General features: G+C 53.2%; 9 protein-coding genes and 1 pseudogene across 25 annotated transcripts in view; 4 read left to right on the top strand and 6 right to left on the bottom strand.

Moving 5' to 3' along the window:
* The window catches only part of LOC118643524 (CACN subunit beta associated regulatory protein), a 6,703-nt gene extending 3,544 nt beyond the window's left edge, over positions 1–3,159 (top strand). Inside the window, exons 8-9 of the mRNA XM_036281635.1 lie at positions 248–431; positions 2,109–3,159. Coding sequence (XP_036137528.1) covers positions 248–431; positions 2,109–3,159 — 1,235 coding nt within the window. The remainder of the gene's footprint in view (positions 1–247; positions 432–2,108) is intronic.
* A 472-nt stretch (positions 3,160–3,631) lies between these two features.
* On the bottom strand, positions 3,632–22,784 carry STK11 (serine/threonine kinase 11). Of its 2 annotated transcripts, none has more exons than XM_036281633.1 (10): positions 21,767–22,784; positions 13,240–13,323; positions 12,475–12,564; positions 11,615–11,747; positions 11,403–11,539; positions 10,533–10,660; positions 8,241–8,298; positions 7,959–8,155; positions 5,625–5,823; positions 3,632–4,978 (listed from the first exon to the last, which is right to left on the bottom strand). In XM_036281633.1, exons 1-10 carry the CDS (start codon positions 22,054–22,056, stop codon positions 4,285–4,287), a joined length of 2,010 nt encoding a protein of 669 aa, XP_036137526.1. In that variant the 5' UTR covers positions 22,057–22,784; the 3' UTR covers positions 3,632–4,284. The 2 variants fall into 2 exon arrangements, with proteins under 2 accessions (XP_036137526.1, XP_036137527.1); XM_036281634.1 differs by having other exon boundaries at positions 4,867–4,978; positions 5,605–5,823; positions 21,767–22,769.
* A 517-nt stretch (positions 22,785–23,301) lies between these two features.
* LOC118643523 lies at positions 23,302–23,947 on the top strand (annotated as a pseudogene).
* A 12,534-nt stretch (positions 23,948–36,481) lies between these two features.
* Positions 36,482–38,698, bottom strand: RPS15 (ribosomal protein S15). The gene is made up of 4 exons (XM_036241678.1): positions 38,655–38,698; positions 38,249–38,334; positions 36,708–36,942; positions 36,482–36,620 (listed from the first exon to the last, which is right to left on the bottom strand). Exons 1-4 carry the CDS (start codon positions 38,655–38,657, stop codon positions 36,507–36,509), a joined length of 438 nt encoding a protein of 145 aa, XP_036097571.1. The 5' UTR covers positions 38,658–38,698; the 3' UTR covers positions 36,482–36,506.
* Positions 38,699–45,627: 6,929 nt separating this feature from the next.
* On the bottom strand, positions 45,628–70,801 carry DAZAP1 (DAZ associated protein 1). Of its 9 annotated transcripts, none has more exons than XM_036239764.1 (13): positions 70,682–70,801; positions 62,415–62,455; positions 61,510–61,676; positions 61,145–61,210; positions 58,646–58,753; positions 57,325–57,373; positions 54,142–54,224; positions 51,504–51,657; positions 49,960–49,989; positions 49,690–49,830; positions 47,933–48,109; positions 47,108–47,173; positions 45,628–46,046 (listed from the first exon to the last, which is right to left on the bottom strand). In XM_036239764.1, exons 1-13 carry the CDS (start codon positions 70,708–70,710, stop codon positions 45,874–45,876), a joined length of 1,284 nt encoding a protein of 427 aa, XP_036095657.1. In that variant the 5' UTR covers positions 70,711–70,801; the 3' UTR covers positions 45,628–45,873. The 9 variants fall into 9 exon arrangements, with proteins under 9 accessions (XP_036095657.1, XP_036095656.1, XP_036095658.1 ...); XM_036239763.1 differs by having other exon boundaries at positions 58,646–58,756; positions 70,682–70,784; XM_036239765.1 differs by lacking the exon at positions 70,682–70,801 and adding an exon at positions 62,853–63,212 and having other exon boundaries at positions 58,646–58,756.
* An 11,545-nt stretch (positions 70,802–82,346) lies between these two features.
* APC2 (APC regulator of WNT signaling pathway 2) lies at positions 82,347–97,872 on the top strand. Of its 2 annotated transcripts, none has more exons than XM_036241814.1 (15): positions 82,347–82,487; positions 82,670–82,760; positions 82,884–83,064; positions 84,242–84,350; positions 84,459–84,572; positions 85,947–86,024; positions 86,220–86,318; positions 86,850–87,240; positions 87,808–87,903; positions 90,164–90,303; positions 90,735–90,812; positions 90,997–91,113; positions 91,505–91,719; positions 92,816–93,227; positions 93,294–97,872. In XM_036241814.1, exons 1-15 carry the CDS (start codon positions 82,347–82,349, stop codon positions 97,827–97,829), a joined length of 6,798 nt encoding a protein of 2,265 aa, XP_036097707.1. In that variant the 3' UTR covers positions 97,830–97,872. The 2 variants fall into 2 exon arrangements, with proteins under 2 accessions (XP_036097707.1, XP_036097706.1); XM_036241813.1 differs by having other exon boundaries at positions 84,456–84,572.
* Positions 97,873–100,413: 2,541 nt separating this feature from the next.
* Positions 100,414–105,448, bottom strand: CUNH19orf25 (chromosome unknown C19orf25 homolog). Of its 3 annotated transcripts, none has more exons than XM_036240584.1 (3): positions 105,384–105,448; positions 105,089–105,220; positions 100,414–102,072 (listed from the first exon to the last, which is right to left on the bottom strand). In XM_036240584.1, exons 2-3 carry the CDS (start codon positions 105,216–105,218, stop codon positions 101,858–101,860), a joined length of 345 nt encoding a protein of 114 aa, XP_036096477.1. In that variant the 5' UTR covers positions 105,219–105,220; positions 105,384–105,448; the 3' UTR covers positions 100,414–101,857. The 3 variants fall into 3 exon arrangements, with proteins under 3 accessions (XP_036096477.1, XP_036096475.1, XP_036096476.1); XM_036240582.1 differs by having other exon boundaries at positions 105,339–105,400; XM_036240583.1 differs by having other exon boundaries at positions 105,089–105,403.
* Positions 105,449–108,176: 2,728 nt separating this feature from the next.
* On the bottom strand, positions 108,177–114,486 carry PCSK4 (proprotein convertase subtilisin/kexin type 4). Its single transcript, XM_036282245.1, is given in 17 exon segments — positions 108,177–108,210; positions 108,258–108,368; positions 108,370–108,493; positions 108,615–108,737; positions 109,016–109,140; positions 109,359–109,538; positions 109,794–109,911; positions 109,981–110,084; positions 110,163–110,263; positions 110,698–110,910; positions 110,993–111,165; positions 111,452–111,540; positions 111,636–111,712; positions 111,803–111,931; positions 112,006–112,098; positions 113,922–114,026; positions 114,292–114,486. Coding segments are annotated over 17 exon segments (2,094 nt in total).
* A 1,070-nt stretch (positions 114,487–115,556) lies between these two features.
* REEP6 (receptor accessory protein 6) lies at positions 115,557–121,022 on the top strand. Of its 5 annotated transcripts, none has more exons than XM_036241783.1 (6): positions 115,557–115,774; positions 118,852–118,945; positions 119,025–119,163; positions 119,507–119,675; positions 119,864–119,950; positions 120,194–120,274. In XM_036241783.1, the coding sequence occupies exons 1-6, from the start codon at positions 115,660–115,662 to the stop codon at positions 120,214–120,216; spliced, it is 627 nt and encodes a 208-aa protein (XP_036097676.1). In that variant the 5' UTR covers positions 115,557–115,659; the 3' UTR covers positions 120,217–120,274. The 5 variants fall into 5 exon arrangements, with proteins under 5 accessions (XP_036097676.1, XP_036097675.1, XP_036097674.1 ...); XM_036241782.1 differs by having other exon boundaries at positions 120,191–120,273; XM_036241781.1 differs by lacking the exon at positions 120,194–120,274 and adding an exon at positions 120,281–121,022 and having other exon boundaries at positions 115,558–115,774.
* Positions 121,023–127,226: 6,204 nt separating this feature from the next.
* Positions 127,227–134,643, bottom strand: ADAMTSL5 (ADAMTS like 5). Its single transcript, XM_036241921.1, has 11 exons — positions 134,008–134,643; positions 132,126–132,255; positions 131,850–131,910; positions 131,603–131,711; positions 130,395–130,522; positions 129,863–129,974; positions 129,433–129,519; positions 129,129–129,292; positions 128,629–128,827; positions 128,485–128,556; positions 127,227–128,140 (listed from the first exon to the last, which is right to left on the bottom strand). Exons 1-11 carry the CDS (start codon positions 134,276–134,278, stop codon positions 127,839–127,841), a joined length of 1,635 nt encoding a protein of 544 aa, XP_036097814.1. The 5' UTR covers positions 134,279–134,643; the 3' UTR covers positions 127,227–127,838.
* Positions 134,644–137,147: the final 2,504 nt, after the last annotated feature.

The raw sequence follows: 137,147 nt of genomic DNA, 5'->3' as shown, positions 1-137,147 counted from the left end.
TCCTTCCCGAATCTGTGCTTTATAAAGCCCAGCTGTGTATGCCACTAGGTGACCAGTGGAAGTCCCTGCTGTAGCCACACCTGTCTTCCCTGGCTGCTCAGGGCACTGCTGCTGCCTTGGCACAATTCCCTGTACAGCAGGGTGCACGCTCACCTGGCCCAGGCTGGTGCCTGCAGGCCCCGGGGGTGGGGGTGGGGTGCAGTGCTGGGAGGGGCCCAGGCAGGCTGATGTGCCTCCCTCTGCACAGGCTCCCCCAAGCGGCACCACTTCCAGAGGCAGCGAGCAGCCAGCGAGAGCATGGAGCAGGAGGAGGGGGACACCCCTCACATGGACTTCATCCAGTACATTGCCAGCACAGGCGCTGCCATGACCTTCCCGCCCCCCTGCCCCTTTCTGGCCAGCCCCACCAGCCCGTCCCCCACTCTCGGCAGGTATTTTTCAGTAGATAAAGGTGCTAAGGGTGGGCCTGTGGGCCCCTGCCCTACCCAGTCACCCATAGGTAGCCAAGGAAGTGCTTTCCCCAACCTGTCTACAGGGCAGGCAATCAATTTTCTCTGGTGCCACTGGCCCTCCGGAAGGCTACCTTGCTGGGGCCACTTCTGCAGCATGGACCATGGACTGGAGGAGGGGAGCAGGGGGAGACTGGGTAAGGGCAAAGGGGAGGGTCCCCAGGACTAAACGTCTACTCGCCTACTCTGGCGGGCTGAGGGGAGTCCCTAGTGGAGTTCTTGGCCTGAGGGGTCCCTCCCATCTGCCCAGGCTCCTTCTCAAAAATTGTTCTGACCCCATCTGCCAGCAGGACCCCCTCCCCCTGCCCAAGGGTAGCTATCCTAAAGCTCTTGGCCTATGTTAGTGATATGGGTGAATCAGAGAGCAGGGCAGGTTCCCACACTTGGGCATTTCCTGGTCTGGGTAGTGACCCCTTCTGATTGTGTATCATCCTCCTAGTTTCTTATCAATCCAAGTGTCATATCCAGTCACCCAGGGGTAGGGGACCTCCACCTGCTTAGTCCCTCCTCACTGCCCCTGTCCACACAAAGATGTGAGGAAGAAGGCGCCTTGGAAGAAAGCATTGCTTTTTCTGCGTGAGGACCCAACCACCTGCAGTGTCCACAGGTGTTTGGGTCACATATTGTATAAGACACCCTGGTTGGAAAGCAGGCTTAAGAAGGCTCAGAGTTTACCAAAAAGGCACCCTCATGCCCCTCTGCAAAAGAGACAGTATTTTATTTACCTTTTTTTTTTTTTATTAGTGGTACGTGCTCCTAGCGGGAACTGAACCCGGGACTCTCTGGTCCGCAGGCCGACACTCAACCACTGAGCCAAACTTGCCAGGGCTACTTTTTTTTTTTTTTAATCCTCACCAAGGATATTTTCCCATTATCTTCAGATAGAGTGGGAGGGAGGGAGAGAAAGGGAGGAAGAGAGAGAGAAACATCAGTGTGAGAGAAACACATCAACTGGTTGCCTACTACACAACCCCGACCAGGTCCTGGGAGGAACCTGCAACCCAGGTACATGCCCTTGACTGGAATCAAACCCGGGACTCATTGGTTTGAGGGCCGATGCTCTAACAGCTAAGTCAGGGCTACTTACTACTTTTTGGTTTTTTTTTGTGGTACGTGCCCCTAGTGGGAACTGAACCCGGGACTCTCTGGTCCGCAGGTCAACGCTTAACCGCTGAGCAAACTGGCCAGAACTATTTTTTAAATATAAACAGATGTTTATACTTTTTTTGTTAAAACTAACCTGAGGATATTTTTTCATTGATTTTTAGATGAGAGGGAAGGAGGGAGGGAGGGAGGGAGGAACATGGATGTGTTGGTTGCCTCACCCACAGCCCCAGTCATCTGGGGATTGAACCTGCAACTCAGGTACATGCCCTTGACCGTGAATCGAACCCAAACCCTTCTGTCAGCAGGCGGATGTTCTAACTGCTGGGCAAAACCAACCAGGGGGAGGAAGTGGAGGCAGTATTTTTTAAAAATTCACCTTCCACAGAGCCTGGCCAAGGTGGAGAGTCCCCATCCATGCCCACTCTTCCTGACCCAGCAGGTTGGCTGGGGATGGGAGGGGAGAACCCTCTGACTGTTGCACCTGGCTTGCAGGCTAGAGGTGGAGGAGGAGGCAGGCACCGCTGGAGGAGTGAACACGGAGTCCCCCACGGAGCGCAACATAGGTGGCACCGGGCATGAACAGCAGCAGGAGTCGGATAGTGAGCGGGACACGGGGTCTGAGCACACCCAGACCATCTACCGGGACATCTGGAGCCTGCGTGCCTCGCTTGAGCTGCATGCAGCCACTGCCTCAGACCACAGCAGCAACGACCGCGACTCTGTGCGCAGCGGAGATAGCTCTGGCTCTGGAGGCACGGCACCTGCCTTTCCCTCGCCCTCACCACCGCCCACGCTGCGGCCCTCGGATGGTGAGATGGGAGGGCCGCGCAAGCTGCTACAGATGGACAGTGGCTACGCTAGCATCGAGGGGCGCAGCATGGGTGACGATGGGCCTCCCAGCGCGCCAGAGAAGCGTTCCTTCACCAGTGCGGGCCACGTGGCTACCATGGAGGGAAGCTTTGAAGGTGTTCCTGCAGAGGAGTGCGCCTGGCCTCGCAGCCCACGTACCTGGTCCCGCCGCACACCACGCCGGGACTACAGTGTGGACGAGAAGACTGACGCCCTCTTCCACGAGTTTCTGCGCCACGACCCACACTTCGATGATGCTCCGCCTGCCGCTGCACGCCATCGAGCACGCGCGCACCCGCACACCCATGTGCGCAAGCAGTGGCAACAGCGCGGCAGGCAGCACAGTGACCCTGGCGAGCGCCCTGTGCCCTCTGCACCAGTGGGGCCCGACCCCCGCCCCACGCGCGCACCTCTGCGCCGTGGAGACAGTGTCGACTGCCCGCCCGACAGCCGCACAGGTGAAGAACCAGTTAGTCCCCCAGTGCCCACCATCCCTGCCATTGAGGAGGAGCCTGGCGGTGGGTGCCCAGGATCAGGCCTGTGTGCTCGGCCCTCAGAGGCACTGCTGGACAAGCTGGCAACTGGCCTTGAGGACAGACTCTTACTGCCACACCTCGCCCGGCCCATTGCTGCGGCCCCCACACTGGCCACTGCCACTGCAGCACCCACGTCCCCAGACCACAGTCCGGCCTAAGGTCCCCGTCCCGCGCTCCATCTTTTACTGCGTGCACAAGGTCTCTGTGGCAGGTCCTATTGGAGGTGGGAGGTGCTGGTGTGCAGGCTGAGGTGTGAGGTGCAAGTATATGACCCCAGACACCCCACACTGCCCCGGTGTGAATGTGCATACCCTCCAGTCACTAAGCTGGGTTCCCGTGTCATTTCAAGGCACAGGGACCCTGGCTTATCTGAAGGGAGCAAGGCGTAGTCTCATCTTGGAGCTCCTGAAGAAGGCGTTCACCTGCCCTTACCCTGATAGTGCAGCCTCTGGATGGTGGTAGGGGTTTTGTTTGCAGGAAACACCTATACCCTGGAGGGACAGTGTGGCCTGCCTGTGTGAGGCGCATGCACAGAGCACCCTTCCCAGAGCCAACTGAGCTTCGAGGCACATCTGGTCTGCAGTTGCTGAGTCCACACCAGAGAGCATTCACCACCACAGGGTGCTAAGGATGGGTGAAGAGTGGACAGGTGTGGCTGCCAATTCCCGGAGCCATTACCTCACTGGGGGGGTGGGGGAGGTGTTCGGTGTGTTCACTGCAGTCCAAGCCTTCTCCAAGCAATAACCACGCCCACTGCTGCTGCTGCCCCCAGCCCTAGAAGACTCCTCCCTCTACCTTCCTTCTGGTGTCCATAGCTGTCCTCTGCATGTGAGTGGCCAGCTAGCCTGGCATCCACACATCCAAAGAGCCCCAAGACTCATCAGTGTTTGAGACTGACAAAAACCCAATTGGCCAAGGTTTCAAGTTTCCCAAGCTTTATTTATTGCCAAAAGATGGGGCAGCTGAGCCACCCCGCCCCATTCCTCAAAGCTTCCTGCAGTCTGTGTACCATAGTGATGGAATTTCTTGTTTTGTTTTCTGGTTGATTATAAATATTTACTGCATAATCTTGCTCACTGTTTTTTTCTCTTGGGATCTAGGCACAGAGGCCTTGGGGGAAAGGGCCAGGGTCCTGCAGTCACATTCAGTCCCTGCACTGTGGAGCGGTAGGCTGTAGGGCTGAACCGAGGGGCCTGTTGAGCTTTGGAGAGGCAAGATTGCCACTGGCAGGGCACAGAGGGCCAGTGTGGTCAAAAGCAGGCCCCCGTGGAGGCCCAGGACTTCTAGGTGCTGCCAAAAAGACCTGAAGACCCTGGCCAGCCCCTACACTGTGGGGTCCGAGGAGGGGCCCCAGGTGCAGACTCGGATAACCCACCTGACAGCACATCCTGCCACCCGACAATTCCCATACACCCCTCACAACCACAGCTCAAATCGACCTGTTTTATTTTTTTCTTAAAAAAAAAAAAAGGAAAAGAAACCAACCAAACAACAAAAACAAGGCAGCCACCTGGCTCCCACGGGCACTGGGCATGCGTTTTGTTGGGCAGGCCCGTCCACCCCTGATTAGCTGCAGTTTGTTTAAACACATCACTAGGTATGGGAGGTGCTAACATGTACCAAAGTAAAGAGAAGTCAGGTGAGAACCAGTAGTCTAAACGTAAAGTGCAAGGCGAGGTCTGTGCAAGGCCCATGGCCTGGCCCCACCCTCCCTTGGCCAAGAAAGGGGCCCAGCACAGGACTGCAAAGTCAAAAGGAGGTTGTATCCATTGCCCACGAATGGGGAGGAGGAATAGACCCCAGTCTCTGCTGTCCCCTAGCCACAGCCCTCCAGGAACACCCACCCTGGCTTCTTGAGAGGCGGTCAGCATGAAGGGTGTGGCGGCCTTCCTGGGTGGTGGGTAGTGGGTGAGCAGTCGTTGGGAAGACTGAGGAGGACCTGAGCCATGGCACCTGGCCAGGGCTCTCGGAGACAGGCTGCAGATGGACAAAAGATGTGTCGATCCTAGGTCAGCAAACACGCTCTGCATCCCCAGGGGCTTCCCTACACTGAAGCCCACTGATAGGGCAGGAAAACTGAGCCCCAGTCCCATGGGATTATCAGACATGTGGAGAGGCCAGGAAAAGCTTTGTTGACTCGAGGGGCCACCCTGTGAGTCACTCATTGCTCACCAGGATTAAGCAGGGCCCTCAGAGGTCCTGTGCTGGGCAGGGGCAGCTGCTGCCTCAGGCCCACACCCAACTCCCACATCCTAAGCAGGTGACAGAATCTCCAGCACCTTCCTGGACTAGAGCAGCCAGGGATAGGAGAGGGAAACAGGAACCAGGATTATAGCCTCAGCTAAACTCAAGCCACCCCCAATACCACTGTCCTAGGAGCAACCTGGGGCTAGGGCAGGGCAAGCTCCTCAACCCACCCCCAGCCTTCCTCCTGGCACAGGGGCTCCACCTCTTGAATGACCTCTGCCCCTGACCCTGGTGGCAGTGATCACAGACTGACAGGACTTTGAAGGGCAGAAATGGCTGTGATCAGCAATGGCCATGAGGGTCACTTGGCTAAATGCTCACTCCTAGCTATACCCGAAATCCCCATTTCGGCCCACCTACGGCCGACCGTCCTCACTGCTGCTTGCAGGCTGACAGCCGACGGATCTTGCCGCTGGTGGAACAGGCCTTTCGGGCAGGGTTGGAGACGGCACTGGCCCGGCGCTCTGCCCTTGATTTGGTGCTCAGCTGCACCGAATCGGTGCCATTCATGCACATGGTCTTGGGCAGACCCCGACTCTGTCCGTTCTCACTGGTTTCCTCTTCTGGGACTTGTCCTAGAAAGGAGAGGGCAAGTACCGGCTGATAGGGGCCCAAGACCAACACTCCCACACACAGCTGCTCTGCTCCCCAGGTGTGACCCCACCTGTCCTACCCAGGTCCTGCCTGCTAGGGCCCTCACCCAGATGGAGGGAGAGCTGGCTTCAGAGTTGGCTAGCCCACCAGGGCAAGACCTAGACACTTGGTGACAGACCAGGGTCCAGGGACACAGGTGAGAGCCTCAGCCCTCTCACCTGTTCGGAGGCCACACCCTGCTGGGCTGCCCTGTGGGACTGGGGAGGGGAGGGGTTCAGGCTGGACGTGTCTCTCCCAAAATAGCCCACTGGGATGAACAGATCAGTGCCAGGGACCTACCATGGCCCCACCCTGGCTCTCAAGGCAACCTGGGGGCCATGGGCCTGGGGCTTCATGCCTACCCGCATGCCTGTGCTCACTGAGGCAGAGAAGGGCATGCAAGAAGGGGCCCATAAATTCCAGTCAGTGCACACTGAAACCTGGCCTGCTGCCCAAGGCCTGCTGTCCTGTGACATCAGTAGCAAACTGCCCTTGGCTGCTTGGGGCCCCTGTCTCCTCTCCAACACAGAGCCCCCTCTCTCTGCCAAGGGTGTCCAGAGCCTGACTCAGCTTCAGGAACTTGCCAAACCCACCCATGTATGCTCAGATCAGAGTTCATCCCTGCTCAAAGGATCCTGCTAGACAGAGCACGTAGGGGGTCTCTACACTGAAGACCGGAGCTCAGCCATCAGCCCAGCATCTGAGACCTGCCCCACTCACCCTCTCCAGGCACCATGCCAGCACCAAATGACTGGGCCCAAGGACCAACTCTCAGTGCAAATGGCAGGAGCCCCCATGGGGGAGACAGCTGAGAGTCTCCAAGGGTGACAAACCAACTAGGACCAGAGTGGGAGGGGTCTTCACCCCAACACAGCCCGTCACTGACCCATGAGCTAGTCAGAGAAGTGGCTACCTGACCTTGAAAATGGACTGTCCCACTTCTAGCACAGAGGATGTTGCCAGGCTGGTGATCTCTGCCGGGGAAAGGCCACCTTGGCCTCTCACAGTCCCAAAGGGTACCAGCTCTGGGGACTTGTCAGGACCCTCATCAGCCTTGCTAGGACAATAGGCTGCCTGCAGCTGAGGGTGACCTAGGTGCGTGTCACCTGTCATAGACCCCAGTGCCCCTGAATAGCAGGACACCTCACTCCTGTTCTGTGAAGGGGAAGGAGGCTCAAGGAGGCCTCAGATCCAGGACTGGAGTGCTGCTAAGTCTCCTAGGGCCAGAGCACCACATATATATCACCCTCCAGGGGCTCCAGGCCCCAGCCCCAAGCTGACCCTGTGGCCACAAACCCCAGAAGAATGGGACTCCTGGACCCTGCCCAGCTCTGCCAGGGACACAGCTCCGAGGGCCCAACCCACCTTGCAGGCTACCGCTGCACAATGGTTCCCTCTACAATAAAAACCTATCACTTGGCTGACGAGCCAGGGAGGGGACACAAGCATCATCCACACATACTCGTTGACCAAACCTTTATGATGGGGCCTGTGGAACCAGTCCCCAAACAGAACTATGAATGCTGTTGAGGACACACATCTGGCAGCAGGGACAGCTGCCCAGCCTCCCGCAGACACCTGGACAGGGTCAGTGAGGGCCCATGAGGGATGCACAGCCTGGCCCCTACAGCCCAGGTGGGCAGGGTGGCTATGCTAAGGCATGGAACTCCTTCTCAAGCTCCTGTGTGCCCCCGGCCTCAGCTTCCTCTGCAGAAAGGTCTGAGCACTGGCTCTGATGGGTGTCTCGCTCCTCTCTAAGCCCTGCCTCAGACGCCTCCTCGCCACCTGGGGAAGCAAGGCCACTTGTCAGGGTTGGTGTCAGGGCCAGGAGGGTCCCTGGACCCTTCTGGCTGTCACAGGAGCCTCCCCCTTCGCTTGCCACTCAGCAGTACTTGGTATGCAGTCTGCACAACTAATGCAGGGGGAGCCCAGGCAGCCTCTGCCCTCTGGGTGCCCACCTGCTTCCATGGTTCTGTGAGCCCCAGCAGGCCCCTGCATGGATGGACCTACCCTGAGGGCTCAGGGACATTGGGGACATACAGGTTGGGCTGCGAACCACTGCAATTGCCAGACTCACCAGGCACCGTGAAGTCCTGAGTGTAGATGATGTCATCCTCAATGTCAAAAAGGTCCTCGTCCCCCTCATCATTGGCGCAGCCGTGAAGGTCCTCCAGATAGGGCACCACAGTCATGCCACGCCACCGGTCCTTGCAGTCCGAGCTTGGCGGGATGGGTACCAGATCCTCGGCCAGCGGGTGCTTCTTCCGGAACCAGCTATGGAAGCCAGCACATCAGGACAGCCTGGAGTACCCAGCTCCCCATGAGAACCCCACCCAGCCAGGCACCTGAGGACACTCACCTATGCTGCCTGATCTGCTGTATGGAAAACCTCTTGGCTGGCTCATATTCCAGCATTCCTGAGGAGGGGACCACGGAGGAGTCAGCACGGGCCCCTGCCCAGCTCTGCCCCGCCCGCCTGGTGCTCTCTAGCAGTGCTGGGCCTGTAACTGTGTGGACATGGCACTCGCAGATCCAGGGCCCTGTCCTGTGGGGACACGAGGGGCCATCCAGGCACCAGGGCCCTACGCAGCCACCTGTGGAAAACTGCAAAGCCATAGGCAGTGTGGCTGGGAAGACAAGGAGGGGAGAATGCTTTCCAAAACAAGACCAGGGCAGGCTGGGTAGGATGCAGCCCCAGCCCACAAGTATTGGACCTGCTGTCCACATGCTTGAGAATAAGGAAGCATGGGGCTGCCCTTTGTCACCACCCAGCCATCAAAGGCCAGTGAAACTAGTGACCCATGATTCCAGCCAGGAGTCCATGGCCCCTGAGATGGCAGCAAGGGCAGCACATTGTGGGTGTTCATGTGCCTGGAGGCAGGTCCCATATCAGGACAATCACTTGGAAAGAGCAACACTGGCCCCACGGCCCAACCAGCCAGGAAGGCAACACCATACTCAAGCCACAGGGGACCCCAGAGCCTTTGGTTTCTGTTGCCCCCATGCCTTGCTCCCTATGTCTCCTGCTCCCTTCCCAGTGGGAGGACAGAGTCGTGCCTCCTGAGCATGATACAGAGGTGACAGGGCACAGCGCTATGTTTTGAACACCATCCGAGGGAGGGCAATTTTGTACTTGGGAAACAGCAGCAATTTTGGAAACTGAGGCTCAGAATTGAAGGTCTGAGTGGTGGTACAGGGAGAGGCGGAGGGGAGGGAATCACAGTGGTGACCAGCTGGGAGCCCACTGCCAGCTTCTGTTTCCCCTGTCCCTGTCCCCAGCTCTCCACATTCTGGCAGTTGCCAGCAATGTTCCCTCCCAGTGTGCCTGGGGGTTCTGAGACACCTGGACTCAGGACCAGGATGGATCTAGAACTCACAGGGACACCGCCCACCTGCCCCAGCTGATGGGCAGAACGTCCAGGCCAACCAGTCAGCTGTGCAAACACCCTCACTGCAGCACAGGGAGAAGCACAGCCCACGTGCCCCAGCCGGCGGAGAAAGTAAGAGATGGAGCTACCCTGCCTGCATCTGGGGACAGGGATGTCCTCTGCTGTCATCACCCCACATGGGGCCATTTCAGACATCAACAAGGGTACAGGCACAAGGAAATGAGTACATGCAGAGAAAACACCAACTAACTCACACCTGTTCAGAGAAAGTAAGTCCACAACACCCGACTCTAAGCAGAGCAGAAACCACCAGGCATGAAAAAACCTGTGAGGAGAGGTCTAGGGCCAACCTCTGGATACACCTGAGGATGGAGTGCTGACTCCACAACCATCCTGAAAAAGGCTGCTGGAGCCCTGGCACTCAGGAGTGTTCACAGAGGACTGGGGACAGGGAGAAGGCCAGGCCAAGCTCGACCTGGGAGCACTTTTGAGCCAATCATGAAAACAGGCGGGCTGCTTCCTGACTGCTGGCTTCTTCCCATGTTCCAAGAATAATTGGGTTGCATCCCCAGAGCTGGCCAGTTCCTTGAAGTCTTGGGGTGGTGGGCCAGACCTGTGCTCAGCACTCATCGAGCCCAACTCCACTTTCACAACACTGAATGAACTTACATGTAAGAACCAGCTTAATTCAATTCCTAGGAAACTATAAAGTGTATGTGTGGCAGCCTGGGAACATGGCTCAACCTTTGCAGCTATGCCTTATACAAAGTCTAGATACTGACCGAACATCCAGAGTACAGGGTGTAAGGACAGTCACACACCAGAGCATAACTAAGGGCAGAAAGAACCTGAAACAGTACTGCACTGATGAATCTTACACATTGGTCATGTGCTGAGTGTGCAACATCCTCAAACTGTCTCCTCCAAACTCACTACAGCCAAACCTCAGGCAGCTAACTGAGGTTCCCACCCACCTGTCCACATCTTGCCAGCCATGGTGTGGACTGACACCACCACCTGCTGCACTGGCTGGGGAATGCAGGAGAACAGTGTGAACCAGCAGGCAGTCCAAACCGGTACTATTTCCCTGCAGGGGATGGGGGTAGGGGTCAGCGTAAGGTTCAGCCTCCAGGGGGTCAGCCCTTCCTGGACCCAGCTGCTCTCCACACCCCACAGATAACTGTGCCCCTCCCCACCCTCAACAGACCCACATCCTGTCCCTCCCCAGAGCCCATGGTCAGTCTTCATCCTGAGGGCCTCACCTTTCAGCAGGTCCGAGAGTGGGGGGCCGCAGTCGCCTGGGATGGTGTAGTCCCCCTTCCCGATGTTCTCAAACAACTTGTAGATGTTGTCCCCCTCGAAGGGGTATAGGCCTGTTGTGATGTTGTAGCTTCGCCCCCGAGCGGAAGGACAGAGGCCCAGTCAGTTGGGGCTTGTCCTGCAGCCCTGGCCCGAAACCCACCTGGCACAGGAGCCTCAAACAACCCCCACCTGTAGGGCCTCATACTGGGGGGTAGGAATGATCTGGAATAAAGGGTGGTGGCTGCACCACTGAAAATACGGAAACTGCTGGACTGTACACTTTAAAGGGTGGGTCATGTGCTATGTGAATTCTCTCTCAATGAAATACAAATGCTCAGCTGGCAGCTGTCCTGTGGCAGGGGTGGATGGAAGGTTCTCAATGGGGGGCTATGCCCAAGCATCTGCAGCATGAGTGCCATTTCAGGAGTGAATAGGGTTCCAGAGAACTCTGATAGGCCAATCAGCACTATTATGTGGCAGTGCTCAGGGACATGCCTTGATGGGCCAGCAGAACAATGCAGCAGAATGGGGGTGGGGGGACACACAGCAGTTGGTCAAGCAACACTTTCAACACTTTCAACTTGCCATGTCTGCGAATTCTCAGTATAAAGCGGCCAGGACAAAAGGTGCCACAAGATGAGTGTGGCTGGTATCAACCGGTGGAAATAAAGACAAATGGGGGCCCTCAACAAATGAGGGAGACACAGCCCTCACTCCCACCCGCATGGGCTGCTAGCCCCAGCTCCAGCCACCCCAGAAGGGGCAGGTTCTGGAAGCCTGGAGCCCAAGCAGAGTGGGCAAAAAGGGGACCATACTCCACAAGCACTTACAGCGTAACCCCAGCTGACCAGATGTCCACCTTGAAGCCAGAGAAGGTGTCCAGGCCATTGGCAATCTCAGGTGGCTGGAATGCTGGGGAGCCTTGGCTCGTCCTGCACGTGTCGTCCTCAGCAAATGGGTGTAGGGCCTGTGACAGAGCCAGGCGGCCTCAGGAAGCGGTCTCAGGGAGCGCCCGGCCCCCACCCTGGTTCTTGGGTCCTACCTCGGCCACACCCAGGTCGGAGATCTTGAGCGTGCCACTGGTGGTGAGCAACAGATTGCCCGGCTTGATGTCCTTATGCACAATGCCCTGGCTGTGCAGGTACTCCAGGCCATCCACCAACTGGCAGAAGTACCTGCAGGACACAATGGCTACCTAGGGTCAACCAGCAAAACCAAAGCTAGGAGGCCACAGCTCAGGAGTCACTAGGGCCAATAAAAAGAAATGACAAGACAGGAGGCCCCGCAGAGAACCATGGCCCACAGGTGAGGCTGAGCCATTCACCAGGGCTTCAGCCACTCCTACCCAAGCCACCCGGGGAGAGCACAGAGGGCTCCTTGGCTCCCCACCTGCCTCTCCCAATCAGGCAACCCTAACTTACTCTCCCAATCAGCTCAACGGATGTGTAATACCCTCTCCCCCGAAATTGCTCTGGCATAGACACAGCCATGTAACCCCCCCGGGGGGCCCTCCCTAGGGCTAGAGACCCAGGCTCACCCCACTGGCCTTCCACTCACACCACAGGCCAGATGGTCCTGCAGCAAGGAAGAGGGATGATATTTCAGGTGGGCCAGCCAGCCAGCAGCAGTACAGATCACTTTCAGGGGCTCCCTAAGGACCAGGTCTCAAAGCCTCAGGAGTAGGCACACTGGGGCAGGGAATGTACAGAGAGGGGGGCTGCCGGCCAGGGGTACTCCAAACTAGGCTCCTCAAATGCTGAGTTTTAAAGCATACTTGTGCCTTCATTTCACTGGTGATCAGAAAACGTTGGAACACAGAACCGAATCCTTGAAAGCCCTTGGGCCTATGGGCAGCATGATAGGACAGAGGGGCAGCCATAAGGCCTGGCAGCACACACTCACCCATGAGCCTGGCACACAGGGAACCGCTTCTCAGGCACACTGTCCAGCATCTCCTGCATTCCACACACACAGTACTCCATGACCATATACGTGTGGTGCTAAGGAAACCACAGCCCAGCCCAGATCCGACCCCTGGCAGGGCCTGTCCCCAGGGACAGCTGGGCAGAAGGTCCTGGAAAGTGGTGGTGAGAAACCAGGGACAGCTGGGACAGGAGAGATCAGAAGTGGCCTTGAGTTTCAGGCCAGTGGGAGTGGGGTGTAGGGGAGAGGCTGTAGGGCCAGACAGCCCAGGGTCAAGCCTAAACTCCCCCACCCCTTGCTGTGTCTCCACCAAGGATAGTCTTGAGACACAGACAGAGAGGAGCCACATGCTGGGCCCCTGTCACTGCTCCAGTGAGTCAGTGACGGGCACCTGTGGAAGGACACTGACCCCTCAGAGGGACCTGGAGTTAACCAGAGCCACTCATTCTGGAGAGAGAAAGCCTGTTCCCCTCAATAAAGGTCAAAGACCAAGGACAGTCTTGCATTCCAGAGTTATACACTCTGGTCTTAGCAGGCAAGGCCCAAATGCCAGAGGTAGGAGATGTGCCGCTATGGGGCCCCTAAACATGAGGTCATCCAGCCGGAAAGTGTCTTCTCTCCAGACCCAGTACTCCCATTTGATGCGTGGAGGGACAGGGGGATCCCACTTAGTTACAGAATAAGTGGGAAGACAGATGCACGTGTGTCATGGCCCACATCCTCCACCCCGATCCCAAAGGATATATCTTCTGTTTCTCCTCATTGTAAAGTACGTCCACTAGCTGGATGACGTTTTTGTGCCGCAACCTCCGCAGTAGCTGAATTTCCCTGGAAAGAGGACAAAGCATCAGCCAAGCCCTCTGCATGCTGGACGCAGAGCTTGCCCTTGGGTGCCATGCAGAGGACACACCAGCTGAGGCGCCAGGAGAACCAGGAGACTCTGCTGCTGTCCCTTCTGCTGAGCCAGTACGCATAGGGACAGCTAGTGGGGCCTGAATGGGGACAATTAAATCAGGACACTTATTACACATTTCAGCTGAAGATAAAGTTTGTTTTACAAGAAACCATACACAGGGACAGCAGAGCAAGGGTGGCATGAGCACCTACTGTATGTATGCAAGGCTGGGCTTACAGTGCGTCCCCAGTGCTGTCATACAGCAAGGTCAGGCCATGCCTGTCCCCTGGTGTCTTGTAAGGATTCCCTTCCTCTCCTAGCACTCCACAGCCCTGCAAGAAGAACAATGCCACCAGCCCCTCTAGAATGGACACCAAGGTACTACTGCCAACCTGGCACCAACCACACCTGTCGGCTTGTGACAAGGGCTGGGCACAGACTCTGGGTGCAGTACTGCCTGCTCTGCAGATGGCCTTCCATGTGTCTCTTCTCCAAGCAGTCTGAGCAGGAGAGGCCTGAACAGCTGGGGCACTGGAGAAGCAGGAAGTGGTAGGCAGCTCCTCAGATGGTTGAAGTTAGCAGTTGACCCAGCAATTCTGCTCCAGGTACATACCCAGAACTGCAGACAAGCACACAGAAACCTGCACGTGCACATTCATGGCAACACCATGCAGAGGTCCCAAAGCAAAAACCACTCACGTGTCCATTCATGGAGGACATAGGCTCTCAGGCACAGGAGCAGTAGGAATGGGGAGCCTACAGTGGAGCTCCCTGCACCTGACTGCCCAAGCCCAGAAACAGCCTTCTAAATATGGCACAGACAGCCCATAAAAGTGTGTGGCTGCATCAGGAATGGGAACCCCTGCTGCTGGTTGGGGGAGCTCTGGGGACCATATCCCAGATCCTCACTGAGAAGATGACAGGCCCCACGGTTCTGCACCCCCAAGTCTGGAGATCACCTGGGACCCATCTCCTGGGCTGTGCCCCACTCTGCTCACCATTAGGGCAAATTCTGATACAGAGTGACCGATGGCATCCAGTCCTCTGCAGTGAGACAGCTCTGTGCTCTTATTGATGTTAATAAAACGTGTTCTTAAAAAAAAGAAAAGGCCCGGCCGGTATGGCTCAGTGGTTGAGCATTGACTCATGCACCAAGAGGTCGCTGGTTTGATTCCCGGTCAGGGCACATGCCCAGGTTGTGGGCCCAATCCCCAGTCGGGGGCAAGCAGGAGGTGGCCAATTGATGTTCTCTCTCTTTGATGTTTCTATCTTCTCTCCCTTCCTCTCTAAAATCAATAAAGAAAAAATTTTTTTAAAAAGGAAGCCCACACGCTTAACTTAACAAGGCTGATCTCAGTTGTGTAGGGTATTTGTACATTTGTTTGTCCAGTAATCAGATCAAAGCACTCCATGTAAACAAGTCCCATTACTCATACCAAAAAAGAACAGACACACCGTCAACTTTACAGCTATGGGGCAATGGGAACCTCGTGCCCCCAGCAGTAGGAGCGCTTGTGATGGTGCCCAGGCGAGGTAACTGGAGACATACCATCAGCATGACCTGAGCTACCTATGCGAGAACACAGGAGGCAACAACCAAAACTGTCACTGCAGTGGCCTAGAGGGCACAGAGGAGCTTCTATCACTGTCTCTATATTGTCAACTTCTCCTACAAGCTGTGCCTCTGGCCAGAAAATGAGAACAATATTTAAAGCCCTAGCCGGTTTGGCTCAGCGGTTAGAGCATCGGCCTGAGGTCGAGAGAGACCCAGGTTCGGTTCCCGCTAAGAGCACGTACCTCGGTTGCAGTTTGTCCCCAGCCCTGGTTGGGTTGTGTGGGTGGCAGCCACTTGATGTGTCCCTTTCACGTCGATGTCTCTCTCTCTCTCTCCCTCCCACTCTATCTGAACAGAAAATGAAAAAATATCCTCGGGTGAGGATAAAAAAAAAAGAACAATATTTAAAGAAAAAGGAATAGCCAAGCGGCAAGCCGGATGCAGAAAGTAAAGGAGAGGAAGCAGTGCCTTCCAGGTCAGGAAGGCTGCCTCTGTTCCTCAGGAACCTGCCTATGGGCAATGCCCAAGCAAAGTGGACTGTTCAGTGACTCTGATTAACAGAAGAGAAACGAAAAAGCCAGGATCAAAGTCATTCACACTTTAGAGGAATGGAAAGTGGCTGCCTCCACATTCAGCCTGAAACACATGGCAACAGGCAGGGGAGAAAAGGCCAAGCCACAGCCACTGCTCAGAACCAATCCACCTTGCTCCCCCCAAGATGGAGGGCAGGCCCAGAGCAGATGGTGGCTCTGGTAGAGGGACACCGAGCAAGAACCCTTCACCTCCTGGTCCTTCGGCTGACAATTCTCTAAACACATGACATAGGGCTTTCAGAGGTGGGAAAGACACTAAAACAATGAGAAATTTGCTAAAAGTGCAGTTCAACACAAACACTTGTATATAACCATTCAAAACAGGATTCATAATAGGCACCAAGTGGAAACAACCTAAATGCCCATCAATAGGTGATGAATAAATAGAATGTGGCCCATCCATACAGTGGAGTATTACTCATGAAAAGGAGTGAAGTGCTAACCCTCTCCACAACATGGATAGACTTTGCTCAGTAAGAGAAGCCAGACACAAAAAGTCACACAGTGTATGATTCCATTTATGTGAAATGTCCAGAATAGGCAAATCCAGAGATAGAAAGTGGGTTAGTGGTTGCCAGGGGCTGAGGGGGTGGAGAGTGGGGGTAACTGCTAATGGAGAAAGGTTTCTTTTGGGATGATGGAATGTTCTGGAACAGGTAGTGGTGAGAGTTTCACAATCTGTGAAAGTACTAAATGCCACTAAATTACACATTAGTCAGGTGAATTTTATGCTACATAAATTATATCTCAATAAAGCTGTTAAAAAAAATAAACGACAGTTCAGCCACAGGTGGATGTGAGATAAAGAGAAATGTCAGCTGTGATTCCTAACACACTCATGAGCAAAGAGCCAGAATTCAAAATGCACGCTGGCCTAGTGCCCCACGCTCCCACTGCATGAGAGTCACCCCCTATATCAGGGAAGGACCAGGCAAACAGAGAAGCCCCAGGACATTCAGTGCAGGTAAGTTGCAGTAGATGGGCTGTGCCCACTTGCTAATGCCTCTGGCAGCTGGCCAGTCTGGACTCACAGTGGCATCCTTCCCAATAACGGGGCAGGTAGGCACCCCAGCAGCTGCTGGGACCTTGTAGAGGCCACTTGGGATAGGAATAAAAGCCAACAAAGTCCGGGGCGCTGGTTCTCAATACACTAAAATCACAACCATTCACCATCCAGATCTAAGTACCTGCCAAACACCGCAAGGCAGTCCTAGCCTTGTCAGGCCCAACACAGACACTGGAACTGCTCCCAGAGCTGCCATCCTTCCACTGAGGATCTGGCCAAACAGGGGGTAGACCAACCAGGGAAAAGAAACAGCCCAAGTGGCCAAGCATGTCATACTATGTCACCTCCCTAACATAAACAGCAGACACACATCACAAACCATATTCAACAGAGTACAGGTTGTAATGTGCTTTGTTGGACCAGTGGTCTGGACACAGCTTATCAAACTCATATATGCTTCCTCTGACCCAGAAACTCCACTTCTGGTTGGTGATGTGCCCTTCATACACTTGAGCTTGTCACACAACATAGCACAAAGTAACTCACCAACACAGCAAAAATGTCCACAGCACAGGGAGGGCCAGACTCAGCCAGCGTGGACAGAGACCCACCATGGGACAGAAAGGCAGGTCGACTTGGGCTGCAGGGCAGATCACCCTATGACTTTGTAAGTTCCTGAGCAGGAGTGAAACTGTTTCATGTTTCTAAACAGTTTATGAAAAAAAAAAGAACAACACAAAGACCACTCTTTGGTGACACGTGAGCATTCTATGAATTCAAGTTGCCATCTGTGCAGTTGTACTGGGGGTCTCCCTCAGTCTTGAGCACAGCCTGGCTGGATGCACTCACCACCTGTGCACTAGAGTGTATCTACCTGGTAGCGATCTGTCTACACCTATAAGAAACCCCATTGCCCCCCAGAAGAGGGAGCAAAAGTGAACCCGTCACACACCTTTTACAGGCTCAATCCATGCAGTTTTACTGCCTCTTGAAAAAACAAGTTCATTTTATTTTATTTTTTTATGTGCCCCTAGCGGGAACTGAACTTGGGACTCTCTGGTGCGCAGGCTGACACTCCAACCACTGAACCAAACTGGCCAGGGCCATTTTATTTTTTAAAAGTGATTCTTGCCCTGACCAATTTGACTCAGCAATTAGAGGACTGGTCTTCAGACCAAAGAGTCTCAGGTTTGATTCCAGTCAAGGGCACATACCTGGGTTGTAGGTTTGATCCTCGGACCCTGTGGGAGGCAACCAATTGATGTGTCTCTCTCACATTGATGTTTCTCTCTCTCCCTCCCACCCTCTCTAAAAATCAATGGGAAAATATTCAGGTGAGGATTAACAAACAAACAAACAAACAAACAAAAAGATTCTTAGGGGAGTCTTATTTTTATTTATTTATTTATTTATTTTTATCCTGACCTGAGGACATTTTTCCACTTTTTTGTTCAGATAGAGCAGGAGTGAGAGTGAAGAAGAGAGAGAAACATCGATGTGAAAGGGGCACATCGAGTGGCTGCTACTTGCACAACCCAACCAGAGCTGGGGACAAACTGCAACCGAGGTACACGCCCTTAGCGAGAACTGAACCCAGGTCTCTCTGGACTGCAGGCCAACACTCTAAACGCTGAGCCAAACTGGCCAGGGCAGGGGAGTCTTATTTTTATTAAAAACTGCTTAGATATGGTAAGAAAACAAATTTAAAAAAAGGAAGTGAAGCAAGATGCATCATTATTAAGATTATAAGAATTTTTAATATTTACTTGATTGCTCTTTACTTGAAACTTTCCTTTTCGCAAGAAAAAGCAAAGGGACAAGTACAGACCCACAGCAGCCTTCCTAAAGGGAGCTCATGAAGGGAAGGGCATGTTGACCTGTCCCACTACCTGGGGCAACACATTGTTCTTTCAGAAAAAAGCTTTGATCCAACTGAGGCTTGTCTGAAAGGTTCTGAACACTCCATTCTAAGAGAGCAGCAGCCACAGTGGAGTTTATTAAATCTCTCACAGACAAAGGAGGCTTTTTTTCCCTTGCAGTGGGCTGGCTGGCAGCAAGGGCAGCCTGGGAGCCCAGCTCTCCAGGCCAGGGAGCTGACACCCATCTCCTGGGCACCAGAGACCTGCATGGAGTAGGCCCACCCAGTCTCTTCCTACGGACCTGGGACAACAGAGCAGTGGCTCAAGAAAGGAGATGCATCAGGTTCTAATCCCAGCTGCAAACTCAGGTGGATGAGACAGCTCTGAGCCAGTCCAGTGCTCCAAGAACCTCAAAAAAAGGGGGGGGGGACTGCCCTGGCTGGTGTGCCTCAGCGGTTAGAGCAATGGCCCACAGACCAATGGGTCACGGGGTTCGATTTGTCCCCAGCCATGGTTGGGGTCGTGCAGGAGGCAGCCACTCAATGTGTCCCTTTCACGTCGATGTGTTGTGTGTGTCTCCCCCCGCCCCCCACTGTATCTGAACAAAAGAGAAAAAATGTCCTTGGGTGAGGATAAAAAAAAGGGGGGGGTTCTGGTCAGTGTGGCTCAGTGACTGAGGGTCAACCCATGCACCAAGAGGTCACCAGTTCAATTTCCAGTCAGGACACAAACCCAGGTTGTGGGCCTGATCCCCAGTGGGGGGCATGCAGAAGGCAGCCAATCGATGTTCTCTCTCATTTATATTTCTCTCTCTTCCCTCTCTATAAAATCAATAAAAAAAAAAAGAAAAATTTCAATTAAAAAAAAAAGGGGGGCCCTGGCCGGTTTGGCTCAACGGTTAAAGTGTCATCCTGCAGTCCAGAGAGGCCTGGGTTCAGTTCCCACTAAGGGCATGTACCTCGGTGGCAGTTTGGCCCTGGCCCTGGTTGGGTCGTGTGGGAGGCGGCCACTCGATGCGTCCCTTTCACATCAATGTTTCTCTCTCTCTCTTGCTCTCTCTCCCTCCCACTCCATCTGAACAAAAAATGGAAAATGTCCTCGGGTGAGGATAAAAAAAAGCGGGGGAAACCCCTGCACACAGGTCCAGGCCTGAGCTGATGAAACTGAGCTCTAGCTCAGCGCCTGCTGCTGACACCTTATGCTAATTGTCAGGTTGGCTGAGGACCACCAAATACTGGCCACTCTGGCTCGCTTCCCCTCCAATTCTTCCCAGACACTGTGGGATCTGGCTCCATGCAGCCTCAACATCACACGCTCACAAGTCTCCATAAGCTCTTGAGACCTCAGGTGACCCTTCAGAAAACCAGGAGTGGGATGTCAGCACCCTATGGCCCTCCAGCTGGGTTCTGGTCATTTGTGTCTCCAGTAAAGCATGAGCTCTCAAATGGTGAAATGCCCTCTATCTTGACCTTGATTACTTGTGTCTCCTGAATGGGTGCCTTTATCACAAGTATAGTACACCTTAGCAAAGGGGGGCCCTTGCCCACCCCAACATGCCTTCCATCGTGGTGAGGGAGTGTAGACCTTCTGGGACCTATTGACCCTGCTGCCACCAGTTGGTGCCCTGATCTACACCAAGGACCCCTATGGCTAGCAGGGTGGGCTTGAGAAGATGACTAGCCAGACCAAATGGTGCTAGAACCGTCACTGGGACAAGACTCTGGAGTCTGGAGTGCACAGCAGCAGAACATCAATCAGCCGGCACCAGAACACTTCGATATATGTACCAGTGCCAACTCATGGGCTTAGCCAGGCTAGAAGAGACCAGAGCCCATTCCAGGACAGATGAGGGACGATGCCTAAGAGGAGCCAGGAAGGACAAGGAAAACTCTGGAGTGCAGGAGGGAGACTCATTTCTAGAGCAGCATTCCGGAACTCACTGCCCTCAACCTGCAGTAGTAGCAATCTGGCTGCCCGAGGGCCACATTGTCCCCACAAGCTTCTAATGAGAAAACTTGACTTAGGGCCAGCAGTCAAGTGGGAGTTTCTAACTTGAGGATGAGGCATCACTGGCCCTCAGGAGGGTATCTGCCTTTCAGGGCCTCTCCCCAAGGACACTGTGAGTCCTGCTCACCCCCCACCTCACAGAGAAGAGACTGGTACACAGATCTGACCAGTTGGGCCTAGGGTTCCCAACCACACCTTCTCCCAGTGTTCACAGGATGGGCTGTAAAAAGGCCTCACCAAAACACAGCCCATTTTGCCCACGGTCCCACCCACACTGTGGGTTGCTCAGAATATCAGCCACTGACAAGGAGACCTGTCAGTTCAGCCCCAGCTCTCTGCTCCATCCCCCCCTTTTCCTCCCCCAGGTGTCCCAGAGCAAATGAAAACACCTCAGGTCTCTTGCTGGTGTGAAGAAGGGAGGTAAAAGCCCACCTAGTGAGCAGTAGTTCCAGACTGGCCTGGACAGCCTGAGTGCAGACCGTCCAAGGTCACAGTTAAGTCCTACCGCCTGGCACGATAGATAAACCTCTTCTGGGAATTTGGAGGCTGGGAGGAGCATGAGTGTGGGTAGGGCAGGGTTCCACCCCGGGCAGCCATAAGGAGGGATGCCCCCATCCTGAGATGAGAAAGAGGAAGGAGACAGAGCCCCCACCGCTCCTGAGGGACTCCTGATCACAGACTGGGACACCTCCAGGATGCCTAGGGGGCAGATGACGCAGAAGAAATTTATGTAAAAAGTTCACCAGGACACAAGCAATGCCCCTTTGGGAGTCACCAGGCCGCAGTCAGGGCTATCTAGTGACATCCAGGCCAGCAGGAACAGGATAAGTGCCCTCTGCTGACTGATAAGCTGGTGCAAACAATTATTTTTGGCAACTACAGGCTTCCCCTCCAACAGGATCAACAAATCCTATTTCGCCTGGTGCTAGTAAGGTACTGGCTGCTCAATAAGCAGAAAAACTGCTGGCCTCCAAGGCCATTTCTTGGCAGAAACTCTCAGGGCCAAACACTGACTGGCTCCACCAGGCACCTAACTTCTTTGGCTAGCTGGGATAGCGAGGGAAAGAGGGGAACACTCATACCGAGGACGACTTTGACACTGATGCCCAAGAGCCAACAAAACAAGGGCCCAGCTGCAACAACCTAGCCTGACTTCCTGAAAGTACTTAAACATGTTCCCAACGACACTTTCCCTGCCAAGGGGTACAGGAGACGGATGGTCAGCTCAGGTTTTTAAGGAAGGAAGGAACAGAGAAGGGAGGGGAGGAAGGAAGGGAGGGAGAGGGGAAGAGGAAGGACGACGCTGACGCGCCTGGGGACCCCCAAAGCTGTTCAGGCTAGAAGGCCCACACTTACTTCTTCACGTTGGCTTCCCCATTGGGAATCCTCCGCAATTTCTTCTTCTTGAGAATTTTAACGGCTCTCCTGCACAATGTCTCGGAGTCCAACACCTCCTTCACTTTGCCGTAGGACCCCTCCCCCAGCAAGTCCCCCATCAAGTACTTGCCAATGAGCTTGGCCCGCTTGCGGCGGGGCTGGTAGATGACCTCGGTGGAGTCGATGCGGTGGATGAATGTGTCCATCCCCACCGACATCAGCTCGCCCTCTGTAAACATGCCGAGCTGCTGCGGGTCTGCCACATCCATCCTGGACTCAAGGGCTCCGCGCCGCTGGCGGTCCCTTATCCCCTTTATGGATGCCCTGGTGAGCGGTTCTTCTTTGTGCCCCCCCCCCCCAATTCCCTTCTCCAAAAAAGAAAAAGTCAACGAAAACACAAAAAAGAGAGAAACCCTTCTTCGAAAATAAACGATTGTACCAAACGCGTGTCTGGTCCGGAGCCCGGGCACCCGACGGTGCGCAGCGCCGCAAGTTTGGGTGCGACCCGGCCTGGCAGCTCCGAGTCCGGCCGGTAGGTCCACGGGGGCCCTGGGGAGGCAGTGGGGTTTCGAAGTGCTAGGTCATCCTCCAGGGACTTTAGACCCTCGGGCAAACACGGACACAGCAGAGCCAAGTCTTCTCCGGGCCGTCCATTACTAGGGGGTCGTGGCGTGCACCCGGAGCCCTTAAGCTGGGCAGATGAGCTTTGCTGTTTCCGGCAGTCTTGCCGTCCAAGGCGTCCCAAGAAGCAGCAGGTGCCTATCCGACTTGATCCGCTGCCGCCAGCCCCGGGCGCGTATTGGGAGTCGGGTGGACGCCTGGAGCCCTCCCGCCACAAGAAGCAACTTCCGTGGGAACCAGCCGCTCGGGCGCCCCCAAACCGGCCTGGGACCCACAAGCGATCTCGCGGGCGCCCCCCACTCCAAACGACAGCCCGCGCTCGCTCTCGGACCCGAACGCCGTCCGCCGCGGCCCTCGAAGCGCGGGGGGCCCGTAGGACTCCGGGAGGCTGAGGCGGCGCAGGCCACAGGCCCCGGGCCGGGGGTTCCCGAGGCAGCCGGGGCCCGGGCGGCGCGTCCTCCGCAGTGGCCGCCGCGAGTGTGGAGCAAGAAGGCCGGCGCGGGAATCCAGCCCATGCAAGGCGGCCGCGGTGGGCCCCGGCCGCCCCGCCGCCTGTACCCCCGCCTCACTCACAGGCGCTTCGGGCCGCCTCCCCCTTCCGCACCCTACACGCCACCGCCATCTTGTTTACCTCCCGCCCCCGCCCTACGCCACCGCGCGGCTGCGGACCCGCCCCTCCCGGGGTCGACGTGCCCGCCCGTTGGCCGTCCCAGCATGCCCCGCCCTGCCACAGCCGTCTATTGGGCCGTTTAGACGCGGGCGGGCGCCCGAGCAGGGATTGGTTCATACTCGGCCCCGCCCCAGAGGTGTATACTGCGTGCTCATTGGTCCGCGGAGGCCCACCTCATAGGGAGTGTCGGGAAGCGGCAGTGGGGAAATGAGGCTGTGGCAATGACCTCTGAGGGTTTTGGCGCTGTGATCCGAGGATAACCGGCTCCTCGGAACATGCGCGGGACCGGTGCAGTCTTCGTGGGCGAGGACGCGGTTCGGCGACCCAGCAGGGCGCCTTCCAGGGATCCCCTCCCCCGGGACTCTTCTCGAGACGAGGTCAAGGGTCAAAAAGTAGCCCACCTCTTTTCTTCTCCGACTACGGTAGCGAGAGAGCCGGCGCCATGTCTGCCCACCTGCAATGGATGGTGTACGGAACTGCTCCAGCTTCCTGATCAAAAGGAACAAGCAGACGTACAGCACCGAACCCAATAATGTGAAGGCCCGCAACTCCTTTGCTACAACGGGCTGATTCACCGCAAGACGGTGGGCGTGGAGCCGGCGGCTGACGGCAAAGGTGTGGTGGTCGCCAAGAAGCGGACATCCGGCCACCTCCTTGTGAACGACCATCCACAAGAACGCCCGGGCAACATCCGGCACATGATCCGCAAGAACAAGTACCTCCCGGAACTGCGCGTGGCCGCCATCCACAGGCCAGAGCCAGTCTGCGCAGCCAGATGCCAGTGATGGTGAAGAGGAAGCGGGCCCGCCCCGTCAAGAGTTCTTGAGCAGCCCCCTTCCCCCAAAACAATAAAGGTATCCGCCAACTTTCCTAAGTAAATTTTTGAAGTCGCCCAAAGTAGCCAGTTCAAGGCAGACTTTGATTAAGCGTCACAGGAGCTGGAGGGTGAGAGGGGAGCAGGTCGATCTCCGTCCTAAAGGAATTCAGGAGTGGAAACGCAGAACAGAGCTGTGACGGCCGCAGCAAAGTACTTTGGGTGAAAAGGTTGACAAAATACGACTTGATGAATTTGAAAATAACGTCCTTGTACCAGGCCCCTAATCTGTACCTTTATGCTTTTTAGCACTAGATTATTTTGCCGGAACAAACTGTCTTGTGTGAAGCTCCTGATTCACAATAGTCAAAAAGTTAACGTTGGAAGCTGACACATCAGATTTGGGGTCCAAGCTGGGGGTTAAATCCATGACCCATGAATTTACTTAAAACTGCAGAATTGGCCGCGGGTGTGGCTCAGTGGAATAAGCGTGGTCCCAAGGACTGAGAGGTCCTGGTTCCATTCCTGGTCAGGGCACATGCCCAGGTTGCAGGCTCCATCCTCCGTGGGGTGAGTGGGGGGCGTACAGGAGGCAGCCGATATATGTTTCTCTCTCACACGAACGTTTCTAACTGTCTCCCTTATTCTCTCCCTAAAAAATAAAAAAAAATTAAAACTCTTTAAAGAAAAACTTTAGAATTGAGTGTGCCATACACATGTCATTAGGGGTAATTCTTGAGTTTCATCAGGTTCTTTTTAAAATGAACTTATTTTAAAACTAAATTTACAGCTCAGCCAGTGTGGCACAGTGGTTGAACATCGACCCATGCACCAAAAGGTCACGGGTTTGATTCCTGGTCAGGGCTCATGCCCAGGTTGTGGGCCCCATCCCCAGCGTGGGGCATGCAGGAGGCAGCCAATTGATGTTTTCTCTCATCAATGTTTCTCTCCCTCTCCCTTCCTCTCTCTCTCAAAATCAATAAAGGGAAAAACAATCAGATAGCCTGATGATTCAAGAATAGTGAATATTAAAAAAAAAATTAAGCCCTGGCCAGTTTGGCTCAGCGGTTAGAGTGTCGGCCCGCAGTCCAGAGAGACCCGGGTTCGGTTCCTGCTAGGGGCATGTACCTCGGCTGCAGTTTGTCCCCGACTCTGGTTGGGGTCGTGGGGGAGGCGGCCACTCAATATGTCCCTTTCACGTCAGTGTTTCTCTCTCTCTACCTCCCGCTCTATCTGAACAAAGATGGAAAGATGTCCTCGGGTGAAGATTAAAAAAAAACAAAATTAAATGTACATAAGATTTGTCAAAGACCCATAATAAAGGAAATCAGTATGGCTTTGGGGAGATGAGTGGGCACAAGGGCCACCAGCATACCAGCAAGCCCCAATCAACCCATGCAGATCGACCCCAGACTCCTTTTGAGAAGAAAATCATAAAGATCAGAACAGAAATCAAGGAAATAGAACAGAAAAAGAATAGGAAAATTGATGAAGCCAAAAATTGCTCTTGGAAAAAGATAAAAAAAAGTTTACAAAACTCTACCTAGACTGGATAAAAAAAAAACAATGACAATATCAGGGATGAAAGAAAGCATATCAGTCACCACAGATCCTACAGATACTAAATGATTAGACCTGGCTGGTTTGGCTCAGCAGTTAGAGCGTTGGCCTGTGGACCAGAGAGTCCCGGGTTCGGTTCCCATTAAGGGCACATACCTTGGTTGCAGTTTGTACCCACCCCAGTTGGGTTTCTGTGGGTGGCAACTGCTCCATGTGTCTCTTGCATCGATGTTTCCCCACCCCCCCTGCTCTATATGAAGATAAATGCAAAAATGTCCTTGGGTGAGGAAAAAACAAAGAAAGGAAAAAGGAATAGATCATCTGCATAGTATTATATGTCTTAAAGAAATTATATGTGTAGTGAAAAACGTTTCAACAAAGACAACTGCCAACAAATGTTCTCCCTTACCAAGTAGGGAGACGTACAACCATCAGTGGGAGTTGAGAGTGCAACCCCAGAGAATATGGTGAGGGTGACTTAGAAGTTCCCACCCTTGGTCCCTGATTGGTCTACTAGGGAATGAGGACTCCCAATCATTTAAAAAAATTTTTTTTTAAATTGTTTATTGATTTTAGAGAGAGAGAGAGAGAAACATCCATGATTCAGAACATTGATTGGCCGCCTCCCACATGCCCCCCACTAGAGATTTGGCCCACAATCTGGGCATGTGCCCTGACCTGGAATCAAACTGAAGACCTCTTGGTGCATGGGGCAATGGCTCAACCACTGAGCCACACTGGCTGGGCAGGACTCTAAATCTTTTACAGTTTGATTGGTCCAATAGCCCATCCTGATTAGTCAGAATAGAGCCACCCTTTTTTTTTTTTTTTTAATCCTCGCCTGAGGACATTTTTCCATTTTTTGTTCAGGTAGAGTGGGAGGGAGAGAGAGGAACAGAGAGAGAGAGAAACATCAACGTGAAAGGAACACATCGAGTGGCTGCCACCCGCACGACCAACCAGGGCCGGAACAAACTGCAACCGAGATACATGCCCTTAGCGGGAACCGAACCCGGGTCTCTCAGGATCGCAGGCCGACGCTCTAACCACTGAGCCAAACGGGCCAGGGCCACTTTTTTTCTTTTTTTTAATCCAAACCCAAGGATATTTTTTCCAATGATTTTTAGGGTAAGTGAAAAGGGAGTAGAGGGTTGAGAGAGAGAAAAACATCGATGTGAGACAAACACATCGATTGGTTGCCTCTGGAACATTTCCCAACCAGGCTGCGGATGAAACCTGCAATGTACCCCAGCCAGGGCATAATAGAGCCACTCTAGACTGGTCAGTGAAGGTGCAAATAAGGATATAGTGCCAACCCTCTGACCAAAGGGTCACAGGTCCCAAGGGTCACAGGTTCGATTCTGGGTCAAGGGCATGTACCTGGGTTGCAGGTTTGATCCACAGCCCCAGTGGAGTTCTTGTGGGAGGCAACCAATTGATGTCTCTCTCTCACATCCATTTTTCCCTCTCTTCTCTCTCTTTCCTCCTCTTCCACTCTACCTTAAAAAAATAAAATAAAGCCCTGGCCGGTTTGGCTTAGCGGTTGGAGCGACGGCCTGCGGTCCAGAGAGACCCGGGTTCGGTTCCCGCTAAGGGCACGTACCTAGGTTGCAGTTTGTCCCCGGCCCTGGTTGGGTCATGTGAGTGGCAACCACTCAATGTGTCCCTTTCACATCAATGTTTCTTTCTCTCTCTCTCCTTCTCACTCTATCTGAACAAAAAATTGAAAAATATCCTTGGGTGAGGATAAAAAAATAAAATAAAATAAATTAATTAATTTAATTAAGTTAAATAAAAAGTGACTTAGCCTGCAAGAGGCTGGAAGCCTAGTCTAGCATTTCCCTGATAGGCAGCTTGGGTGAGCGGCCCCTATAAACAATGACTGGTAGATTCTGATTATGAATTTGGGCCCAGTTAACCACAGAATCTTTCTTGGTAGGTATTCTTCTCTGGTTCAATTACAATTACGGCTCACATGTTTTCACTGGTGAATATCCACCAAACATTTATGGAAGAAATAACATCAGTTCTAAAAGAATCTTTCCCAGCCCTGGTTGAGAGATTAAGAGCATCAGCACACACACCAAAGGGTAATGGGTTTGATCCCCAGTCCAGGCATATGTGGGAGGCAACCAATCAATGTGTCTCTCACATCTTTCTTTTTTTGTTTATCCTCACCCGAGGACATTTTTGCATTTACCTTCAAATAGAGCGGGAGGGAGAGAGGAAGAGAGAAACATCGATGTAAGAGAGAAACATCGATGTGAGAGAGACACATCGAGTGGTTGCCACCCACAAGACCCCAACTGGGGCCAGGGACAAACTGCAGCTGAGGTACATGCCCTTAGCAGAAACCAAACCCAGGACTCTCTGGTCCACGGGCCAGTGCTCTAACTGCTAAGCCAAACAGGCCAGGGCTCTCTCACATGTTTCTTTCTCTCCACACCCTCTCCCTTCCTTCTACTCTAAAAAAAAAAAAAAAAGTCACTGGAAAAAATATCCTCGGGTGAGGATTAACAAATATTAAAACATCTCCCAGAAAACAAGAGAATGCTAACCAACTCAATTCCTTCTTGTATCTTCTATTTTTTTTTAATATGTTAAAAAAAATTTTTTTTTTTATTGATTTGAGAAACATCATGGAGAGAAACACTGATCAGCTGCCTCCTGCACGTCCCCTAGTAATGATTGAGTCCGCAACATGGACAAGTGCTCTGACCAGGAATCCAACTAGTGAGCTCTTGGTGCATGGGACAACCCTCAACCGAGCCACACCGGTTGGGCTGTATCTTCTATTTTTCTGATTGCTGGCTTATAGCCAAACTTCTTGGGATCTCAGGGTACCTTTGACAATCTTGGCATCTGTAGGCCCCACTTTCCTTCACAGCCCAGACTCCTCTCTTGATACGCAGAACATATCAAGGGATTTGGGAAATATCAGGCGACCACTGCAGAAAGACCTTGAAGATGAAATCTCTGCTTAGATGCCATATCCTCCAAGAATCCTCCTGGTCATTCCCTGGAATGTAGCCTCTCTCCAGTTTGTAGCCTTTTTAACCTTGTCACCATCAGAAGTTTTCTCATTTATATATTTCTTTACCCATTTTTCTTCTGTCTCTGGCACTAGACTGGGAGCTCCCTGGGGATGAATCTGGGTCTACCTTGGTCACTGCTGTGCCCTCAGTAATGAGAGCTGTTAAATCCAGTACAGCAGCCACTGGCTACATGTGCCTGAAATGAGATATACTGTGAATGTAAACTATACACTAGATTTCGAAGGCTTATCATGAAAAAACATATCAATATATCAATAACTACAATGAGAAAACGATAACTTACACTGACTGCATGTTGAAATAACATAATTTTGAATATGTTAGATGAAAGGAAATATGTTATTAAAATTAACCATACCTGCCCTGGCTGGTCTGGCTCAGCGGTAAAGTGTCAGCCCGTAGACCAATGAGTCGCGGGTTTGATTCCAGCCAAGGGCACGTACCTTGGTTGTGTTTCATTCCTGGCCCGGTCCGGGTCGTGTGGGAGGCAACCAGTTGATGTGTCCCTCTCACGTCGATGTTTCTCTCTATCTCTCTCCTTTTCCTTCTCTCTCCCTCCCACTCTATCTTAAGATAAATAGAAAAATATCCTCAGGTGAGGATTAAAAGAAAAAAATTAAATTAACCATACCTGCTCTGGCTGGGGCAATCCCTGGTCAGGGGCGTGCAGGAGGCAACCTATCAATGTCTCTCTCCCCCCTGCTCCCTTCCTCCCTCTAAAATCAATTTTAAAAAAAGTAACCATACCCACTAGGATAGTTATGATAAAGAATATAGACTAACAAGTACTGACAAGGATGTGGAGAAACTAGAAACCATGTAGAAAAGGTGCAGCTATGTTGGAAAAACGTCAAAAGGTTAAACACAATGATTCCATATGGCCCAGCAAACCAATATGCATATAGAAAATTGTCCATAGTAGCAGGAATCACAGCCACCAAAAAGTGGAAATGAGCATTTGAGATCTTGCTTCCTGGCAATTGAGTTTTAGCTCATAAAAATTAAAAACAACCCATCAGCCCTGGCCGGTGTGGCTCAGTTGGTTGAGTGTCATCATCCCATATACTAAGATTTCAGGTCAGGGCACATGCCTGGGTTTCAGGGTCAATTTCCAGTGGGGGGCATGCAGGAGGAAGCCAATCAGTGATTCTCTCATCAATGTTTCTCTCCCTTTCCTCTCTAAAATCAATAAAAAAAACATTGAAAAAAGAAATAGCGCCCTAGCCGGTTTGGCTCAGCAGTTAGAGCTTTGGCCTACAGTCTGGAGAGACCTGGGTTCAGTTCCCGCTAAGGGCAGGTACCTCGGTTGCAGTTTGTCCCCAGCCCTGGTTGGGTCTTGTGGATGGCAACCACTCGATGTGTCCCTTTCATGTCGATGTTTCTCTCTCTCTCTCCCTCCCTCCCACTCTATCTGAACAAAATATCGAAAAATGTCCTTGGGTGAGGATAAAAAAAAAAAGAAATTAGCCCTGGCCAGTGGTTAGAGCATCAGCCTTTGGACCAAGGAGTCCCAGGTTCGATTCTGGCCAAGGGCATGTACCTGGGTTGTGGTTTGTCCCTGGCCCTGGTCGGGGTTGTACAGAAGGCAACTAGTCGAAGTGTCTCTCTCACATCGATGTTTCTCTCTCTTGTGCTCTCTCTCTCCCTCCCTCCCTCCCTCCCAGTTTATCTGAAGATAAATGGGGGGAAAAATGAAAATAAAAATCTATTGACAGTTGATTGAGTATACCCAATGTGGTCAATCCCCACAGTGGAATATTACTTAGCCACAAAAAGGAGTGAAGCACTGACACTCAAGACAACGTGGATGGACCTTGAATATGTGATGCTCATTGATAGAAGCCAGACACAAAAGGCCATTTATGTGAAATGTCCAGAACAGGCAAATCCAGAGACAGGAAATGAGTTAATGATTCTCAGGGGCTGCGGGGGAATGAGTTAGTGGTTCTCAGGGGCTGGGGAAGTGGGGGGATGAGGAATGACTGCTAAGGCTCTTTTTTTGGGTGATGGCATGTTTTAAAGTCCTCCCTCCTTTACCCCCATCACAGGTGAGCAGAATGAGACTTGCCAAGGGGAAGCCACCTGCCCACAATCCTGGGTTGAGTGGGGATTCATGTCTGACTGCCAAGTCTGGGAGCTCCCAGGAGCCCTATAAGGATTCTTGCACCATCTACTCGGGGTGATCTGGGGTCTTGGGGCTGCCCAGCTGTCCTGCCTGCCTAGGGTTTGTAGTAAGCACCAAATCCAGGCTACCCCAACAATGAACCAGATATTGGGGACCTTTCTCAGCAATACAGGGCCTGAGACTCCCATGGGGCTGCTCTCAGCCTCTCAAAGCACCCTCTTCCTGGCCACAGCCCTTTTTCCAGCAGAAATCGTCAGTTGAAGTGTCTTGGCTTCTCATTTCCCATTTCTATTTCTTACTAATCCTCACCTGAGTATATTTTTCTATTTATCTTCGAATAGAGTGGAAGGGAGGGAGGGAGGGAGAAACATTGATGTGAGAGAGACACATCGATTAGTTGCCTCCCCCACGACTCCAATCAGGACTGGGGATGAACCACAACTGAGGTACATGCCTTTGGCAGGAATCAAACCTTTTGAGTCATTGGTCTGCGGGCCAACACTATAATCAATGAGCCAAACCAGCCAGGGCTCTATTTCTCTTAATGGGGGATTAACAATACTGTCATCAAATATGAGGCCACTGGTAGTGAGATTTACTATTATTGTATGAATTGCCATGAAAAGCAAAGACTAAACAGCCAGGCCTGACCTCTGGGAAGGTAAACTGTGACAAATGGGAATAATCATAGGGTTAGGCAGTAACTATAAATACTTGTGATAGCCCTGGGGAAAATCCTGACTTGAATTCTCTCTCATCCTCTCCAACCTGCAGGTTTTGCTAAGGGTCCTGGGTTACAGGTGTTGGCCCCCAGGGTATGAGTGGGAGTCTTCAGATTATAAATAGAGGGCTCCACACAGATACTCATATCCAGCCAGCCGGCAGACCCACCAGGCCCTGCAAAACAAACCCTTGCTAACCCTATTGCTTCCCCCAGTTTGATACCAAGACCCACTTCCCTGCTGAAGGCAGAAGCCAACTGTCCTGGCCACTCTCCAGGCCAGCTGCCCCCATCCTGGATCTGCTCCCACTCAAGTGGGTTTCTTGAATATCAAGTTCCTCACCCCAGACACAGCTCACCACAAGACCAGTTCAGCCCCTGCCCCACAGAATGGGGCCCCCAGGAGCCAAAGAGATAGGTTCCCCATGGCATTCAGCCATGGTTGCCATGTTAGGATGTGGCCAGAGAGGGTCCTGGTCTGTGTAGAACTCTGTGGCCACCAGGGGACAGGTGGCAAGGACCATGGTCAGTTCCCTGGAGACTTGCTTGTGTGTGATGCTGGGGTCAAGAGGGTTTCAAATCCCCATGGTCCCTTGGGCAGTGACGCCTGGATTGTCACTGATAGGGAGGGGATGCCCAGACTCACACACCTGACAAATCACCTATCCTTCACTCTAGACCATGTCCCTGAGCCTTCCCACACTGTGAACATCTGGTATGTGACATCCTCTGTGGAAGCCGAGCCCTGAGCACTGTGGGTTATGAAGCAGCCTCCCCGCCCTCAACGCCAGGAGCACCCGACATTGTCCAGGGTCCCCTGGGGTAACGACCCATGGCTGGGAATCATTTGTTTAGTGATACACATGTATTTATGAATTAAATGTTTAAAATTTTGCTTTAAAATACTCCTGAGGATAATGTATTTGGGAGTGTCCTGATCTATCCCTAAGGTTTGTAATTTTTTTCTACTTTAGACTGGAGGGTACAGAGAAACATCAATTTGTTGTTCCAACTTATGCATTCACTGGTTAATTTTGCTATGGACCCTGACCATGGATCAAACCCACAACCTTGGTGTATTGGGAAGTAGCTCTAACCAACTGACCATTTTTGGCAACTCTGAATCATGCTGCAGTGAACACGTGTGCTAGTTTGTGCCCAGTTTTCATTTGCACAATACCTGAAGGGCAATGGCTGGGTCATATGGCAACTGTTTTAATATTCTGAGAAACTGCCAAACTGTTTTCCAAAGTGGCTGCATGTCCATAAGCAATGTCTGCATTCCTGTTCTGCCTCCTAACTAGCAGGTGGTTTTGTTTTCCCCATTCAAATAGGTGACACATTATTATTTTTAAAAATTTATTGATCAGTCCTGGTCAGTTTGGCTCAGCAGTTAGTGCATCAGCCCGAGGACCAAAGAGTCTCAGGTTCGATTCCAGTCAAGGGCATGTACCTTGGTTGTGGTTTGTTCCCTAGCCCTGGTCCAGGTCATGCAGGAGGCAACCAATTGATGTGTCTCTCACACTGGTGTGTTTCTTTCTACCCCTCCTTCCTACTCTATCTGAAAATAAGTGGAAAATATCCTCGGGTGAAAAAAATTTTTTAAATTTATCGATCTTAACCCTGGCCTGGTGTGGCTCAGTTGACCATCAACCCAAACACCCAGAGGTTGCTGGTTAGATTCCTGGTCAGGGCACATGCTCCAGAAGGGTAGTATAGGAGGCAGAAGAGATGGTTCACATTGATTCTCTCCCTCATCAATAAAAAGATAAAATAAAATCAGCCTGGCCAGTGTGGCTCAGTGGTTGAGTGTTGACCCATGCACCAAGAGGTTGCTGGTTCAAATCCCAGTCAAGGCACATGCCCAGGTTGTGGGCCAAACCCCCAGTGGGGGGCATGCAGGAGGCAGCCAATCCATGTTTCCATCTCCCCCCGCCCCCGTCACTTCCTCTCCAAAATCAATCAAGAAAAATTTTTTCTTAAATAAATGGTTTTTTTTTTTTTTAAATCCTCACCGAAGGACATTTTTCTATTTTTTGTTCAGATAGAGTGGGAGGGAGAGAGGAGAGAAACATTGACGTGAAAGGGACATACTGAGCGGCTACCGCCCGCACGACCCAACCAGGGCCAGGGACAAACCGCAACCAAGGTACATGCCCTTAGCGGGAACCAAACATGGGTCTCTCTGGACTGCAGGCTGACATTCTAACTGCTGAGCCAAACCAGCCAGTGCTAAAACAAATGTATTGATCTTAGAGAGAAGAGAGACAAACATTAATGTTGTTCCACTTCTTTATGTATTCATTGGTTGATTCTTGATGGGCTGACAGGGGCTAGAACCAGAAACCTTGGCGTACCAGGATGACACCCGAACTATAGGGCCAGGGTGGCGGCACACTTATTTTTAAAATTACGTTTTTATTGATGTTAAAGAGAGGAAGGGAGCGGGAGAAAGATACATCAATGTGAAAGAGAGGCCATGATCTGTTGCCTCCTGTAAGCAGCGGGAACAAACCAGCACAGGAACATGTGCCCTGATCAGGAACTGAACTACATTATCATCATTACTATTTTTTATCCTTACCCAAGGACATTTTTTGTTCACACAGACTGGGAGGGAGGGAGGGAGAGAGAGAGAGAGAAACAATGTGAAAGGGACACATCAAGTGGTTGCCACCCACACAACCCAGACAGGGCCGGGGACAAGTTGCAACCGAGGTACGTGCCCTTAGCAGAAACTGAACTGGGTCTCTCTGGACCACTGAGCCAAACCAACCAGGGCACATTATCATTATTTTTGTTAATCCTTACCCTAGGATATTTTTTCCATTAATTTTTAAAGAGAGTGAAATGGAGGGCAGGGGAAGAGAAAGAGGAACATGAATGTGAGAGAGACAAAGAAACTGGTTGCTTCCTGCATGTGCCCAGAACCAGAGACAGGGAATGAACCTGCAACCCAGGTGTGCCCTTGACCAGGAGTCAAACCTGAGACTCTTCGGTCCACAGGCCAATGCTGCCGCATAACCCTGGCTGGTTTGGTTCAGTGGTTAAGAGCATCAGTCCGTGGACTGAAGGGTCTTGGGTTGGATTCCTGGTCAAGGGCAGGTACCTGGGTTACAAGTTTGTTCCTGGCCCTGATTGTGTAGGAGGCAACCGTTCAAAGTACCTCTCTCACATCAATGTTTCTCTCCCTCTCATTCTAAAAAAAGAAAAAAAAAAAAATCAATGGAAAAATATCCTCTGGTGACATGGATTAACTAAGAAAAAAAGGCAGCCACACATACAGACTGATGGCTGCATAGAGAAAAGAATGGATTTTTGAATATGTAATGCAGTAAAATGGTAATTGTAGAAACTAGATATTGAGTTTTTTGGGGTTTTTAAAAAATTTTTTTAATCCTCACCTGAGGACATTTTTCCATTTTTTGTTCAGATAGAGTGGGAGGAAGAGAGAGAAACATCGACGTGAAAGGGACACATCGAGTGGCTGCCACCCACCTGCACAACCCAACCAGGGCTGGAGACAAACTGCAACCGAGGGACGCACCCTTAGCGGAAACCGAACCCGGGGTCTCTCTGGACCACGAGCCGACACTCTAACCACTGAGCAAAACTGACCAGGGCTAGATATTGAACTTTTACCCCCAAATCCTTCAACCCTTCTCCACATTAATAATCCAAGGGAGGAATAGAGATTAAACAAGACTGGCCAAAGGTTGATTACAATTGAAGCAGGCGCAGAGTGACAAAACATTAGGACCCGGACTAGGTGACTCAGTTGGTTGGAATGTCATCACGATGGGCCAAGGTTTCAGGTTTGACCCTGGTCACAGCACATACAAGAATCAACCAATGAATGCATAAATTAATGGAACCACAAAATTGATGTTTCTCTTTCTCTACCTCTCCTTTCCTGTCTTTCTAAAATTAATAAATAGGTCTGTCACCTCACCCTCATTAGGGTGACTACTGACACAAACAAAGACAGCAAAAACTCCCTACAAAAACTAGACATTAACAAGAGCTGATGATGATGTGGAGAAATTGGAAGCTTGTGAACAGCTGGTGGGTAAGCTGCTATGGAAAAAAGGATGGTGGTTCCTCGAAGAATTACACAAAGAACCACCATTCAATCCAACAATCCCACTTCTGGGTAGACTTGAAAGCAGAATCTAGAAGAGATATATATGCATGCACACACACATACATAGCAACACAATTCACAACAGAGAAAGTATCCCCTAAGGATAACTCCAAGCTTCCACTTCCTCAGTCCAAAACCCAGGTGTCATCTGGACTTTCTCTCTCATTCCATCAGTCACAAAGACCCCTTAGAGTCTCACTGATGTCTGGATAGTCACCAACTGCTGAGGCATGTCACCACTCCTGCTTTGTCTGTATGTTTCCCCATCGTGAAGGAAATGAATCCAACCAGGATGCTTTAGGGAGTGCAATTAGGTCCCTTCTGCATTATACCCTACAGAGGTGCCATATGATCGACACCCTGGTCTGTCCTGGGGATGAGTCAACCCAAGGCCTGTGGCCCAAGGTTGTGGTGTGGGTCCTGAGGCCACTGTGTAAAGGCTTTCAGATGTCAACCAGAAACATTACGTCCAAAAAGACAGACAGATGCAGGAAGCATGGTGAGAGTGAAAAGCACTGAGAAAAGTTAGGCAGGGATCAATCAGAGAGAATGGGTAAGTGGCCCAGGTCATTAGAAGTCACTTGCTGTTCATGTGCTTGATTACAGGAACCACCACTTGAATGGGGAACATAGGAGGCGCACCCGAAATGGATGGGGGCCTGAGGAGAGAGGCTACACTGCAATCAGATGGTGGCCAAACCTGCAGATCTGGGTTTGGAGGTTCAAGGGACCAAGGCACAGGGAAAATAGCATAAGACCCTGAACACTCCCAGTTTGGTCACAAGAGCCCCTAATCCGTGTGGCTGTCACTATGTCTACAGCAGGAAACCCAGGGACACTCACTACCCAACATTGGGGCACACACTACACAAGTCATGCTTGACCTGAGCCTCCAAGTACTGTGTCAAGGCCCAGCCCCCTATGCAGGGGGGTTGACACATTGCCCAAAACCCTGACACTTGGAAGAATGGGTTACACTCAGACTAGGTAAGCCTGTGCTTTTATTGGCTACTTGAGAGGGATGAAGCGGGAGGAGTGCGTGGCTCCGATACCAGGCCTGCCATGTTTCACCGGCTTGTAGGTGATGGAGAACTCACCCAGGTAGTGGCCAATCATCTCAGGCTGTGGGAGGTGAAGAATGGACCAGTGTTAGGTGATGATGGGTGGATAGGCCCGCACCCGCCCAGACAATGCAGCCTCCCCACACACCTTGATTTCCACCTGATTGAAGGTCTTGCCATTGTATACGCCCACCATGCTGCCCACCATCTCCGGCAGGATGATCATGTCCCGCAGGTGTGTCTTCACCACTTCAGGCTTCTCCATGGGCGGCGCCTCCTTCTTGGCCTTGCGCAGGCGCTTCAGCAGCGAATGCTGCTTCCTCCGCAGGCCCCGGTTCAGCCGCCGCCGCTGCCGGGCACTGTACAGCTGCATCAGCTGCTCACTGGAGAACAGGTGTGGCAGAAGGTGTGGCCTAAGCCCTGGTGGTGACCCCACTCTTTACCCCACCAACAGTGACCCCCCCTGTAGTGCCCCAAAGCAACCGTTCATGGCCCAACCAAATAATCGACATGGATCCTGGAAATCTGACAACCACTACACATCGCTGTCTAGAAATGAAGAAACCGAGGAAAGACGGGAGGCTCAGGTGAGGAGGCGCAGCTGGAACTTCCGTGGGCAAAAGGCTGTGCTCCTAAAAGCATCAAAAACCCAGGAGAGCCCTGGCTGATTTGGCTCAGCTGTTAAGAGCGTTGGCCTGTGGACCAGAGAGACCCAGGTTCCGTTCCGCTAAGGGCACATGATTCAGTTGCAGTTCATCCCTAGCCCGGGTTGGGGTTGTGTGGGTGGCAACCAGTCTATGTGCGTGCTCTCTCTCTCTATCTGAAGATAAATGCAAAAAATGTCCTCAGGTGAGGATAAAAAAAAAAAAAAAAAGAGTGTCAGCCTGCAGACTGAAGGGTATCCGGTTTGATTCCTAGTCAAGGGCACATGCCTGGGTTGCAGGTTCAATCGCCAGCCCCGACTGGGATCATTCGGGGGCACCAATCCATGTCTCTCTCCCTCACTCCCTTCCACTCTATCTAAAAACCAGTGGAAAAATATCCTCCGCGGAGGATTAACAACAAAAAAGAGTCCCGGCCAGTTTGTCTCAGCAGTTGAGCGTGGGCCTGTGGACCAGAGAGTCCCGGGTTTGGTTTCCGCTAGGGGCACGTACCACACACACACACACACACACCCCAACAACAACAACGAGCCCGAGAAACTCAGCCTGCTGTGGTCCCAGGAAACTGGATCCTCAAGCCTAGACCCAGGCACATCTACAGTAGACCTGGGGACCCTGGCTGTCACCAAGCCTTCCTCATCTGGAGGACCAGATCCGCACCAACCCCGACACCGAAGGCAGAGTTTTAACCGTTGGGCCAAACCGGCCAGGGCCGAAAGAAGAGTTTTAAGAAGCACAAATCAGACCACCACCAACCTGCTTAGAAGCTTCCAACTTTGGAGTCGCAAACTCCCGCCCATGTGCCAAACCCCGGCTAGATGCCTGACCCTACAAAGCTTGTCTGATACAGAAACTTGCGTTTTCAAGTGGACGGAAAAATGTTCAACAGGACACGTTCAAGTTCTATTAATGTCAAGCTACGCCGCTACATTAGTTGTAAGGCCGCGACGGCAAGTCAGGCTGCAGCCCCCGGCACTCCAGGACCCAATCCCGCCGCCACCCCTTTCCTGGTCCAGCCGACCCTTACTAGGACATGTCAAGCAGCTGATCCAGATCCACGCCGCGGTAGGTGAACTTGCGGAAGGTCCGCTTCTTCTTCTGCTCCACTTCCGCCTGCAAGCGGGCAGGGACAAGCAGGATATGAGCGCGAGCCTGAGATCTATCTCCCACCCCTACGGTTACAACGGGATTACCGGGCCCAAGGGTCCTGCCGAAAAACACGCGGCTACGGGGATTCGGCTGGAACATGAGAGCATGTACAGACCCATCCGTAGTGACACCCACCAGACCCACCCCGTGCCCCCACAACGCGCGGCTCCCGAGGCCTGGAGGACGCTGTCTAAGCTGCGCGGCCTGACCCACGCCTCCAAGGAGCGACCAGAGTTAGGATGGCGCCGGATAGTTTCACACAAGAGCAAAGCCCCAGCACATACCATCTTGTCGGCTCCTCAGAAAGAACCACCCACTCTGCGTCTGCGCAATTATCTCGAGCTCGCCCAAGTGCCCCGCCCCTCGGCCCAGCGTGCGCAAGCGCTTCGGCTTTCCCGGCAGAGGATGTGCGCCCTCTGCTGCCCGGAGGGTGCAGCGCAGGCTAGACAGCAAAAGCTTTTGTTTGTGCTCGGACCCCCCCACCTCCAGGTTGGGGCCCCTTTCAAGCCTCATATTTGTACTCTGTAATCTCTAATAATGGAACCCACCTAACAAATGTTTATTGAGCACCTACTGTTGTAGTCGGTGCTGTCTGGTTTGAGTCTAATGTTCCATGATGGAGTTTGATACCATGATAATTAGCTAGTTATTAATAACAGGAAAGGAGCAAAGGGAAGTACAAATACTACAGTCGGCCCTCCTCTGTCGAGGTTAATCAGTTCCAGACTCTACCGCGATAAATGAATTTCCACGAAGTAGGATTCTTTATTTATGTACACTTGTCCCTTGCCACTTCGCGCTTGGACTTCCGCGGCTTCACTCTATCGCGGTTTTTTCAAAATACTGTATCTGAAAAAAAACCGGATAGAGTGAAGCTGCAAAAGTCGAAGCGCGAAGTGGCGAGGGACGACTGTATAGGCATGTCATTTGGGTAGCTTCGCCAGGAAATTAAAGTTTTACACTTTCCAGGGAGCCACTGGTCTATTCCCTGCAGATCACTGGGGGAAGGGACTGGGCAGGGAGGAGAATAGATGCATGCCCAGTAAAGTTGGGATGATGTTGGGAAGGTACTTGTGTGTCAGTCACATCTGGAAACTGATTATTGGTCAGAATGGGCGTGGCCACTGCAAGGACGTGAAATTCGGATACTTAATTCCCATAGCAAAGGATTTGGCTCTTGTGTTCTTGGTTCTTCTAATGCTCTTGGGATTCTTATTGCTCCAGACTACTGTCCTGCATTCACCCACATGGCCCACGGCCATGTGGACCCCCACACATAATGGACTAGTGGACTGCAACTAACCTGAACTGGGCCCCACTGCAACATGGAACAGAAACTCTGGACACTGGCTTTGCTTCTAGCTCTACTGAAACCCTAGCTACACTTCATATATGATTGGAATGGAACTTTGGGAACCCAAGGATGTAATTCATTGCAAATAAAAATCACTCATCCTCCCGTGCAAATCTCACAAAATTATTTTTCTAGAGATATTGTAAGGACCCCACCCCCAGCACCTAGTGGAAAAGAGGACACCCCAATTTCTTCTATAACAGAGCTGTTTCTGCAGATTGGTAAGTAGTTTCCGAAAGGGACAAGGTAATATGGATATCAGAGCCAGGAGGAAAATCCAGAGGGCTTCTAACATGGTCAGAAAAAGGCATCCCTGATAAGAACCAGCCAGCCTTTAAATGACAAAATTATGTAAGTAACAGCTATAATAATGCACTGCTGGGTTTGTAACATAAATCAATGTAATAAGTATAACAGTAATAGCAAAAAGGAACAAGGGACTAGGCCATATATGAATAATGTGTGTCTTTTTTAAAATTGATTTGAGAGAGAGAGAAAAATATTGATTTGTTGCTCCACTCACTTATGCATTCATTAGTTGATTCCTGTATGTGCCTGACTGGGGATCAAACCCACAACCTTGGCATATTGGAACCATACTCTAACCAACTGAGCTACCAGGCCAGGGTAGGAATACTGTTTCTATATTCACTAGAATTAAGTTATTGTCCATCTGAAGGTGATTCTGGCATATTAAGATGTATATGGTATACCATATGATCCAGCAATCCCACTTCTGGGTGTGTACCCAAATAAATGAAAGCAGTGATTTGACCAGATTTACACACCCATGTTTAGGACAGCATGATTCACAATGGCCAAGAGGCGAAAACAACCCAAGTGTCCATCAATGGATGAATGGATAAGCAAAATGTGGTGCATCTACACGCTGGAACACTATTCACCTTTTGTGTGTGTGTGTGTTTTGAAAAGTTTGTTTCTTTTAAGTGTTTTTGTTTGTTTATCCTCTCTCAAGGATACTTTTCAATTGACTTTTTTTTTTTTTTTTAATCCTCATCCGAGGACATTTTTCCATTTTTTGTTCAGGTAGAGTGGGAGGGAGAGAGAGGAACAGAGAGAGAGAGAAACATCAATGTGAAAGGAACACATCGAGTGGCTGCCACCCGCACAACTGACCAGGGCCGGGGACAAACTGCAACCGAGGTACGCACCCTTAGCAGGAACTGAACCCGTGTCTCTCAGGACCGCAGGCCGACGCTCTAACCGCTGAGCCAAACCGGCCAGGGCAATTGATTTTTTTTTTTAAGATAAAGTCGAAGGGAGAGAGAAATATCGATGTGAGTGACACACATCAACTTGTTGCTTCTCGCACAACCCTGACTGGGCTAGGGATTGAACCTGCAACCCAGGTACATGCCCTTGACCAGAATTAAACCTGCAACCCTTCGGTCCATGGGCCAATGCTCTAACCACTGAACAAATGGGCCAGGGCCACTCATAAGAGGTCTATAGAAGAGGTCAGATTCACAGAGACAGAAAGCAAAATGGTGGTTGCCAGGGCTGGGGGAGAGTGGTGAGAAGTTAGTGTTTTGTTTTGTTTTGTTTGTTCATTTGTTATCCTCACCCAAGGATATGTTTTTAATTGATTTTAAAGAGCGAGGAAGGGAGAGAGAGAAGAACATAGATCTGAGAAAGAAATAAATATTCACTGGTTTCCTGACTGGGGATCAAAACCACAACCTAGGTATGTACCCTGACTAGGAATTGAACCCATGACCCTTCAGTGTACAAGATGATGCTCCAACCAACTGAACCACACCGGCCAAGGCAAGGAATTAGTGTTTAATGGGGACAGAGTTTCACTTTGGGAAAATGACTAAGTCCTGGAAATGGATGGTGGAAATGGTTGCATAACGTGAAGGTACCTAGTATCATTGAGCTGTACACTGAAAAATGGTTAAACATGGCAAATATTATGTGCATTCTGCTAAATAAAAAACCAACTAGCCCTGGCCAGTTTGGCTCAGCAGTTGGAGCGTCTGTCTGACTGCTGACTGAAGAGTATGTACCTTGGTTGCAGTTCAGTTCCTGGCCCTGGTTGGGGTCATGCAGGAGGCAGCCAGTCAATGTGTCTCTCTCATATTGATGTTTCTCTCTCTCTCCCCCTCCTACTCTATCTGAAGATAATTGAAAAAAATATTGTCAGGTGAGGATTTAAAAAAACAACACCAACCAACTAAACATATGTATATAGTAAGCTCTTAGAGGACCCTCTAAGAAAAATCACTCCAAAAATACAATGAAAAAAGTCATTAGAGCCCTGGCTGGTTTGGCTCAGCAGTTAGAGCATCGGCCTGCAGTCCAGAGAGACCCGGGTTTAGTTCCCGCTAAGGGCATGTACCTCGGTTGCAGTTTGTCCCCAGCCCTGGTTGGGTCGTGCGGCTTGATGTGTCCCTTTCACGTCGATGTTTCTCTCTTCCTCTCTCTCCCTCCCACTCTATCTGAACCAAAAATGGAAAAATGTTCTTAGGGTAAGGATAAAAAAAAAAAAGTCATTTGACTAAAAGGCTACATTAGGCCCTGGCCGGTTTGGTTCAGCGGTTTGAGCATTGGCCTGTGGACCAGAGAGTCCTGGGTTCAGTTCCCGCTAGGGGCACGTACCAAAATGAATGAATGAATGAATGAATGAGTGAATGAATAAAATTCTACATTAGAAAATACTCATTTCATTGACTGCAAAAAAAAGAACTCAGAGAGGCATAAAAGACAAAAAAGACAACTTGGAAAAAAAGTGAAATAGCAGAGGACAGCCCAAGCATATCAGTAATCAGTAACATTAATGCAAATTCACTGAGGTGGCAACCAGCCCTGCTGAGAAGGGTGCCTTCCTAGAGGAGAGAGCAGGTGTGCAAAGGTCCTGGTGTAGGGAAGACCTGGGTGTTGCTAAAGCAAGAGAAGCCAGTGTCACTTATTGAGCCTCTGGTCCCCTCCTGGCCTCCAGTTCAGATTGTTGGGTATGGTTTGGCTGGCATCAGTGGCTTTGTGGGGAACTGGGCTGGCCTGGAGGAAATGAAGTCTCCAAGAAAGCTGAGAACCTCCTCAGTCATTTCCACAATCCTGGGGTAAGAGCCAATTAAACTACATTTAAAAGGCGGGGGTGGGGGGGTGGGGGAGGCCTGGCCAGTTTGGCTCAGAGGTTGGAGCGACGGCCTGCGGACTAGAAAGTCCTGGGTTAGGTTCCCACACCAAAATTTTTTTAAAAAATAAAACAAAAATAAAAGGGGGGGGGGCGTGTCTCTAGACCCTCCATCCCCAAGGAAATACATTATTAGGGGCCACAGGATCTGTTCTTTAGGGAGTGAAGGGGTGACACAGGCTCCTGAGAGCCCTGGCTGGCTGGAAATCCATTTGCACAATGCCTTTTGCCAAGGACCTTAATTTTGCTAATTATTTCACTAACAAAAAGAGCTACTTTTTTTTTTTTTATCCTCACCCAAGGACATTTTTTTTTTCCGTTTTTTGTTCAGATAGAGTGGGAGGGAGAGGAAGAGAGAGAGAGAAACATCGACATGAAAAGGACACATTGAGTGGTTGCCACCCGCATGACTCAACCAGGGCTGGGGACAAACTGCAACCGAGGTACATGCCCTTAGTGGGAACGGAACCCAGGTCTCTCTGGACCTTAGGCCAACGCTCTAACCTCTGAGCAAACTGGCCAGGGCTTCTTTCTTTTTAAAATGTTTTTATTTATTTTTTGAGAGAGAGAGGAAGGGAGGGATAGAAACATCAATGTGATAGAAACATCAGTTGGCTGCCGCCTACATGCTCCCTACTTGGGGGATTGAGGTGGAAACCCAGGCATGTGCCCTGACCGGGAATGGAACCAGGACCTCTCAGTCCATGGGATGATGCTCAATCCACTGAGCCACACCTGCCAGGCAAATAAGTTAAGGTTTAAAGCTGTGATGACTGCTCCTCCTTACTGCTTCTCCTGTAAACCTGGATGGCAGCAGCTCCAGAGGGAACATGGAAGGCTGCCACCCCGAGGCGTGTTTGGGGGTCACAATGAAACTGTTCTGTTCATTAGTTTATCTCAAGCCTGCACATTAGAGGCATAGAATCCATTTTGGACAAATCAATTTCTTTTTATGTTTTAAAATCTTGATTGTGGTTTTTAGAATGACAAAATATCGGCCCCCAATGACATCCCTTGAGACCATGCCAGACTCCTGACCTCCAAAACTGAGAATAAACGTGTTCATTTTTTTAAAAATATGCTTTTATTGATTTTTTGGAGAGAAAGGGAGACAAAAACATAGATATGAGAAAGATACATTGATCAGCTGCCTCCTGCATGCCCCCTACTGGGGATTGAGCCCACAACCCGGGCATGTGCCCTGACCAGGAATCAAACTGGGACCTCTCAGTCCATGGGACCATACTCAGTCAACTGAGCCACACTGGCTACATTTGTTTTAAGCGTTTGTGGTGATTGGTCAGAGCAGCCACAGGAGACCCACACACACACTAGAACAACTGGTCACAGCTGTTTCCCAGGGGCCTGACTCCTGGAACCCAGGAGCCCATCCCCACTGTCCCTAGCCAAAGGAGTGCTGTGTGCAAGCTGACTGACCTCTCTTCTTGGGGCTGCAAGTAGGGGTTTTATTGAATGTAAAAGCCCCAGGCATCTGGGGTGAGGGGCAGTCAAGAAAATGGAGACCAAAATATCAGAGGCTGGAAGGACTTTGCCAGTTAGGCCCGTATGTGTCCAGTAGGAGGGGACAGCCCCTATGGTTGTCAGTTTCCATTTCATCTTCCGGGCCCCAGGGCTCCTAACTCCCCTTTGCCTCCTACCCCCTACTCCCACTCATCTCTAGGGTCCACATGGACTTGAACCCAAGGGTGTGGAGTAAGTTTTCCTACTCCCTGGCCCAGCCCTGCTCTTGGGCCCTAATAAATGTCCCAGCCACCATGCTTTGTCCCAGGGCCCTGTCCCAATGCCCACATCATCCATGTCAACAGCTCAGTTTGTGCAAAGGTGAGTGGCTTGCCCAAGGACACAGTCTGGGTGTCACTCTAAAAGGGACCAGGGAGGCCTGGCCAATCTCTAGCCAGATCTGTCTGGATACCTTTTCCTTGGCACCCAGCCAGTGGCCATGAGCCCTAGAACCCAGGGCCTCTCACACTGGCTCTGCAGCTCCCACCCAACCATCCTAAAATCCACATCTACCAGAACCCAAAAACCCCTAGACCCACCAAGGCTGGGTCTAGGCCCCACACTCAAGCAGGTATCAAGTAGTTACAAGACCAAGGAGGAGCTAGGGCAGGTGCAGGTCCTTTCATGGGCAGCTCTTCCCCGGCAGGGAGGGAACAAATGACACAACGTAGATTCTAATCCAAACTCACTTCTCTTTATTCAAACCAGGGTCAAATTGGTCAGTGGGGATGCCCTGAAGCCACATGCGTGGGAAGTAGGCTGACAAGACCTCCTAGTCCTTGATGCAATTGGACGTGGGGTGGTTGCCAGCTGAGCCAGGTGGATGCAGCCCCCATGGCGCACTTGCAGACACCGCCAGGCAGGTCAATTGACAAAAGCAAGGAATAAACAAAAACGAAACACACTCAGTAGATTGCTTCTTTAAGCTCCAGAGTTTCTGGACCAACAAGTCCCAACCCTCAAAGCCAGGAGTACGGGGACCAAAAATGCCCCTCACTTCCACCAGTGCCGACAGAAACCCTGTTTTAAATTAAAAAATAAGCCAGTATACATCGTAGAAAATTTCTCTTAAAAATCTCACAATTTGTAAATGTATATTTTTTCTTTAACATAAAAGTTTATAATATACGGTTAAACAAAAGGCTCAGGAAAATAATTTCAAAAAAAAAAAAAAAAAAAAAAAAAGGAAGAAAAAGAAACCTGAAGTTTTGAATTAAAGCTGAAGACATTTTTTTAAAACCCTGTTGTTGAACCAGTGACTTTTTTTTTTTTTATTGTGCTGATGGGTTAGAGAAAGAAATATATTTAAAAACTTCAGTCCAGACACCCACAGCCACCTCTAGAAGCCTCACGTCTGCCCCTCCCCCCAAGGTTGAATCGCGATTTTTCTGCCAAGTTTGTGATTGTCACGAGTTCACAAGTTTCAAATCCTGGGTTTCGGCCATCTAGCTGTCTGCGTGGCACCAGATAGCTAGCGTCGGTAGGGGTGGAATCCTTGCACGTTGTGGTTCTGACCTCGTCCGAAGCCACTTCCACCAGCAGGGGGGCCCCCGGAGCCTGGCACCGAGGGGCCCCCATAGGAGGGCGGCTGCTGGCTGGGGTCTGAGAAACCCTGCCCAAAGCCGGCCAAGTCCTGTCCATAACCTGTGGAAAAAGAGTGCAATGATTAAGGGGGGGGGGGCCAGTTCCACTAACAGGACCCAGGGTCCCGCTCCCACCTGACATCACTGGGCCCCCAGGAGCACATGTCTCCAGAAAAGCCCACCCTGAAACCCTAGCAGGACCCTGTCTTGCATGAAAAGAAGAGTCTGTGAGAACTCGTGGACCCATGGTCTGGTTCTGTCTGATCCCGGCCAGTCCCCACTTGTCCCCATGGACTCAGGATGGGAACCCTGGTGGCAGAGCTGAGGGTCAGGAGAGACCTTTGGGCTTGGAGACGCACATCACCTGGCCCAGCTCAGCAAACCTCAGGCTCCTAGAAAATCTGTTCTTGAGTACAATGTAGGGTGGGCTCAGGCATGTCTTTCAGGATTTAAGGAAACATATGACAAGCCCTGGCCTCCCTCTAGGATGCACCCCAGACCCCAGACGGTCCTCCCTCTAGAACTGACCCAACCTGGAGGCTTCCATAGCACTGAGTGGTATGGGGGTGGGCAGGGACTACATGCGGAGCATTAGGCTTCAATGACTCAAGTTGGCCACACCTGCAGAGCCCATGTGGGTAGGGCAGGTCCCTCCTCTAAACAGGACCCTGACCCTATACTACAGACCTCAGAGGGTGTGAAGGCACTTCTGGAATGAGGGACAGCACTGTCCTCGCTCCCTGCCCACCCGGACCACACACTTTGGATGAAGGCCATCCCAGGGCCCCCAGATTCCCATTTGGGGGCACACTAGGAGGCAGAGCTCCTGGGTCATGTCCCATAGGGCAGTGTGGGTCCACCCCGCCCGGGACGGCAAAGGAGGCAACGTCCGGTGCCCGGGTGCAGGCAGGTGAGGACCGTGCATGAGGAGGCGCCACCTACCTAGGCCATATCACTGCTCAGCCTGACCATAAGAGTGTAAACAAAGTATGGGCCCGAAGCCCGCCGGGTCTTGAGAATAGGTACCCAGGCCTGGCGAGAGACGAGACCAGGGTGACTACCCCAGGGTGGTAGGGAGGGACACACTCGAGATCATGTATACCCCCACCCAGGGCCGCTCACATGTCTGCCGCCAACACGTCCTGTTCCAGGCAGGGTCGAGAACCCACGTGCTCAGTGACCACAGCCCTGCAAGGCCCCGAAGGGAACAAGAGTGTACGATGCAGGAGTGCTGGGGGACATCTGGTCAGCTGGTGGGACTGCATTCGAGGGTAAGAGTGGCTCAACTTGCAGATACTGTGGTCTTGAGTGACACACAGTTCACAATATAAAGGGGGAAACGAGGGGCTGAAACTCTTGCAGGAGCCTTGGAGGCCCTGGCCCCTCATGGCAGGCAGGAACTGACCACAGTGTGGGGAGACAACCCAGGCCACATCCTGTCCCTACATGAGCTCCCCCACTCAGCTGTCACCTTGCAGACCCAATTCAGAAGCACCTACTCCACGACCAGCCCCTCAAGTGAAGCACAAAGCCAACACCAAAGCCAGTACCTGCCCCAGACCAGAGCCGAGACCACCCAGCCAACACTCTTGCCTGCGTTCTGCATTCAGATATCCGAGGCACTGAAGGGTCAGGCCTGCCCGGGAATGCCCTTGGCCCAACAGCAATCATAGCCTTCATACCATCCTCCTGGGGGCCCAGTCATGGCCTTGGTTTCCCAAACCCACAGGCCTGGGGACAACTGCTTCGCAATCCATGCTTTTCTACAATTAGTGCCCTAGCAAAACCCAAGCAACCAAAATCCCACTTGACGGTTGCTTGATCCTAGGTCACGAGAACTCTCCAACAACTCCCCTCATCTCAGACCACCCGACCTGGAAACACTGGTGGAATATCTGCCTGTGAGGGAGGAAGGCGGTGGGGAGAGGGAGAGGCACATCCACTCACCATACTGACTGTAGGGGAAGTCTGGCTGTGCCGTTGGGGGCTTGTTCATATCTGGGGCAGCCTGAGATGGAGGCGGCGGAAAGGCCAGAGGTGCTGCCCCAGGAGTGGCAGGTGGAGGGGGGACCCCCGGTGGTGCAAACTGATCTGGCGGTGGAGGTGGAGGCCCGTAGCCAAAACCTGCAAACAAACAGGACAGAAAGACCGACACCATGCTTGCCCACAGCCCAGCCACCAGAAGCCTTCACAGGATTTCCATCTGAAACGTATGAGCGGCCAGGCCCTGAGCATGAGACCAGCATGAAAACTGTGGATAGTTGGGATAGCAGGAGCTGAAGCAGGCCCAGGAAATGGCTGCCTGTGGTGGGTGCTAGCTAGTAATTTCCATAGCAGTCACTGCTCAGAAACGCTCATCAGAAGGACAGAAGTCAACCCTCCAAAACAGCACAATCTGTGTGCTTTGAGAAAACAAAAATCACACCCAACCCATGCTTTGTCCTCAGGCTGCACATAATGTTTCTATTCAACTCTTGTCTTTTTTTTTTAATCCTCACCTGAGGACATTTTTCCATTTTTTGTTCAGATAGAGTGGGAGGGAGAGAGAGGAAGAGAAAGAGAGAAACATCGACGTGAAAGGGACACATCGAGTGGCTGCCACCCGCACAACCCAACCAGGGCTGGGGACAAACTGCAACCAAGGTACGTGCCCTTAGCAGGAACCAAAACCAGGTCTCTCAGGACCACAGGCCGTCACTCTAACCGCTGAGCCAAACTGGCCAGGACTCCACCTCTTGTCTTGTTAGAAAAAGAATTAGATATGATCTACGCCAGGAGCAGATATACCTTTTCTGTAAAGAGCCACAAGACAAAGTCATCATGTGGCCCTGGCTCCAGGCCTGGGCCACTGGCTACATGTGGTCACTGAGCCTACAAATTGGCTGGTCCACACTACAGCCTTAAGAGTAACACATCTAGATTCCAAGGACTTAGTACGAAAAAGATGGTAGGACCCTTTATGCTGGTGGAATGACTGTGGCCATCTTGGGTTAGGTGAGGGGTTCCTCTTTACTGTGGAACCCGGCTCCTACAGTGTAGCTACACACCATCCCCACCCCCCCTGCTTTTATTGAATCATCATCCAAAGACATGCTTAGAGAAGGAGGGAGAAAGAAAACCGAGGTGAGAGAAAAAGAAAACCAATGTGACAGAGAAACATCAATCAGTTGCCTTCCATATATGCCCCAACCAGGAATCGAACCCACAACCCAGGTATGTGCCCTGACTGGGGATCAAAATGACAGGCAACCTTTTTGGTGCACAGAATGATACTCAACCAACTGAGCCACTCCAGCTGGGGTAGGCTGCACCTTTTTGTTCTGAGGGTGCTGAGATCTGAGGAGAGCCCTAACCTTCCCAGAAAGTTGGCTGCTCGACACTCGGATTTTCAACCACAAAGCAAAGCATAGAGGAAAGTGAATCAAGACCTGAAGCTCCCTCATTTATGTAGCACAGAGATTAGATCCAGAAGTCCGTTCCAGGAATGACCATGAGGAAGAGCATGGTCTTTGTGTTGTTAACAACTCATAAGGTCAGCCCACAACAGGGCCAAAGCCAACAAATGTGTAGTCCACAAGGCCAGCCCAACCTTTTCCTCCAGGCAGAGGAACCGTGACAAGCTCCTAGTTGCAACTCCCCCATGCAAGCACCAGGCAGTCTATAAAAGGTGTGCAGCAAAGGCCTACCAAGGCCCCAGGACTTACTGAATTGTGGGGGTGCGCCATAGCCCTGTGGGAAGCCCTGTGGAGGGGGGAACCCTCCAGGAGGGGTGGACACAATGTAAGAGGTGAACGGCGGGGGTGGAGGGGGAGCTCCTCTTCCCGCGGGGGGTGGTCCGTAGCCACCTGGAACAGAGGACACAGGATGAGGGAAAGCATGGCACACATATCCCCCACCTGCCCAAACCCAGGCCCGCCAGGGGCCCACCGCACTTCAGATTTTGTCATCGCCCCATTTCCTAAACAAAGACTTACCAATTGCCTGTCCTGCTGGCACCCACATTCCTAAACCAGAAAACAAAGATGGGGATTGGTGCTGTGTTAGCCCAATGTCACTGACTGGAAGCTGAGCACCGCCCTCCTACTCCCATAGCAGGTGGAACCGTCATGGAGCCCCACAGGACACAGGGAGGATGTAGCAGCCCCAAGGGACATGCTCTATGATCCCCAAAACGCCAGATATTGCTGTCCATGTCCTTTTCTACAGGGGAGGATTCTAAGAAAAGGTTTTGGACCAATGACCCTGGCTCTTCAATAGAACCATCAAAAGGGATAGACAGAACACCCAAAGATCAGGGACTTAGGTGCAAGTACGGAATCTCAGGCCTGGCTGCCAGCCAAGCACAGGTCCTTCACCTACTGGTGGAAGAGCATCTGGAATCAGTAGTTTGCTGGAGCTGTTTTATTTTTTTCCATTTATCTTCAGATAGGGAGGGAGGGAGGGAGGAACAGAGAGAGAGAAACATCGACATGAGAGAGACACATCGAGCGGCTGCCACCCACACGACCCCAACGGGGGCCAGAGACGAATCGCAACCGAGGTACATGCCCTTAACGGGAACCAAACCCAGGACTCTCTGGTCTGTGGGCCAAAGCTCTAACTGCTGAGCCAAACCGGCCAGGGCCGGAGCTGTTTTAATTTGCAATAAAATGCAGGTTTAAAAAAAGACAGCTCTGGCCCTGGCCAGTTTGGCTCAGTGATTAGAGCATTAGCCCAAGGACCAATGAGTCGCGGGTTCAATTCCGGCCAGAGGCATGTACCTCAGTTGGGGTTCGTCATGGCCCTGGTTGGGTCATGCGGGAGGCAATCAGTTGATGTGGCTCTGTCACATCGATGTTTCTCTCTGTCTCTCTCCTTCCCCCCCACTCTATCTAATAATTAAAAAAACATCCTTGGGTGAGGAGTAATAAAAAAAAAAAAGACAGCTCTGGAGAGAGCAGGGGTAAAGCCTCAGGCTGTATAGATAGCTCTGCAAAATCAGGGGTGCAGTCAGGCCCACCTGGCCTCCTTTTGCTCCTCTGGACACTGCCTCTTCTTTGGGTTTCAAACAAGGTAGGGGCTCCCAGATCCCACCCCAGAGCCTGTCCCCAACCCTCCTGTGAGGATGTCCTTAACTCTCCGGACCCCACAGAGGACCCAATAAGCCCAGTTGTCATCAGCCTGAAACCTGGGAAACAGAGACAGACTCAAAGGGCCCAAGAAGCAGAATTTTCTCAGCCAGGTGAAAACCCCATGTTTTCAGTCTCCAAAACACATCAGGTTCTTCTGACCTGTACCTGGAAGCATTACCCCAGATTGAAAGGGTGAGGATACTCACTGCAGCCCTGCTGGCCTCAACCCCATAGAGGAACTCAGCCAGGGCTCAAGCACACCACCAAGGGCCACACCAACCTTGAGACAGACCTGGTGATAAGGTAGAAGGAACCCAGGGAACTGGCACCCGGCTGAGTAGGGAGTCCCACCTCTGCGCTAAGTCTGGAGGAGGTGGTACAGTGGCAGGTCTGGGCCAGAGCCTTACCTTGTGGGCCATATCCTTGCTGCCACGTGGGTGGGGGCTGGCCTGCCCAGCCGTTGGCAGCACTGGGCACAACTCGGCTCCCCCACTGGCTGGCCCCTGGCTGTCCAGGCACTTGGCTTTTGCTGTCACGAGGCTCAGCCCGTTTAACCTCCACCTAGACAAACCGAGGTCTGGTTCAGGGAGATGCAGGGGTCCCAGGCCCCTTCCCTTCAGACACACCCTCAGGTAACTTACAACTACACTTAGCATCTTATTACAACTTAAAACTAAATACTTAACTATATACCTTATTTAGGCCAGTAGCTTTCTCTTTAAAAAGTTTTTTTTGTGTTTTAATTATTACATTTAAAAAATGTTTCTCAGGTACAACAGGTGTGACTGTAACATGCTAAGCCCTATGCGCTGTAGAGCAGGGACCCTTGAGCATTTCATGCATGACAAGGGTCTCTTAGTCAAGTTAAAATGGCAGTGTCCTCCTTCAACAGCCTCATAAACCCGGGACAGAGGCCAGGGTCATTCCAATAATCGCAGCCCTGTCACAGGCCTCCCTGAGACCACTGAGTGGCAGGAGCCTGCCCCTGGCCGCACCACAGTGGTGGGGGACCTCTCTGGAGCCCACCCACCCTGAGTGCGCCTTCAGCTCATACCTGAGAAACACAGTTGGTTTACTTAGGTTTTTAATTTAAAATGTCTAAAGGAAGATAAAGACTTACCTTCCCCAGGCTAACGCTTAAAGAATCTCAAATAACTCAAAATAATGTCAGAGGGAATGGATGTGATAGAGCCTTACATTACATCTAACAAAAAGTAAACAAACATGCAATAAAATGGACATTTGGATCAGTAAGCAATCTTCATACTGTGTTGGGTCAGCAGCCCAGGACCCTTCCTCTTTGGACATGTCAGGAGCCACAGCCAGGGGAGGGGTCAGCACAGCTGGAGGTGGTGATTGCCCCACTTATGCTGCTCATTGCCCCTGATGACAAAAAGATGCCCCAATTCAAGGGTTGCCTCAGCATTTGAGAATCCTGAATTTTATCTTTTTATACATTTTAATAAGAGGGAAATTGGTCCACATGGAGTCACCCTTGGGGTCTCAATCTGGTGAGCTAATTAACCATTATGTATCAGAATTCAGTCAGCACTGCCTTGTAACACAAAGTCCCCCCCCCCCCCCGCCCCAATGCCCTAAGACCACTCCTCAGATGGCAATAAAGTCCCCTTTGGACAACAGGACTAAGGGAGATTCAAAAAGCTGAAATTAATGGGTCTTCACATATTCTCCTTAAGGAAATTTGGCTCCTGCTTACAAAGCAAAGCAGCTCTTGTAATTTAAAAAGTTCCTTTACTCTCTTCCTAAGGAAACTGGGATGTAGTCACTCCACTCTGGTGTTAATTACAAGTGGGACCTGAGCCTGTTAATCAGAAATCCCCACTGAAGAACTGGCAGGGACCAGTGAAGGTCCTGTGACAGAAGCTAGACTCTCCCAGACAGGAGAAACCCCTAGTGTCAGCTCTGAGCAGTCCAGACTCAGATACCCTCCACAAAGTTGGGGACGGCAGCCTGGAACGGGGGCAGATCATGCACTTAGCAGACCTTTCTGCCCTTGAAGCAGGATCACACTTATTTCCAAGTTTTAAATGTCACAGGACCTTCAACTATTGAACGTGGGCTCCTTTGACCTCGTTTTCTTAACTGGTATGTATCCTTGAAGTTCTCATAGTGATTTTAAACTAAAAGCTTCAGTGAATATCAGAGTGAGGTGTGTGACTCCCACTTAGGTTCAAATGGAATTAAGCCTGCATGGAAACCTGAGCCCCTGGCAAGTATTACCAGCTGCCCTGTTGATGAACATCAGGAAGCAGGCTGTGGCCACCTATCTGGGCAGACCCCAGTGCCATGCTTCCTCTAGTATCTCAATCAGAAGGGTTGGGCATGCTGAACCGAATGAGAAACTGGTAGCACACACCAACAGAGATGGCCGCCAGGGTGTGCTGAGCAGGCTTTATAAGGACCCAGACAGGGATCCTGCCAAAACATGGGCCCCAAAGACTTTGCTAACTGTAAGAAATCCTCACAATAGAATTTCTACCAGTTACTCATTTTACTGTTAACTTCTTCAAAAGCTCGAAGGGCCCAGGCAAATGAGGAGTTATGGGCCACTTTCTGACAGTCACCTCCATGGTGGCAACACAGTATGAAGATAAAACAACCAGAGGTCACTTGACTGCATGGAGTTAAGTACTATCGAGAGCATGTGGTTGGTATCGGAGTTTCACAGTAAGTGACCCAATTAAAACAACCAATCCTTCAGGATGTTTACATTTCTTTGTTTTACAGGAAACCTGTTCTCAAAGGTTGGCTGCCCATCGCGGGTTGGATGGAACAATCAGAATACAGTTCAGACATCTGAAGGAGAGGTCACTAGAACCAAGCCTGAGGCAACCTGTGATGTCACTGGAGGCCCACCGCCCACCACCCAACCCATCTCCAGAGGTCCCAGTCCCACCCCACAGAAGAGTCCCAGCACCTCTCGCCCGGACCGTTTCTATGAAGGAATTTCCGTTTCCAATGACATCCCTCAGTTGCCTGAAACTTGGTTTGGTCTTAAGGTAAAATAAAACTACAACTACACACTTTTTTGCCCATGATGTCGTGAAAATGCATGTTGACAGCCTGGTCCACTGATTGTTCGTCCTCGAAAGTAATAAATCCAAAACCTAGCCAACGACGAAGAGTGAATCAAGGTAGCAGGGTGTTGTGACACAAAACAGGATGATGAACAGTATTAGGGACGGGCCGAAGGATCAACCCAGGGCTTCAGCGAAGCAAGTGAGGGAGGGGGCTGCTGGCCTACCCGGCAAGTAAGGCAGGGGGACCCACTGGACACTCAGGCCCAGCTCAAGCTGGGGTTCCGACTGGACACTTTGGAACAGCCAGGGCATCTCTTAGGGAGCGGCACCCCAAACAGCCCAACAGTGAGGGCAATGAAACATGGCGGGGTGTGCCATGTTGGTGCTAGAACATTCTGTAGAAAACAAGTGCAGGCAGGGAGCAGTTGAGCGCTCTACCTCAGTTGTAGGTGTGCTATGGGTGCACTGTTGCTTTGCTGAAACCCAGGGTTCTCCCCCTCGGCTTGCAATTTGCTTTGCAGCTAGTGCTGACAGCAGCCATATATAGTCCTAGGCGTTAACAGTACGGTCTCTACCACAGTTAGTGCCTCGCTAGGCTTATCCAACACTGTTGGGTAAGCCCAAGGAGTCCTGTCAAGGTCACATACATATGTATACAGGTATCTATCTGCACACATCTATGTAATAAAATACACAAAGATACAGGCCACAGCGGGTTCCAGCAGGTCAACTCTGCTGTCAGCAGCAAGAGCAAGAGGCACCATGTCATTCAAGAGAATTTTAAAGAGAAAATAATTTAGCATTTTCCAAACACAAGGAAGTGGCAGTATAAACGAAGTTTGGTTGGTCTGGGTGAGCGCGACCACCCGGCTAACGTGGCGTGTCTGGTCCTCAGTCTATTGCCCTTGCTCCAGGGGCCCATCAGCTCTGAGGACAAAAGGACACATGGCAGACAGCTGCCAGGACAACCCAAAGAACAAAAGATAGGTGAGGGGAAGGGCCAGAGCTGAGAAGGGGCTGAAGATGGGCATGGGGGGAGGCGCACAGGGACAGTGTTCTGTGGCAGAGGCATGGAGCCAGGGGCAGGACTGTGCTCAAGACCACCTGGGAAGATCATAGGCAAAACAGCAGTTGAAGGAGGGAAACAGAGAAAAGGCAGCTCAGAAAGTCGGGTGACAGACTAGCAGGAAGGGTCAGCTGGGAAGCAGGAGCCTTTGGTCATGTTCTCTCCACACATACAAGCACGCAGAATCTACATGTGGTGTGAGAGGAGAAATGGAACCATGACAGCCAAATAAGAGGGGAAACAAAGCTGGGGGGGGGGCGGGGAATGAGGTGAGCAAAGGTAGAAGTGGGGCTGAGTGGGCCAGAGGTCAGGGGTCACCATCTGTCAGACATACTTTGAAGAACCCTTGGGATAGGGATACTGTTTTAAACCAACGGGGGTGGAGGGTGGGGGGATATGATTCAGAGCCTTTGTGAAAGCTTCTGAGAAGTAAGGTAGGAAGAAACTGTTTCTGGGATGCCCGCTGACCAGAAAATAAGGTAGGAAGGAGCTGTTTCTGGGATGCTTGCTGACCAGCTGCTGCTCTGGGTGCTGCTGCTGCCCTCTGCTTGCCTAAAACTCACGGAGGCTCACAGGGACTTGCAGAGACCTACAGAGCCAGATGGCTGAGGACGGTGTGCACCACAGGGGATTGCAGGTCCAAGGACCAAGCCCAAAGTGCTCTCCCCACCAGCCTGTTCTGCCTGCACCCCTAGCCCTGGGCCCAGGGTAAGGACCACAGGTGGCCAGGGGGTAGGGTGGGGGTGACCTGGGGAATCTAAAAGCAGTCCTCAGGATCCCGAGTTCCTGAGGCTTCACAAGATCGGAGGCAATGGTGAAACAACAGCACGGGTGAACGCATATTACAAGGTAACATTTTCTCCGAGTGCAGGAGTATCTGAAATCACAGGGCTCACGAGGTCCATTAGGGCACAAGAGGCGGTGACTCGTGGGTAAGGAGCCTGGGGCGGGACGTCTAGGGATGCGTCTGTGTCAAGAGGCGACATCACCACTGAGGAAGCGGCACAGAAACACACTGAAACTTCGTTTACACCCCACTGGAGCAAAGCCCGCTCCCTCCTCTGACTGCAGGATGGCCTGTACCTGTGTGATATAATTTAGCACCTGGAGAAGAGAAATCTAAAGAGAGATCGTTAATCACAAAAATTCAGAGAGAAAGGAAAACAACTTACTTAAAATTACTATATTTACTATGAAACACTTAATATGTCACTAAGCATGTACATCTACGTTAAAATTAAGACTATGACTTAACTTAATCGACATGAAGGGAAAAGACATTACTTAATCATGGAGTAAGAGGATGGAAGTTCAAATGGCAAACTATTCTCCAGCACGGCGGGCGCATGCTGCGGGCGGCAGCCCAGTGCTCTAGGGGTCTCCGTGGGACAGGGGCTGCAGGGGCCCGGACCAGCAGATCATCTCCTGGCCAGGCCCAAAGCAGCTAATAAAACAAAACAGGTGGGCAGGGACGAAGAGCAGCAGCCACAAAAATAAATAAATAAATAAAACCACCAAACCCAAAAGGTCACAAATGTCAGATGCCGGCTGGCCCAGGCCAGACGTGCAAGGGTGGGCTGCTCAGGGAGCCCTGGTGGGGACATGCCCCTCCTCACCAGCCCCACTGACTGAGGAGAAAAAGACAGGCAAAAAGCATGAGATGGATAAAGGAAACTCCACATCCAAGCTGAACTGCAGCAGATCTGGCCTGACAACATGAAATGAGACTTCTGACTACACTGGCATGAGCTGAAGGCAGGAGACAAACTACACTAGTGTGAGCTGAAGGCAGGAAACGGTCATAACTAAGGAATGTCACAATGGAAAAGGACACAAGTCTTTCAGTGTACGTTGAAGAACAGAAACCATGTTCAAATCCATGTCAAGTTGTAAAAACTTTAAAAGAATGAGTAAAAAAAAACAAAACAAAACAAAAAAAACAGTAACGTCTGACCTTGGGAAGCACAGACAAGCTGGGGGCTGCACAGGAAGAGCCTATGTTTTAATCATTTATCTCCAAATCACCCTTTTCTGAGGTAATGTTTGCTACAACCACCACCTAATTGTGAGATAGTTTGCCATCTGAGGGGGAAGGTCAAGGATAAACTCCATCTCTTTTACCTCGAGGCCTCTGCTTTTCTGCGTCGTAGATCATGACCACTTCTGTGACCTGCAAGAGAAAACGGCTGTTCGAGGACCTGGGTGCCACAGCACCTATGAGTACCTCTGGCTATGACAGAATTCCCAAGCCAAATGCCTGCTGGGAAGTCTCCAGTCTGAGGAGTCCTGAAGCAAAAGGCCACCTTCCAGGGTGTGATGTCCAAGACTCATGAAGCTAGAAGCCCAGGACACCACTCCACAGGGGAGTTGACAGCCAGGAGACCCACAGAGGACCCTCTCCATTCACAACGCTAGGATGGAATGATCCAGAGAGCGCTAGTGCTCCAGGACCTCCCTTGGTCAATGGCCCCAGTTGTCCTGCTGACCCAGCCCTAATTGCCCCCCACTCATTGAGTGTGTTCCTCATGGTGTGCTCTGGCACTCCTAAACCCTAGCCCCAGCCCTTGCACACTCAGGTATCACCTGACAAACACAACACAGCAGGAGCAGGTGGGGCCACACCACTGACAGGGCATTTGAGCAGAGCAGCCTGGGGTGGCCTATGCAAAGGCCCCACACATGCTGGCATCCTAGGCCCATTTTTTCTCTCTCTGCTGGCCCCACTAGAACTGAGTTCCCTGTATGACCCTGATTAACTCAAACACTCATGAGATTCTAAAGGATTTTAATCTCTTCTAGAAAACAGGATCACCACCCAGGGGAAGGTCTGTGTCACAAAGGAAACAAGGAGCAGGACACAAGACCAAACATCTCCTGTGAAGCCTGGAAGCCTGGGGGGCAGTGAGAACTGCCAGAGGAAGCAATGGGGTCGGGCCAGGACCCCCCATACAGTGAGGTCCACTGCTGGTACAAGAACCTGGGAATGGTTTGCACTCTGGAACTCCTCCGCCAGGCCAGGCCAGGCCAACCCTTGGCTGCAGCTACCGGGGTGGGCACCTTGTCTCCGAGTCCTGGTTAGTAGGAGTTAGCCCGAGGTCCCAGGTGAATCTGATCTGGAACATGCCCTCCTGCCACTGAGGGACAGCGGGTCAGCTTCTCCCCAACACTCCCTAGTGCCTTACAACCAAAAGGAAAGCCTCCTGGATGCCAGCCTGGCCAGTTTACATCTGCCTGGAAAAAGACATTACTACTCTCCTGGATAGTATATGGCAATGATGGCAAAGGATGAGGCTCTGGTTGTTCTGTTCTGGGGGGATTGGAGGCAACAGGACAGTGCTGCCAGGTTGAGCCTCCTAAGGACAAAGGGCTCCACCACGCCTGCCCTGACTAGACCAAGTTGAGCAGCTGCTGCCTGGGTGCTGCTGGTATGGGAACAACTCACCACTCCGAATTTCTTGAAGTATTCCCTGAGCTCTGTCTCACCACAATTGTGAGGAATTCCACCAACAAATATTTTATTTGATTTACTGTTATCACTCCTGGGTCCTTTCTGCTGTGTCAAGAAGGAAAAGTTGGTTAGACCATGTGGGGAGTCCTCAGCACGCTCCCCCGGGTTTTGAGTATCTGCATGGGTTTGAGAGCCACTAAAGCCACTGAACACTCTAAAAGTTCCAGTGAGTCCAAAGAGAACCAAGAACAGCATTTTCCCAGAGACCTAATCCAGCACTGTTTCAAATGCATTTTAAAGCAGGCTGCAGTACTGAGTTCAATTATTCTGAACCACAACAGCTACCAAACTTAAAAGATCTACACTGTGAAACTAAGGATTTCAGGAGCATAAAGAAGACACAAAGGAGCCTCCATAATTAAAACTAGTGATAAGGTTTGTTTTCAACGTTGGTGACCAACGACAATGGAAAGTTCTGGTAACTAAAGTGCACCCCTTCATTTGTCTTTCTTTTGCCATCCCTGACCCCGATTCCATGTGGAATTACCTCATATCTACTTTGGCAGGAAACACTTGAGCCCAGCTCATCACTTGGGGGACAGACATGGAGGGGATAAGCCCACCCAACCTCCCTGGGGGGAACCCAAACCTCAGTTCCTGCCCTGCAATGCTGCCACTCCTACCCTCTCCACTCCTAATACCCTTCTTTCTATTCAAAGAGCTTATGGGATAAATTATCCCAATTATTCTTGATTAGCAATTTTGGGGGTGGGTGAGGATTCTCTGGGTGTGCAGGTTATGGCCCGTCCCTATTCTGTCTTAATAAAGCTGCCAAGAGACTAAAGGACGTTAATAACCAAATAGAATCTGAACCCTGATTGGAGTTCAGTCTGAAAAGCCGTGAAGGTTATCTGTAAGATAATCCCAGAAATGTGAGCATGGTGGTGTGGACATGGGTGACACTGGGTGTCACCATAGGCATTTAGCTGTGCGGATGAGGGTTCTGTGGAAGGCTGGACTTTTAGGAAATGCACGCTCCAGAATTTAGGAATGATTTATGCAGACAGAGATGGATATTAATATAGGTAACTGAAAAATAGTAATAACTGATTAATCTAGTTTCCTGTAACTTGAAATTTTTCCTAATAGAAATTCGAAAAAATAGAAATGGTTTCAAGGGTCCAAGGCCCCTGTCTATTTGCAGCAGCTGGGACCCTGCTACAAATGCAGATCTCAAGCCTCCACTTAGATCATACATATGTGGTGGGGCCTGCACGCAGCTTTTCAATAGCTTCCAGCCATGCTCTGTTAAGTAGGGCTTTCTGTGAGGACTGAAGCATTCTAAGTGACAGTATTCTCTAAGAACTGCTGGGTGGTGGAAGAGAAGATGTGGGCAGTGAGCAAAAGAAGACAGGTCTGTTCCAGCTGACCTATTACCAGGGGCCACACACAGCTCACAGGGAATCCCCAGGAGTCACCACACCAGCTATTTAAGCAACCAGGTTTGTGTCTGGAGGGGAGTGGCCTGCAGAGCTGGGTGGTAGAAGCCTCAGAGTTAAGGATGACCAGACCACCATGTGGAGAGAAGTGAGAGACTGGGAGAAGCTGCTGCTCTTGGGGCAAATAAAACCAGAAAACTCCAGATGATAAACAAGCATGAACTGTCTTTTTTTTTTTTTTAATCCTCATCTGCGGATATTTTTCCATAAATTTTTAGGTAGAGTGGGAGGGAGGGAGAGACAGAGAGAGGGAGGGAGGGAGGAAAAACATCGATTAGAGAGAGATACGTGTACTGGTTGCCTCCCACACGACCCCTACTGGGGCTGGGGATCAAACCTGCAACCCAGATATGTGACCTTGACTGGAAATTGAACCAGCGACCCTTATATCCGAGGGCTGATATTCTAACCGCTGAGCCAAATGAGCCAGGGCTGCCTTTTTTTTTTTTTTTTGAGGTAGACTAACAAAATATTTCTCCTTGACAACAAGATAAAAAAATATAAAGCACTGAATAAATCTAAGCAATTCTCAGCTGGCCAAGTGTCAAAGGAGAATACCTTCAGTCATTTCTAATTCTATTTTTTAAATATATTTCTATTAACTTTTAGAGAGAGAGGAAGGAAAAGGGAGAAAGAGATAGAAACATCAATGAGACATATACATCAATCAGCCACCTCTTGCACACCCCCTACTAGGGATTGAGGCCAAAACCTGGGCATGTGCCCTAACTGGGAATTGAACCGGCAACCTCTTGGTCTATGGGATGAAGCTCAACCACTGAACCACACCGGCTGGGCTAGTCACTCCTAATCTTAATGAGAAAAAACCCAAATCAAAGGCACATGTCTGTCTAACCACTATGCTGTACATCTGAAACTAACACGTAATAATTTTGAATGTAAACTGTAATTTGAAAAAAAAACCAACAACAAAGGCACATGTGTCCTTCAAACTGGCTGTTGAACACACAAGGTTGACCACCCGGCCCCTTACCCAGCCTTCTTTTGGCCGTGTCCTCTCTGGCTGCATCCCCCGAGGTGTACATGGCTTTGGGTCGATCTGTAGGAAGTTTCAAATGAGCCAGTTGTAAATATGAGGCTCTTTTCTCTAGAAAAAAAGGTGTCAGCAACAGCAGCTAGTAGCACAGTATACTAGCATTCAAAATCAATTCACACCATGTTGGTATCCATATCCTACTCCAACCTTCAGTCTAAATAAAGAGACTTAGATCTTTTAGATCACCCCACAGAAAACAGTCTTTAACATAAACATCCATGAAAACTCAGGGAACCCAGTGCTCTGAAGGACAAACGACAGAGATAGGGGCAAGGAGAGTTCAGCTGCAGCAGGACACTTACATTTCGACCATCCAGTGTATGTGGTCTGCTGGCCAGTACTGTGCCCACACAGTTGGGGTCTTTAAACTTGACAAACCCGAAGCCTCGAGACTGGTTGGTTGTCTTATCTTTCATGATCACGCAGTCCACAACCTCTCCATACTGGGAGAAGTAGCTGCGAAGAGTCTCTGCTCAGAGATCAGGACAGAAACAGACACACACACCACAATGTTAAGCACAGCATTGCAGCTGGCGTGCAAACACTCACACACGAACACACACATGCAGGCGCTGCTCTCCTGGTTCACCAGCCTGACCTGGAAACTGTGTGACTAGCCACTTTTAAACTGACCAATCAACTAGTTTGGGGGTAGGGGAAGAAGGTAAAGAACAGGAAACACGTAAGAAAGAATAAGGGACTTCACATGATGGGTACATCACGTCTTCATATAAACTAGAAACGCTGCAACTGAGCATGGGTTTGGCAAAAGCATCCAGGAAAGTGAAGTTTAAGAGAATGAAGAACAACCACTTCGATGGCTGCTTGACAACCAGCTCCTTTTTGCTATGTCTGAACTCAGTGACCGGTGGGTAATTCCCGGGCCACCACACTCTGCACATTAACAGTCCTCCTACCTCCAGAACCTACCTCAGCCTTGAGCTAGGAACCTGCGGTCTAATTTCTCCCTCAATTCTGCTGTGAAACATCAGGACGAAATTAACCTTTTCAAAACCAATATTGCATTCCTTTTGCCCCCCACCTACTAATGTCCAATCAAATGCCCCTTCACCCCAGAAATCAAGACAATAAATCAATGAAGAATTAAAGAAACCCAAGGCAGTAGCAAGAGACAAATTTACAAAACACAACTTGGAGACCAAGGCCAGCCCGCCTGCAGTGTTTGGCACTCAGCCACAGCACCTACCTTGAGTGGTGCTCCAGTCAAGTCCGCCCACAAAGAGCTTCCTGCAATTCAACAAAAAAACATTTAGATTCAAATGGTTCTTACCTTAAAGATGCTGCCCATCTGACCCATCCCAAAGCAGTAATCCATATCACAGGAGTTCACACAAACATGCTGACAATGGCCATGGCGCATGACAGCCATGACCATCACCTGGCCTTAATTGACTGTAGACATGAAAAATGACTCCCAAGATTTGCCAACACTGCAGGGTAAGTGTAATAACGTAGTGAAGACAATGTGTCCAGAACTGCAAATGCACGAGGACCACAACCACAGCAAGTCCCTCCCCTACCACTCTGGAAATACTGTTCATTTGCAAACAAGATCTGAGATCACAGGCTACAACCATAGTGACAGCAGAGGTAGAGGCTGTAGGGCAAAGCCTCAGACACTCACCATGTGGTCATGTGCTAAGACCCACAAATCATTAGAAAGGTCCCCAGAGCACCCTGGCCAGTTTGGCTTAGCAGTTGGAGCGTAGGCCCGCGGAACAAGGAGTCGCATGTTTGATTCCAGTCAAGGGCACGTACTTCACTCAGCTGTGGTTTGGTCCCTGGCCCTGGTCAGGGTCGTTGGGGAGGGAATCAATCAATATGCCTTTCTCACATTGATGCCCCCCACCCTCATCCTCCATCTGAAGGTAAATGGAAAAATAGCCTCGGGTAAGGATTTTAAAAAAAAGGAAGGTCCCCAGAGCTCCAGACCCAGTACTGGAGCCCTAGCCCACATTCCCCTACCCAGGGTGGCCTGGGCTATAGTTTTGAGCAGTCACACTAGAACTTTCTAGAGGAACCCCACACTGACCTTGCAGCCCATCTGCCTTGTATCTGCACAACCCTCAGTGGGTCCAGAACCCAGAGCCCCCCTATTACCCTCAGGGAGGGCTCTACACAGCTAGGACCCAACAAGGGTGGGTCATGGCAGTGTCTGCCTTTCCCACCTCTCACACAGCCCTCAAACGGACTGGACCTGGAGTAAACTGAGGTGCTGCAGCTTCCACTTGGAACCATGCTCACCTGCCTTACCCTCAGCACCCCCTCATCATTCCAGCCTACCAAAGCCCTTGAGACATGTATGACAGAGGACGCAGAGGGAGGAGACTCTAGCAGCAGTGGTGGCAGCACTCCATCCTGTTTCATCCAGGAAAGGAGGACACTACCACTTTCACCCTAAGAACTGGACCCAGGAGCTAACTGGCAGATCTTCAGATGCTGGCAGGTAGCCCAGACTCAGTCCCCACATGAGACACAAGGATCCTGCAAGGCTGATCACACTCTTGCCTTCTGAGCACCCAAGAGAATTGCCAGACAGGAAGCTTTGCCCTCCGTCCGAGGATAGAACCCTCAAGGTAACAGGCACAACTGTCACCTCTGCTCCATCTGGTGACTCAAGCCTCAGTGTGCCAGCCACTGGCAAAATGCCTGCGACAGCAGGACTGTCAGGGGCTTGTTCCAATCTGCCTTTTCTCTAAGGAAGGGCAATTTAAATTTAGTATGTAAGAAATAATTTTCCCACCAGACAGGTACCCACTACCATTCAAAATGCCAACAAATAGGCTACCACCCTTCCCTGGCTGGGGAGGGCTAGAAGGGGAGTCAGGATGGGCATCTGACCATGGCTATACTTCCAGTGCCTTAGAAGGGAGCTTGGTAAAAATAGGTTTCAGGGAACATGCTGACAAGCAGCAGTGAGGCTCACATTTAGGCCTCATTAACTTAAAATCATGTTGAAGGCCTCCTGCCTTCCACAATTCCAGGGGGTGGAGCCTCCATCTGTTCCCCACTCCCCAGGGCTGTCCAGGCACTGTCCAAGCTGTGACTCAGGCCCAGCCCCACCCAACATGCCCAATCCCTTGAGGCCTGGCACCCAGCAAGGGCACAGAGCCTCAGATGACAAGGGCTAGAGGATGGCTATCACTGCTGAGGAATTGCCGGTTTGCCCAGTCCTTTGTAACAGGAACAACCAAGGATTTGCTGTGGAAAAGCAGCTTCGTGCAGAAAAGAGATCTCAAGAATTCTCAAAAAACAAAAGTAAAACAAAACCCAATTCACTTAGAGAACACCAGCCTCTATATAGCACTGCATCCACCAAAACAGTCAAGTAGTAAGTCACTGCCCATCCAAGCACCTCAAACTCCACAGCCTACCCTCAGAGGAGGAATCCACCAGAGAAGCCGAGGTTCCAGCCTTCACTTAAATTTCAAAATTAGGCATTAAGGGAAAAAAACTAGAAATACCATCACCCACACAACTGAAATAATTTGCATTTGCCCTATGAATGGATAATAAGGTAGCATCAATATTGGGCTTTCCAATTTTATCACTGTGCTATGTGCATTTAAGAGAATGTCTCCGTCCTTAGAAATGGAACACACAGACAGGTCCACACAAAGGGGCATCAGGGCACCACTTCCCTTTGATTAATTCACAAAAGACAAACACACCAATGAGGCAGAATGTTACCCTTTGGTGAGTCTGGCTGGATAAAGAATACTGGGGACTTCTGTTACTAATTTGTAACTGTTTTGTAACTCTGAAGTTATATGAGATTATAAATTAAGAAATTCTCATTATTGAGAAAATGCCAAGATTTAGAAACAACCATCCCATCACATAGGATATCTGAAACACTCGGCAAGAGGTGCCTCTTATATGACCATCTGCTTACGCAGAAGGAAGAACATGCCAAGCCTCTGTGTGGGACAGCACTGTACTAGGTACTTTATGTGTTTCCACTTCCTTTCCTCCTGCTCTGAGGGCACCCTCTCCAGGTCTGCACACGGAAAGTTCCACAAGGTCCTGGGAGGCCAGCTGACTGTGGTGACAGGGACCTTTCTAGAGCCCCAGCACAGAGCCTGAACCTCTGAGCCTCAGGTTTTGGTAATCAATAAAATAAAAAGGGTCCTGGGTGCCAACCTCAGCAGGGTGAATGAGAAACAAGCACCCCAGCACCCCATAGACTAAGGTCCCCACAGGACAAGCCCAGACACAGCTCCTCGCTGTCCAGGCAGTATAACCATCCCTCGTCAACATGGACATGCAGCCCTGGCACCAGTGGGAGACTTGTTCACCACATCAGCCATCCAGGGGCAGCCCAGACAAACTCACTTGGCACCATGTGAATCTCAGGAGTCAATTGGCATGTACACATGGGACTCTGCAAATTAAGGGATTAGCCAACCATGCTGGCTCCCCTTCTCCAGCTCTTCCCTGCTGAAACGGGATGTCAGGGCTCCAAAGACCCTGCACTCCCCAAACCTACTACGGACTTTCTAGCTCTATCAGACTCTCCTAAGAGAACAAAAGCCAGGTTCCTGAGAAGGAAACAGGCAGTGCCACCACTTAGGGGATCTGAGAGAGGTTGTCTGTGAGCAGCACATTTGCTCCCAGGGCCTACACTTTGAGAAGGGGCTGGTGACTTCCTCCTGGAAAGGGCTTTGTGCACAAGTGACTGGGCACCAGGTTCTAGGTAACATTCCCCTTGAATGTTTCTGGATGACTACCCCGCTCTTGCTCTGTGGACTTCAGAGCAATCTTGTAGTATCTGCACCAGAAAGTTAGTCTTCCGTGGCTTCCCCTGTCTGGGGCTGATGACTGTGGGCTCTGCTCTGGAAGCACATTGGCAGGCTTTGGAAAATTCCATCCTGCCTGGCAAGAATGCTACCCAGCCTGGCCGGTGTGGCTCAGTGGATTGAGTATCATCCCATTGACCAAGAGGTCCCAGTTCGATTCCTGGTCAGGGCACATGCCCAGGTTGCAGGCTTGATCCCGAGTAGGGGGCATGCAGGAGGGAGCAGAATGACGTTCCTATCTCTCTCCCCCTAAAAAAATAAAATCAATAAAAACATATTTAAAAAAAAATTTTTTTTTTTAAAAGGCCACCGAAAGGTAGCAGGGGGCAGAGGTAGAGGGCTTGGATCAGTCAGTTGTTGAGCAAATGGCCCTTTCTTCTTAGACAGCATCTAATCCAGATCCTATGTTTGCACCTTTCTGGTCTCATTTTCCTGCAGGAGAGGGGCAGCCCTGGGAGGGGACACACAGCCCTGGCCCGTGGGCCTCACTCCAAAGCCCATCCATGCCAGTCCCTGCCCTCAGCACTCAGGCTTCCCTTCTGCCAGCAGATGACTATGGGGGCTATGTGACACAGGAGAAAACCCCAAGACTAACCCCAAGTGGTGGGAGGAGCCCCTCCACTGCCCTGTCCCATACAGGACCAAGGTCCTCCCCAAATTACGACCCCTCTGAAGCAAACCAAACAATGACTCTCCTCTACCTCATTGGGTTATCAAGCACAAACAGGCATTTACAAGTACAGTCCACTGCTCCTGGTTCCCACCCTTCCAGGCCTTGCCAGAGCTCAACTCAGGGGTGGTCTACTTCCAGAGTCTTTCCAACAAACCTTTCCAGAAAGACCAGGAAGGACTCAAGCACTCTGCCTTGGGACCACTCCACATGCCATCACTCTGCCAGTGACAGGCTGCAGGCCACTAAGGTCACCCACTTGCAGCCTCTCTGGATGAACAGCCGTGGACTCACCCCACATCCCCAGTCTTTCCTTGAAACAACCCCAATGCAGCTTCACTTCCCTTCTTCAAGTCCTTCCTCTCCCTGCAACACTGCCCTCAATAACATGCAGGTGTCCCATCTTACCAGTCCTGGGTTACGCAAATAGGACCACATGTGCCAGATAAAATCTTTCTCCCTTTTCTCCAGTTCCTGACAGTTTGGCTGCCCCAGAGGTGGGTGGGACAAAGTGCCTCTGTCTATCTATAAAGGGAGAGAGCCCTCTTGCAGCACCCAGGAGCACCAACAAGATGGCAGGCACCCTCTGATGTCCAACCACAGACCCCAATAGAGAATTTTTTTGTTTGTTTGTTTTTGTTTTTTTTATCCTCACCCGAGGACATTTTTTGTTCAGGTAGAGTGGGAGGAAGAGAGAGAGAGAGAGAGAGAAACATCGATGTGAAAGGGACACATCGAGTGGCTGCCACCCGCACGACCGACCAGGGCCGGGGACAAACTGCAACCAAGGTACATGCCCTTAGCGGGAACCGAACCCGGGTCTCTCAGGACCGCAGGCTGATGCTCTAACCGCTGAGCCAAACTGGCCAGGGCCCCAATAGAGAATTTGAATCAAGGGACCTTTCTTTAAGTTGACTTTCCAAGGTTGTGGCAGGGAAAGGAGGACCTCAGCCCTGTCTGATCAGCAGGTTCCCCAGCAAGATGAGGGACTGTCATTGCCAGGCCTGCCTCAGAAGGGAGGACATCTGGCCATCCACACATCAGCTCTACACAGGGCCATCCATACCTGACTACAGGTAACACCCACTGCTCCTGTCATCCTTCTATACTAAAGAACTAGACCTTGTTCTGCTCTAGCTGACTGTGACAATCAGAACTCTAAAAACATTAATTAAAGCCCTGGCCGGTTTGGCTCAGCGGTTAGAGCATCAGCCTGCGGTCCACAGAGACCCGGGTTCGGTTCCCGCTAAGGGCATGTACCTTGGCTGCAGTTTGTCCCCGGCCCTGGTTGGGTCGTGTGGGTGGCGGCCACTCGATGTGTCCCTTTCACATCGATGTTTCTCTCTCTCCTTCCCGCTCTATCTGAGTAAAAAATGGAAAAATGTCCTCGGGTGAGGATAAAAAAAAATAAATAAAAACATTAATTAAAGCCAGTAGTCTCACCAAACTTCCATTCTCCCATCAAACTTCATGCTGATTTCTGAGCCAGCTCAGATGGTCAAGAACTAGGGAAGCTCTTCCTTCAAAGACAAATTCAGGAGTACAGACGAGGACAGAATGGTGCCCTAGGCATCCACACATTTACTGAGGTCTCCACAGTGTACCCACATGTGAGTCTGTCAAGGAAAGGGGAGTGGCCCCTCCCACCTATCAAGCACTCTCTAGGGAGCTACTGGCATGGTGACTAGACACCAAAGCAAAGAACGGAGGTGAGGGTAGCTGTCCCCAGTTATCATTCAGACCTGCCACCTCCTGATAATGTCTGTCATCACTTAGACCTGAGCACAATACACCTCCCACATGGTAACCACTCCAAAGTCACAACTGTGTTCCCCTCACAGGAAACTGCAAGAGGGCACATCGCCAAGGAGCCTGGTTAGCACAGCTACATAGCAAGGAGGTCAAAACAGATCTGGGATTCCACATCCAACACAAACAAGGTTCCTACATAAAACAGAAACTTGTCAGCCCGGCCAGTGTGGCTCAGTGGTTGAGTGTTGACCCATGTACCAAGAGGTCACCAGTTCGATTCCTGGTCAGGGCACATGCCCAGGTTGTGGGCCCAATACCCAGTGGAGGGGCATGCAGGAGGCAGACAATCAATGTTCTCTCTCACTGATGTTCCTATCTCTCTCTAAAATCAATAAAGAAAAAAAATTTTTTTACATAGAAACTTGTCAGTACTTTCTGGCAACAGATTTTTATTTGCAAAGCAATAAAAGGTTTCTGGGACACTGTGATTTACAACTTTAAAACTCAAGCCATTGGGTCGATTCACCAGAGTGGGAGGGGAACGTGGCCAAGCAGGGTCCCTAGCCCCAGACCCAGTCAGCTACTCATTCTGCAGCCTTCCCAAAAAGCTGCCTGCAGGTCTGGAGGGTCCAGACTCAGGCTGGGATCCTGGCTGGGATCTAAGAGTTGAGACAAGTTGTAGGGGTGAAATGCCCAGTATCCCTGCCTGGTCATGGGCGTACCTGAGGGGTAGCCCTCATGGATCTCCAGGCTCCCCTCCTTCCCTAACCTTCAGCTCTGCTCTCCAGGTTAGAAAGGAAGGCAGCCCTGGCCTGAAGACCCCTGTACTCATGCGCATATAGGTGTGGATGTGGGGAAGCCTGCTAACTCTCTCAGTCTCCTAGTTTCTTGTTATAAGTGCTGAAACTTTTCATTTACCTAACAGAATACATTCTTCTAGTGCCTGACAGGGTACACACACCCAGCTGGAAGCTAAGTGCTTTCCTCCAGGGTCAAATAAATGGCATGGGTTTTTAAGAGTACTCGGTGGCTGGAGCCAGATGAGGGCCCCCATGATGCCAGCCTCCCACCAGCAAACAATGACTGACTCACCAAATCAATTACTTTGTAAACACCACATCTGTTCAAAGCTAAAGGCACCAAGAAATGTACACAAGGCCAGGGAAAAGCAGTCGCAGTTTTGCCATCTTCAGAGAAGAATTTAATAGAATCACACTGGTGTGGTAGGAGCTGGTCTCTGCATAGACTAGAGCAAACCCCTCCACGAAGGCAGAACTGCACTTTCTAGCTCCTCTGGGATGGCTTCTCAGGTCTCATCTGGTTCAGCATTAGGCAAGGTTATAATTAAGGGGGAACGTAGCTGTAACAAACCTGCTCTGATAGCAGAGCCAAGAAAAAGACCTCTGAAGCAAGGCTTTCTGCCCACCCGCCCCGAGTTTCCCTTTATCTTTGTTTTAAATACACTGGGGGGGGGGGGGGGCGGTTGGAGGTGAGGGCTGAGTCAGAAGGGACTCCATCTACTTAAACACAACAGTTACAAACGTGATAGGTTGCACTGACCGGTCCCCGTGACCTTGGCCCGAGGGTCCTCTGTGACGCTTCCTTGTTCTTAGCACTTGGGGAGGGATAGAGTTTAAAGGGTGCGATGCCGCCCAGAGTCTCTGGTGGGAGAAGTTGGGCGGCTGCTTTACTGGAACCCCCGCGTCGGGCCCGCCACGTGCGCCGACCCACCAAGTCTGGGGGCGCGGTGAAACCCTCTAGGTTCTCGATCCCGTACTCCAGGAGAAACACGGCACGGGGGTGCCCGGGGCACCCCAGATCGTGCAGATTCCCATTTGGAGTTCCCCAAAGAGAAATATAGGCACGGGGACAGACGGGGAGCCTCACATCCTCCAGGTTCACACTCGGGGTCCCCCCGTGGCAAACTCGAGCGCAGCGGCAGCAGGCCCCTCCTGTACCCCCTAGGCTCCCATTCGGGAGTGCCCCAGCGGGAAATTCGGGCGTGCCGACGGCGGCCCCCCCCCCAGTTCCCCTAGGCTTCCGTCCTGGGTCCTCCCGGGCCAAGAAACGGTGAGGATCCTCAGCACCCCTAGGTTCTCGCTCGGGGTATCCCTTCTCCGACTAGGAAGCGGCGGGATCCCGGGCTGCGGCCCCGCGGCTTGACCTTGACGGGCCAGGCGGCGTCTGGAAGGGGGCCGGCCGACACGGCGGAGCGGCTCGGCGCGTCCTCACCCGATCTCGTCGGCGCCCGAGTTGTTCATGGCGGCGGCGGCAGCGCTCGGCGTCCCGGGCCCCCTAGCTCGCTCCCGCCTCCGGAAGGTCACTGGCCCCGGCGCCCTCCCCACAGCAGCGGCCCGGATCTGCGCAACGGCGGCGGCCGCGCTGCCTCCTCCCCTCAGCGCCAACCCAACAGTCACCGCGCGCCCCCGCGCCCGCGCCGCCGCCCTGCACACGTCCGGGCGCGCTCCCGCACAAAGCGTCAGGGGGCGGGGCCAGTGGTGGTCCGCGTGCGTGCCAGCGTTTGTGCGTGCGGCAGGGCTGCCGCAGCTCGACCGCCGCGCGTAAAGTTTCCTCCTGGGTGGCTGCGGGTGTCGCCGCGGAGCATGCTGGGCAGTAGAACTCGGCGCTCAGGCGTCGGCCCCACCCCCGGTGGGGAGCGCGCGGGCGGAGCCACGTGCGTGCGCGTGCGTGCGTGCGTGCGTGCGTGAGTGCGTGCGCTGCTGCGCTCTGGAATAGGTACCGCGGAGCGCAGGCGCGTCTGCGGCTTCCTTGTTCAATCTCCATGGGGAAGCGGCGGAGGCGCGTTGGGTCAGCTGTGGGCACAGACCACGCCCTCACCCAACCCGGCCACCGTCGGTATCTAGTTCCACTCTTGCTGCTCCTGCTGTCCCTGTTTCACAGAAGATACCAAGGATCAGAAAAGCCCAGTCACCTTCCCAAAGTCACTCAGGGGAAAAACTGTAATCAAGCCCAACAGTTGGCTGAAAACACATGATTATGAAAACATGATGAGCCTCTACCATGTGCCTAGTATTGTTTCTGTCCACACAGGTGGGTCTCATCCCCGGTAATCCTGTCCACCACCACCCTTCCGCAGTTGCAGTGTTGGCAGCCTATTAAATACATAGAACGCTTTAAAATTCTCTTGTGAACGGCCGCCTGAGCCCAGATGGGCTTCAAACAGACTAGAAACTTTCAGCCCATTCAGTGAATATTGAATATGTTTTGGGTGTTTGTTAGATGATAAGTTATTAACTCAGACGGGTCAGTACTTTGCAGTTTAAAGGCCTCTGCTGCTGACTGAAAGGTCTCTGGGTGACACTGGCCAAATTCACCTCACTGAGAACAGCAGAAACCTTTGGGTGATCCCTCCTTCAATGAACTGCCTGCCTGGGCCCTGCAAAGAGAGAGAAGGGAGGAGTACATACGAGTTCATTGTAATCTCAATTGTCTATTTTTTAAATTTCCATAATTTAAAAAATGAAATTGACAAAATGTGAAAAATAAAGTTTTCACATTCAGATTGGCAAGAGCGACAAGGATGCCCAGGGTGAATACTTCCCTTTACCAGAAGGTGGTTTTTGACCCTAAGTTTGAACAGCCATAAAAACATGGGCAGGGCTTTCCAGCCACCGGGTCCACCTGCAGGAGCAACAATGCAAGTACAAGTGAAACTTTGAGCCCCCTTCATCTTGAGAGGGTGGGGGAGGCCCTGGTGGAAGTGGGAAATGGGGCTGATGCTCACTCATGGGGTGGACAAATTACCACCCTCTGGCCAAAGGGCGCACCATCTGTTATAAATAAAGTTTCATGGACAGATAACCAAACCCATTATTTAATGGTGCTTTCACACCACAATGGGCAGACATTGGCCTGCACATCTGAGATTATTGACTGGACCTTTAACAGAAAGTTTCTGTGTTCTATAAAAATGAGCAGGACCCTCCCTGGGACAGCAGTGTCAGTGTCATGCTCCAATCAGGACCACTAAGGCATGTGTCACCTTTTGACCCTTCATAGGAAGCTTCTAGCTTGGCCACCATGGCCACCACGACCAACACGAGTTACCTGGGTAGACTGAGGGTGGGGTTGGCCAGTAATCATAGCTTTCCTTAATTTTGTGCAGTGTGAATTTATATAACAACCAATTATATATTATCAGTGGGAAATGCACAGTCTTACTGAGGCAGGAAAGTTAAAATAGGGAACCAAGGCCCCAAGTTCTACCCCTCCCCTTCTCTGTCTTGGCTGGAACATCACAGACATGACCTTCACTGAACTCCTGTTCCCTTGCTTCCCCCTCCCCAATTTCCTGTAATTAAGAAGACCAAATATCAATATCTGAAAAGGGACATGGACAAATGGGATGAGCAGTGGAGGCAGTCACCCCACCAGCCTCAGAAGCAAAGGATCACTCTACAACCCCTTGACCCAGTTTAATAAAAACTTGCCATGCCCAGCCTGGCCAGTTTGGCTCAACAGTTAAGCGTCAGCCTGCAGAGACTCCCAGGTTCAGTACCACCAAAAAAACCCAAAAACTTTCCATGCCCTGGCCGGTTTGGCACAGCAGTTAGAGCGTTGGTCCAAAGACCAAAGAGTCTTGGATTCCATTCCGGTCAAGAGCGTTGTACCTTCGGTTGGGTCAGGGTCCTGCAGGAGGCAACCAATCGATGTGTCTCTCTCACGTTGACGTTTCTCTTTAGCTCTCTCCCCCTTCCTCCCACTCTATCTGAAGATAAATGGAGAAATATCCTCAGGTGAGGATTTAAAATAAAACAAAAAAAACTTTCACCCAGACCCCATCAGTGTGTCTCCTTCAAGGTCACCAACTCTCCTGTCTCAAGTGTGTACAGTCCGCCCTTGTTTATCATGGCCAATCAGTTCCAGACTCTACTGCGATAAATGAATTTCTGTGAAGTAGGAGTCTTTATTTTTATACAGTTTTCCCTCGCCACTTCGCGCTTCCACGTTCATGCAGCAATAGAGTGAAGCCACAAACGTGGAAGCGCGAAGTGGCGAGGGTCGACTGTAACATTACTGTGCTTTGCTAAATCTTACTATCATGCTCTTGAAGTCCTTGTTCCATGACAAAGACCTGAATCATGCCGAAGCCTCCCTTGGCCTCCAGAAGTTCCACCCAGCAACATTACATAAGTGAAGGGAAGAGGGTTTCCTACTCAGAGTGAGGTGCATGCCCCAGCTGCCAAGTGGCATTCTAGTCCAGGAGCACTTTCAGGGAGTCCAGGAGGCTGAAAAGAACCCTTATAACCCGGGATATCGGGCCCCAGGGCCCCTTTCCTGTTCTATGGCCCAGGATCTGCCTTCAAACCTTCTGCCCACATTCTCACCTTTGTGTCCAGTCCCTTCCCAATCTGTCCCTCTAGTCTTGCTCCCCTGGGCTCCAGCCCACTTTCCCCAAACCTTTCCCACCCCATCTCCACCATCTCAGTCAGGTAGCTCCCTCCCTTTCTGAGTCACTCCCTTTCGGTTGTCAGCTGCCTTCAGAACCTGTCCTGGATCTAACCACTCCCCCCTCCTCTCATTGCTACCACCCTGGCCAGATCTCCGCCATCTCCCACCTAGACTCAATTTGAAAAAAACAGAAGTCATCTCTCCTGACTTCCCCAGGCCACGGAATAATGCCTAAATCCTTCATGGCCCGTGAAGCCCTGACTGCCCACCTCTCCTCCCCTTGCCCACCTCACCCACCTCCCTGCTGCTCTCCAGGCTCTCCCAGGTTGTCCCACCTCCCAGCCTTTGCATGGTCTGTGTCTCATGCCCTGCCCAGATGCCCTTTCCACCAGTGAATGGCATCTGCTCACAGAAGTCTGCCCTCACTATCCTGGCCAAAGTAGCACCCCCTTTCTCTTCTTGATGCTTGTTCTTTGCCTTCCCAGGTCTTAGCACAGTTCATAATAACACCCCTTCTGTGACCCCCACCATCCTTCCTGGACCAGCGCAGTCCCTCTGCCCTGGTCTCCCCTCTTACCACCCAGTCTGCCCCACCCCCACCCCCAGCCACCAGAGGGCTGCCTGTGAACACTTGAGTCAGGTTTGGTCCTTGGATCCCACAGCCTGTCCTCCCTGCAGCCATCATAAGGCACCAGAGAGCACCTAGTCCACAAGTCCCTGCTCTGCCCATTGCCCTCCATGGCTCCTACCTCCCTTGGGATAAAAGCCCAAGTCCTCCTTATGCACCCATGGGACCCTGCACGACCTACCCCCTCCCTTTGCTTTGAGCGTTGTTTCGCCCTGATGTTCTTCTCACTTGAGTCACCACTTGGGTCTCTATTCAAATACCCTTCCCAGATGGTTGGTGTGGCTCAGCGGTTGAGTGTCAACTGACCCATGCACCAAGAAGTTGCCCATTCGATGATTCCCAGTCAGGGCATATGCCTGGGTTGTGGGCCAGATCCCCAGTAGGAGCATACAGGGGGTGGCCAGTCAATGTTCTCTCTTATGGAAGTTTCTCTCTCTTTCTCCCTCTCCCTTCCTTTATTTAAAATCAATAAAGAAAAACAAAACAAAACAAATACCCTTCCCAGTAGCCCCACCACCAACCCTCCCCGCTGTCTCCTCAGAGATCACTGCCAGCAAACACATTGTCCTCTTGTTGACTGTTGCCCTTCCCCTCAATGTCAGTTTCCCTTGCTCAGGAGTTTTGACTGTTTTGTTCATTGCATAGGTGTTTAACATATGTTTGTTTTTACGGAATATTTATGGGTGTTGTAGCCCCTTCAGGCCCTTCCATGCCCAGCGACCAGCTGAGAGCCTGGCAAAAGCAGGCTCGCAGCCAGTCTTTGCTGAATGACTAATGAACTGAGGGCGCAGCCCCAGCTTGGGTGAACTCAAAGAGGTGCTCTGGATTCTGCAGGCCACTGCCCAAACGGGCAGCTGACTACCGCCTCAGGGTGACGCCTCCCTCTGTCCCTCCCCAGAGATCTCTATTCCAGGCAGGACCTCTCCTCCCTGGCTTCCCACATCGTACCCTTCCTCAGCTCCTGTACCCTTCCTCAGCTCCCGTGGGAGCCTCTCCTCGCTTTTCCTCTGCCCCCACGGAACTCCTCTTCACCTCTCTAGGGCTCCCCAACCCTGACCATCTTTCTCTGCTCACGCACCCTCCATATCCCTCGGGATCTTCTTGACCCGCCCCTCCCGGGTCATCAGTCCCGCGAGACTCTTTCGCCCCCGTGAGGTCCCCAAGACCCCCTCATTCTCTACTTTCCGGGAGGAGTCCTGGCTCTGGCCTGCTGAGTGACCCTCCCCACCCCCTCCACGCAGGCGCAGGGCGTCCAGGCCTCCCTCATCTTTCCCCCACCCCTACCCCCGCCTCCCCCACTCCCCTAGCCTAGCCAAGGGTGGGGCGCAGGCTGGTCCGAAGCGGCCTCGGTTCCATGGGGCTCCTGGGGCTCCTGAGCCTGCTGCACTCAGCCTTCTTCCCGGACCAGGTAGGGTGCGGCCGAGGGGGTATGGGCCCGGCCCTGGGCGCAACTAGGGGGTGCGGACCTCGAGGACAGTGGTCTCGGCAGCAGGGGGCGTACAGGCTTGCGCACAGAGGCTTGATGGGTCTGGGGTCTCGCGTAGTCGCCTTGGGGACCGTTACCAGGGAAACCGCCTCAGGCTGTTGGCAAGGCTGGAAGACCCTCCCCTGCACTGCAGCGACCCTCTCCCCCTGGTCTGCGCAAGCGCGGCCTCGCCGGGCCCAGCGCTTGGCTCGGAGGGAGATGCCCCCAGACCTCGACCCAATGCGTGGACGCCGAGACCCGCTGGGACAGTGGGGCCTAGGGAAGGAGCGCACAGTGGCGAGGCTCCGCCTCGAACAGGCTTTGGGTGGGGGCCTGGGTCGCGCCCTGCGCCTTTCCGGTCCTCAGTTTCCCCTTCTGGACACCGAGGGTAGGGCTGACCCCGACTTTCGCCTGTGCTGATTGATGTTCTTCCTAATTTCCATTTTACCGGGCCCTAGCTCTTAGCCGGTCTCCGTAGTCGTTCTGAATCTTGGAGCTATAACATCCCCTATTTAGGATGAAACTGAGGCAGGAGGAGCCGCGAACCCAAGGTCACGCCCAAAACTGGGCCAGGAGCCTGATTGCAGGGCGCGGAGGCGCCCTCACAGGACACTACCTGGAGGCCGGAGGGAGCTGTCCTCGGTGCTGACGGGGCCACGCGCCCGACCCTTCCTCACCCATGCAAATGAGGTCCAGGACCCTGGTCAAGCGACCCACCCAGCGGCAGTCCTTTGGTGGTGCGGCTTGTACTGTCTGGCCTCACCCCCACCTCCAGGGGCAGTCCCTCCTCACCTGTCAGGACCCTGCCGGGTCACCCAGAACGAGCTTTGTCCATGGTCAAATGACTACCTGGTGCCTTCTGCTTCCCCTCTAGCCCCCTACACAGCTCCTAGTTGGGGATGCCCCTGGTTCTGCCCCCAGCCCCTAGCACAGCAAAGAGGCTCAGTGGGGAAGCACGGAGATCAAGGGGGCAGAGATGCCTGAGGTCAACCTCAGGAGGCCCAAAGATACTCCATGAGTGATTCTGCAGAGTGCTGGGATTGGTGGTGGTGGTGTGTGTGTGTGGGGGGGCTTGTGTCGGGCTTGGGGGCATGGGAGGAAGCAATCCCCGTGATGCAAATTTCTTCTCCAGAACCCAGCAGCGGTGAGTGGGGGCCTGGGAATGGGCATCACTTGCTAGGCCTGGGCACTGTGCAGTGTGGGAGGTGTCTCTCAGCCCCTTGAGATTGGGCCTGGGGTCTTGGGGGGTTGTGGGGGTTCCCAAAGTTCTTGTGGTTATAGAATGTCCAGTGATGCCTGAGTGTGGCTGTGGCTCAAGGATTTACAGGGTCAAGGATTTTGGGGGGTGTCAGGGGCATAATATTCAAGAGGCTTGTGGACAAGGACATCCTGCCTTGGGGTCTCAGCCCCCATATCTCCTCAGTCTTCCAGGCCCCCACCATACCCAGATGGGTGAGTGAGGGAGGGAGGCCCAGATCCTGGTGGGTCTCTTGCATGAACTCAAGCAACATGTTCCCTGCCCTGAGCTTCAGTTCCTCCATTATTATGAGGTCAGGACAGGCCATTGGACCCTCCAAGCCTCTACCATCTCTAAGGTTCTGTGTGAGAGGGGTCTTGGGAGCAGTGACATCTTAGACTGGGTTGGGGAAGTGAGAATTAGTTCACTGGGATGTGGGGGTAGGGATTCTCCAACCTACCTTCCAGTGAACAAAGTGGGAAACTGAGGCCAGAGAGAGGCATGCCCATGGTTACATAAAGATATCAAGGCAGAGCTGAAGCCAGGGCCCTGGGCTCTGTCCCCTCCATCCCCCCCCATTTCAGCTTTGCCTAGTTTGTCCTGCTTTAAATTCCTCATAACTCCCTCAGTCTGGCACTACTGCTCGCTGTACTCCTTGGCCCCACCAGAAGCCCATATCCTCTGAATGAGCTCTAATCTCTCACAGCTCCAGGCATTACACATGCTGTTTTCTCAGCTTGGAATGCCTTTCTGGTGGGCAGAGCTCTGACAGGTGAGGAGGGACTGCCCCTGGCGGTTGATCCCAGATCCAATTTTTATTCATCCTGAAGAACCCAGCACTGTGCTGCCTTCTCAATTCAGCCTTCCCAGCCTCCAGAAAGAGCCCTTCTACCCACTACACCACCTCCCCAAACCCACAGGCTGGGGACATCTCTGTCTGACTCTGGAGGCTCTGAGACAGTCGGACCTGAGTCTACTGGGGCTCCCAGCATTGCTGGCCCAGGATGGGCACACAGGGCCTCCTGCAGCAGACCCGCAGGAAACTGTGTGGTTCTTTGCTCTTGGTTACCCCTCCTGTGGTCCCTAGCACCAGCCATTACAAAGGCTGCAGCTTCCTCCCCATTTGACCGATGGAAAACTGAGGGTCTCGAAGTGAACTATTTTCCCTGACCCCTGAAGCCAGGAAAATACCAAGGTAGGCCCCAAACCTGCGTCTCCATCCTTTGGGGTGTGTACATGTCAGCAGTAGGAATGACTGGGTTGCAGCTGCAGGTTCTGGCCATGAGTATTAAATACTCAAGTGGCCTCCGTGGATCCATCAAGGATCTGAGACAGCTGGGGATGTGTACTCCTGGGGCCCCAGGCTCCTTCCTCCCCTGGTTTCCCTTCTGTGAGGGTAAATTAGGGGTGCAATGGGGGCCAGAGACACAGGGAGACAGATTAGATAGATGGAGAGAGACTGAGGGACTTGAGGGAAGACACTGAGTCACAGTAGATGCCCAGGGAGGAGCTGGCGCTCTGCCAGAGAGACAAAAAGAAATAGTGAGAAATTCCGAGTCCCAGGCTCTTCCCCAGGGTGCCTGCCTGTCCCCCATGCTCCCCTTCCCCCACCAGCCAGGACCGTGGGGGGATGTGCGTCTAGCCTGGATCCTGAGCCCTATCCCACCCTGACCTATCAGCACAAAGCTGGGCCAAATCCGAGGAGAGGGGGCTGATAAGCCCCTGCCCCTATCCTTGCCCTGGGAGCTCCTCACAAGAAGATTCTGATTGTTATACCCAAGACTGGATGTTTTACTCTCAAATTCTGCTGATTCAGCCGCGGGACGTTCTAAGAGGCGTTTCACCCCGGAATGCGGTGTAGAACACAGGGTCCTGGTCCTCGGGGCGCCCCCTTTCCCCGGAGGCTTCATTTCTCCCACCACCGGGTCCGCACACGCAGCCCTTGAACCCCGAAGGAGGCTAGACGCCCCGCGGGCGCCGTTCATCCCCGCCCCAGGCCGCCATTGGCTGTTGCCATGGCACCAGCCCTTCTTCCCGCGCCGCCATTGGCCGTCGCGCCTGCATCCCGCATCCCGCATCCTCCCCCACTCGCGGTGGTCTCGCCCAGCGTCCTGAGTGGCGGCACCGCCTGCCAGGCCCACACCGGCCTTTGTCCTCCCTGGAGCCCCTTGCCTGCGCCGCCGAAACCCCGGAACTCCGGAGCCAGCGCCCCGCGGCCGCCCCGGCCCAGGAGCGCAAGGATCTCAAGTGGGGTCTGAGAACTGCGCCGAGATTGGAGGACCCAGGCCCGCGGCGCGTCGGCCAGCCCAGCCCAGCCCAGCCCAGCCTTAGTGTGATAAGTAAGCGGCGTGCTTCCCTGGGTTGAGAGCAGGGGGCGCGGCCTCAGCCTCTGCTAGTAAGTCTCCATCCATCCCCCTTCTCTTTGCTGCGCAGGTCCGCACACACTCGAGCCTCTGCGTCTCCAGGGTGGAGCCGGAGAGGAAACTGAGTCCCAGAGAGGTGGGCGCCTTCGTCTCTGCAGTCGGTCCCACGCACACACACAGGCTTCAACACCTGGACCTCTCAGAGTCTGCGGGCAGGCCTGCTGTGTGCCTGGGGGGGGGGGGTGAAGGGGGCTAGGAGGGGAGTGCAGCACCTCTCTGGGAATCAGTTTCCTTCTCAGTAAAGGGGGAGTTTGAATTGAAGGAAAGATAAGGACTTCTTTGGGCCACACCTGTGCTACCCCCCGCTGAAATTTGGCCATTCACTCCTTAATTAGAGGAACTGCCAGCTATTTATTGGTGCTTTCCCTTTGGTGATAGGATATCTCAGGGAGGCCCCCAGGAGACTCCTGATACAGCCTAGGGATGAAGGACAGGGGGGAGGGTTTCCTTGAGGAAGCTGTGCTGTGAGGGATGGCAAGTCAGGAAAAATGCTCCAGACAGAAGAACTACATGTGCAAAGGCCTGGGGTAAAAGAGCAGATTGTATGTGGAGGAGACAGGTCTTATGCTGAGGGTACTAGGGAGTCATGGCAGCTATTGGAGCAGGGGAGAAATGGAATCTGACCAGTGACTTTCAAAGTTTTCTTCTGGCTGTGCATGAGGAATGGACTGTGGGAGGCCATTAAGGTTTCTCTAATGGGAGAGATGTGGGGAGCTGTGAGAAGGGTCCTGCTTGGCAGAACTTGAGGGTTTGGTGAGAGTGTGGAGGTGGGGACCCAGGCCAGAATGTGGGAATCCAAGCAGGGGCTCTTGTCAAGCTCTATCTAATAAGGATGCAGGAGTGTCAGGGGGAGTGAAGGTATCCCAGGCTGGCCCTGCAAGGGTTGCCTAAGTCGGGGAGGGAGGTGCTTGAGAAGGGAGTCTGGGTTTGGGGAATGGGAGATAAATGCAGGAGTTTGTGCTTCACCTAGTGCTTCCCCCTGGCTGGGTACAGCATGTAGGCCTCAGACAGGACACAGGGTTCCAGCCAGACCCCAGGGACCTTACCACAACCCCAGGAGGCCTGATCCTCAGCTGGGACCCCAGACTGAGTCTTGGACAGAATTGATAGCTATTAGGGTGGTAGACAACAGCTGTGGTCCCCAAGCAGCTGGCATCCCCCACCTGACATGCTGTCTCCCATTCTGACCTGTGACTTGTGTTTGCTCAGTGACCACTGCTGTTCCTCCTCCTGATCCTCACATTAGCCCACAAGATGGGCCTGGCAGACCAAGTTCCCCCATTCCTCAGTTGGGGTTACTGAGGTCTGCAGAGCAGGTGGGGCCTGTGTGCCTCCAGCATTTCCTAGACTTCTGAGCATGCCAAATGTCTGGGTTCCAGCATGCCTTGCCTATCCCCTGGCCTCAGTTTCTCCCTCTGATGATGGCTCCCAAGACCCAGGACTGTGGCAAGGAAACCAGTGATAGAGCCAGGCATGCAGTAGGTTCTCCAAGCCAGTATGGATGGCCTGACCCATCCCCCTACCTGGGGCTGAGCCCCCCAACCCCTATTCCAGGCCCAGCTGTGTCCTTGGTGACTTCAGGGTGAGCAGGGACCTTCTGAGGGTAGGAGGAGAGAGAGGAAAATGAATGAGCAAGTGAATGAGAGAGTGTGGCCAGGTTGGGGAGGGAGGGGAGGGGGCCCCTATGGGCAGGGGAGGGCTGGCTGATTTGGGGAAGGGGCTCACAGGGAGGAGGTGGCAGAGGGGATGGGTTACCATTGGTGTGCCTTAGACAAAGGCAGAAGGAGGGGAGTGCTGACGTTAAGGGAACAAAGAGGGAAGGTGGGGGGGCAGGAAGGCTCTGGCAGGAGTGCCAAGCTGAGAGAGGAGGCACTGGCTGGACAGAGGAAGGAGGCTGGGCCTGAGCAAGAAAGGACAGCCAGACGCACAAAGAAGCAGGCAGCAGTGGCGGAGCCCAGGGGATGGGACCTGGGACGTTGGGAGTTTCAGGGGCTGGCAGAGGGCTGACTGCAGGGCCCCTGGGCCACACAGGTAGCTACCCAGATCCAGCTGCTGATGAAGGGGTTGTGGGGCTACAGAGTGGTCAGGTTCCCAACCCGCAGGGTGACCATAGTAGGCTTGGGTCGCTCTGGGGATCCACTGTCAGCCTGTCCATTGGTTTCTTAGAACCTTCATGACATTCTTATTGTCCATCAATTGGGATAGCTGGTGGTCTGTACACCCAGCCTCTGGGCAGCTACAGTGCTGCAGGGAAAGTCTTGGCTATCCATCTTACTGTCTCTTTCTATGGCTGTGAGTGTGTCTGTGAGCCTGGTGGCACTGGGCTGGCCAGTCCATCTGCTGGGTTAGACCATCAGGGTCTTGGCTGTCTGTCTGTCTGTCCATCTGGCCATTTGTAAGTACATGTGTCCAGGAGCCCAGCTATGAGGATGGACATCTATCTGTGTAAGTCTGTTGGTCAGTTGAGTGGGTTGTCTGTGTCTGAACACCCTTCTGATGGCTCTGCCTCCCTCTCCCATTGTTCCTGCCTTTGTCTGTCACTCCATCTGCCATACCATCTGTCCCTGGGATTCCCTAGGCCAGCACCATCCTGCCTGCAGCAGTACACACCAGCCTCTCCTGCCTGGGACCCAGCTCCAGGGTTGGGTGGGAGGGCTAGAGCTTAGGTCCAGGGCTGCCCCCTCCTCAGAGCCTCATGTGACCTGTGGCCACAGGCACTGCAGAAGCAAAAGATGACGAGCTCTGTGGCACCTTACGAGCAGCTGGTTCGGCAGGTGGAGGCCTTGAAGGCTGAGAACAGTCACCTGAGGCAGGAGCTTCGAGACAACTCAACTCACCTGTCCAAGCTGGAGACAGAGACATCTGGCATGAAGGTGGGGTAGGGGGGCTGGGTGGAGGATATGGGCCTGGGTCACAGACACAAACACCAGGGCACCAGACCCCCAGAGATGGGCAGGCAGGACCAAGGGCATTTCACTGAGGTGAGGGTGGAAGGACCTGGGGCAGCCCAGGGCAGTGGCCATGCCAACCAGCACTCTCTCCTGCCCCCCTCCAGGAGGTACTGAAGCACTTACAGAGCAAGCTGGAGCAGGAAGCCCGAATGCTGGTGTCCTCAGGGCAGACTGAAGTGCTGGATCAGTTGAAAGGTGATTGGCCAGCCTGGGTGCCCTCTCTGCACACCAGGGTGACACCCATCCATCCCCAGAGGGATCTTGGAGGAGGAGCACAGAGGGGTACTGACCTCACCCTCTCCCTCCATGCCCATCCAGCCCTGCAGATGGACATCACCAGCCTGTACAACCTCAAGTTCCAGCCCCCCGTCCTGGGCCCTGAGCCTGCTGCCCGAACCCCTGAGGGAAGCCCGGTACATGGCTCTGGGACCTCCAAGGACAGCTTTGGGGAGTTGAGCAGGGCCACCATTCGTCTGCTGGAGGAACTGGACAGGGAACGGTGAGACTGACCACTGGCAGCTGTCATGTAGCCCCATCCCCAGCCAAACTCCATCCAGGTAGTCTCTGCCCTTTGATTGGCCCACCAGCATGTGCACCCCTCATTAAGTCAGTCTCACTCACCCCCAGAGCCTCCTCTGTAGGCACCAGCTTTCTGTGGCTCCTCCACCCCCTTTCCTGGCACAGCTGACCTCAGCTGGAGGACAAAGAGGAGGGGACATTCCTGCCAGAGGGGAGGGCTCCTAGGAGATGTCCCCAGGGATCCCTGACACCCAGTTGTCATCAGGGACAGGGCCGTGTCCAGTGCTAGGACTCAGAGTTAGGCCTGGAGCCAGAGGGGCTCCAGGCAGCCTTTGTGCAAAGAGGGCTGTGGCCCAAGAAACCTGGGTGGGGAACCAGCAGAGGGCGACAGGGTCCAGGCGCTCTGCTCAGTTTGGCTGAGTTGTGTGGGTCAGAGACCTGGAGGTCCATGCTCTGCTGCTGTGTGACCTCAGACTTCTGCTCTGTAAAATGGGTGGGAATAGCAGTGTCTCCCCACAGGGTGTTAAGAGGTAGACTGTTGCAACTGGAGCAATCTGAGCTTGAAGTCTCCTCTGTGTAGGCTGGAGGGAGGACAGTGACTATGGGAGAGGTGTTAGAGTCAGAACAGTGCCCCCTCAGAGTCCTCTGAGGACCAGAATTTACAAAGAAACTACCTTCTCTTTTTAATTAACTTTTTGTGCCCTACCCACCCACCCCTAATGCGGGGTAGCACCAAAGGTAAGACTTTGCCATGCTGCCTGTTAAACTTGGCATACATTAAGCACCAAACAAGCGATTACTAAAATAAAAATAGACCATGTTACCCTGGCTGGTTTGGCTCAGCAGTTAGAGCATTGGCCCATGGCCCAGAGAGTCCCAGGTTCGGTTCCTGCTAAGGGCACGTACCTCGGTTGCATTTTGTCCCTGGCCCCTGTTGGGGTCATGTGGGTGGCAACCACTTGATGTGTCTCTCTCACATCAATGTTTCTCTCTCCCCCTCCCTCCTTTTCTCCCTCCCACTCTATCTGAAGATGAACGCAAAAATGTCCTTGGGTGAGGATAAAAAATAAAATAAAATAAATAATAATAATAAAATAAACCACATGTATTAACGACTCTCCCTGTGCGGCCCAGCTCACCCACCTGCCCTCCCCCAGGTGTTTCCTGTTGAATGAGATTGAAAAGGAGGAAAAGGAGAAGCTCTGGTACTACTCGCAGCTGCAGGGCCTGTCCAAGCGCCTGGACGAGCTCCCGCACGTGGAGACGGTGAGCACGCGGGGAGGGAGGAAGTGGGGTAGAGTGAGTGCTGTGAATCCACCCGGCCCCCGGCCGGGACAGCCCCTCACCGCGGCCTGCCCGCCTCTCTCCCAGCAGTTCTCCATGCAGATGGACCTGATCCGACAGCAGCTGGAGTTCGAGTCCCAGCACATTCGTTCGCTAATGGAAGAGCGTTTTGGCACCTCTGACGAGATGGTGCAGCGAGCGCAGGTGCGACGGTGGGCAGGCCGAGGAGGGCGGGGCCAGGCGCAGTGGGCGAATCGGAAAGCAGAGATAGCTGTGGGGTGGGGTCTGGATTAATGGGTGGAGTCATAGGTCTGAGATAATAAGAGGGCTGAGCCTGCTGTGGGAGGGGTCTGGCTCAGGAGGTGGAGCCAGAGGCTAGAGCTGTTTGTGGGTGCAGCCAGAGGGGCTTAAAGGCAGAGCCAGGCTCAGAGATGAAGAACAGAGGCCAGGGCAAACAGCGGGTGACTAGACCAGTGGGTGGGGCCATATCAGGGAATGGGTGGGTCTAGAGGTGGGGAATGTCCAGCCCCAGAGTATAAGGCCTGCAAAATCCATACCAGCTAACATCACATGCTGATGCTCCAACTGCTGGGCTAAACAGGGGTTGGGGGGACTAGCAGGATAATTTTATTTCATTTCATTTTATTTTCTTTATTGGTTTTTAGAGAGAGAGGAAAGGAGAGGGAGAGAGAGAGAAACGTCGATTGGCCGCCTCCTGCATGCCCCCCACTGGGGATTTGGCCCACAACCTGGGCATGTGCCCTGACCGGGAATCAAACCAGTGCTACCTCTTGGTGCATGGGTCCATGCTCTATCACTGAGCCACACCGGCCGGGCTAGCAGGCTAATTTTTAAGTTGATAATTTTGTATGGCAGGAACGATGTTATAAATATCCAAATGGCTCTTGCCCTGCTCAGTGGTTAGAGCGTCCGCCTGCAGACTAATGAGTCATGGATTCCATTTCGATCAAGGGCACATACCTCAGTTGCGGTTCATCCCTGGCCTTGGTCGGGTCGCGTGGGAGGCAACCAGTCAATGTGTCTCTCTCACATTGATCTCTCTCTCTCTCTCCTTCTCTCCCTCCCTCCTACTCTATCTGATTGATGATAAATAGGAAAATATCCTTGGGTGAGGATTAACATAACATAACATAACATAACATAACATAACATAACTATACAAATAGTTCTTGACAAAAAAAGTTTTCCCACCCCTGGAAGGATGGGACCTAAATTGGGATGGGAACAAATAAGGGAGTAGATGGAGTTGAGTATGGGGTAGGGCATTTGTACCATGGGTGGGTCCAAGATGTGTGTGGAGTCAGACATCAAGCTATGGTTTAGAGTGGGTGGGTCATATCAAGGAGTAGGTGGAGTCGGCCAAGGGTGGGGTTTGGACAGTGGATATGGCCATACCGTAAAATAAGTAGAATCGGTTCTGGGGGTGGGGTTAGAAGAGTGAGCAGGGCCATAGCAGTGGGTGGGTGAAGTCAGAGGAGGTGGGTTTGGACAGTGGGTGGGCGGGGTCAAAACAGGGTCCAGGTGAGCGCAGCATGCTTCATACCTTTCTCCCACTAGATTCGTGCTTCACGCCTGGAGCAGATTGACAAGGAGCTGCTGTCTGCGCAGGATAGGGTGCAGCAGACTGAACCCCAGGTACTGGAAGGGGCAGAGTCAGGGCCCTCAGGAAGGTGACAACCCCTGGCAAGGAGGGGACCCTGAGTGCCTCAACCAGAGTGAAGGAATAAATGGGGCTTCCACCACATCATCATGGGAGTGTGGCCAGTATCAGCAGCCTGGGTGCTTTCTGGGGTGCTCCCATAACCCCCAGGGCTGGTGTTCTCTCCACAGTCCCTGCTGGCAGTCAAGTCCGTGCCAGTGGATGAGGACCCCAAGACTAAGGTCCCTGTGCACCCTGAGGATGGTGCCCCTCTGCCAGGCAATAGCAAGGTGAGGGGGAGTCCAGTTGGGGTACCCTGAGAGGCAGTGTAGGGAGTGGAAAGCTGGCTGGATTAGGGTGCAGTGAGGCTGATGGGGCCAGCATGTGGTCTGGTGCCTGGCGAGGTGGGCAGGGATACCTGTCCTATGTGTTTGGGAGGGTACTCTAGACTTAGATGTGTCTTGTGTGTTGGGGGGCAATCTAGACTTAGATGTAGGTGTCTTGTGTGTTGGGGGGCAATCTAGACTTAGATGTAGGACCACCCCTAGAAGTACCCAGTGAGGCCAGTGGAGTGGGCATTTGGTCCTCATGGGCAGGGGGCATCTCCGCAGTGACTGAGGCCCCTCATCCATCTCCCCAGGTGTATATGGTGGCCCCTGGAGGATGCAGGGTGAGGGTGGTGGGGATGAGGAAGTGATTCTCTTGGGCTGGGGTCACAAAACTCCTACTGTGTTTAGGGTGAGTCAGTCACCTGCTGGGGAGGGTGGACAGGTTGGCTGGGACCAGGTGGACTCCATCTATGTTCCCTCCACCCCTCACAGGTGGAGGTGGTCTTCTGGCTGCTGTCAATGCTGGCGACTCGGGACCAGGAGGACACAGCACGCACGTTGCTCGCCATGTCCAGCTCTCCTGAGAGCTGTGTGGCCATGCGCCGCTCAGGCTGCCTGCCACTGCTGCTGCAGATCCTGCATGGCACAGAGGCAGGGGCTGCGGGTCGCAATGGGACCCCTGGGGCACCTGGAGCCAAGGACGCACGCATGCGTGCCAACGCAGCACTGCACAACATCGTCTTCTCCCAGCCAGACCAGGGCCTGGCACGCAAGGAGATGCGTGTCCTGCATGTGCTGGAGCAGATCCGTGCCTATTGTGAAACCTGCTGGGACTGGCTGCAGGCCCAAGACAGCGTGACCGAGGGAGGCGGGGTGGGCAGTGGTGAGTGCATAGCCTTCCAGACCACCTTTGTGCAGTGGGCACAGAGCTTGGGCTTCCCGGGTGGCAGGGCGATAGCATTAGTAGTAACCACTGCCACCAGCCTTTTCTGTGTCATGTGCTGGCTGAGGCCTTAGGGATACTTTGTCATGATAGAATGGCAAAAAGACAGCCACCAGCAACCCATGCCCTGGTTGCAGGGTAGCTCAGGAAAGTCATGGAATGCATGAATGGATTGTGGGTAACCAGAAACATAGGTGATGACTTTGAGATTTCTAGTTTTGGCAGCTGATTGCAAAGTTTATCTATAACAAAAGTACTGCCCAAAGATCCTAAGCACCCAGCATGACTTCATCTCCCATCTCAGCTCTGGGTGAGACAGGCACCTTTCATTTTAAGAAGAGTTGGAAAAGGAGGCTGCTGCTCTGGGAGTGACCCCTCAGGTTTCAGGCATGTAGCAGTTTGCAGAGCTCTAGGGTCTTTGCTGGGGTAGAGAAGGCAGGGAGGGGTGGAACTCAATGGGTAATTTCCTGGACTGAGAGGGCTCTGATCTGGTCCCTTGGCCCACAGCCCCAGTCCCCATTGAGCCTCAGATCTGCCAGGCCACCTGTGCGGTGATGAAGCTGTCCTTCGATGAGGAATACCGTCGTGCCATGAATGAGCTGGGTGAGTGCACCCCTCATCTCCTCCATGCCCCCCCATTTGGCCTGAGGCTTTTGGGCCTCATTCAGCCCAGGATAGGCTTTCAACCTTAATGGTCCTGGGGCTCAGAGGACAGGGAAGTGGCAAGGAAGCCAAGAACAAAGGTGAGAGGTCCAACTCAATACTGGGTGGTTGGGAAGGGGACGACCTTGTGAAGTTTTTGGTTTGGGAGCATTACAATGTAATTTAAAGTAATCAAAACATGGAAAAATCTCAACATGCTTAATTTTAGTCGTTACGACAAAATGAGATGCTGCTTCTCACTCAGCAGATGGTCAAATACTCAAAAGTTTGCTCAGATCTCTTGTGGTTTGGCTATGCAGAAATGAGCATTCACCACCCTGACAAGGCAGCAGACACTGGCAAGAGTGTATACCTTTTTTGAATCCTCACCCGAGGATATTTTTCTATTTATCTTCAGATAGACAGGGAGGGAGGGAGAGAGAGAGAGAGAGAGAAACAATGATGTGAGAGATACATATCAATTGGTTGCCTCCTGCGCAACCCTGACTGAGGCTGGGGACCAAACCGCAACTAAGTTCTGTGCTCTTGACCGGAACTGAACCTGTGACTCTTCGGTCTGCGGGCCGATGCTCTAAACACTGAGCAAACTGGCCAGGGCAAGAGAGTGTATACCTTTTATTTTTATTTACTTATTTTGTGGTACGTGCCCCTAGTGGGAACTGAAACTGGGACTCTCTGGTCCTCAGGTTGACACTCAACTGCTGAGCCAAACTGGCCAGGGCGAGAGCGTATACCTTTTAATTTATCCCTTTCCCAGCTGGGGAATTTATCCTCTGGCTGGATTTATGTACAAAGATGCAGAAAGATGAGGAAGGCAGCAACCAAACCAAATAAAACTCCAGATCTGGAAATCACAGAATGTCCAACAGTCCCAGCCCCTGAATGCACAAATTGCCCCTGCTGTCTTTGCTCAGTGAAGGAGGAAGGACACCTTGTATTTGAATTGCAAGTTCTTTATCTTCCACTCACTCTATTCCCCCCCATGTTCACTTACTCTTTGTAAAATGAAAACCTAGTTTTCTTTCTTTCTTTCTTTTTTTATCCTCACCGGAGGATATTTTTCTATTTATCTTCAGGTAGAGAGAAAGGGAGAGAAAGGGAGAGAGAGAGAAATATCAATGTGAGAGGGACACATCAACTGGTTGTCTCCCACATGACCCCAACCAGGACCAGGGACGAACCACAATCTAGGTACGCGCCCTTGCCTGGACTCGAACCCGGGACTCATTGGTTCACAAGCCAACGCTCTACTGCTGAGCCAAACCAACCAGGGCAAAACCTAGTTTTCATAGTGAGTAAAGAACTGTGTCTGTGGCAATCATCAGTAGCTCCTGAGCACCTGCTGTCTAGACCCTGCTCCTGGGCCCAGCCCTACCTTCAGAGGCTCGCGGTCTAACGGTCTTGGGTGTTTTTCATTTGGATTGTTGAGAGCCTCCTTTGTACATGGGAGCAGAAGGGAGCCAGGAACCTGAGCAAATAGCAGGGAAAAGTATTCTGGGGAGAGGGAACAGCACATGCAAAAGGCCTGGCAGCCAGAAGTGTGAATGGAGGTAGAAGGCTGAAAGGAGGTGGATGTGGAGGTTACAGGGTTTCTAGGGAATCATGCCAGCCTGGTGGCAGGCTACCCGGAGGAGGTATCCTTGGAGTTGGGTTTCAAAAGTGGACTTGAGTCCTGGCTGATTTGGCTCAGCGGTTGGAACACTGGCCTGCGGACCAGAGAGTCCTGGGTTCAGTTCCCGCTAGGGGCACGTACTAAAAAAAAAAAGAGCCCTGGCCGGTTTGGCTCAGCGGTTAGAGCATCAGCCTGTGGTCCACAGAGACCCGGGTTCGGTTCCCGCTAAGGGCATGTACCTTGGCTGCAGTTTGTCCCCGGCCCTGGTTGGGTTGTGTGGGTGGCGGCCACTCGATGTGTCTCTCCCTTTTACATCGATGTTTCTCTCTCTTCCTCTCTCTCCTTCCCGCTCTATCTGAGTAAAAAATGGAAAAATGTCCTCGGGTGAGGATAAAAACAAACAAACAAACAAACAAAAAAAAAGAAAAAGAAAAAGAAAAGTGGACTTGAGAGCAGATCTGGGATAGGATGGAGGGAGACCACCTAAACAAGGGAATGGCATGGGCAGAGGTTGAGAGGAAGGCAGAGGTTCATCCAGGGTACCCCCCTACACCCAGCCTCCCTCTGTCCCCTCCCATGTCCCCATAGGTGGGCTGCAGGCTGTGGCAGATCTACTGCAGGTGGACTATGAGATGCACAAGATGACCCGGGACCCACTCAACCTTGCCTTGCGCAGATATGCTGGCATGACCCTCACCAACCTCACCTTTGGAGACGTTGCCAACAAGGTGCCTGGGATGGGCAGGTGGTGTCAATGCTCTCCCCACCCTCATCTGAACCTCAAAACAGCCCTGATAGGTGGGGACAGTTGTCCCCAACTTATAGGCGGGTAGACTGAGGCCCAGAGAGGGCTGTGTGAGGAGAGATTGTGGCTGGACTTGGTCAGCCAGGCCACCATCTTCTTGGTTGCTTTGCGGCAAAGAGTGGGGCCTCTGGGCTGGGGGAGGCTGGGTGTCTGCACCTGTCTCAGCCTCAATTTCCTCATCCATGCAACAAGATGATTGCTATCCTTTTGCTACGGTGGTGAGGATGGGATGCTGAGGCTTCAGCTCTAGCACATAGTACGTGCTCAGGGAGAAAGCCTAAAGGTGGGGCATGGTGTCCCTCATGACTTCTGCCCCACTGGCCATGGCATGAAATTTCCTGTGGCATCCCACAGGCCACACTGTGTGCCCGGAGGAGCAGCATGGAGGCCATCGTGGCCCAGCTGGCTTCTGAGAGCGAGGATCTCCACCAGGTACCTGGGTGGAATGGGATGGGGCATGGGGAGAGCCTTGCAGAGTGTCCCACTGCCCAAGGCCCCTGCTGACAATATTGTGGGTGAGATGGGCATTCCTTTCAGTCTCTCTGTAGCCCTGCCACATGTGGGGTTGAGGGTGGGGGGTCCTGGGTCCACCTTGGCCACCCTGCGCCCTACCCAGGTGGTATCCAGCATCTTACGCAACCTGTCCTGGCGGGCTGACATCAACAGCAAGAAGGTACTGAGGGAGGTCGGCAGCATGACCGCCCTGATGCAGTGTGTTCTACGAGCCTCCAAGGTGGGCACTGGGTGGGCACGACAGACTTGGGGGGTGGGAATGCACCCATGACACAGGGGAAAGGGCGCTTCTGTGACTGTTTAATGCCAGCCACAGGGCAGAGAAACAATGGCAACAGGTAGTGAGTTCTCTGTCCTGGGGGAAATCAAACCAAACCACCCACTCCTTAGCTTAGCAAGTGGTCCTCAGACAGGCCTGGGGCTTCCACCCCTGCAACTCAGAGATCCTGTGAGGACCAATTTTATTACTTTTCACTTTTACTTGAAAATCTATTTGGGTGCCTTTCCTTCCAGCCTTTTGTCTAAGCCTTGATGGAGAGAACCAAGTGGGCAGGGCTAGTGCCTGAGGTACCACCTCCATTGACCTTCCCAAATCCCACTCCTGTGCCTAGGAGTCCACTCTGAAGAGTGTGCTCAGCGCTCTGTGGAACCTGTCAGCACATAGCACAGAGAACAAGGCAGCCATCTGCCAAGTGGATGGTGCCCTAGGCTTCCTAGTGAGCACGTTGACCTACAAGTGCCAGAGCAACTCACTGGCTATCATCGAGAGTGGCGGGGGCATCCTGCGCAATGTGTCCAGCCTCATTGCCACCCGAGAAGACTACAGGTGGGTCCATCCTACCCCACAGTCATGGAGGGCAGAGGGCACCATGAAGGGTGCTGGGGGTAGGTGGACCCCCCAGGTGTGGTCTGGGGCTGGGGTGGCAGATCCCATTCTCTAGTAAACTGTCACGGAGGCAGCCTTGGTTTGTCCTGCAAATGGATGTTCCCAATTTGTCCCCAGGCACTAATATTTTTAGTGTAAGTATTCCCAAATATTTCCTGAGATATACATTTTGCTAAACATTTCATTTATTAAAATATATAAAATATTAATTACATAATCTAATAATTTACAAATGATACTTAGTATTTTTAAAAACAAATAAGATTTATCTATAGTATGTCTGTCCCAAATATCTATCACATGAGATACTGTGTTAAAATGAGATATAGTAAATTTTACTTTAAAGATAAAGATTGCCCTGGCCAGTTTGGCTCAGCGGTTAAGAGTGTCAGCCTGCGGTCCAGAGAGACCCGGGTTCGGTTCCTGCTAAGAGCATGTACCTTGGTTGCAGTTTGTCTCCGGCCCTGGTTTGGTCGTGCGGGTGGCAACCACTCGTGTCCCTTGCTGTTTCTCTTTCTTGCTCTCCCTCCCACTCTATCTGAATGAAAAATGGAAAAAATGTCCTTGGGTGAGGATAAAAAAAAAAAAAAGATAAAGATTGCCCAGCCGGTGTGGCTCAGTGGTTGAGCACTGACCCATGCACCAAGAGGTCGCTGGTTCGATTCCTGGTCAGGGCACATGCCCAGGTTGTGGGCCTGATCCCCAGTGGGGAGCATGCAGGAGGCGGCCAATCGATGTTCTCTCTCATCGATGTTTCTATCTCTCTCTCCCTCTCTGTTCCTTTCTCTCTAAAAATCAATAAAGAAAAAAAAAAAGATTTATTATTAAAATTATTTAATAAATATATTTTCTTTTAAGTAAAAAATTACAAGTATATCTCATGTGATACTTGGAATAGACTTATACTACATATTTATTCTTTTCTCTGAGAATCTAACTCAGCCAGGTGCCTTATATTTTTAATTGCTAAATCTGGTCACCCTGTTTCTGGGTAAATGAGGGGTACCCCAGCCTAACACCCCCCTCCATGCCACAGGCAGGTGTTGCGGGACCACAACTGCCTGCAGACACTGCTGCAGCACCTAACGTCGCACAGCCTGACCATCGTGAGCAATGCCTGTGGCACACTCTGGAATCTGTCTGCCCGTAGCCCACGAGACCAGGAACTGCTGTGGGACCTGGGTGCTGTGGCCATGCTGCGCAACCTGGTGCACTCCAAGCACAAGATGATTGCCATGGGCAGTGCTGCCGCCCTGCGCAACTTGCTAGCCCACCGACCTGCCAAGTACCAGGCAGTAGCCACTGCCATCTCCCCTAGTGCCTGTGTGCCCAGCCTGTATGTACGCAAGCAGCGGGCCCTGGAAGCAGAGCTGGACGCACGGCACCTGGCCCAGACACTCAACCACCTGGAGAAGCAGGGCCTGCCTGAGGCTGAGGCTGAGGCTGAGGCTGAGGCTGAGGCTGAGGCTGAGGCTGAGGCTGAGGCTGAGGCTGAGGCTGGGGCTACCTCCAAGAAGCTGCTGCCGCCTCTGCGGCACCTGGATGGGCTGGCCCAGGACTATGCCTCAGACTCTGGCTGCTTCGATGATGATGATGTGCCCTCCCTGGCTGCTGTGGCTGCCAATGTCGAGCCTGCCAGCCCCACTGCATTGTCCCTCTTTCTGGGCAGCTCCCTCCTGCAAGGCCAGGAGCTGGCCCATACCCCACCTGCCCACCGTGGTGGCCCGGAGGTAGAGAAGGAGGCCGGTGGGGAGGCAGCCTTGGCAGCCAGGGCCAAGGCCAAATTGGCACTGGCAGTGGCGCGAATCGACCGGCTGGTAGAGGACATCTCAGCCTTGCATACGTCATCCGATGACAGCTTCAGCCTCAGCTCTGGGGACCCTGGGCAGGAGGCACTGCGGGAGGGCCGAGCCCAGTCCTGCTCTCCTTGCCGAGGGCCGGAGGGTGGGCAGCGGGAGGCCAGTAGCCGAGCTCACCCGTTGCTGCGGCTCAAGGTAGCCCATGCCAGCCTGTCCAATGACAGCCTTAATAGTGGCAGCACCAGTGATGGGCACTGTCCCCGCGACCACATGCGGCCCTGCCCACTGGCCTCACTGGCTGAGCACCAAGAGAAGCCCCCGTGTGGCCAGCCACGGCCCAGCCAACTTGATCTCAACCTGCTGGGTGGCCAGGCTAAGCCAACAGCCCGGGAGGCTACAGCCACCGATGCCTGTGTACGTACCATCAAGCTGTCACCCACGTACCAGCATGTGCCACTGCTCGAGGACACTGCCAGAGCTGGCGTGGGGCTCCTGGTCCCTGGGACCCGGAAGCGGGCCTGGCTACCTGCAGAGGGCCTGAACAAGGTGCCAAAGAAGCTGGTGGCAGAGGCAGCACCACTCTGCCTGTCCCGTTGTAGCTCTCTGTCCTCACTATCCTTGGCTGGCCGCCCAGGCCCCAGTGAGGCAGGGGATCTGGATGACAGTGATTCATCCCTGGAGGGGCTAGAGGAGGCTGGCCCGAGCGAGGTGGAGCTGGATGAGGCTTGGCATGGGCCAGAAGCTGCTTCCCTGCCTATGGCCATTCCTGTGCCCCCTCGGGGCCAGAGCCTGGGGGTGGAGGATGCTACGCCATCTAGCTCCTCAGAGAACTGTATGCAGGAGACACCACTGGTGCTGAGCCGCTGCAGCTCGGTGAGCTCGCTGGGCAGCTTTGAGAGCCCATCCATTGCCAGCTCCATCCCTAGTGACCCCTGCAGTGGGCTGGGCAGTGGCACAGTCAGCCCCAGTGAGCTGCCTGACAGCCCTGGGCAGACCATGCCACCAAGCCGAAGCAAGACACCACCACTGGCCCCCCCACCTCCTGGTGAGCGTGAGACCACCCAATTTAGCCTGCAGTGGGAGAGCTATGTAAAGCGCTTCCTGGACATTGCTGATTGCCGGGAGCGTTGCTGGCTGCCTTCTGAGCTGGATGCTGGCAGTGTGCGCTTCACCGTGGAGAAGCCAGATGAAAACTTCTCATGTGCCTCCAGCCTTAGTGCACTGGCCCTGCATGAGCACTACGTGCAGAAAGACGTTGAGCTGCGGCTGCTGCCCCCAGCCTGCCCCGAACTTGGTGGGGGTGGTGGTCCAAGACAGCATTTTGCTGGGCTCCGCCGTCGGGACGAGGGCAGTGGTCGCCTTGAAGGGCCACCTGCCACCAACCAGGAGCTGGAGCTGCTACGGGATTGTCTGGGCACAGCTGTGCCCACCCGGCTCCGAAAGGTTGCCTCGGCGCTGGTGCCTAGCCGCTGTGCACTGCCCGTGCCCGTGTACATGCTGGTGCCTGCCCCATCCCGAGAGGACAACTCATGCACTGACTTGGCCGAGGGTACCCAGGTCAACTTCAATGTGGCCTCACTCAGCAATGAGGCACTGCAGGGACCTCCCAGAGACCCACCCAGCAGGTATGGGGACAGGCAGAAGCCAGCAGGCCTAGAGGCTCCTGCCAGGCAGGTCACTGGGCACCGGCAGAAGGTTGGGGGTGCAGGTTGCAGAACAGAGCCAGCACGAGGGGCAGGCAAAAGCCGGTCGGGGCTGGAGTTGCCCCTCCGAAGGCCCCCAAGAGCCTGTGCAGATAGGAATAGCCCCCAAGTGGTCCGAGCATGTGGGGAGGGGACGCTGCAGTCCCTGTGCCTCACAACACCCACTGAGGAGGCTGTGTACTGTTTCTACAGCAATGGCTCAGATGAGGAGCCATCTGCAGCGGTGGGGGTGACACCTTCCCGGTGGGCATCTGCTATTCCCCGGGCAGTGAAGAGGGAGCGCCTGACTGGCAGGAAGAAGGCACAGGCTGTGCCCAGGGCCACAATGCCTGCCCGGGCCCAGCCCAGCCTCATTGCTGATGAGACACCACCATGCTATTCCCTAAGCTCTTCCACCAGCTCCCTCAGCGAGCCCGAGCCTGAGGCCAGCAGGCTCCAAGCCCATGAGCGGGTGGTCACCAAGGATCCAGGCCCAAGAGGTGGGAATGATGACTGTCCCAGTCCTCGAGCCAAGGTAGAGCTGCTGCGGCGCTGCACTGGCTCAGCCACACCCAAGCGCTTGCCACAGGTGTCGGACCCAAGGCATCGCAAACCCCAAAATGCCCGGCTAGACAAGCAGCCAACAGAGGGGCTGCAGGAGCACAGTGAGGAGGCAGCAGGGTCAGACCATGCTTCGGACCTGGACAGCATTGAGTGGCGCGCCATCCAGGAGGGCGCCAACTCCATTGTCACCTGGCTTCACCAGGCGGCAGCAGCAGCCACCCAGGAGGCCTCATCTGAATCTGACTCCATCTTGTCCTTTGTGTCAGGGCTGTCAGTGGGCTCCACCCTGCAGCCCTCCCTGCACAGGAAAGGGCATCAGGCACAAGCAGAGGGGCAGGCCAGCAGTGCCACTCAGCCAGATAAACGGGACTTGACCCTGACCCAGCGCAGTAGCAGTCCCCGCTTGCCCTGCGGCCCAGAGAAGTTTCGTGGTGCTCAGAAGACCACATCTGGGGTGCCAGCCATGCTCCGAGGAAGGACAGTGATCTATGTACCCAGCCCGGCCACCAGATCCCAGCCCAAAGGCACCCCTGGCCCCCGCACCACACCAAGGAAGATGAGACCCCTGAGCCCTGTGCAGCCAGCAGCTCCCACCAAAGCCCTGGGCCCCGGGCAGCAGAGGTCTCGGAGCCTGCACAGGCCTGGCAAGATCTCAGAGCTTGCAGCCCTGAGCCCTCTCCAGAGGAGTGCTACGCCACCAGCCCGCCTCACCAAGACTCCCTCATCCAGCTCCTCCCAGACCTCCCCTGCCTCCCAGCCACAGTCCAGGAGGTCACCCCCAGCTGCCCATTCTTCAGGGTCCCTGCCCAGCCCTGGGGCCTCAGTGGTGCCCAAGACACCCATGCGGGCCCTCATGGCCAAGCAGCACAAGACGCAGAAGTCACCAGTGCGGATCCCCTTCATGCAGAAGCCTGCCAGGCGGGGGCCACCACCTCTGGCTAGGGCAGCCCCAGAGCCAGGCCCCAGGGGTCGGGTGGGGCCCAAGGGGTGTCCAGGTGCCCGAGGGGGCCGCCTGGGCCTGGTGCGCATGGCCTCGGCCCAATCCAGTGGCAGCGAGTCCTCTAACCCCTCGGGTTTCCGGCGGCAGCTGACCTTCATCAAGGAATCACCAGGCCTGCTGCACCGACGTCGTTTGGAACTGTCCAGAGCTGCTGAAGCCACCCCCTCCACCTCCCAGGGCAGCTCACCCCGCCGCTGTAGCCGACCTGCGCTGCCCACTGTCTTCCTCTGCTCCTCCCGCTGCAGTGAACTGCGGGCATCCTCCCCACAGGCCTTGGTTCCCCAGCAGCCTCCTGCAGCTCGGTCAGGCCCCAGTAAGCGGCCACCAAGGCGCACTAGTTCAGAGAGCCCATCCCGTCTGCCCATCCGCAAGCAGGCCACCCAGCCAGAGGCAGTCAAGCGCTATGCCTCTCTGCCCCATATCAGCATGGCGAGAAGGCCAGAGGGTGCTGCCCCTAGTCCCACAGCTGATGCTGCCCGCCGCAGCAGCGATGGGGAGGCCCGGCCCCTGCCCAGGGTAGCCTCACTGGGCACCACATGGCGTCGCATCAGAGATGAAGATGTACCACATATCCTGCGGAGCACACTGCCCTCTACCGCCCTGCCGCTCATGGGCACCTCATCAGAGGAGTGCCTGAGTGGTCCCCTGCAGCGCAAGACCAGTGATGCTGTGGTCCAGACGGAGGATTTTACTGCCACCAAGACCAACTCCAGCACGTCCCCAAGCCTGGAGAGCCGGGGCCCCCCCCAGGCCCTGGCCAGCAGACCTCCATCCCTCCTTGGCAGTGATGTGGATAAGCCTGGCCCTGCCAAGGCACCCACCTCGACCCCCTTCATCCATGAGGGCCTGGGAGTGGCTGTAGGGGGCTTTGCTGCCAGCCGGCATGGCTCCCCCAGCCGCTCAGCCCGAGTTCCCCCCTTCAATTATGTGCCCAGCCCCATGGTGGTAGCCACCACTGACTCAGCTGTGGAGAAAGCCCCCGTGCCCACTGACCTCCTAGAATAGTTGCCTAGACAGATTTTCTGGCACATCCTCTGGCCAAGAGCCATCTGGTTGTCCTGAGGGTGGTCCGGGGAACTGCCTGCCTACCTGAGCCCCTGCCCTCAGAGCCCCACCCCAGCCCATGCCAGCCTCACATCTCATGCTTGCTTCTATGCTGTGGGGACTGAAGAAGGAAATTGACCACAGGCTGGACCTTAAGTCTAAGCCTGGCCCACATGCAGAGATGACCCTCCTGACCCCCAGCCCCATTGCACCTAAGTCTCAGCAGGACACTCATCTCTGGGGTGCCAAGGGAGATTACAGTATCCACCTGAGATGGAGGATGAGGCTTCAGAGGGTGGTGCCATCCAGCGCCTGCCAGCTGAGCCTGAGGCATCCATCAGAGGACAAAGCCCATTATTATGGGGACAGCCAGGTAATTTGTTAATGACAACTGCTGGTTTGTTTGCCTCCTCAGTCCTAGCTGAGGAAGCATGAGACAGGACCCCCACTTTAGCTGCCAAGCCAGGGACTGATGGATGGAGGGAGCACTGTCAGAACAGCCTGAAAGGAGCAAGGAGAGAAGGGCAAAGGAAGACTGGACTGGTGATTCAGGGCCACCCCATGTCCTCACTCCTGGCTGGGGTGGTGCTGGTTTCAAGAAAGGAGGAAGGGGGGTACCAGGTTGATGAGTAGAGTCAGGACCAGCTTTGGTGGGTGAGGTACAGTGGGAAGGAGAATGAGAGTCACAGCCAAATCCGGTTTACCTTGGCAATACACAAAGCCCTGGATCTACAGGGCACAACTTTGGGGACTGGGGTGGGGCTGGCGCCTGGCCTCGGAGGAGGTGTGGGACCTAGAGCCCCAGTACTGTGGTCAGGCCAGCTGGATATGTGGAAGCCAGGGCTGCTGGGGTGCTAGTGTGTTAGTGTCAGAGGAGGCAGAGATTGGGGGGGCAGTTCCGGGAGCCTGGTGGGTCTCCTTGGCCCTGCCAGTGTGTTTGTGCTGAGGTCCCTTGCTCAGCTTTTTGCAGATACAGCAATGACCTCTTTCCTGGGGAAGCCTGGCTCTAAGAAGCTGCTCTAAGGCTCACAGATCTGCAGAGAGCCACCCCAGAGGGACCAGAGAGCAGATGCCATTTAGGTAAACTGGCAACACACGAAAACTAGACTTAACGTCCCTTCTCTGGGAGGTGGGGAAGCAGGATTGAGAGTTGGATGGAAGTGCAGAAGGAGCCCCCGTCCCTGTCCATGGGCACCACTGTCCCTCCCTATCCCCTGTCCATGTAAGAAGCTGACCCAGGAGCAGAAGTGTTTTCTCCACTGGACTGTCCTCAGTTCCAGGGGCCACACTGATTCTAGCCCCCACAGATACCGTGCTGCTACTGCTAACACATCTGTGTCATGTTGCATTATAAGCCCTGGAACACCCTGTCCTCCAGGACAGTTGCCAGGATTCTGTCCCAGAAGGCCACAGGCAGGACACAGGAATGGCTAGATGTACCAAGTGCTCCTCCTGTGACCCAACTTCCAGGATGAGATGGCACACAGTGGACCTGGGCAGGGCGTTGTACACACCCACAGCTGACCACTTGGGACACTGAAGGAGGTGTCTCTGATGCATCTCAGAAACCACGCCTCATTGTCTCCATCCTTAGCCTGAAGGAATGGGACTGGGTGATCTCAACTCCTTTTTAAGTGCAGGGGCTGTCAGATGTCTGCTCTCACATTTACCATGGGCCAGCTACCTCCCAAAATAGCCTGGTGGGAGGGGAAGCCATGAAGACCAATACACAGCTTGCCCAGCCATAGGGAATCTGAAGTGATGGGGCCTGGGGGTGGAAGCACCCATGCACTGTGAGACCCTGGGTGGTGCTCTCAAGACTATGTCTCAGTTTCCCTATGTGGGACAAAAGGAAAACTCCCAGAGCTACTTCTAGAGCCAGAGCGGCTGCTGTGACTTGGTGAGAGGCCTAGAACCTCCCTGGCTGCCCCTTGCTTCAGAAGGGGGCAGTTCCCATCTCAGCCAGCACACCAGGAGCTCATGCCCTCTCTATGTCCAGCAGCCACATTTGCCTTCTTTGTTCCTGTGACAGAGGCACAGCCACACCTCACAACCGTGCAGGGCAGGACAGTAGGGGCTTTGGGCCCTGGGAAGAGTGGCAGTCACTGGACAATTGATTCTAGGCCTGAGTTGGAAGACTAAAATCTTAGGACCCAAAAGACATCTCCCACGAAACCTTGATCCCTTCAGGGCTGCTCAGCCACCTGGCCATGCTGAGGGGACCCTGTTTGCCTCCAGAGCACCCTCAGCCTGTGACCTTGAACAACCACCACCAGCTGGGTGCTGAATTGGGGGTAACATGCCTGCAGGTGCAGTGCTGCCTCACCCTCTCTGCCCACCTATCATCTGGCCAGCGGCCATAGCACCCCACCCTGAGCCTAGTTGTTTTGGTTCATCCATCTCTGTGCCCCTTGAGTCTATGCCCTGGGTCCCTACAGTGGTACAAGATGTGTAAATACATAGAGCCCTGTTCCCACCCCCCCACCCCAATCAACCTAAAGCCATCGTCTGGTGGAAGAAAGGCACAGAACCAGGCGTCTCATGTGCACCTTTAATAAATGGAGCTGTTGAATCTTGCTCTACATGGCCCCGTTTCCAAATGGGTGTGAATAGGGAGGGGCTGGAGTACTTTGTGGAAACCAATCTGGTTTCCATCCAGATTGTCCACCTTGGGTCCATGTGCTAGAGGCAGATTGGGCTGCAGGGTTTGTACAGGGAGAGGACTCAAGACAGGTGGATGCACAGGGGAAGGTAACCAGAGTGTCTCACTCTGATCCTGGGGGTGTGGAGGGAGGGTGCTCTGGAGCCCCCAGACTCAGACTCAGGTGGCCCCACCTGGAGGCCAAGAATGTGCAGGGAGGGGTGACCTCCCAGTCCAGGGCAGCAGGGTACCTTTGAGATATTAGCAGGTAGACCCAGGGGGCGCTGGGTAGTGTAATCTCAGTGTCTACCACCCTAACTGGAGCCAAGCCGGCATTTTCTGAATGCCTGTGCCCCAACAAGTTTCAGGGGTTTCTCAAGTTTAAGCAGATACCCCTTCTTCAGAGGAAAGAGAAACATCTCCTGGGGATGCTGGGTCACCCTTGTCAAGGACTTGCCTTGTGTGTCCAGGTACTTCCCTAAGCTCCCGGGGAAACCTGGAAAAGAGTGGCTCACAGAGGCACTGTCCAGATGGCTGGTGGCAGTGGGGATTTCATCTGAGGAATTTTGTGGGGACACCTAAGATAGCCTGGTCTGCCAGGATGGAGGTGGCTGGATGAGGAGGGCTCCAAGCAAGTAATGGACAGCTTGTCCTATCTTGGGAGCCCAGGCCAGCACTCCCATCTGATGGATCCCACAGCCAACAGGTTGGTCTTGCACCCCAACTGTGAACCAGAAGGACAAGTGCTGCCCTAGAAAAGAGCCCACGCCTTAGATCAAGGTGCTTGGGGTCACTGGAGGCCCCATCTCAGATCTGGGCCCTGCTACACAATCACTCCTCACATGGCCATAGCCACTGGGCTAAAGGAGAGGATAGAACCCCCATCCTCTTCTGGAATATCAGGGAGCCCCACAGTTCACACAAAGGTGGGCCCAATCTAATGGATGATCGGTGAAGCAGGGTCACCAAAGGAAGGAAGGGGAGGATGGGTTCTGAGGCCCCACACCAAATCCAAGCTGATGGTAATCAGGCCCCAGAAGAGAAGCCTGGGGGTGAATGGCATCCACAAAGACTGTCGTGAACCTCGGTGAGGGGCCTGTGTCCAGCTGAGGCAGGTGTCCCTCCTCATTCCGCACTGTCCCTGCTGCAACAACACACTGGGCAGGCTTTGTCCCCTGGGGTCTCCAGGTACCAAGGTGAGGCTTAGCCATGAAACAGAGAGCCCAGAATCTGTTTCTGGGACTCAGGGGCCCATGTCTGAAGTGTGCCAGGCCAGGACCAAAAGTTCCAGGAGGCCATGGGGTGCACTGTCCGGAGACTGCATGCTCAGGCAAGACTGAGGGTCAGGTCAGCCTGAGAAGGGGGTTGCGGCCCCTGACAGCGCCACCTGCTTCACCTGGATGATGTCCCGCTCCAGCTCCTGGCCAGCTTGCCGAAGGTCCTCATACCTCTGTCTTAGCTCATCACCTGCTTGCTTTAGCCGCTGGTTGGTGGTTACGTAGGCCCGGCTCTGCTGGTAGAGCTGCTCAGGGTTTTCAGCCCTCCAGGACGGGCCTGGGGAGACTGTGAACAGAACACAGACCAATGGTCAGATGATGGGGCTTAGAGAGGCTCAATTTATACCCACAGCAAAGCATGTGACTGGAGGGGATGGGTCACGGAAGAGGCCCTGCCTTGGGGTGGGCACCGCTCTTGTAAAAGGCACTGACCCCACAACGGACCCACCAAGTACACTGGCCCTCATTACTGTTCATAAAGCCTAAGATCAACCTCCTACTCCTGAAAAACTACCTCATAGCCCTGTAACCTTGCAAAATCCAATGCTCGTAGTTAGGAGGCCGCAAAGGTAGGAGGGTGTGGACACGTCTCCAGGGGACTCCACTTCCTAACAACAGTGTACCCAGCCGAAGGAGGTGGAGTGGGGGGAGGAGGGCAGAAAAAGCACAGCTTCAGGGTCACCCAGACACATATCCAGGTCCTCTCTACTCTGCCTGGTCCCATGTGAATGGGAACAATGCAGCCTGCCATGCTTGACTATTGTCTGCTGTCACATCCTTGAAGCCCTGGAAACTCTGGTATTTATTAATTACTTTTTTCCCACCTGCTTTAGTAATAAGGTGGGAAACCCCAGACAGCGCACACGGAGACTAAGTGTGGTTCTAGATAAGAACACAGCCCAGCCCTGGCCCATTTGACTCAGTGGTTAGAATGTCAGCCTGAGGACCCAAGAGTCAGAGATTCGATCCCCGGTCAAGGGCAAGTAGCTCAAATGCAGGTTCGATCTCCGACCTGGGACCGTGTGGGAAGCAACCAATCAATGTGTCTCTCTCACATCAATGTTCTCTCTCTCCCTTTCTCCCTCTCTCTCTCCCTCCCACTTTATTTATTTTATTTTTTTTCTTTTTTTTTTTTTTATCCTCACCCGAGAACACTTTTCCATTTTTTGTACAGATAGAATGGGAGGGAGAGAGAGGAAGGGAGAGAGAGTGAGAAACATCAATGTGAAGGGACACATCGAGTGGCTGCCACCCGCACGACCAACCAGGGCCGGGGACAAACTGCAACCTAAGTACGTGCCCTTAGCGGGAACCGAACCCGGGTCTCTCCGGACCGCAGGCCGACGCTCTAACCACTGAGCCAAACTGGCCAGGGCTTTTTTTTTTTTTTTTTTCCTCACCCGAGGACATTTTTCCATTTTTTTTGTTCAGATAGAGCGGGAGAGAGAGAGAGGAAGAGAGAGAGAGAGAAACATTGATGTGAAGGGACACATCGAGTGGCTGCCACCCGCACGACCAACCAGGGCCGGGGACAAACTGCAACCGAGGTACGTGCCCTTAGCGGGAACCCAACCCAGGTCTCTCAGTACCGCAGGCCGACGCTCCAACCGCTGCGCCAAACCGGCCAGGGCTCTCTCCCTCCCACTTTAAAAATGAATGGAAAAATATCCTCTGGTGAGGATAAAAAAAAAAAACACGGCCCAGCAGAGGAAGCACCTCTCCCTTGAGTGGCCCCAGCTCTGCTTGTGCCTATTTTCCCATTCTCCAAATGCTGGTGGACCTGTCCATCCATGATTTTTTTTTTGGTTAATCCTCACCCAAGAATATTTTTTCTATTGATTTTTAGAGGTGGAAGAGAGGGGGAGAGACACAGAGAGAGAAACATTGATGTGAGAGAGAGACATCAATTGGCTGCCTCTGGCACACTCCCTGACCAACTGGGGCAGGGGATCGAACCTACAACCCAGGTACAGGCCCTTGACTGGGACTTGAACATGAGACTCTTTGGCACACAGCCCAGTGCTCCAACCACTGAGCCACGCCAGCCAGAGCTGCCCATGATTCTTCTTTTTTATCTTCCCATTATTGATTTAAGAGAGAGATAGAAGAAGTGAGAGGGAGAGAGAGAAACATTGATGAGAGAGAACATCTATTGGCCGCCTCCTGTACCTCCCCCACTGGGGATCGGGCCCACAATCTGGGCATGTGTCCTGACCGGGAATCCAACCAGCAACCAGTTGGTGCGTGGGTTGACGCTCAACCACTGAGCCACACTGGCCGGACTGCCTATGATTCTTAAGCTGGGCTCAATAAACCTCAGATGACCCAGGCTTGAGATAAACAAGGCTTATGTTCCTGGGGCTGCCCATTCAACAGAACATTCCTGGTGATGGAAAAGTCCTCCATCTGAGCTGCCCAACATAGTAGCAGCCACAGGTGTCTTTTGGGCACTTGAAATGTGGCTACAAGGAGCAACGAAGTGAATTTTTTTACTATTACTTAATCTGAAAAAATGTTTTCCATAGCATTTCTCACCTTATATTGCCCACAAAACTCATATTTACTACCTTGATCCCAATGACCCAAGGGCCAGCACTGTCATCTCTTTTGTTCACCTCTTCACTCCAGTTCTTAGAACAGAACCCAGTGCATAATAGGTTCTTAATGAAGGTTTGTTGAATGAATAAGCAAACTTCATCAACCAGAACACAAAATTCACCCAACTACCCCAGGCCAAAGCCACTAGTCACTGGCCTGCTACCATCTTCTCCAGGAGGGACTGAGCAACTTTGTTCACAAAAGGCCAACAATATGTAGTTTTGGCTTTGTAGAGCCAGTCAGTCTGTCTCGACTACTCAAACCTGCCATTATGTTCTGAAAGCAGCCAGGTCCATACATTCACAAACAGGAATGGCTGTGCACTAACACAACTTTACAGACACACATCTGAATTTCATAACATTTCCACTTGTCAGGAAATAATACCCCCGCATGCCCAAGAATTTAAAAAACCGTAAACTCCATTCTTAGTTTCCTAGCCTTACCAGAACAGGCGGCGGGCAGGATTTGGCTTCGGACCCGGGTCCTACACGCCCCTCTGAAGACGCACCCCACTTTATTATTAGGAGAGGGGCTCAGAGAGGGTAAGGATCGTGCCACAGTCTCTGCTCTAAATTCCACTATTTCAACGGACCTGCTACTACCGGTTGGAGCTGGGGTGTGCTTCTCCTCCCCCTGCCCCCAGCACCTCGCAGCTGGGGTCTCGGAGCGGCCTCTTCCTTGCCCGTCCTGGGCTATCCTACCTTCCGGAGCCAGGGCGGTGAAGACTAGGTCCTCGGCGGGCGCCCCCCGCACGTCTTCCAGGATCTGCTCCATCGTGGGGGGCGCCGGGCGAGTGGGCAACACCATGCGCTTCTTGGCCTTCGAGCCCATCCCTGGAGGCGAGAGAACCAAGCGTTACGAGGACGTCCACCTCTTGGCCTTTGTCCGTTCCTACCGCCCAGCGATTCCTACACACTAGCCCTGCCCCGCCCCTTCAGCGTCGGGCTCCACCTCTGCCTCAGTTTCCCCGCCGAAACAGCAGCCACTGTGCTTCACCTGACCGGCAGGCGTCATAAAGCAGCTAGTTCTGCTTCCGGTTGGAGCGCGGCCCCGCCCTCCAGGCCCTGAGGCGAATTTCCGGCATCCTCTTTCTCTAGTCTGCGGCTTGTCCTGAGGTCACGCCCTCTCTTAAAGAGGCCGCGCTCTCCAGCGACCAGGTGCGATCCAAAAGGAGCTGTGGCGAGACCAGAATCAGCGCTCCCGGGCTGGGCGTGGAGTCCAATCCTGACTTCTCTCCTTGCATAACAAAACATCACAGGCCCGGTTTTCTGCAAAAAGGGTACGCAACCCCTAACCCATGTAGCTGTCCTGGGAACAAAGTTCTTGTCCACAGATGGTGGCCTGGTGCACAATGAGCGCTCAGTGAATGCTAACTGCGCCAATTACCAGCAAGGTGGCCAGGGACCAGGACACATTCCGCCACCAACTGGACAGCATCTCGCCTGCTGGATCTGGGTCAACGTCTTCCCTCTGACCTCTAAAACCCCCTCCCCACTCTGTGGGTAGTGCTGGACTGCCATCTTGGCTAGAATAGACAGGCCCAGAGCATAGGGCGATTTTTGTGTGTGTGTGTTTTTAACAGCTTTATTGAATGTAAATTATATACTATAGAAGTCCACCTGTTTAAAGTATACAATTCTGTGGTTTGCGGAACCACCACTACAGTCTAATTCTAGAACGTTTGCATCACCCCAAAGAGAAGCTCATTAGCAGTTACAACCCCCACCCCCTCCACCCCAACCCACTAATCCACTTCCTGTCTCTCTGGAATTGTCTGTTCTGGACATTTCACATAAATGGAATCTCACACTATGTGGCCTTGGGTATCCGGGTATCTGGCTTCTCTTACTGAACATCATGGTTTCAAAGTGCATCCATGTTGTATGAGTGTCAGTGCTTCACTCCTTTTCATAGTTGAGTAATATTCCAATGCATGGAGGGACCATGTGTTTATCTGTTCATCTGCTGATGGACACTTGGGTTGTTTTTGGCCATTGTGAATCCTGTTGCTGTGGACTTCAACACTTTACAGGTTTTTGTGTGGACTTCTGTTTTCAGTTTTCCTGGCTATGTACCTTCAAGTGGAATTACTGGGTCTCTTGGTAACTGTGTTTAATGCCTGTGAAACTGCCCAACTTTTTCCCAAGGGGCTGCCTCAAGTTGGTGCATTTTGGGTGCTTACTGTGTGCCAGGCAGGAAAACTGCCTCTCGTGATCCTTGCAAGCATTTGATGACACAGGTGCTATTGGTGCTGTGGCACAGGTGAGGCCACTGAGACTCCAAGAGGGAGGCCAGGTGCCCCTGGACACACAGCCTAGCCCTGCTAGGGCTGGGCTCACCCTCAGGCTTAAATCCAGAGCTAGAGACTGAGTGGGGTGAGATTCTGGGTGTGTGGGCAGGACTGGGAGGGTATCTGGTGAGGGAGATGTGGCTCTCTCTTTCCTTGCTGGCCACCTGCTTCTAGTGGGCCCATCTGGGCACCCACGTCTCCTCCTCCAGACAAATCTAGGTCAGAGGTCTATGACAGTATCTGGTTCCAAGTGCTGGGAGGCAGCAGTCTCTCGATGCCTATTTGCAAAGCCCTCAACAGAGCCTTTTTCCCTTCAAGGCTTGAAATTGGGCAACCTGAGCCCAGTGGCAGGGCAAATTCCCAGGTTCCCAGGGCTACAAAAGGGGGTAATTTCTGGGGTCTATGGACTCCTACAACAGGTGAGGTCTGCTCTTTCCAGCCTGAGTGAAGCCCTATAGTCAAGGGCACAGGGCAGCCTTCACTTCCTTGTGGAAGTCCCCTCCCCACTCTGAACATTGGGACAAACATGTCCCCACCCAATTGGCATGTGTGAGGACAGAGGGACATTTAATAGCTCATTCTGTATCCCCTTTCCTACCCCACCTCAGGATCCTCTTTCTGTTCCAGAAAGGTGGGAGACTCACTTTAAAAATGGGGATGTTGAGGCCATGGGGGATGAGAGCAAAGTACCTCTGGCCCATAATTCTCTCAGCTTCCTGAAGACCTTCAGGGAATAGAATATAATTATTGGAAGCTCAGGCCCTCTTCTGCTAGTTGTCTGTGTCAACAGGATGAAAGAGGGAATGTGGGCTGGGTCCCAGAAGCTTGGCGCTCAAAGCATGTATATCACTAGGAGGCCCCACCCATTCCCACCCCCACAGCTAGGGTCTCCGGACCCCAGACTAACCTTTCCTTTGTGGGTTGCTGGATCCCCCAGGAGCTGATGACCAGAGAAGACGATTTTCAAGCAGGGCACAAGGAAAACCTAATCATGACAGGGAGTAGGGGGCCTGCCTGGGCCCCAAAGGAGACTACAGACTTGACACCTATTCAACCTTTATTTGCAAACTCTGAGGTCACTCACCCTGGCACAGGGTGCCCAAGACTGGATAGTGTCACTGGCTCTCCCTCCACCTTCCCCCAGATTCTGGGGCAAAGAAGGGATGGTGGTCATGGTTGTGGCCTGGCCTCTGTCCCATCCCACCCCACCCCCATTCCAACTGAGTAACTAGACCTCTCTCTCTCTTTCACCTGGACCTGCCAAGTCCAGGTTGCAGGATTCCACACAGGCCACCCAATGCCTGCAGGTCTGGTGTCTAGTCAGGGCCTTCCAGGGGCAAGTTCTCACCCCGGGGCACTGATCGAAGGAGTCAGGCAGCAGTGCCCACCAGAGGGCTAAGCCAAGGCGCACATTGGCTGTCTTATTCATATGTCTCCAGGGTCCAGCCAGCAGTTGGGACTGGGTGGTGACAGGGGTGGCCTCTGGTGCTGGGCGTGGCCTACCAGAGGAGCAGGCAGCCCATGGAGAAGATGCTACAGAGGAGGGTGCTCCCAAAGGCCACAGCCAGCAGGGCCAGCACCATGGCCTGCAGAAGCCCCCATGTTGATCCAGTATGTATGGTGGGCAGCAGGTGGTGCAGTTGAGTGAGGAGCTGCCTCAGCAGATGTAGCAAAAGTGGCAGCTGGAGCACACGCAGGGTGGGTGTAACTGGGCACCCAGACCCAGTGGTCACTGTTTGCTGGGTGTGACTGAAGCACTATGATGGGCAGTAGGAGAGGCAGAGGTGGCCCAGGATGTAGGCGGGGCTGTGGCATTCTGTAAGGAGCACATGGACATGGGAGGTGAGGCTGAGGCCTACAGCCCTGGCTCACCTACCTACCCTGGGCCACACACACACACTGCCAGCAGTTTGGGCCATGCCACACTGGGCACTCACCCTGGCACAGCCCCTCTGTGTCCCGCTGCACACACGCGCTGTTGGTCACCTGGGGGCCTGGGGGCCGTGCTGTCATATCCTCGGCCGTCCCATAGAGCAGCAGTGTGTAGCGGTACAGCGTCCCTGGGCAGGGGTCACGGTGAGTGCAGGGATGAGGGGGAGAGGCTATTGGTGGCCTGATCCTGCCATTCTGGACCCCACTTTCCAGCCATTCCCACCATACCCTGGAGCTCCAGAATCAGACAGTGCCCCAGCTCCCCAGCAGCCATTATGGGATGGTAACTGGACACCTATTTCTCCTGGTTACTGGACACCTACTATGCAAGGAGACCACTGGCAGCCCCTCTTCAGTTGGGTAACTGAGGCCGGCTTAGAGTCCCCAGCTTGTGCCCGCCTCTCACCTGTGTTGAAATAGTAGCCCTTATTTTGCAGGCCCAGGGTCCACAAACCCTGTGGGTCCTCATCCCAGAAGTGGGTGGACATAAAGATCCAGTTGTTGTAGCCTTGGCCGCTGATGTCAAAGGGTCTGGGACAGACAGGTAGGGGTGTGGCAAAAGGGGGCCTTCAGAACCACAGTCATGAAGGGGCCACTGAACCACAGCAAGTGTCTGACTGCAATGCCAAATGCTGGCTGCAGGGTTGATCCCCGTGAGACTGATCCCCCCAGAGTAGGCCATGCCTACCCCACAGTGCATTTGCCCCTCCCTGTGTGGACCCATAGGGCCTGGTCCCCTGACCCTATACCTAATGGCCACGAGTGTGGAGCGGGTGCCCATGGGACTGGTGAGTGAGATCTCCAGGTCCCCACGGCGGCTGTAGGACAGTGACAGCCGCACCTGCACATGCTCCAGTGAGCGGATGTAGTTGGCACGGCCAGCACAGGCTGACATTTTCTTTCTCACGTGCATCAGCGGCAGGATGGGGCTATGGGTGGCATGGGCCATCAGGGCCCCTCCTGCTGGCCTGCTGGGGGGATGGGCGGCCAGCAGGCAGGGTCTGGGATCAGATCATGGGGCCCACCTCCAGGATTTACTGAGGCCTCAGGGCCTGCCTCCCAAGTATCTGCCCCCTGGGGGTTAATGACAGGTGTGGGAAAGGGCTGGAGAGGTGGCAAGTGTTAGGGAAGGAATGGGGAGGTGGCAGGTGTGCACAGTGGCTATGACTGAAGAGGGTGCTCACGTGGGGGTGTGGAGGACTCGAATGGCGCATTTCTTCTGGGGCTGTGTGGGCAGCCACATGCGAGCCAAGTCTACCAGCAGCCCAGCATCCAGCAGCCCATAGCCATAGTGGTGGCTCACTGCATAGACAGGGGCCATCACTCACTCTGTGGGCATGGTGTCCCCACCCCCACCTGGCCATGCAATACCTTGGCGCCCCACACCATTGGTCCTCCAGTCCTCAGCCTGAAGATGTGCCTGCCTGGATGCACGAACCACCAAGTGCTGCATATCCCTCCATGTCAAAAACGGGCTAGGGGCAGGTGAGGGGGTAAGCTGGGGCCACAGCTGGGGGGCCAGGGTGGTAGGTAGGGTCCCCACTGTCACCTACTTGGCCTCCAGAGCCAGAGCGATTATGCCTGCAGCCAGTGGGGCAGAGGCCGAGGTGCCTGTGTGTTTGTCAGTGCACTGGTGGTGCAGGTCCGTGGTGACCTGGGGGCAGAGATGGGGACTCAGGGGCTGGTGTACATGAAAACTCAGCCCTTATTCCCAGGGAACCAGGGACTCAAAAAGGCACCACAGAACATTACACCAGGTGAGAGGCCTGAGCATTGCCCAGGTCCATACCCCAGAAATACAGGCTGGGGGTGTGTGAAGGTGCAACAGTGGGATGGGGCCTGGGACCCATGTCTGTGTTCCAGCACTGCAGAAGCAATCCCTGAGAGGAGGGAAGATGGGGGGACAGGAGGGAAGTGGGGACACAGGAAGGAAGGTTGGGGCACAGGCGAAAAGGTGGGGACTGGAAGGTAGAGAATAGGAGTGAAAAGGGGGTAGGGTAGACTACAGGGAAGTTGGGGGGACAAGAGGGAGTTGGGGGGACCACGCTGGGCCAGGCAGGGTGAGCAATGATGGCAGGGTCCACTCACAATTTGGGGCTCGGTGATAATGCCACTGCTGTAGGTGGTGGTGAGGGTGGAGGCACAGGCCTCACTATACCAAGGTACATGACCCTGCTGGGTGGTACTGCCCACAGAGAGTGTATGGATGCTATTGGTGTAGCCATCACAGTTGCAGTTGTCATAATGCAGCCCACCATTACCAGATGCCCAGATGAAGAGCGTACCTAGCCCACCTCGGCCCTGCAGATGGGGACAGGACAGGGAATGGGGTATCAGCCTTTCACGTGGGCACAAGCTCTCCAAAGCCCTAGGCCTTGCTCACCTTGGTCACGCCACGCCTGAAAGCCTCTTGGGTGAGGATGCCTGGACCATCCACAGTTCGGCCATCGTCTTCAGGGCCCCAGCTGGCACTATAGATGTGGATGTGCTGTGGCTGCAGGCTCAGTGACTGGGCCTCAATGACATCAGTGATGGTACCATCCAGCATGCGCACGCCTGCACAGGCAGCTGTTGGTCCTCTGCAGAGAGCCCTGCTGGTGCCCCCACCCATCCATGCCAGCTCCTAATACCTAGCCAGACCCTCTTTCTGCTCCTGGGGATTGGGGGTATCTTATGCAGAGCTCAACTCTTTATACCCTGAGTCTGGGGCCCCCCACATTGCTGAGCGATGAAGGCATAGGCACCAAGAAGCTTCCTCCCATGGTTGATCTGCCAATTCTCCCTGGTGTTACCAGCCACCCAGTACCACCTCATCCAGCCTGTCCCTGGCGGACAGGAGTACCTCCTATTCGGGCATTGTAGGCAACGCCTGCACCGCAGAACCTGTTGTTAGCTATGGCTGCCACTTCCCCAGCACATCGGGTCCCGTGCCTGGTGTCAAGGCAGAGAGGAGTGCCCGTCACAGCTCACCTGGCCCCCACAGAGCACAAGGGCTATCCCCAGGCCCCATGGGATTCTGGGCTCACCGGTTCTCATCACTGGGAGTGTATCGTGGTTGGGGGTCCGGGTCATAGTCGTTAAAGTCATAGCTGGCCAGGGGGTCCTGGAGGTGAGGTGGGGATATAAGGGGGTTGGAGCAGGCTGTAGGATGGGGAATGGGGGGCAGCCCCTGCCCCAGTCTAACGTGGCTCACATAGTTGGCCAAGAGGTCTGGGTGGTCTTTCTCAATGCCATCATCCAGGACAGAGACCACAATACCCTGGCCCGACAGCCCCTGGCTCCAGACTTGCAGGATGTTTAGGTCCGGCTGCACCTTGTTGTTCTGTGCCAGGTGGGGGCTAGAGTCAGTAGGACTTCAGCGTGGCCTAGCCCGACCACCTGGCCCAACCCACTCACCATGTACCACTGCTTGGAGAACCAGGGGTCCATGGGCACCACTAAGGAGCGCTTCACGCGCCACCGCAGAGTCTGCTGCTCAAACCACTGAACCTGAGGGGGACATACACCAAAGGAGGGGGCTGGATCAACGGGGCTAGCCTACCCTCTTCCCACCTTTCCTGCACTTTAGAGGGCTGTATTCCACAGACCAAGACCTGCTCCTCTAAGCCCTTCCCACCAACTTTTGGTCAAAGGACTGAAGCCTGTGTCTAGAGTCTGCCTAGACCTCTTCCCAGGGTCCACCAAGGGGCAACTGTATGTGAAGCTGTGGTTGAGTAGAATATGTGTCTGGGTTGTCCACTGCTTGTCCTGGGGCCCTTGTGATGTAGAATGAGGACTGGGACCCTGTGTTTTCTGGGGCTGATCTTCAGGGTCCTCCAGGGCTCTGCCTTCAGAGGGGGGCCAAGGCACTTGGAGCGCCCATTCCCAGGGCCCACAGATAACTGGCCACTGCCTAAGGTGGCTGAGGGTCTTGGGGTCCCAACTCTGCCTCTTCCCCCATTCCTGTTCTAGATCCTTCTGCCCAAGACCTGCTCATCTTCCCCCTGCAGTAGCCACTGCTCTCTACCAACCCCTGGTCCTCTAGCTGTCCCCCCACCCCCTCCCCACAACCAACTCTCAGCACACAGCAGCAGTACTCTGTTGAAACCCTCTCACAGCTCCCCACTGCCCTCTCCAGGGTCCACAAGGTCCTGCTTATCTGGTCCTCATCAGCCTCCTTCTGCTGCTGCCCAGTGGCTGCCTCACTCTGGGCCTTTGCACATGTTGTTCTGCCTGCCCAGGCTGCTCTTCCTTAGACCTTTGTTCTTCCTCTTCCTTGTTGATCTCCCTACCCCTCTCCCCGAAAACCATCTCATGTCCCTCTACCCTTATCTCAGCAATCAGGGCCATTGTCTCCCCATTTGCTCTGCTCCAGTCTTGGGAGCTGGTCCTGATTTCTCTTCTTCTGTCCCACGCATCTGATCCATTGGCAAGCCCTGGCTTCTCTCTTGCAAACCACATCTCCAACCAACCAGTTCTTTCTGTTGCCCATGCTCCAGGCAGGTTTAGAACAGTCAGGCTTCTTGCCTCCTTGACAACCAGCCCCCCAGCCCAGTTCATACCCCTTTGTGGCTCCCACGGACTTGCCAGAGTCAGCCTCAAATCCTTAGCTTGGCATCTAAGACCCTTTCCCTGTCATCTCTCTGAGCATCTGGAGATGGGGTTCTGATCCCAATTCAGCCACAGTCTCATTGGGTGACTTCAAATAGGATTCCTCCTCTTAGAACTGTTTCCTTCATCACAAAATGGGCTAATTCCCGTCCCTCCATCCCATGAGCTAGAATGTTAACTGCCTCTCTTTATGGAGTACCTAGGAACCTTAATCTTTCAGGTTGAGATAGAGGAGGGAAGGGGAGTTGACAAGAAATGCTGATAGCTGTGGCTGGTTTTGCTCAGTGGTTAGAGCGTTGGACTGTGTTCCAGACAGATCCGGGTTCGGTTCCCGCTAAGGGCGCGTACCTCGGTTGCAGTTTGTTCCCAGCCCTGGTCGGTCGTGCGGGTGGCAGCCACTCGATGTGTCCCTTTCACATCGATGTTTCTCTCTCTCTCTCCCTCCTACTCTATCTGAACGGAAAAATGTCCTCAGGTGAGGATAAAAAAAAAGAAATGCTGATAGTGTGCTTGCCCTGGGATGTGCACCACGCACGCATGATCTGTTGCTCCCCACAGATCTTCCCTATCTGGGTCCCCAGTGTATAGACTGGAGGGCCAGGTGGAAACCAAGACTCTGAGAGAGCAGGTGAGTTGCCAAAGGTCACAGCCATTCATAACAATCACAAGAAAAACTGGAGGTGTTGAGACCCTGAGGAGGCAGCCTCAAGGCCAAGGCTCACCTTGGGGTCTTTCTTCAGGCGCAGGCGGTGGCCCCAGTTCGGGGTCAGGGACTGCTGGGCCAAGCCTCGGTGCCGCAGGTGAAAGTACTGCCCATCAGGGAAGATCTGGGAATGTGGAGGAGCAGTCGCATCCCTGAGACTCGGCTTCCCTGATGGAGCCTTCACAGGGCAGGGGTCAGCCCCCTTGTTTGCATCGTTTCCCCACCAGGTGCCTCTGGAGGGGGACCTTGAATCTGAAGTTGGTCGAGGCAGGGGTTGGTTGGGGGTTCTTGATAATTTAGAGAACCTGAGAGACACCCTCCGTCTGTCGGGCCTAGGGTCTTAGGTTGTCCAATCCCCGCCCCCTCCCATCTATCCGGGTCCCACCCACCTGCCCCATGTTGACGAAGCCGAATTTGCGCGCCAGGCGATCGGCCTCCTGGTAACCCTCGGACACCTGCACGGCCCAGCTGCTTACATAGATGGGGGCCCGGGCCGAGGCCAACCCCACAGACAGGTGGCAAACGAGGGCCAGGCCCAGTGACAATGCCAGGCGCACCCAGAGCGCACTCCGGGTGGGCCGCATGGCGGCGGGGGCGGGGCCGGGGCCGGGCCTCCAAAAGCCCCTCCCCCTGTCTAAACCGCTGTGTTGGTCTAAGCGCCCGCCCCGCCCCTGGCGCCATAGCAACCCCTGAAAGGCTTCGACTCCCAGAGATCCTTGCGGCTCCCCTTTGTGGGGCACGAAGTCCTGACAGAAATGGGAAGGTGGGGAAGGTGGACACACGCAGACCCAAACCCTCTGGAACCTCAGTCTCCTTTTTTGTACAATGACTTAATTCTTCTGACCCAGAGGAATGAGTTCACTGCTGTTGACCCCGCCCTTTTATTTAGCCCCACCTCTTCCTACACGCCCTTCCCTCTCGAGCCCTGCCTCCTCTCCTGTCCAACCAGATTTGTTCTTTTTTTTTCCTTTATTGATTTGACAGAGAGAGGAAATTAAAGGGGGAGAGAGAGAAACATCGATGAGAGAGAACATCGACTGGCCGTCTCCTGCCTGCCTGCCCCCCACTGGGGATCGAGCACACAGCCTGGGCATGTGTCCTGACCGGGAATCGAACCGGCGACCTGTTGGTGCATGGGTCAATGCTAAACCGCTGAGCCACACCCTCCGGACCAGATTTGTACTTTAGAGTGAGTTCCACCTCCTCGATTTAGCTCCTCCCCGTACCCGCCCTTCAGATTCCGTCCCGCCTTCTTTACAATATGCCCCGCCCCATCCTCTGTTCTTGTCAATGAATCTCTTCCCGTTTCTCCAATCAACTCTGGTTTTTCTCCGGCCCCTCCCACCAGCTCCGCCTACCATAGTACTCTCCCCCCCCCAATTTACACAACAGCTCAGCCAATAATCCCCGGCCTAGACCCCGCCCCTCCAATCAGCTACGTCCAGCTCCCTCTTGGCCAATCGGTGCCCTCGGCCACCACGCCCCGCTCTCTTCCTTCCAAGTCGCGGCTGCGGTGGCCACGGCCTGCCAGAGGGCAATGCGGCGGGGGAGACGGGGCAGGCCCCACCTCCTTTGTCCGCCCTGCCCTCCCATTGGCCGGTGCGGGGGGCAGGAGGCGGGGACCAGCCAGGAGGCAGAAACCAACCCGGGAGCCGAGCGGAGCGGCTTGCTCCGCGGGAAGGCGGCACGCGGGCAACGGGGCCGGTGCGCGGTGCCGAAGTCGAGCTCGGGCTGCCAGCCCCGGGCCCGCCGGTGCCATGGACGGCCTGCGCCAGCGCTTCGAGCGGTTTCTGGAACAGAGGAACTTGGCCACCGAAGCACTAAGGGCACTCGAAGCCAAGACCGGTGTCGACAAGCGGTACTGGGCTGCGGGTGAGCTGTCCTGGGCGCTCGGGGCTGTCGCCCCATTTCACCAACCCGCACACTGATGTCCTGGGGCACCTGGGTCTCGGTCCTGCCCTCCTCCGGCCTGCCCCAGCTGCGAGGTCTGGACCTTATGAGGGGGACGCGCCCCACTGTTCAGCGGGGAGACCGAGATCCTGGCTGGGATGGGGTCGTGGACTGCGACATCGGGTGAGCTCGCAGCCCCTCCCTTGCACTCGCCGTGCCACCTCGGGCGAGCGCTACCCCCTTTCTCGGCCCCTGCAGCACCCTCACTCTGGCCCACGGGTCTGGCCCTCTCCCTTGGGGCGCTGGGTGCTGGCCAGGCCAAAGTCCGGTTCTTCCAGTTGCCCTGCTGGCCCCAGGAGTAGGGAGGGGAGGAGGGGGCAGATAGGCGCCAGTGCCCTGAGTGTCTCTTCACCCGCTTCCCAGATGACCCCCAGCCTGAAAGCAAGTGTTGAGATCTTGTATTTTTAGAAGGGATAATCCCTGCCAAGGGGGAGGGTCACTCCCACCTCCTCTCCCATTGTTTTCCTGCTGGTAACCCCCTCTTGGCCTGCCTTCTTCTCTCATTGATCAGTGGCTTTGGCCTACTGTGCATGAATAGTTGAGCTTGAGTTGGGTTGTTTGACAGCTTTAGTAGGGTTGGAGAACAGTTGGATGGGAGCCCAGGAAGAAAGGGCTCAAGCCACCTCTGACTATAACTTCCATTCTAGTCTTTTCTCTTTCTTTCCTCCTCAATGACCTGGGGTGGCCCCTGCCACTCTCAGAAACTGTCTAGTAAGCCATTAAATGCCTTCTTTACCTCATTTGCAGTGTTCCAGGCCCACCCACTCTGCCACCACCTCTTCTAGGAAGACCCCCTGGAATGAATCACAAGGATACTAGGGGGGGGGGGGGAGTTCTGGGTGAAGACAGTGCCAGGTGTTTTGAGTGCCTTCTATGTGCAGATGCTGGGAGTCCACTTTCCTTCCATTTCCCCACCAACTGGAAGATCCTCATGACAGAGAGCCTAAGGAGAGTCTGAAATCTGTTTCCCCAGGTTCCTGGTGCCCAACTCATGTCTGCTCAGCCAGGGACCTGCCCCTGGGAGCAAGCCATTGACCTCCTGCCTGGCTTTCCACATCCTGGTCCCAGTGATTGGGGAATTTAGGTCATAGAGCACTGGGGAGGGGCCCACTGGGAAGGGCTTGCTAGGGAGGCTGGTAGTTACTGGGAGGAAACTAAGACCCAGAAATCTAGGGGTTGTGTAGAGGATGCCCCTGCCACTTGCTGTGTCTGAAGTATCTACCCACCCCATCTGTTGTTGATCTCAGGCTGTGTAACACCCCCACCCCCACAACCCATATCCAAGGTCATCCTCCTATTGCTGAGGCTGCAGGAATAGGGATTGAGGAGAGGATTGCCCTAGGAGAGCCACTGCTACCTGATTAGTGATTTCTGGGGAAGAAGTAACATTCCCCAAACCCCTTGCCCAGATATGGGAACCCTTGGGCTCCACTTGCTCCAGATGGCCAAATCCCCTACCCCAGATAATAGGAGGAAACCCAGAGGAGCCAGCTGGGGAGGCCCTCCTCCACTCTTGATCCCAGACTCTGGGATAAAAACTACTGTAGGTGGAGGGAAAGGTGTGGGTGATTGCCCTTTGGTCCACAAGTGGCTTTTATCTCTCTCTGCAGATAATAGCCTCTGGGGAAGGAAGTGGGAGGCTGTAAATGCTCCTGACAAGCCTCTCTCCCACTTTCGTCTAGTTCTTGCTATTGCATGAGGCAGAACAGAGAAGTACACAAGAAGCACTTAAACGTGACAGTTATCATAATTGTTTTCAGAATAGCTAATGCTTCTGGCTCCCCATATCCCCACAATATTCTCTGAGCCTCTTTGTTGGGAGTGTTTTTGTGACGAGAAGTCCCTCAGTAATGTATGGAAAGGATGAATCCTCTCTGTTGAGCCTATTTAGCTAACTCCACTACAACCCTAGGAGGCAGGGCCACTATCACCCCATTGACAGATGGTGAAACTGAGTCTCCAAGCAGAGAGAGACTTTCTCAGTGTCACATGGTGAGTGAGTGGAAGAGCAGAGGGCTCTCCAAGGTCTGAAAGATTCTATACTTCCCTTTGCTCCTTCCACTAAGATAGGGGGTCTCGAATGGGGCCATGCTGTCCCCATTAGGACATTAGGTAGTATCTGGGGACATATGTGGTATGACTAGGGGTGCTCCTGGCATTGAGTGGGTGGGTACCAGGGAAGCTGTTCAACACCCCACAGTGCCCAGGGCTGCTCCCCAAAGAGGATGACCTGACGAGGATGGCAGCCGAGACTGAGAAACCCTTCAGTAAGATGAAATTTTATCCTCACCCGAGGACTGTTTTTTTTTTTTTTTTTTGCATTTATCTTCAGATAGGGAGAGAGGGAGGGAAGGAGAGAGAAATATCGATGTGAGAGACACATCGAGTGGTTGCCACCCACACGACCCCAACCAGGGCCGGGGACAAACTGCAACCGAGGTATGTGCCCGTAGCGGGAACCGAACCCCGGACTCTCCGGTCTGCGGGCCCACGCTCTAACCGCTGAGCAAAACTAGCCAGGGCAGTAAGATGAAATTTTAAACCGCTGTTGCCTTTGTCTGCTCAACAGCAATCACATCTTAATGACAGAATGGCCTCAATTTTAGGTGTTTCTCCCATTACTTATATTCATATGCTGGTCTCGTGCCCAGCCCCTCCTGGTTATTTATAATTACAGATGATTACTTATTCAGCAAATGTTTATTGGGCAGCTACTCTACCCACCATGGCCGAGGACCCTGCCTGCCTTTGGGGAGCTCACAGTACCATACGGGAGTCAGACATGTTAACTAATTACAGACACAAGACTCAGGATTCAGAGCCATGGTGGGGGTCACCTAGATGCTATGTGAAGACTAGCACATCCTGGAGGGATCACCAAGGCTTGTGGGAGGAATGACAACACCGTGGGGTGCATCTGCCAGGCCAAGAGGAGGCTAGAGGCCTACAGGCTGGGCATGAAGTGAGCCAGACCCCCACCCATGCCCTCTTTTCTGCAGGAGTCACCACTCTGCTAAGCCTGTATCTTCTGTTCGGTTACGGGGCATCTCTACTGTGCAATCTCATCGGCTTTGTGTACCCCGCATATGCTTCGTGAGTGCCCACAGGCTGTCCCGGTGGGGGGCATCCAGGGGCTCTGGGCAGCCTCTGATCCTGCCATACCTCCCCCCAGAATCAAAGCTATCGAGAGCCCAAGCAAGGAGGACGACACTGTGTGGCTCACCTACTGGGTGGTATACAGCCTATTCGGGCTTGCCGAGTTCTTCAGCGATCTACTCCTGTCCTGGTTCCCTTTCTACTACGCGGGCAAGGTGGGCACCACTGAAACACACAGGATGGGGGCTTCTGGGAGCAGGCAGGCAACCAGAGATTGAGGATCTGAGGGGCTTGCCCTGCTGCCTGCTGGGGTGTCAGGGGGAGACTTAGCCCCTTCCCTGCGGAAACAGGCCCAGCCAGGGGTGGTGCCTGATGGGGACAGCCCAAGCCTATCCAAAAGGGTGTCTGATGGGGAGCAGTCAGACCAATTCTAAGGGGGGTCTGATGGGAGTGGCCTAGGTCCACACAGTCCAGTGTCTGACAGAAGAGGTCCAACCCCTCCTCCTGGGGCACAGATCTAATCGGGGGGCTGAGTGTAATTGCTGCCCATGCCTGCAGTGCGCCTTCCTGTTGTTCTGCATGATTCCCGGGCCATGGAATGGGGCTCACATGTTGTATCACCGCATCATACGTCCGCTGTTTCTAAAGCATCACCAGGCCGTGGACAGCGTCGTGAGAGACCTCAGCGGGCGAGCCCTGGACGTGGCAGCAGGAATAACCCGGGAAGGTATGTGCTCCTGGGCATGGGGTGTCTTTCTGTTCCAGTCTTTCAGCCTACCAGTCCCCGCTCACTTTCACTCCTGCCTCCTCTCTTCCTGACTCTGACTGGCCTCCATCTGGCATCTTAGCCGTTGGCATCAGGCACTCTACCTTCTCTCACTGTCCGCCTCTCTCTCCTATGCTTTCGGGAACCAGTCCTGCAGACCCTGGCCCGCAGCCGGGCTCTTGTCACCCCAGCGGCTGTGGTGGTGGGTTCCCCACTGCTCTCGGAGCCAACTATAGGTAACCCCCACCCCTTGGAAGTAGGGTCTATATGTATATGCATGCATTCATGCATATGTGCATGTGTGTGTGCATTTATGTGAGTGCATGTGCATGTATATATTAGAGTGGGTTGGTTTGTGTATTGTGTGAGTTCATTTATGTGTATGATTATGTGCATGTGTACCTGCATGTATGTGAGTACGTGCAGATGACTCTGTCCTTGCCAGGGATGGCCACTGACCCTACCCTGACCTCCAGCAGCCTCCGTCCCACTGTGCAGCTGAGCACAGCCCCAGTACCCAAGAGCTCAGCCAGACCTACCTCAACACCATGGCCCTCTCTCTACAGCCAAAGTAAGCGTGACCCAGCTCCAGAAGAACAAGTGAAGCTCCAGCCGGCAGACCAGCCGGCCAGCCAGCTAAAAGACACATTGTATCCCAAGTCCTCCACAAATTTCTCAACTGAGTCCCCAGGACAGACCCCCTCAGCCCCAAGCATGCCAGCCCCTGGGAGCCCCTCACGTACCACCTTGAACCAGTCCCAGCCTCATTCCCGGGCCACAGGTTCTGCCAATGGCTCCAAGCTGCCTGGCAAGTCCCAGTCCCAGCCTTGGTCAAGAGCCAATTCCTCCAGCCAGCCCCAGGCCGCTGGCCAGCAGCATCCACGGCCATCCGTCACTTCCTTGGACCCCTCCCATCCAATCCACCAGTCCTCAAGCTCAGGTCCGGTGCAGCATCCCAGCACCTCCTCTAGCCAGGGTCCCCCCACTATGCCATCCCCGAGTGGTACTACCATCCCCATGCAGCCCCCCAACAAGACCCCTAATGGACCAGTGGAGTTGGCTTCCAAGGCCTCCAAGTCCAGCAAACAGCAGAAGGGGTCCCCAACGCAACCCCCAACCAGTACCTCGGTCCCTGAGCTGCCTGTCTCCTGCCTTTCTGAGTCCCCTCTGGAGTCTACCTCAGAGTCCACCACTGAAGTCACCTGCAGCTGGTCTCACCACCACCCCTGGCTCCGATACCTGCAACACTGCTGGCGGCTGAAACATCTGGCCTGCTAGGAGAGGGCTCAATAAAGCACATCTGGCTGAGCCTTCTCTTACCATCTGTCCTGGATAGGGAGAGGACAAGGGGGGGGTCTTTGTGGGAACCATTCCATCTAATCAGGAGAGGATACTGTGCAGCCCCACTTTAGAGTTAAGAAACTAAGGCCCAGTCCTGGCCGGTCTGGTTAGAACGTCGGCCTTCGGTCCGAGAGATTCAGGTTCGGTTCCTGCTAAGGGCACGCACCTCAGTTGCAGTTTGTCCCTGGCCCTGGTTGGGTCGTGCGGGTGGCAGCCATTTGATGTGTTCCTTTCACTTTGATGTTTCTCTCTCTCTTCCTCTCTTTCCCTTCCAGTCTATCTGAACAAAAAAATGGAAAAATGTCCTCAGGTGAGGATAAAAAAAAAGAAAGAAACTAAGGCCCAGAATTGTGGTCTCACCAAGTGACTGAGATGAACTGAAGATGAGAATTCGAGTACAATTTTTTTTTTGAAAGGTGATCCCAGGAACCTTTAGTAGGGAGCAGGTAGGGGAAGGAGCCAAAAAAGTGGGTGTGGCCAGGCCTAGAGCCTATGTCCAATTCACACCTGAGACCTTCTACCCAGGTATTGTGGGAGCCAGGGACTATGCACTGGGGGAACAGTGGCCATTCATTCCAACTAGCATCTCTGCAGGCAGCAAAAAGGCATGGGGCTGGCAATAGTCAGACTGCAATTCATGGAAATTGGGAGAGGGGAGTTGGACACACACTGACGTGGCCTCCTGTACTTGGGTTTCCTTTGTGATCATAAAACCAGGCATGGATATAGATACAAAAAAAAAGCCCAAAGAATAGCAAATCCAATCCAATAATATGTAAAATATAGAATGCTCCCTGTGCAACTACAGATCTCTGGAGGCAGATCCTGAGCTGGAAGCTGGGGGTCGGGGTGGAAGTGGAGCTGAACAAGGAAGTGGTCTCAATGGGGGCAGGGGTACCTGGAGCTTGAACTGCACCTGCAATGAACTCCACCTTGAGCCTAGGGGCCAGGTTTTTACCCTGGGGAGGGGGCTGTAACCCCAAGGCATCTACAGTCACAGCTGGGGAGGACCTGGGGCCCACAGAATCCATAAGTCCACCTCTTTTCACCACTCAGCTCCTGCCACTCAAACTCTGCTTCTCCATGATTCTAGTGGTCCACAACTACTTGTGCAAACACAGTAGAAGGATTAGTAGGATGAACCACAAACCCTGACACTGCAGGTGCTCCCAAGGCTATAATTCAGTGGTTCTCAACTGGGGCAATTTTGTCTCAGAGGTGTGGGCAATGTCTGGAGACACTCAATTTTTGCCCAAACACATCAGCCAAGTCTTTCAATCCTTGAACATGCCATGCCCTTCACTCCTTAGCCAGCCTTGCTTGTTCTCAGCTGCTGGTGGCTCTTGGCCAGTGTTCCCAAAATAAAGGAGGCAGCCCTGTGTCCTCATCCTTGAGAATTCTAAAAAGGGAAGAGGAAGTGCTGAGTGCTGCTGCTGAGCAGTGGGTTCGGATCATCACATCACAAAGATATTGATACTGTATTCTAGGCCCTGCTCCAGGATCCAAGGTTACAGTATTGATCCAGAGAGATAAAAAAAAAAAAAAAAAAAAAAATACCATTCCTGGGAGTTTGGGGAGACAACAATTGGCATGATAAATGTATAACATGTCAGAGGGAGCCCTGGCCTGTGTAGCTCAGTTGGTTGGTGTCGTCCTGTGCATCTAAGGGTGGTGGATTTGATTCCTGATCAGGGCACATACCCAGGTTACAGGTTCAATTCCCAGTTGGGGAGCATATGGGAGACAACTGGTCAATGATTCTTACACCGATGTTTCTCTCTTTGTCTCTAAAATCAATAAAATGAAAAAAGATCTAACTTGAAAAAAAACCCAGCCCTGGCCGGTTTGGCTTAATGGTTAGAGCATCGGCCTGCGGTCCAGAGAGACCCAGGTTCAGTTCCTGCTAAGGGCATATACCTCGGTTGCAGTTTGTCCCCGGCCCTGGTTGGTCGAGTGGGTGGCAGCCACTCGATGTGTCCCTTTCACATCGATGTTTCTCTCTCTCTCTCTTCCTCTCTCCCCTCCCACTCTATTTGAACAACAACAACAACAAAAAAAAAGGGGAAATGTCCTCGGGTGAGGATTAAAAAAAAAAAAAAGATACTGACTTTTGAGTAGAGACATGAAGATGAAGGCATGAATTGTGAAAATCAAGATAGGGGTGGTCCAGGCAGAGAGAAGAACCTGTACAAAGGACCCAAGGCAGGCCTGGGCCTGGGAGGGTATAGGAAGAGCAGAGAGGCCTGTGTGGCTGGAGCTGAGTGAGCGAGGAGGAGAGAGGTGAGTCTAAGGTGTGGACCATAAAGGTACCTAAAGGCAGGGTGAGGACTGGCTTTTACTTGGGGACATAAGATTTGTCAAGAGGGAAGAAGGGACAGATCAAGAGTAATTATTAATGAACCCTGATCCTGCTAAGAGGTCTATAGGGTGTTGGGGATAGGGATCTCAGAATCTGCTTATCACTGGCCCAGCTGTTTAAAGAATGTGGTATGACTGTGTTCTGGGGGAGGAGATGGCAGTGCTGAGTTTGCTCTGCACCTGGCATTCTCCACACCCTACCATCCCAAGGGGCAGTGAAACAGGCACTGAGAGGCTGTCCCTGGCCCCCACCCTGGTCAGCTCACCAGGGAGTACAGGTGGAAAGGACACACACCTGTCTCCCCAGGTGGAAACAGTAACCTTTAGCCCCTCAGACTTGTTTTGTTTTTAAACACACAGAAAAGTGTAACCGGTGACTCAGAGCTAATAAGGCAACGGGGCAGCTAATAAGCCCCCCTCCCCCAGTCACTTCCCACCCCCAATGGTGTCTTCTATACTTTCCTGTCTGACTCAGAGCTGTGTCTGTCAGACTCACCACCACTGTGGGAATTATCAGTACTTTGCTCATTTTCATTGGTGAATAGCATTTTATTCCATGGGTAGGCCAGAGTTTATTTGTCCCATTCCACTGTTGATGGGCATTTGAATAGTTTCCCATTTTGGATTATTGTGACTAAAGCTGCTAGGAACATTCTAGAACTGGACTTTGGTGAGCACAGCTCTCATTTCTCTGGGGCATATACCTGTCAGAGATTTGTGCAGGGCGAGCCTGAGTCTCCTGGGGTGACCATAACAAATAACCACACACTGGGGGGCTTAAAACAACAAAGCTTTAGTCTCTAACATTCTGGAGGCCAGAAGTCAGTGTTACAGGTGCACTCCCTCCTGAGACTCTAGGGAAGAGTTCTTTTTGCCTGTTCTAGCTTCTGGGGGCTCCAGCCTCTCTTGACTTGTGGCTTCATCATCCCAGTCTTTGTCTCCATTGTCACATGGTCTGCCTCTCCTCTGTATGTTCCTTTTTTTATTTTTATTGATTTTTAGAGAGAGAGGAAGGGAGAGATAGATGGAAACATCAAATAAGAGAGAAACAGTGCTCAGCTGCCTCCTGCACAGTCCTACTGGGGATCAAGCCTAAAACCTGGGCACATGCTCTGACTGGGAATTGAATCAGTGACCTCTTGGTGCACAGGTCAACACTCAACCACTGAGCCATATCGGCCAGGTTCCTCTGTGTGTCCCCTGTGAGGATACTTGTCATTGGATTTAGTGCCCACCGAGATAATCCAGAATGAACTTGAGATTCTTAATTATATCTGCAAAGATCCTTTTTTCAAATAAGGTCCCAATCACAGATTCTGGGGGTTGGGACGTGGACATATCTAACTTACTAATGTGATTTGCATTAATTTATAGCAGATATGGCCAAACTGTTTTCCAAAGTGGTTCTGCCAACCTCATTTGTACTCCCACATCTAACCCTGAGGGCTGTCAGACAGTCCAGGACTTTCCACAGCTTTTTGAGTGGACATGTGTCCTCCCATGGGTCAGCCATCTGGTACATGGTCAGTGAGAGGACAGATGACAGAGTGGTCCTCTTTGCAGATAATTAGAAACGAAAAACATGACTGACTCCCAGAGCTGGCATTCAGAAATATTGTTGAAAACAATCTTTTATGGAGCTAATAAAATAATTGCAATTACTGTTGTTTTACTAATATGGATGCAAGTTTAAAACATGCCTGTTTTAATTCTTTATCTGTTAATAAACATTGCCATCTGTGGGAAGTCAATTTGGAGAATTCCCAGCTATAGACAAGCAAGGATGCACCATGTGTGCTTCCTTCAAGAGGAAGTCCCTGCTTGTATCCATTTGCAGTCACTTTGGGCAATGTGTGTGTCTCTAACCCAGATGGGCACTGAGTATCCCTGCAGGGAAACAGTAACTATAAAAAAAGGGCTGGGGACTATAAAGAGGAAAAAAAACCAGAAAAATTCACTTTGTTTCAGTCATTCTATGTAACACCCTGGAGTTATTAGTGTTTCAGTGTAAAACAGCAAAACAGCTAATACTTTTGCTTGGCAAATACAAATGGTAGTGGCACCCTGACCATCACATTGCTGAATTTGAACATCTTTAGAACTGCAATGTTTTCTTCTCTCTTTAAATGGTTAGATTGTTTTAAAGCTAAAGAGCAAATCAAAACAATATGATGTTTACTGAGAGTGTTACAAGATCATTACAGGAGGAAATGTGAAGGGGCTAGAGAAGTCACCGCTCAGGTGGCCACAGGCCATCCTGCCTGCCAGAGGGGACTCTGTGCTGGCCCCTTACCAGAGCAAGCACCTCTCTTCAGTCAGTCCAGATGATTAGGGATTAGAAACTCTGGGGCTGAGAAAGCCTGAGACCCTCATTCCCAGACATATTCCCACACCACAGAGAGGCAGAGAGGACAACCTTGGGCTAAGGATGGGAGGAATGGAGCCGTAGGTTGGTGCTGGTGTAAGGAGGCCGGTGGGTGGGGAGTGGCTTTCCTGCGGAAGGCAATGCAGGTGAGAGAAGTGGGTGTTGAGGAGGAGGTACATAAGCATAGGGACCTTCAGGGCTGCCGATAACCAGGTGCCTTGACTACCTTTCCCCCATCCTGCCACCAGGGTGCGCCCAGGCCCCACACCTCTCTCCAGAACTGTACCCATTTTGCCCTAGAGAGTTGGGGCTCTGAGGATTCTCCAGTTTCAGCCCTCATTGCAGATGACAGAGTCAGACCTGGGACAGCCCAGGTACTGCTGGGCCCCTGGCATACAGTAGGTGCTCAATAAGTACCCACTGGAGGAATGTATGCGTGAACTGAAGGGCTAGGGAAAGAATCCAGAAGAGTATGATTCCCGAGGTCAGAGCCAGGAAGGGCTGAAAGGGTACTCGAAGATGGGAAAACTAAGGCACAGAGAGGGGAGGGGTCTGGCCTAAGGTCATCAAAAAAGTGAGGAGATGCTGAGTCCATCCAGCTCAGAGACCTGCACATTGTATGCCCCTTGCACACTGTCAGCATCCACATTCCAGGGAAAAACACGACCATGATGATACAGAAGAGCAGATCGCCCCAAAATGACAATGTGAGCCACCCCATCCAGAGTGGGGAGGTAGAAGGTTCCCCCCCATCCAGAGTGGGGGAGGATTGCTGGGTCACTTCAAGACACCCTAAGTTTTCACACGTCTGAGGTCTGCCCTCTTGCTCCAGAAGAATAAATGAAGAAAATTTATCCAGGACAACACATGAGGATGAGGATAGCCCAAGGGCAAGGGCTCTGACTGCCTCCCTTCCTGGGGAGGACTGAGGTGAATGTGTGGCCCCCAAACAGGCATGAAGAAGGGGCTTGAGACCTATAAGAGCCATGTTTACCCTCCACTCACCCCCTCATCCTCATATATTCCCTGTCCTCACCTCCCACAAAGGGTCAGGCATGCTGAGAGGAGGTGGGGATGGACCAGGAGAGGATGGGGTTTGTGAGATCACATGTGTACACACTGAGTTGTGGATCTGACTACCAGCACATCATCACATTTACGTGACCAAGTGTGTGTAAAAGGGTTGCCCCTGTTTAAAAAAAGTAGTTTGTAAAAATTAAATAGGAATATAAAATGGGTGACTAGCAGTGTGGACCGGAAGAAACCCAGCCAGAATTGCTGAGGCTGTCAAGATTACCTTTGAATAAATAGTCATGGGGATGTAAAGTAAACCATAGGGAATATAATCAATAATATTGTGATAACTGTGTATGATGCTAGTTGGGTACTGGAAACAACAAGGGGAACATTATGTAAAATATATGATTGTCTAACCACTAAGCTGTGCACCTGAAATCAATACAAAATTGAAGGAAAAAAATTATTTCTGAACTTCCTGGTAGTCAGTGTAAAAGGTGAAATGAGTCCATTACAGTGCCTGGTTAGGCATGTCTTCTGGGGATATGCCTGTTTATAACAATGTCTCTGAATATATTAGGGTATATGGGTAAGTGGCAGAGAGAAGAGAAAGCACAGAGTGTCAGGGAATTAAACAGCAATGAGCTTCCTGGTAGCAAGGGCAAGAGGGGAAACTGATACATAACAATATCTCCTTAGGCATGTCTTCCTCTGGGCCCTACTTGCTTGTGAGGGTGTCTCGAAGCAAGTATGAGACAAGGGGAATAAAAGCAGATACAAAGTTTTTGAATATAAGATAGCTATGAGTTTCCTGGAAGCCAGGATGAAAGGAAATATGAACTAAAGAAGCAATTCAGTATTTTCTCATCAGTAAATGCCCACTTGTGATAGTGGATCTGACCAACTGCATGCAAAAGTGTATAGCTGTGGTAGCAGATATTTCTGAGCTCCCTGGAAGCCAGGGTGAGAGAGGAAATAGGTTGAGTTTGAGCCTGGTCAGGCATGTCTTTCTTGCTGTATGTGGCTGGGCCTTGGCCGGAGGTTCAGACAGGGCAGTGTCTGGCAGCCAGGCGTGCACGGCTGTCCTCAGCAGGGCTCCAAGGCCGGGCGTAGCCGGCATGGGGAAGTAGCAACCGGTCCCGAGTGCCGTCGGGGCTGATGAGGCGCTGGGCAGCCAGTAGGTACTCTCGATGGAGGGCCATTGGTGGGCAGGGGCAACGGCCCGGTGCCCACACATACTCAAGGGCCTGCAGTGGCGAACGGTTCTTGTAGACAAGCTGCACACGCACCTCATACCGGGTCTCCTGAGTCTGGCGGAGGTGGCCCAGCACTCGAGCCCGGAACACTGTGGGCGGGGTGGTGCTGAGGCCAATTGGATGGTCCACCCTGGACACCCGTTCATGCACCCATTGTCATATGAGGAAACTGGGGGTCAGATGGGACATGGGGGGTCCGGGGACTGTGGAGAGGGTACTGGGGTCAGGATCAGGTCAGGATCATGAGGACTTAGAGGTCAAATTAGAGCAAAAGGGTCAAATCAAGGAGTCAAATTAGGGCCAGAAGGGGTCAAGTTGGAGTCAGATCAAGGAGTAGAAGGTAAAGTTAAAACAGGGTCAGATGTCAGCAGGAAAGGAGCCAAATTCAGGTCAATTAGGGGCCAGATGAGGGTTAGGGCAAAGGGTCTCTCACCAAAGTCACTGCCGCAATAGTGGAGCAGCCGGTGGGCACGACCTCGGGTGTCAGGACAGGGTGGGCAGGGATCTGTGAGGTGGTGCAGTTAGTGCATAGGCCTCACTTCCCTGCTTGCCCCCTCCCTGGCTGTTCCCCACTCACCTGGAGTGGAGTTTGGAGCCTGTGTGGGGAAAGCAGCCGGGGCTTCATGGGGCTCAGGGGATTGAGGTTCCACCTCTAGAGGCAGCAGCTGCCTCAGGGACAAGCCCAGGGCCTGTGCCTGCTCCTGGAAGGGGCCGTAGCGCTCACGAGGGAGCCAGAACTCAAATTCAATGCCAGGATTGGGCTCCTGCAGGAGGACCTGAGGTGAAGGTCACATACTAGGGAGCTGAAATCAGAACTGATAGCCCAGCCTCCCCCTTCTGACTCTCTACTCCAGCCTTGCCCTCTGATTCTCTACCCTGTCTCCTTCCTCTAACTCTCTACCCCAGCCTGGCCTCTCTGACCCTCTCTAATGCAGTCTCACCCATCTGGCCCTCTGTTCCTAGCCTCCCCACTCTCACTGTCTCCTGCCTGCCCCTCTCTGCCCCCAGCCTCCCCTAAATCCTTTAATCTCTACCACCACCACGTACCCAGCCACCCCCTGGAGGCCGGACATGCACCTGCAAGATCAGGTCTTGGGAGGTGGGTCCGGCCGCGCGCAGCGTCTCTTCTGGCCCTGAGGCGCGGGTGTAGACGACGCGGGTGCCGGCTGCTTCGTAGGTCCCGGGCGGGCTGACCTCCCAGTTACCGTTGAGCACCGAGCGCCCGTCGCCCTCAATCAGCGCTGCAATGGAAGGGTCAATCCAGGGTCCCCGGAATCCGCTCCTCCACCTCCCGACTCTGGCATCCCCCTCCTCCAGCCTCAGTCTCCCAGCTTCATCCGGGTGGCCAGCGGGGCGCCTCCCGCCTAGGATTCTGTGATACCTAGGTGGTTGCGGCTCCGATGGGCGGCGTAGATGTGTCTGGCGCCCTCGGGGATCAGTGTCACGTTCCAGTATCCGGTGAAAGCTCCTGGGAGGGAGGGAAAGAGGGAGTTGGGGTGAGGGTGGCGGTTTATTTGAGGGGTGCTTTGAGTATTAAATGATACTGAGGCTAAGGAGGTTAACCTTGGTACTGGTACCCCCAAAACGCTCCGTAAGCTTTTGGAGTTATGATTATTATCGCTTAAGTGAGGTAGCGAAAGAGTTAGAACCCCATCGAGGAAGAGCGGGACAATTTGGCGGTGACCAATCAGAATGATGTGCGAGAGGGTGCTGTGCCGCAGACTGCCCAATCAGCACGGGATTTCAGTTCCGTGCCCGCGGTTTCTTAAAGGGTCTGCTCTGGAAGAGTAGAGGACGGGGTGAGTGGTCACCGGTGTCACGGAACACGCGCTGCACAAAGAGGCACGAGTCGTTAGCGCCGCCGCAGCGGCCGCAGTGGTCCTCGCGGGCATTGGAACCCATCAAACCGTCACAGCCGGCGCTCTAAAGGGGTGGGGAGGACACATGTCTTAGCCCCCTGCCCCACCCGAGGCCTTGGCCTATGATAGGAGGCCGGGCTCTGAGAACTGGGAGGCGGGGCCTAGAGATGAGGATGGGGCCCTAAAATAAAAGAGATAGGACCTGGGAGCAAAAGGATGGGCCCAGAAGGAGAAGCCTGGGTGGGGCCTAGAGAGGGGCGAGGCCTGAGGAAGCGGGAGGGACTATGGAACAAAAGAAATGGGGGGCCTGGGCGGAACCTGAGTAAAAGGGCGGGCCCTGGAGAGAAGTTTGGAGTGGAGCCTGTGAAGGGGCGTGGCCCTGTGGGAGGGGTGGGGTTATGAGAGGGAGAAACCTAGAACTAAATGAATGAGGTCTGGGGGCGGGGCGTGAACGGGAGGTGGGCGGGTCTTGGCGAGTCCTTACGAGGCAGCGGCCAGCCACGCAGAGTTCCTGGCTACCTCCGCTGCAGGGAGTGCCGTCCAGGACGCGGCCAAAGCTGTGGTAGAAAGCATGCCCCATGGCCAGGCAGTTGAGGTCGCATTGGTTGGGGGCTGGGGGCAGAAAGACAGAGTGGACTCAGGGGTCTTCTATACCAGTTACAGCCTCCTTCCGGCCAGGCTTCCCCAGAAAGCCATCCCCTTGGGCAGATGAGGCCCAGAGACAGCCAAAACCGCACACGGAAGTTGAAGCAAAGCCAGGACTGAACGCAGGCATTCTGCCTCCTTCCTGGGACTCTTCCAGGCAAGTATCCTGGAACTGCATGCATGCATTCATTCATTCCACAAATACTCATTGAACGCCTACTATTTTCCCGACAGGGTTCTAGGCTCAGCGTTGAGCAGAACTGCACCCAGCAGGTGCCCAATAAAAAGTAGGTCCCAAGTAGCTTGGGTGTGTCTTTGGCTCTCCTCAGGACTCAGTTTGCCCCTCTGCTTGGCAGCAGGGCGTAATGGACAGTCCACTCAAGCACTCGGCCCTATAGCTCTGATTCCTGTTCCTCCTGCTCAAGATCCCACCTCCCTGAGCTTGGCTGGCTGACCCTGCCTGGAATGGAGTCCAAGATGGCCCTGGTGGGCCAATTCTTAGGGAAAAGGAAAAAAAGAACCTATAAGGTTTACAAATGGAACTTTCTTCATTCTAGGCTTTTCTTATCTGTATCTGCTCTCTTCCAGGCATCTGAAGCTGCCTGTCTTCCTTCAACCTGGAGGCATGCTGCCCCAGGCATACAGTTATATAACTCACTATTTTCAGCTCAATACAGGCAACAATATCTTCTATCAGGATAAGTTTGAAAACTGTTGGCCTCTGGATATAGTCCTGAGTAAATCCTCAGCCTGCTGTTCAACCTTGTGCCCATTATGCCCGCTGCCAAGCAGAGGGGGAAACTGAGTCCTTGGGAGGGCCAAAGATACCCTGTGCAGAATAGACCCTGCCTCCCTCTGCCTCTGCTTTATACCTCACACATGTTTTTTTTCCTTCTGTTCACCAACTCCTACATAATCTTCAAAGCCCAAGTGCTAATGTCTACTTCTCTTTACAACCCTCCAAGTCCCCCTTCATTTTTAGCAGCCACATCTTCCTGCCAGCTCTGAGTTGTTTCCTTTAGATCAATAGTAGGGCAGGCTACTCACCGCCATAGAAAGGCACCCATTGGTAAGTCTTCTGGAGGCCCAGGACAGGGTGGCCATTGTAGAGGGCACACTGGAGGTCTCGGAAGGGCATGGCCCCTGGGGGACAGTCCTGGAGACAGAGATGGGTGGGACAGCCTCAGGGGAGCCCAGAAAATTTGCAGTGTGGCAAACATATTTGGAGGCATGAATGGGGAAGCAGGAGGGCTTCAGGGCAGACTCAAGGGTCTTGGAGGTAGACAGAACTTACCGGCAACTGGCAGAGGCGGTACTCATGGGTGTCCCCCCAACACAGCTCTTCCCTGGAAAACCTATGAGAAGCAGGGTGGCCAGAGTGTGGTCAGGTCCTTCAGTAACCCCCTTCTCTGAGCCTGCCTGCATACCTTCCACCTCCCCCGCACCAACCCTACCCACATTCCAAGTGGATCAATGGGATTAAAAGGCACAGCATGTGTGGGCAGGCCACGGGTGTGGTCAGGGGCTGGGCCTGGCTGGCAGGAGAGGAGGGTCAGGAACTCCCTTGCACCCACTCAACTGAGCCCCAGCATCGTGCTCACTGCTCACCGGATACAGCGCCGACTGCGTACAGAGAGCCCCTGCCCACAGGAGCTGGAACAGCGGCTCCAGGAACCCCATGGTGTCCACTCTCCCAGACCCTACTTGGAGAGAGAGAGGCATGGTCAGCCTGGAGGGGAGGTTGGTAACCCCCACATGACTACTGGGTCCCCATGCCCAATGTCCCCTAGGCTTATGTCCCCCCTTACCTGAGCACTGCCCCCCCAACCACAGTTCAGGAGGGTCCACAGCAGGAACAGGAGGTTCCAGAGGGGGTGGGGTCTGGGGGAGCAGAGGGGGGGTCATTGCAGGGTAGGCATCAGCAGGCCAGGGGTTGAAACCCAGCTCTGCCCTGACTGTGTTATTTGGGGCAGTAACTTAACCTCTCTGAGCCTCCCCTTCTCATCATCTGAACAATGTGTTGATAATACAGCCCCTCTCACAGGAAAGTTTTGAGGGGTCCTTCGGATCAGGTAAGAAAAACGGGAGGCACAGAGCCTGGAATGGAGATGAAGAGCTCAAATTATTATTATTATTGCTTATTGTCTTATGATGCACACAATAGGTGCTTAATCAGTGTCTAATGACAGAACAAATCATTCCAGGATAGTGCACAAGGGTCTCTAGGATCAGGGCTCCTCACCACTCTCTCCACCATCATTGCTTCTACCTTCCTGTGTGGCCAGGGGCCAGCTATTATGCTTCCCAAGGCCTCAGTTTCTCCATCTGTGCCATGGGGACCAGCTGGGGTCAGTCCAGAACTCTGAGACCTTGCAGAAGGTGCAGCCAATGGGGGCTGGGTCAGGGACCAGGTTCCTCCAGGGCCCACTCTATCCCAAACCCTGGATAGCAGGTGTCTCAGGATTGAGGAGGGGTAGAGAAGGGTGACCTGATCCTGGACCAGCCATCACCTCATGGCCTCATGAGCAGAGGGATGGAGGACCAGGGCGGTATGTGAAGGGAAAGTGGCCCCCAATGAGGATGATGCAGGAAATAGGGATACAGCTACGGTGGGGATATTAGGTTGGCAACTTCACCTACCCAAGCCTCAGTTTTCCTATCTGTCAGGAGAAAAATAAAGCCACTTGCCATCCACACCCTCCATGTGACCATGATATTGGCAGAGAGAGGAGGAGGGAAGTGGCCACCTTGTGAGTCCTTAACTTGGGCCAGAGCCAGGGAGCCCAGCAGTCAGCAGTCCCCAAAGAACACAAAGGACAAACTGGAACCCTCCAGCCCCTGAGCTCTTGGGCACTGGGTAGGGGAAGACTGGGTCTCGCTGGATCCATGGCCCCTCTTGAGCCTCAGTTTCCCTGTATCTCAGAGCCTCCTGGCTCTGACATTTGGCCCTGAGGCACCAAGGGTCTGGTGCTGAGGTGGCTCCAGGTGCTGAACACCTGGGAGACTACCCAGAGCTGTGCTGCCAGTTGCATCTAAGCCCCTCTCTGAACTCAGGGCTCTTGCTAGCCCAGGAAGCAAGAAGTTTGGAGGGGAAAGCAAAGATAGGGGAGGGCGGTTGGTCTTCTGACACCCCCTCCTGACTCAGCACTGAGGTGGGGATCTAGGCGATGGAAGATAAGGGGCTAAATGGACCACCCTCCCACTCCCCAGAGCCCTCTCCCCAAAGAGCAGGACGCTTACACCCGGTTTTGGCTGAACTCCTGACTGTAGGTGCGGTCTCAGGGCAAGCCACGCCTCTGGGCCTCAGTTTCCCCAGGAAGAAATGAGGATGAGCTTTCCCTCATCTTAGGGATTGCTGCCTCACTCCACTCCTACCCGTTCCCCTGCCCCCAGTCCTACAGGACCCAGGAAACGCGGACTCGGATAGTGGGGGGATAGGAAGAAGGGCTTACCCGCGACGTAGAGCTCTGGCTGTGCGTCCCGGTTCTCTCGAGGACTCCAGAACGAGCGGAAGCGGCGGGGCCCTCGGGGAGAGGCGGGGGGATCCCAGGGCGGCCCCTTCCACTCGGCCTCCCAGGGCGCGCCCAGGCCGGGGTCCAGAGGGTCGGCGGCCCCGTGCGCCCTCACGCGGCGGTGAAGCGCTTCCGCGTGGATCTGCGGCAGGGGACTGACCTGTACCGGCCCGGGCACCCCAGAACTGCGGTCTGGTGTCTGAGAGTCCATGTCCCGGTGACCTTGGGAAGCCCAGGGCGGGAGAGCCACGAGGGTACTGTCCGTCCTTACCCCCACACTGGGGCTGCTATTCCGGGCGCCGCGCTCAGGGCCCGGGAATGTGCTCGAACCGAAATCGCCCTGCCCCGGTTCCGGGAATCCGGGGGCCTGCCCCCTCTCCACCGACGCGCAGATCACGTCCCGCGAGGGTCCCCTTTCCCGGTCACAACCTCCTTCTCTGATCCTTCCCTCAAGGTCAGCCTACTCAGGAACCCGCGCTCTTGAGTTCGGACCCTGGAGTTCTTAATCCAGGTCCTGGCCACCCCAAGTGCAAGGCCCCCAGAGCACAGGGGAGACGCTCAGCCCCAGGGTTTGGGCGTGAGAGGCGGGGAGCCCATTCCCGGCCGTCACATTTCCGGGCGCTGCTGTCACCAGAGGACGCACCCTACTCCGCCTCCCGCCCTCCCTGCCAGGCCCCCGGACTGCGAGAGGCAGCTCTGGAGCCAGACCCAAGTCCAGAGGTCCCAATTCTACGTGGCCATGGCCCCACCCTCTCCGACCTCAATTTTCCCATCCAGGCAAGGGGGCCACCGCGACCCTTTCAGCTAGACTTTAGCTCTTTGCGCGTACTGGTGAGATCAGGGTTACTCTAGGGCTCCCATCACCGCATTCTTTCCCTGGAGCAGCCTCCCCCAGCCCCAGGGACACAGCAGGCGTCCTTTGCTCGCCCCCTCCCCCAGCCCCTCACTGTCACACACGGTGCTCCCTGATAGGTGGGTTGAAGAGATGGGGCATCAGGGAGGCAATGGGTGGTCTGCTCCTCTGCTCCCACACTCACCCGGCCCGGTTTGAGTGCCTCCTCCTCCCTGAAGCCCACCATGTGTCTCCCAGCCCTGACTACGGGGAGAGAGGGGTTGCAGGTCCAGATCTGTTTGCATTCTAGCCTGGAGCAACTCACAACAGAGCCACTCAATGCCATTTATTTCTTCAACATTTATTGAGAACCTACTATGTGCTAATACATTGGTGAACCACTCAGCCAGTCAGGCTAGTGAGGCAGGCAGCCCCTGGGTAGGTATAATCTCACCTTGTCATCAGGTGCTCAGAGGAAACAGCCAGGCCTACTGCAGATAGCGGGGCATTGGGAAGGCCCTCATTGATGAGAGGATTGCCATAAGAGGTGGGGCAGGCAGCCCAGGCAGAGAGTACAGCAAGTGGAAAGGAGTTGAGGCTGGACTAAGAGAATAAATTTAGGAGGTGGATTGGGTGGAGCAAGTGGCTTGAGTGAGGGAGGGAATAAAGTCACAGGCAGGGGAAAGAGCCTTGGGAGATGGAATGGAGTGTTTTAGCCAAAAAAAAAGCCACCCCTGGCTACTGTGGGGGAAGGAGAGATTGAGAGGCAGGGGCTGAGCCAAGATGTGGGTGGAGGTGAGAGCAGGGGGTGGCTCTCGCTATTTGGGAGAAGAGTCTGCTGGAGTTGCTGATGGATCCCATGGGGGAAGTGTTGGGAAGGTGTGAGGCAGGAACTTGGCTTGACTGGGAGGTGCCCCATATATTGAGGGGGAGGGGCAAGTCCAGCGGTCACTTCTTAACTGCTCTGTGGAGAGATGTCTGTGGATGACCAAGAAGAGGCTGGGAGTCCAGGGGTCATGTCTAGGTGGAGGTGGACACATAAGTGTCCTTGGCACATGGGGCTGTTTAGTGTCATGAATGAGGTCACAGGGTATGATTGTGGACAGAAAGGGGCTGGGGGAGGAGAACAGGTGGGTGTGCGGTCCCAGAGGCTGCACAGGGCTTCTGGGAGGAGACAGGTACAGCCTGTGTAGGCAAGATGAGGGTGTGGACTAGTGGACCAGTGGACCAATGAATTGGCATCGATGGAGGCAGTTATGACCTTGATGAGGTTAAGCGTGGTTGGACAGAGCTGGAGAGAGGATGGCAGGAGAGGGAGAGAGGATGGTGAAAGCAGGTACCCTCTTCTGAGCACTGATTATATATCAAGCTATGGACTGGGGCCTTGGGGTCATCAGAAATAAATCAGGCTTGGCACAAGGACTCCACAAAGCGGAAAATTGCATCCCCCTCAGAGGTGCCTTATTCCCCAAACCCCAGACATGGTGCTCTGCGAGGTGTGTATTCAGCAGGTATTGTGCTCTGCAAAAAGTGCATACAGCAGGCACTATGTCCTCAATGGAGCATATAAAGCAGGTATTATGCTCTGGAGGAAACGTATACAGTAGGTGTTGCATCCTATAGACATGTATACTGCAGACACTTTGCCATTCAGGTAGCGTATACAATAGGTACTGTACCCTGTAGGGAGTGCATATAGTAGACATTGAACCTTCCAAGGAATGCCTACAACAGTCACTGTATCCCGAAGAAAGTGCATGCAGAAATCACAGCACCATGCAAGGAAGGTTTACAGTTTTTTGTTTTTTGTTTTATCTTTATTGTTGAATGTATTACAGATGTTCCTAATTTTTCTCCCATTGACCCCTCCTCCCCACTCCCACCCCCTTCCCGCCTTTTCCCACACTGTTGTCTGTGTCCATTGGTTATGCATATAAGTTTTTTGGTTTATTTCTTCCCACCCCCAACCCCTTTCCCTTTGAGGTTTGTCAGTCTAGCAACCAATTTGTACTTCTTAATCCCTTCACCTTTTTCACCCATTCCCCCAACCCCCTTCCCATGTGGTGACCTACAAAATGTTCTCTGAATCTATGAGAATGTTTCTGTTCTGCCTGTTCATTTTGTTTGTAGATTCCATTGTCAATAGACATGTATTCATTGCTATTTTGTTTGTTCATATATTTTATCTTTTTCTTCAAAAAGACCCTTCATCATTTCATATAATAACTGTTTGGTAGTGATGAACTCC

Source organism: Molossus molossus, unplaced genomic scaffold (assembly GCF_014108415.1).
Source record: "Molossus molossus isolate mMolMol1 unplaced genomic scaffold, mMolMol1.p scaffold_m16_p_4, whole genome shotgun sequence".
Classification (NCBI taxonomy): Eukaryota; Metazoa; Chordata; class Mammalia; order Chiroptera; family Molossidae; genus Molossus; species Molossus molossus.
Note: the sequence above shows the minus strand (reverse complement) of the source record. Positions and strands in the feature narration are given on the sequence as shown.

Coding starts and splice junctions, on each gene's coding strand:
- CUNH19orf25 (XM_036240584.1), bottom strand. CDS start 105,218: ATGGGCTCGAAGGCCAAGAAGCGCATGGTGTTGCCCACTCGCCCGGCG. Junction 102,073..105,088: donor CACCGCCCTGGCTCCGGAAG/GTAGGATAGCCC, acceptor TTCTGTTCACAG/TCTCCCCAGGCCCGTCCTGG.
- ADAMTSL5 (XM_036241921.1), bottom strand. CDS start 134,278: ATGGACTCTCAGACACCAGACCGCAGTTCTGGGGTGCCCGGGCCGGTA. Junction 131,911..132,125: donor GCTGGGGCTCAGTTGAGTGG/GTGCAAGGGAGT, acceptor TGCTTCTCATAG/GTTTTCCAGGGAAGAGCTGT. Junction 131,712..131,849: donor ACCGCCTCTGCCAGTTGCCG/GTAAGTTCTGTC, acceptor CTCTGTCTCCAG/GACTGTCCCCCAGGGGCCAT.
- STK11 (XM_036281633.1), bottom strand. CDS start 22,056: ATGGATGTGGCAGACCCGCAGCAGCTCGGCATGTTTACAGAGGGCGAG. Junction 12,565..13,239: donor AATGAGGAGAAACAGAAGAT/ATATCCTTTGGG, acceptor TTAGCACCACAC/GTATATGGTCATGGAGTACT. Junction 11,748..12,474: donor CCTGTGTGCCAGGCTCATGG/GTGAGTGTGTGC, acceptor TGTGTCCTGCAG/GTACTTCTGCCAGTTGGTGG.
- RPS15 (XM_036241678.1), bottom strand. Junction 36,943..38,248: donor CAGCTGCTTGACATGTCCTA/GTAAGGGTCGGC, acceptor CCTGTTCTCCAG/TGAGCAGCTGATGCAGCTGT. Junction 36,621..36,707: donor TCAATCAGGTGGAAATCAAG/GTGTGTGGGGAG, acceptor CACCTCCCACAG/CCTGAGATGATTGGCCACTA.
- REEP6 (XM_036241781.1), top strand. CDS start 115,660: ATGGACGGCCTGCGCCAGCGCTTCGAGCGGTTTCTGGAACAGAGGAAC. Junction 118,946..119,024: donor GTGTACCCCGCATATGCTTC/GTGAGTGCCCAC, acceptor ACCTCCCCCCAG/AATCAAAGCTATCGAGAGCC. Junction 119,676..119,863: donor AGCAGGAATAACCCGGGAAG/GTATGTGCTCCT, acceptor TTCGGGAACCAG/TCCTGCAGACCCTGGCCCGC.
- DAZAP1 (XM_036239763.1), bottom strand. CDS start 70,710: ATGAACAACTCGGGCGCCGACGAGATCGG. Junction 58,757..61,144: donor CACGGCCAAAAGAAGGCTGG/GTAAGGGGCCGG, acceptor TTCTTGACACAG/CAGAAAGGACCCAGGAGTGA. Junction 57,374..58,645: donor ACTTCAAGAAATTCGGAGTG/GTGAGTTGTTCC, acceptor TTTCTCTTGCAG/GTCACAGAAGTGGTCATGAT.
- APC2 (XM_036241813.1), top strand. CDS start 82,347: ATGACGAGCTCTGTGGCACCTTACGAGCAGCTGGTTCGGCAGGTGGAG. Junction 84,573..85,946: donor AGATGGTGCAGCGAGCGCAG/GTGCGACGGTGG, acceptor TTCTCCCACTAG/ATTCGTGCTTCACGCCTGGA. Junction 93,228..93,293: donor AGGCTGAGGCTGAGGCTGAG/GCTGAGGCTGAG, acceptor GCTACCTCCAAG/AAGCTGCTGCCGCCTCTGCG.